The 113,961-nt window shown below is 39.3% G+C and overlaps 2 protein-coding genes across 2 annotated transcripts; one reads left to right on the top strand and one right to left on the bottom strand.

Annotated features, from left to right (window-relative positions):
• The first annotated feature begins 3,167 nt into the window (after positions 1-3,167).
• LOC106082068 (uncharacterized) lies at positions 3,168-3,845 on the top strand. Its single transcript, XM_013244386.2, has 2 exons — positions 3,168-3,385; positions 3,443-3,845. Exons 1-2 carry the CDS (start codon positions 3,308-3,310, stop codon positions 3,713-3,715), a joined length of 351 nt encoding a protein of 116 aa, XP_013099840.1. The 5' UTR covers positions 3,168-3,307; the 3' UTR covers positions 3,716-3,845.
• Positions 3,846-49,450: 45,605 nt separating this feature from the next.
• LOC106096041 (uncharacterized) lies at positions 49,451-110,382 on the bottom strand. Its single transcript, XM_059367325.1, has 5 exons — positions 110,176-110,382; positions 69,140-69,231; positions 62,551-62,676; positions 55,161-55,553; positions 49,451-51,354 (listed from the first exon to the last, which is right to left on the bottom strand). Exons 1-5 carry the CDS (start codon positions 110,380-110,382, stop codon positions 49,524-49,526), a joined length of 2,649 nt encoding a protein of 882 aa, XP_059223308.1. The 3' UTR covers positions 49,451-49,523.
• Between the last annotated feature and the right edge of the window lie 3,579 nt (positions 110,383-113,961).

Below are 113,961 nucleotides of genomic sequence, written 5' to 3'. Positions count from 1 at the left end.
TTTAAACCACATTTTGGCCGCAAAATTTTTACTCTTTGGGGGGTGTTATGGGAAAAGGGCGGTGCCCCAAATACATGATCCCAAATTTGGATATTAGATTCGTATTCTACTTCCAACTACCTTTATTTGTGTGGTGTTTTGGGAAAGAGGTAGACCCCCAGAAAATTGGTCCCGAAAGTGGGTATCATAAGTCGGTAAATATGCCCAATGTCGATAAATATGCCCGTTTTAGGGGTGTTTTGTGGAGTGGGTGTTCCCCCAAACTCTTAGCCCTGAAAATATATCAGCATCGTGCTCTACTCTCGAATATCATTTATTTGAACCCCATATTGCCATTGGCCTCAAAATTGGACATTAAACTCGTTTTCATTTTTCAAAAGACAGCAAATATATCCGGTTTGGGTTATGGGCCCTAAAAACTATAAATATCGAGATTCACCCTCTTGAGGCCACTCAGTGTTTTGGCCTTGAAAATATTTATATCAGATTCGTGTTCTACTCTAAAAAAACCTCTTATAGCCCTATATTGGAATGGTCAGCTTATACGTCCTATATTGGTGGTTTAATGGGTATGGGGTGGCCCCATGGACACTTTTTCCCGAATATTGATATCAAATTCGTTCTTTACTCCCAAAGACCTTTCATTTGAGCCCCATATTGCTATGGCCGTAAATTTGTCCTCTTTGGGGGGTGCCTTTGGGAGGGGCGGCCTCCCAAACAATTTGAATATCAGATTCGTATTCTGCACTCAAATACCTTTCATTTAAGCCTCATATTGTCATGATCAGTAAATAAGTCCTGTTTGGGGGGTGTTTTGGAGAAGGGGTGGACCGCCTAACACTTGGTCCGGCAATTGGATATCACATACGTTTTCTTATCCTAAATACCTTCCATTTGAGTCCCATATTGCTATGATTGGTCTAAATATATATTTGGAAGGTTTTGGGGGTGGGGGTACCCCCCTAGGTACCCCATCCAAAATTTGGATACAAACTTTTTATTTTTCAGTTATTATGAGAGAGCAGACAAAATTTCGCTTAAATTGCACCACCCACCACGTAGATCTGGCGTTTCTAAAAATTTGGGTAAGGGGGAGGGTCCGTCCCCCCTTCCGACATTAAAAAAATGTAGTGCCCTATTTTCAATACGAGATCATTATGCACCATCTGTGCAAATTTCAAGAAAATCGGTTCAGCCGTTTTTGAGTCTATAAGGAATGCACATACAAACATACAAATCGTTTATATACCCACCACCGAAGGATGGGGGTATATTCATTTTGTCATTCCGTTAGCAACACATCGAAATATCCATTTCCGACGCCATAAAGTATATATATTCTTGATCAGCGTAAATATCTAGGACGATCTAGACGTGTCCGTCCGTCTGTCTGTTGAAATCACGCTAAAGTCTTTAAAAATAGAGATATTGAGCTGAAACTTTACACAGATCCTTTTTTTTCCATAGGCAGGTTAAGTTCGAAGATGGGCTATATCGGACTATATCTTAAAATAGCCCCCCAATGGTCTATATGACACCGATTTAGGGTCTAAGGCCCATTAAAGCCACGTTTATTACTTCTGCAATATGACACAGATCGGTCCTGATCTGGTTATAGCTGCCATATAAACCGATCTCTCGATTTAAGATCTTGCGTCCATAAAAGGCTCATTTATTATCCGATTTTGCCAAAATTTGGGAGAGTGAGTTGGGTAAGGCCCCTCGACATCCTTCAGCAATTTCGCTTGGATCGGTCCAGATTGGGATATAGCTGCCATATAGACCGATTTCTCGATTTTAGGTTTTGGGCCCATAAAAGGCGCATTTGTTGTGCGATGTCGACGAAATTTGGGAAACTCAGTTAAGTTAAACCCCTCGACATACTTCTGCAATATGACACAGATCGGTCGTGATCTGGGTATAGCTGCCATATAGACCAATCTCTCGATTTAAGGTTTTGGGCCCATAAAACACTCGTTTATTCTGCAATGTCGCCGAAATTTGGGACAGTGAGTTGCGTTAGGCTCTTCAACTTGCTTTTTCAATTTGGCCAAGATCGGTCCAGATTTGAATATGGCTGCCATATAGACCGATCTCTCGATATGAATTTTTGGGCCCATAAAAGGCGCATTTATTGTCCGATGTCGCCGAAATTTGGGAAACTGAGTAAGGTAAAGCCCCTCGACATCCTTCTTCAATTTGACTCAGATCGGCCCTGATTTGGATATAACTGCCATATAGACCGATATCTCGATTTAAGGTTATCGGCCCATAAAAGGCGCATTTATTGTCCGATGGCGCCGAAATTTTGTACAGTGAGTTGTGTTGGGCCCTTCGACATAATTTTTTAATTTGGTCAAGATAGGTCCAGATTTGAATATAGCTGCCATATAGACCGACTTCTCGATTTAAGGTTTTGGGACCGCAGAAAGCGCGAAGTCTCACACAGTGAGTTTTGTTAGGCTGTTCGACGTTTTTCTGCAACTTGGCCCAAATCGGTCCAGATTTCGATATAGCTGCCATATAGTCTGATATCTCGATTTTAAGTCTTGGCCCCATAAAAGGTGCATTTATAATCCGATTTCACTGTAATTTGACACAGTGACTTATGTTAGGCTTTTCGACATCAGTGTCGTATATGGTTCAGATCGGTTTATTTTTGGATATAGCTACAAAAAAGACCTATAGTTTGTTATACACAATTGAACAATGACTTGAATTTATTGGTATTTGGTCCAAATCGGAACTTATTTCGATATAGCTGCTATGGGGCATAAGGTATGCATTTTTCACCGGATTTTGACGAAAGGTGATTTACATATGTACCCGAGTTGGTGGGTATCCCAAATTCGGTCCGGCTGAACTTAACGCCAACTAATCGTGGGATAATATAGAGTTTGTTTATAGACCAGCGATGATGCTGTCAAGTAATCGAGAGTACTAATTCACTAATTAACAATATGTATTACAATGCAAAAAAATACAAAAAGTTGCTCTAAATACCATAGCATGCACCAGCACCATTAGCTTAAAAGGGAAATGAGATAGACAATCTTAGTATTTCTCTGCAAAACATGCCATTAAAAAAACGTAAATAAATAACAAATTAAAATAAATCAAACAATAATAAAATGAATATATTCGCCATCCATAGTTAACTCCGTTTAAACATGCATGGAGAAATGTTAATGAAATTTTATATAAATTCAGAATAATAAAAAAAAACCATATAAGCCAAAGGACAACAAGTGAAAAGCGATCAAAATACATCCAATAATAAAATAAAAAAAATCTCTAAAAAACCAAAATGCTTAAACCCTTTATAACCTATTCCTTGTTATGCGGAATTTTGGTTCTACTTCCCTTTGCTCTAGGCAAGCCACAGGTAATTCTCTTCTAAGAGCTTACAAGATTTTCTTTTTTAAATTCTCAACTTTTTTAGGATTTCCAAACTGCTGTCCTTATGGCTGCCGGCCAAGTTAAGGAAGCCATCGATAATGGAGCTGCCACCCGTTTCGATAAAAGTGTGGAAGTGTTGGGGGCCAAATTTAAAAATAATGTGGCGGCTGGTTTTGGTGATGCCATGAAACAAAAACGTGAAATTGCATCTGGATCAGCCACTGGAGAATCTTTGGACGATTCTTATAGTGAGTCATCGTATGAGGACTATTCTGAATATTATGTTGATGATGATGTGGAAGGGGAAAAAGCATAGGGACATTAAAGGACTACTATCCACCTTAAGGTGTTAGTATATGCATGCATTAGATTAGTATTATTGGGAAAATTATTTTAAGCAATTCATGCTTTGCAAACTAACATGCAGAATAGTAATAAAGAATTAAAAAAAAACAACTAAAAGGGCATTAAGTTCGGCCGGGCCGAACTTTGGATACCCACCAGCTCGGGTATATATGTAAACAACCTTTCAACAAAATTCTGTAAAAACTTCATACCTTATGTCCCATAGCAGTTATATCCAAATATGTTCCGATTTGGACCAAATATTAATAAGTACAGTAGCTATATTTAAAAATAAATCGATCTGAACCATATACGACACGGATGTCGAAAAGCCTAACATTATACACTGTGTCAAATTTCACTGAAATTGGACAATAAATGCGCCTTTTATGGGGCCAAGACTTTAAATCGAGATAACGGTCTATATGGAAGTTATATCCAAATGTAGACCGATTTGGGCCATATTGCAGAAAAATGTGGCAGAGCCTAACACAAAAGCACTGTCCCAAATCTCAACGAAATCGGACAATAAATGCGCCTTTTATGAGCCCAAAACCTTAAATCGAGAGATCGGTCTATATGGCAGCTATATTCAAATCTGAACCGATCTGGGCCAAATTAAAGAAGGATATCGAAGAGCCTAACTAAACTCACTGTCTCAAATTTCAGCGATATCGGACAATAAATTCGACTTTTATGACCACAAAACCTAATACCGAGATATCGGTCTATATGGCAGCTATATCCAAATCTGAACCGATCAGTGCCATATTGCAGAAATTTATCGAGGGGCTTAACTTACCTCACTGTCCCAAATTTCGGCGACATCGGACAATAAATGCGCATTTTATGGGCCCAAAACCTTAAATCGAGAAATCGGTCTATATGGCAGCTATATCCAAATTTGGACCGATCTGAGCCAAATTGACGAAAGATGTTGACTGGCCTAACATAATTCACTGTCCCAAATTTCAGCAAAATCGGATAATAAATGTGGCTTTTATGGTACTAAGACCCTAAATCGGACGATCGGTCTATATGACAGCTATATCGAAATCTGGACCGATCTGGGCCAAATTGTCGAAGGATGTTGACTGGCCTAACATAATTCACTGTCCCAAATTTCAGCAAAATCGGATAATAAAAGTGGCTTTCGTGGGCCTAAGACCCTAAATCGGCCGATCGGTCAATATGGGAGCTATATTAAAATCTGCACCGATCTGAGCCATATTAATGAAGGATATCGAGGGGCCTACCACAAATCACTGTCCCAAATTTCAGCAAAATCGGAAAATAAATGAAGCTTTTATGGGCCTAAGACCCTAAATCGGCTGATCGATCTATATGGCCGCTATAACCAAATCTGAACCGCTCTGAGCCAAATTGAAGAAGGATGTCGAAGAGCTCAACACAACTCACTGTCCTAAATTTCAGCAAAATCGGATAATAAATGTGGCTTTTGTGGGCCTATAACCCTAAATCGGCCGATCGGTCTATATGGGAGCTATATCAAGATATAGTCTGATATAGTCCATCTTCGAACATAACCAGCTTATGGACAAGGGAAGAATCTGTGCAAAGTTTCAGCTCAATATCTCTATTTTTGAAGACTGTAGCGTGATTTCAACAGACAGACGGACGTACATGTCTAGATCGTCTTAGATTTTTACGCTGATCAAGATTGATATGCTGATCATTGCCATGTTGTTATACCCTCCATCATAGGATGGGGGTATACTTATTTCGTCATTCTGTTTGTAACACCTCGAAATATGCGTCTGAGATCCCATAAAGTATAAATATTCTTGATCGTCGTGACATATTAAGTCGAACTAGCCATGCCCGTCCGTCTGTCGGTCCGTCCATCCGTCTGTCTGTCGAAAGCACGCTAACTTTTAAAGGAGAAAAGCTAGCCGTTTGAAATTTTGCACAAATACTTTTTTTTAGTATAGGTCGGTTGGTATTGCAACTGGGCCAAATCGGTCCATGTTTTGATACAGCTGCCATATAAACCGATCTTGGGTCTTGACTTCTTGAGCCACTAGAGGGCGTATTTCTCATCCGATTTGAATGAAATTTTGCACGACGTGTTTTGTTATGATATCTAACAACCTTGTCGAGTATGGTTTAAATCGGTCCTTAACCTGATATAGCTGCCATATAAACCGATATGGGGTCTTGACTTCTTGAGCCACTAGAGGGCGCAATTCTCGTCCGATTTGACTGAAATTTTGCACATTGTATTTTGGTATCACTTCCAACAATTGTGTGAAGTATGGTTCAAAACGTTCCGTAACCTGGTATAGCTGTCATATAAACCGATCTTGGGTCTTGACTTCTTGAGGCTCTAGAGGGCGCAATTCTCGTCCGATTTGAATGAAATTTTGCACAAGGTGTTTTGGTATCACTTCCAACAACTGAGCTAAGTATGGTTTAAATCGGTTTATGTTTTGATAAAGTTGCCATATAAACCGGTCTTGGGTATTGACATCTTGAGCCTCTAGGGGGCGCAATTCGTATCTTATTGGAATGAAATTTTGCACGACGTGTTTTGTTATGATATCCAACAACCTTGTCGAGTATGGTTTAAATCGGTCCATAACCTGATATAGCTGCCATATAAACCGATATGGGGTCATGACTTCTTGAGCTTGTAGAGAGCGCAATTCTCGTCCGATTTGACTGAAATTTTGCACATAGTGTTTTGATATCACTTCCAACAACCATGTGAAGTATGGTCCTATTCGGTTCATAATCTGATATAGCTGCCATATAAACCGATCTGGGGTCTTGACTTCTTTAGCCTCTAGAGGGCGCAATTCTCGTCCGATTTGACTACGTTTTGATAAAGCTATCATATAAACTGTTCTTGGTCTTGATTTATTGAGCCTCTAGAGGGCGCAATTCTCATTCGATTTGAATGAAATTTTGCACGACGTGTTTTGTTATGATATCCAACAACTTTGCCGAGTATGGTTTAAATCGGTCCATAACCTGATTTAGCTTCCATATAAACCGATGATGGATCTTGACTTCTTAAGCCTCTAGAGGGCGCAATTCTCGTTCAATTTGACTGAAATTTTGCTCGTGGTGTTTTGGTATCACTTCCAATAACTGCGCTAAGTGTGGTTCAAATTGGTCTATGTTTTGATAAAGCTGCCATATAAACCGATCTTGAATATTGACTTCTTGAACCACTAGAGGGCGCAATTCCAATCCGACATATGGTTTAATTGTGGTCCAAACCGGACCCTATCTTGATATCGCTCTAATAGCAGAGCAAATCTTTTCTTATATCCTTTTTTTTGCCTAAGAAGAGTTGCGGGGAAAAGAACTCGACAAATGCTATTCATGGTGGAGGCGAGTCGGCCCGGCCGAATTTCAAATTTTGAAAAAATATTTAGATTTTGAATTAAAATAATTTTTTTATGACAAAAAATGGATATAATGAGACAATCCTAGAAAAATATTTTAATCCATACTCCTCGATGTCATGTTATAAATTTTTCTCTTTTTGTTATTGATGGCAAAAGTCACCTATTTCACATTCAGTTTTAATTTCCAGTTTTCTGCCTTTCAAGTTTCTCCACACATCTTATCATCTAACACTTGTCCATATTCCACGAGACACCTTCTCATGCAAGACTCTCCTTAATGTCGCTTAGAGCCGTTGATAACACCGACACAACACCTACCTGCATTTGGGGCTGTTGAAGTTGTTGATACTGTTGAGCCTGTTGAGGCTGTTGCAGGTTACCACCCTGTCCACCGTAATAACGTGTGAAACTCTGCTGCAAGCTGGGCGTTCTCAGGGAGAACGAATTCGAATTGGCATCTGTGTGAAAGGACAATTGGCCATTAGCCATTGGAGCATTAAGGCACAGTAAGGCAATGGCACTCAAGGTCACAACAACGGAAGATGTACGACGCGCAAACATCTTGGAGAATCGAACTAAACCGTGGGGAAAAACAAAAATTCAAAATATCCTTTGCTAGAGGTTACTCTTAAAAAGTCGCGCACTGCGTTCGAATGGTTTTTGGCAACTGTTTACATTCCGTCATCGGTATATAGATTTTATATGAAGAAAACAAAGCATTTCGATTAAAATTTTATAGTGTTGAGACACCGAAGACATGACAATTTGGAGGTGGCTTAAATGATAGCCCATGAGACAAAGAGAGCCACACTTGAATATTTTAGACCATAAATTAATAAACTGGTGTAGTTGTGGTAATCGGTGGTCGCCAGTGGTCTTAGTTGGCTGCTAACACGTAATACTTAATGACACACAAACACATTTTTTGTTTTTGAAAATTTTGGTCTTTTTGGCCACCATTTACATGCTTTTGCCATTTGAGGAGCGCAACCATAAGGGCTAGAGCTGCAACCCAAACCGCAGTAACGGTGGCACTTTTTGGCCTAATTTATTATTCACCTCATAATTTTGGCAGAAAAAAAGACGGCGTTAAATCGCAACAGATAGACAGACAAACTTTAAGGAAATTTTGTGCGTAATCACATTTCTAATATTCATTGCATTCCATTACCGCAAACAAAGTTGTTTAGGAAGTATTTTTGGTGTTTTTGGTATTTCGGTATGAAGTTCTTCAATTGAATTATCGAATGGCACCGGAATCCGCTAATGCAGTGTGTGAATTATTCATTATTTGATGTTTGGCCACAAATGTTGAATATAAACTTCCATGGGGAAATGAGAGGAATATAAAATCTATGTTAAGGGGGAGCCAAAACATGGACTAACAACTCGGATATAAGATTAGTATTGGAGATCATTGTGGCACAGCATTCCCACTATTACTTATGACGTCGAAAGGCTGAGTTTAAATTTTGATGAGAAGAATGTTAAATTTTTTCAGTGATGGATATGCCCTCATTTTCCCATCTAAAGCATCTCTACAAAGCAATGTCGCAAACTGACACGATGCAGTGTGTAATGAGTCCGAATATAGGTAGTAACAAGTAAGAGTGTGCTAAGTTCGGCCAAGCCGAATCTTATATACCCTTCACCATGGATCGCTGTTGATAAGATCTTAGAGCGGAATCTCTTTTTATGCATAAAAAAGGATAATGGATGCTATTGGAGATATATCAAGTTTTAGTCCGATTCGGACCATACGGAATATTGAAGACCATAGTAGAAGTCATTGGGTAATATTTCAGTTCATTCGGATAAGAATTGCGCCTTGTAGGGGCTCAAGAAGCATATTCGGAAGATCGGTTTATATGGGAGCTGTATCAGACTCTAGACCGATGAAGACCATATTCGACACGGATGTTGAAGGTCATGGGAGAAGCCGTTGTACAAAATTTCAGCCCAAGCGGATAATATTTGCGCCCTCTAGAGGCTCAAGAAGTCAAGATCCCAGATCGGTTTATATGGCAGCTACATCAGGTTATGTACCGATTTGATCCATATTTATCTCAGTTGTTGAAAGTCATAACAAAATACTTCGTGCTAAATTTCAGCCAAATCGGATGAGAATTGCGTCCTCTAGTGGCTCAAGAAGTCAAGATCCTAGATCAATTTATATGGCAGGTATATCAGGTTATGGATTGATTTATACCATACTTGGCACAGTTGTTGAATGTCATACCAAAACGATATGTGCAAAATTTCAGCCAAATGGGATATGAATTGCGCCATCTAGTGGCTAAAGAAGTCAAGACCTCAGATCGGTTTATGTGGCAGCTATATCAGGTTACGAACCGATTTAAACCAAACTTAACACAGTTGTTGTATGTAATACTAGACTACCACGTGCAAAATTTCAGCCAAATGGGATATTAATTGCGCCCTCTAGTGGCTCAAGAAGTCAAGACCCAAGATCAATTTATATGGCAGCTAGAAATCAAAACTTAAGATCGGTTTTTATGGCAGCTATATCAAGTTATGAACTGATTTATACCATACTTGGCACAATTGCTGAATGTCATACCAAAATTATATGTGCAAAATTTCAGCAAAATCGGATAAGAATTGCGCCCTCTAGTGGCTCAAAAAGTCAAGACCCAAGATCGGTTTATATGGCAGCTATATCAGCATATGGAATGATTTATACCATACTTGGCACAGTTGTCGAATGTCATATCAAAACGATAGGTGCAAAATTTCAGCCAAATCGGATAAGAATTGCGCCCTCTAGTGGCTGAAGAATTCAAGACCCATGATCGGCTTATATGGCAGCTATATCAGGTTATGGACTGATTTATACCATACTTGCCACAGTTGTTAAATGTCGTACCAAAACGATATGTGCAAAATTTCAGCCAAATCAAATAAAAATTGCGCCCTCTAGTGGCTCAAGAAGTCAAGACCCAAGATCAATTTATATGGCAGCTATATCAGGTTATGGACTGATTTGAACCCTACTTAACACAGTTATTGTATGTAGTACCAGAACACCACGTGCAAAGTTTCATCCAAATCGAATATGAATTGCGGCTTAAGAATTCAAGACCCAAGATCGGTTTATATGGCAACTATATCAGCTTATGAACCGATTTAGACCAAAATTGGCTCAATTGTTTTAAGTCATACCAAAACACAACGTGCACAATCTCAGCCAAATGGAATATGAATTACGCCATCTAGTGGCTAAAGAAGTCAAGACCCAAGATCGGTTCTTATTAGCGAAGGTCAGTTGGGATTGTAAATGGGCCAAATCGGACCATGTTTTGATATAAATGCAATGTATGCAGCTATATCAAACCAACGACCGATTTGACTCATTTACAATCCCAACCGACCTACTCTAATAAAAAGTATTTGTGCAAAATTTCAAGCATCTAGCTTAACTCCTTCAAAAGTTAGCATGCTTTCGACAGACGGACGGACATGGCTAGATCGACCTAAAATGTCATGACGATCAAGAATATACATACTTTATGGCATCTCAGATCAGTATATCGAGGTGTTATAGACGGAATGGCGAAATGAGTATACCCCCCATCCTATGGTGGAGGGTATAAAAAAGTTCCAGACTCTTAGCACCAGAATTGGGTACCAAATCCGTGTTCTCATTCCATATATTGCCCAAAAAGTAATTGCGGATTTTTCATATAGTCGGCGTTGACAAATTTTTTCACAGCTTGTGACTCTGTAATTGCATTCTTTCTTCTGTCAGTTATCAGCTGTTACTTTTAGCTTGCTTTAGAAAAAAACGTGTAAAAAAAGTATATTTGATTAAAGTTCACTCTAAGTTTTATTAAAAATGCATTTACTTTCTTTTAAAAAATCCGCAATTACTTTTTGGGCAACCCAATACTTTTCTTTTGAGCCCCATATTGCCAAGATCGATAAATATGTCGGGCTTATGAAGTGTTTTGGGGATGCGGCAGCCTCCAGACTATTGATCTGAAAATAGATTTCAGTTTCGTGCGCTTCTTTCAAATACCCGTTCATTTGAGTCCCATTTTGTATGCCCGGTCTGTATGCCTGTTTTTAAGGGGTTTGATTTTAATACCATATTCGTATATTCTTCAAAGGACATTTTGCTAAAACTTTTATCAACCATGCTTGGCAAAATAAAAATCGATCCATAACCTGAAGTTGCTCCTTTATAAATCATCAGCCAATTTGACTTCTTTAGCCTCTAGAGGGCGCAACTCTAAACCAATTTGGCTGAAATTTATCATGAAGTGTTTCTTCAGCCTCTAGGGAGCGCAACTTCTTTAGAGGGCGCAACTCTTAACAGATTTGGCTGAAATTTAGCATGAAGTGTTTCGGTTTGACCAATCAACAGCTGTGCAAAGTATGGCTCAAATCGGTTCATAACCCGATATAGCTCCTATATAAACAGATTTCTGATCTTGATCTCTAGAGCCGATAGAGGGCGCAATTATTATCCGATTTGGTTGAAATCTTTCAGGAAGTGTTTCGGTTTGACCAATCAACAACTGAGCCAATTATGGTTCAAATCGCTTCATAACCTGTTATAGCTTCCACATAATCCGATCCGGGATCTTGACTTCGTGAGCCTATAGAGGGCGCAATTATTATCCGATTTGGCTGAAATTTCGCATGAAGTGATATATCATAGCAATTCCTTACCATAATCCTTTGTTTGTCTATAAAGGGATATCGGCCAAACAACTTGACTTGACATGTGATCCATTGTAGAGGGTATGTGAGATTCGCCCCGGCCGAACTTAGCACGCTTTTACTTGTTTAACAGTTATTTATTTGATTCTCCTGTGCAACTCTTCACTTCCCTGAATCCTTTTAGCTGCATACAATTTCATTTAATTAAAAACAATAAATAATTACGACAATAAATGCTATGATACCCACTAGAAACAACTCAATTCCCAAACACCAATTTGTTTTGCGCTTAACGCAAATAATTTTTGCATGGAATGGTAGAACATCCATAAGCGTGGTGGACGCAACAATGCAAGCTTCGGCTATCCAATAATAAAAATTAATTGAATAACATTTCACACAAAACCAAATATTATTGAATGTATTAAATAATAGCATAGCAATTCGGAATCGGCAAACAGCAATTTGTTGCAACAGACATGGAGGCAATCGTTTACTGATCCAATCATCCATCAATTCATGCACGTAAACAAATCGTGCTTCGATAATACAACCCATAGTACCAGTAATGAGGACCAGCCTCAGGCTCAGACTCTGCCTCTGTCTGTGTTGCTTTAATTTGCAATCAAAGCTTTCGGCCTGGTAGCCACCCACCTACCCATCTGCAAATGATCCATGGGAAATATGGCTAATTTATTGAATGCCATGAAGAGGAAGCTACAGTGGGGGGCAAAATTTCAATGACATTTTCATTAATAAAAATAAAATAAAACAAGTAAGAGCGTGCTAAGTTCGGCCGGGCCAAATCTTGGGAATCCACCACCATGGATCGCATTTATCGTGTTCTTTGCGCAGTAACTATTTTAAGGCAAACAAAGTATAATGCATAAGGACGGAGGAGCAGCTAGAGGCTCAAGAAGTCAAGACCCAAGATCGGTTTACATGGCAGCTATATCAGGATATGAACCGATTTGGACCATACTTCGCATAGTTGTTGAAAGTGATATAAAAACACCTTGTGCTAAATTTCAGCCAAATCGGAAGAGGATTGCGCCCTCTAGAGGCTCAAGAAGTCAAGACCCAAGATCGGTTTATATGACAGCTATGTCAGGTCAGAGACCAATTTGAACCATACTTTGCACAATTGTTGGAAGTGATATCAGAACACTATGTGGAAAATTTCAGCCAAATCGGACGAGAATTGCGCCCTCTAGAGGCTCAACAAGTCAAGACCCTAGATCGGTTTGTATGTCAGCTGTATCAGGTTCTAGACCTATATGAATTATACTTGGCACAATTGTTGGAAGTGATATCAAAACACTATGTGCAAATTTTCAGTCAAACCGGACGAGAATTGCGCCCTCTAGAGGCTCAAGAAGCCAAGATTCAGATCGGTTTGTATGGCAGCTACATCAGGTTATGGACCGATTTAAACCATACTCCGCATAGTTGTTGGAAGTGATATCAAATCATTATGAGCGAAATTTCAGCTAAATCGGACGAGGATTGCGCCCTCTAGAGGCTCAAGAAATCAAGACCCAAGATCGATTTGTATGGCAGTTATATCAGGTTATGGACCGATTAGGACCATACTTCGCATAGCATTTGAAAGTGATATCAAAACACTATGTGCAAAATTTCAAAAGTGATATCAGAACACTATATGCGAAATTTCAGTCAAATCGAACGAGAATTGCGCCCTCTAGAGGCTCAATAAATCAAGACCCAAGATCGGTTTACATGGCAGCTATATCAGGTTATGAACCGATTTGAACCATACTTAGCACAGTTGTTGTAAGTGATATCAGAACACTTTGTGCTAAACTTCAGCCAAATCGGACGAGAATTGCGCCCTCTAGAGGCTCAAGAAGTCAAGATTCAGATCGGTTTGTATGCCAGCTATATCAGGATTTGAACCGTACTTGGTCCAGTTATCAGAAGTCATGACAAAACACCGCATTCAAAATTTCAGCCAAATCGGACAAATATTGCGGCTTCCAGGGGCTCAAAAAGACAAATCGGGAGATCGGTTTATATGGGAGCTATATCAGGCTATAGACCGATTTGGACCGTACTTAACCCAGTTATCGGAAGTCATAACAAAACACTATCTGCAAAATTTCAGCCAAATTGGAGAAAAATTGAGGCTTGTAGGGACTCAAGAAATCAAATCGAGAGATCGGTTTATATGGCAACTAAGTCCAAATCTGTACCGATATGGCCCAATTGCAATCCCGAAATACCTACATCAATACTCAGTATCTCGGCTAGCTTGACACGTTCGACCGCAATCATGATTTCGACAGGCGACCTGCGGACATGGCTAGATCGACTCAGAATGTCGAGACGTTCCAGAATATTTATACTTTATGGGGTCTTAGATGAATATTTCGAGGTATTACAAATTGAAGGACTAGATTAGTATACTCCCACCCTATGGTGGTAGGTATAAAATTCAATTTGTGTTTGTTTGTTCCGTAAAGACTAAAAAGCGGCTGAACTGATTACCTTGAAAGTTTCACAGATTGTGACGGTTTTCTGTAAGAAAACATAGGCTTTGTAATTTTTTGATATCGGAAGGGGAGCTTGCCCTCCCCTTACCCCAAATGGACTACCCAAAAATAAAAGTGTGCCGATCAGGGCAATATGGCACTCAAATGAAAGGTATTCAGGAGCAGAAAACGAATTTCATATTAAAAATTGGGTGCAAGTAATTTGGGGGGCCTCCATAACCCCAAAACCCTTTAAAAAAAATGTTTCTTGAACAAGCATGATAATATGGTACTCAAATGAAAGGTATTCGGGTGTAAATTACGAATATGGTCAGGAGAGAAGAAATATGCTTTATATTTTGTTGATATCAGTAGGGGGGGATCCTCCCCCGTTACCCCAAAAATTTCACCCAAAATCACAAGTGTACCGATAAGGACAATATAGACATCAAATAAAAGGTATTGAAGAGTAGAATACGAATATGATATTAAAATTTGGATCCATGTAACCAAGGCGCCCCGCTAGCCGAGTTGGTAGCGTGCTTGAATTACCATTGCAGGGGTGGTGGTTTCGATTTTCGCCAGAAGCCTTGGTCTGTCGCTACTGTGGTATCACAATGAACTTAAAATTGTTTAAGTGAGTCTGTAAAGGACTGCCACTCTTACCTAACCTAACCAGGATGTCGCCCTAACCCCTAAACTTCTGAAAGCAGACAAATTGAACGCCCATATCAATATGGGGCTCAAATGAAAGGTATTCCGGAAAACATTACGAATCTGGCGAATGTAAAGTCAGATTTAAGTAAACCCTCTTTACTTCCATCCCCCCCAAAACCTCCCAAATGAGCATATTAGCCAATCACGACTATATGGAAATCGGTTTGTTTGGTTGTTCCTTATTGACTCAAAAACGGCTGAACCGATTTTCTCGAAATTTTCACAGATTGTCCAAGTTGGTCTGTAAGGAAACATAGGCTATATCATTTGTCTCTATCGGAAGGGGGCGAACCCTTCCCCTTACCCCTCCAAATTCAAAAGTGGACCGATGGGAACAATATGGGTATCAAATTAAAGGTATTGAAGAGTAGGATATGATTAAGGTTTTAAAATTTGAGTCTATGTACCCAGCGGGCCGCCCCAACCCCAAAACTCCTCAAAAAAGACATATTGGACGTTCATGTCAATATGGAACTCCAATGAAAGGCATTCGGGAGTAGATTACGACTATGGCAAAAAAATTAAGTTTATGTAATGGGTGCTTTCCCCACCCCCCAAATGGGCATATTGGCCGACAATGGCTATATGGGACTCAAATGAAAGCAATTTGGGAGTGCAAATTGCAAATTTTGCCCATGAACATTCCACTAAGGAACGGGGTCTAAGAAATTTGGAAGCAGTTAAGGAAAATTACATTAAAATTTGTGGTAATGTATCAATGTGGCGCTCAACCTCCTGAAATCGGGTCAAATAGGTTATTTGACCCCTCATAACAAATGGGGCTCAAATCAAAGGCATTTGAGAGTAGAAAAGGAATGCAGTTTTGAGGCCAAGTATATGTGGGTAAACCCTAAAGCAACCCCCTCAAATGAACATATTTCCCGAATATATCTATATGGGGCTCAAATGAAAGGGTTTTGGGAGTAAAGAACGAATAAGATACCCATTTGTAGGGCAAAGTTGCGGAGTGCCAGCCCGAGTACCAAAACGCCCTACATATGGGTTGCCCAAAAAGTAATTGCGGATTTTTCATATAGTCGGCGTTGACAAATTTTTTCACAGCTTGTGTTACTTTTACTTTTAGCTTGCTTTAGAAAAAAAGTGTAAAAAAGTATATTTGATTAAAGTTCATTCTAAGTTCTATTAAAAATGTATTTACTTTCTTTTAAAAAATCCGCAATTACTTTTTGGGCAACCCAATATATATGGACTTTGGCAATTTTTAGGCTGAAATGAAAATTATTTGGAATAAGAGCACGAATTTGACAAATGCGAAATGTCTGAGGTGGCATCCCTAACCCAAAATGAACCCCCCAGATGGAAATATAGAACAATCACGACAATATAGGGCTCAAATGAAATCGGACTTATTTCCCGACTATGGTAATATGGGGCTCATATAAAAAGTATTTGAGAGTATAGCACGAAGTTGATTTTTGCAGATATACAGATATTAATCCGCCTCATGCCACTATGGCCATACACCTAAGCCAGGCTTGTTGTGCGCTCTAAATATTACCTAAAAGGGCTAAGTGTCTGGGTGGACACCTCACTCCCAAAATACACCGCAAACCGGACATATTTACCCCCAACAATATAGGAAGTCAAAGAAAAGTATAAAGGAGAAGAACATGCCTCTTCGCTTGAATGACATGAATTCGATTCCACATTCGGGCCGAAATGTCCCCATCTTAAAACTCTACCAAAACGCGACTTTTATATCGACCATTGCAATATAGAGCTCAAATAAAAGGTATAACAGAGTTAAAGACGGCGCTGCCGAGTGGGCCTGGTTCGTTTTCTATAAAAAAATGAAGAATTTTGGAAACATTTATAAACAACAGGAACTGGGGAAATAACATATGGTCGTTCCATAAAAAGATGACAGCCAAATCGGATAGGAATTGCGCCCTCTAGAGGCCAGGAAGTCTGGACCCCACCTCAGTTTATAACAGCTATATAAGGTTATGAACCGATTTCATCTATACTTACCACAATTGTTGGAAATCATAACAAAACACCTCGTGCAAAATTTCAGCCAAATCGGATAAGAATTGCGCCCTCTAGTGGCTGAAGAAGTCAATATCCAAGACCGGATTATATGACAGCTATACAAGATTTTTAACCGATTTGAAACATATTTAACACTGTTATTTAAAGTGATACCAAAACACTACGTGCAAAATTTCATTCCAATCGGATAAGAATTGCGCCCTCCAGAGGCTCAAGAAGTCAAGATCCAAGATCGGTTTATATGGCAGCTATATCAGGTTATAGACCGATTTAAACCATACTTGGCACAGTTGTTGGAGATCATAGCGAAACACGTCGTGCAAAATTTCATTCCAATCGGATAAGAATTGCGCCCTCTAGTGACTCAAGAAGTCAAGACCCAATATCGGTTTATATGACAGCTATATCAGGATATGAACCGATTTCATCAATACTTACCACAGTAGTTGGAAATTGTAACAAAAAATTCAGTCAAATCGGATAAGAATCAAAAGCCACTAGAGGGCGCTAGTGGCTCAAGATCGAAGATCGGTTTATATGGCAGCTATCAAAACATCGACCAAGCTGGCCTATTTACAATCCAATTTCAAGGGGCTAGCTTTACTCCTTCAAAGGAGTAATGGGTGCACGGAAGAACAGACAGATGCACGGACGGACGGACAGACGGACGTACATGGCTAGATCGACTTAAAATGTCATGAAGCTCAAGATTATACAACTTTATGGAGTCTTGGACGAATATTTCGAGGAGTTACAAACAGAATGAAGAAATTAGTATACCCCTCATCCTATGGTGAATGAAAAATACATTTTTTTCATTGAAATCCGCTCCATGGTGCCCCTTATTACTTTTCCCCACCACTGTTGCTAATGAATACGCCGCACATTCATGTTGATGGCGTAAAAGCGAATATTAAATATTTACGACTTTCATTACATTTCACTTTTATGCTGCCATTTCAATTCGGCTTTTGCTTTAAGAAGCACGTGTATCGCATAACCTGCAACAAACAGACAAAAGTGCCGCATTGGCCAAACATTGGTAACAACATACCTATGTGCAGTTGTCATGTCTGTAGCCAAACTTGAAGTGCATAATAAAATGTGATGTGGATATTGACGACAAAATGTCGAAAATGAATCAAAAAAAAAGTTGATGTGATAACACTTTATGTACCACACCAATGGTAACAACCACAAATCTTGCAAACACGTACCAGCTAATGTTAATGATAAGTAGCAGGTATTTATTTAAATGGATGAATAAATTGGGTAGAGGAGCGAATGATGGGATAAGGTAAGTGAGGGTGCTGACTAGAGCTGGCAAAATAATGGATGGCAATATCGATATTTTATTTTTGGTCTGAATATCAATTGATATTTTCCTATCGATACTATCGGAAAACTCTTGGGATCTCATCACCTATTGCGATTCGTTTGCTTCCTAACGCGACCCGTTCATTTCTCAACGCGACTCGTTCGCTTCATTACGCGACTCGTTCGCTTCCTTACGCGACTCGTTCGCGTCCTAACGCGACTCGTTCGCGTCCCAACGCGACTCGTTCGATTCCTTACGCGACTGGTTCGCTTCCTATCGCGATCCGTTCGTTTCCCAAAGCTATTCGTTCGCTTCATAACGCAACTCGGATCCTAGAGTGAACCGTGACTCTTGTGACTCTGTAATTGCATTCTTTCTTCTGTCAGTTATCAGCTGTTACTTTTAGCTTGCTTTAGAAAAAAGTGTAAAAAAAGTATATTTGATTAAAGTTCATTCTAAGTTTTATTAAAAATGCATTTACTTTCTTTTAAAAAATCCGCAATTACTTTTTGGGCAACCCAATAGCTCACAAATATATATATCGCCCGATTTTCACTCCTAGAGTCGCTTGCAGTGATTGACCAATCTCCCCAAAATTTTGTACAACGCTTTCCTTGATGTTTTTTACAATATCTATAAAGTTTTCTCGAAATCGGTTTAGATTTAGATATAGCTCCCATATATATATTCGTCCGATTTGCAGTAATAATGCAATAAAATGGTCATTTGTTAACCAATTCTCTCGAAATTTGGTAGAAGAGATTTTCTTATGATTTACGACACTAGTGGTGATATTCATAGAAATCGGATTAGATTTAGATATAGCTCTCAAATATATATATCGCCCGATTTTCACTCCTAGTGTCACTGCAAGCGCATTTATTGACCAATCTTCCTAAAATTTTCTACAACGCTTTCTTCTACGACTTCCACAATATCTATAAAGTTTTCTGGAAATCAGTTCAGATTTTGATATAGCTCTCATATATATGTTCGTCCGATTTGCAGTAATAATGCAATAAAATGGTCATTTGTTAACCGATTATCTCGAAATTTTTTCAGGAAGGATTATCGCTTGACTTTCGATGTTCCTGGTGATATTCATAGAAAGCGGTTCAGATTTTAATATAGCTGCCATATATGTATATCGCCCGATTTTCGTCAAAATTTTGAACAACGCTTTCCTCGACGGGTACCTCAATATCGGAGTTTGCTCTAAATCATTTTAGATTTTGCTATAGCTTCCATACATATGTCATTTGTCAACTATTTATTACATATTGAACATATTTGCTCCAAATTCGATAAGGATTGTTCAATAACCCATCTGAAAACCTCCGCCGAGGTCCATCAAAATTGTTTCAGAATAGGATATAGCTCGCACATTGTACTTGTAGGGTAGGTGTAGGGTATTACACAGTCGGCACCGCCCGACTTTTGCCCTTCCTTCCTATTTCGTAATATGTGCCTATTCCGAGATACGAATATTTTTCATTGAGGAGCGAAATGAAAACACGTTTGCTCCAATCAACGGTTACTTTATTAAACACCTTTCACTAGAGTTCCATATTGTCCCAGTTGTACTTCAAGTTCCTTTTGGGAGGATTTCAGGGTAGGAGCAGCCAAAATGTTTATATCAGTTTCGGACTTTACCTATCATTTGACACCCATTTTGTCTTAAGCGGTCTGCATGTCCGTTTTGTGGTCTTTTGGTGGTGGGCGGACTCCCTACCACACACTTTGCCGCACATATTTGTACAATATTGTCCATATTGGTCTACATGTCCATTTTTGCGTTTTTTTTTTTTTTGGAGTTGAGTGGCCACCACGCACTTGGCTGTAGATATGAATATCAAATTCATACTCTGCTCTTAATAATTCCATACCTGATCTGATCGTGTCAGATGATGGCTTGGAGTTTAGTTTTGTTTCTTGAAAATTTCATCAAAATCAGTTCAGTCGTTTTTGTGCCTATAGGAAACAAATACAATATACGCAACACCTTACCTTTTATTGTGGTTCCCCCCTAATATACATTTGTATATGTTAATGTAATACAAGTGAGTGTGTTTGAATGTGCTATTGTTAGCAAGACAATCATTGCCAACGTAATCTTCATCAATAGCTCCAACAAGTGTAACACATGAGTACGAATGTGTGTATCTTCTGCTTAAATGGTGGTGTTGGTGTTGTAATGTCTATTTGTATGTCTATCTGTCGCTCTGTCTGTTGCCGGTATTGTTGCATTTTTATTTGAATTCAGAACACGTAACGTGCTTTAAGCCAATAAACTCAACATTTAACTGCTATACTCACACGGTGGCAGCAGCAGCAACAATAACAACAGCGTACACGCAACACATATTCCTTTTCATCCAAAAACACACTGTTGCTAGGCTGATGTTGTTGCTGTTGTTGTTGTTGTCTTTCATAGTTTTACTGTGGCACTGTGTTATTGTCACAGTAGTAACTGCTGTTAGCCCTTATCATCATCATCGTCGTCCCCATCAGTGTATCCAACAACAGTAATGGGGTGGTTGTTGGGTATTATGCCATACACACCCACCATGAATGGCATTGTAATCGTGCCATACGAATACGAAGATATTCCCTCTCTACCTCCAAGTAATTCCCCCAACAATGAAACGATTGTCTTCTAGCTCAACTAATCGTACGCACATGAGTATTGGTGGTGAGCATTGGGGAGAGGAGAAGCTCTGTACGCATTTTAAATAAAAAGACAACAAAGGCAATGAGTGAAAAGGAGGGTGAGAGTTGCAATTGCTCATACACATGTTCACTGGGGATTTGCACATATGTACATATGTATGTATGTCGTTTGGGATATTTGGTAGGACCACCCCCACCCCCCCCCCCCCCAATATAGTGTGTTGTGCATATGGATGTTTGTTGTTGTTTCAATGTATATTTTATTTGTGGGCAACAATTGCAAACTCAGTGATTATGGTCAGTTATAAAATACACACAGATTAAATTGCATTGTTTGCTCTCTCTTTCTCCCACTCTCTTTGTGTTTACACAAGCACTACGTACGCAGAGTATTGACCGACCTTACCATACAAAATTTAAATCAAGATTGTGGAAACAATCATGATGAGTGACCTAACTTTAGCACATAGGAATTGTACATATAAGGCTTTTGACAATTCAGTTTGTAGAGAAAACGTAGAAATAGTTTTAGAATCTGAAACTAAAAGAGTGGTAGGTGCGGCCGGGACAACCCTTGCTTCTCCAGCTGCAAACATTTTAAACAAATATCTCTGTTGACAGATGGATAAAAACTGATGAGCGTATGGTAGCTTCAAACAGAGGTTCGGCTTTAATGGCATCCAAAATAATTTATGGTCCTTATTTGGTGTAAGTGCTGAAGCTCTTCGTTTGTCACATTTCAGCCCACTTGGATTTGAAACATTTTCATGTCAATTCGGGGGTTCGAACAATAATTGGTGTGAATATTGCGAGACATAAGCGTATGGGTGGATCTAATTCGACGAAGAGGCCCTCGCTTTGCTTTTGGTAGGTGCAGTTGCCGACGGCAGGCGATTTATAGTTGATCGGAAACCTTTGGTGGACAGTGAGGCGGGCTCAGTTGGTTGGTAATCTCGATGGTAGGGCTTTCGCCAGTTCAACGCCCCCTTGCTGATGCTTGTAGTCGGTGAGATCACTGACGCCAGTCGATTTATAGTTGATAGGGAACTTTCGGTTGGCTTGGTGAAAGGCGTCGGTTGTCAGTGCGGGCTTCGGAAGGTATTTGTGATAGGTAGCGGGCGCCTAGTAGCAGGAGCGAGCGCCTAGTTGCAGGATTTTTGTATATGCTTATGAAGTACTTGTTTTAAAATCATGAATTCGTAGTCTAAAAACACATGATGTATAATGGTTAAAAAGGCACTGAAATTAACGTAACGAAATGGGCGGGCTTAAATAGCTAAACTCAGCCACTTCGTCAGCAGCAGCATTCGAGTCAGCAATAAATTGGTAAAATCAGCCTAACTCCTTGTTTTATTGGGTTTCCCAAAAAGTAATTGCGGATTTTTTAAAAGAAAGTAAATGCATTTTTAATAAAACTTAGAATGAACTTTAATCAAATATCCTTTTTTGCACTTTTTTTCTAAAGCAAGCTAAAAGTAACAGCTGATAACTGACAGAAGAAAGAATGCAATTACAGAGTCACAAGCTGTGAAAAAATTTGTCAACGCCGACTATATGAAAAATCCGCAATTACTTTTTGGGTAACCCAATACTTTCCCCCCTTTTTTATTCCGCTCTACGGGTAACTTTTTTCACTTTGGTGTATTGGTGAGAACTGTGAGTCTGTGATCCACCAATATAGTCTACAACCAGTTGATGGAATAGCTTGGATAACATCCAAACCATCCACATACTCTTATCTCATTGGAGTGGACCCCTTACGTGCTGGAGGTTTCCCTCATTTTATTCATCTGTTGTGAGCAAATTGAGAGCTAGTCTGGCTGCCCTCGTGAATGACGTATACGACTGGAGGGCTGGAGTCGGAGTATTGGTCGGCGGACAAAAATTAGACGATGGTTCGGTGGTAGGGAAACGGAGCTGCGCTCTATACCTATAACGATATAATTCACATCTGGAATTTCATGTATAGCTACTGCAAAGACTACGGGATAAAACGATCTTTAGTTAGGCAGCATTCGTTACAACAACTATCTACGACCGGCAATTCTATATAGAGATTAGCTGAATCCAGCCCGCTCAGTTGCGCTTTCATTAACACCACGCGAAATACATATTAATACCATATGGAACTGCCAGAATAATTTGTTATATACTTCCAAACACTATACCCTTCATGCCATGATTGGCAAAAATTCCCATATGGGTAGGGGTTTTGGAGTCTCATATTGTCATGACTTCTACTTACGATATCAAATAAGTCAAAAGGCATTAAGTTCGGCCAGGCTGAACTTTGGATACCCACCACCACATCGGGTATATATGTAAACCACCTTTTGTCATCATTCGGTGACAAATGCATAATTTATGCCCCCATAGCAGCTTTACCGAAATATGGTATGATTTGGACCAAATTCGACGCGGATATTGAGAGGTCTAATAAGTACAAGTCATTGTTCAATTTTGTAGAACAAAATATTGGCATTTTTTGTAGTCATATCCAAATATAGACCAATCATAACCATAAACGACACGGATGTCGAAAGCTTAACATAAGTCACTGTATCAAAATTCAGCGAAATTGAATTATAAATGTGCCTTATATGGGGCCAAGACTATAAATCGAGAGATCAGTCTTTATGGCAGCTATATCCAAATCTAATCCGATTTCGGCCAAACTGAAGAGGGACGTCGAAGAGCCTAACACAACGAACTGTCCCAAATCTCGCCAAAATCGGACAATAAATGCGCCTTTTATGGGCCCAAACCATAAAACCGAGAGATCAGTGTATATGGCAGCTACATCCAAATCTATACCGATCAGAGCCAAATTGCAGAAAGTTCTCGAAGAGCCTAACACAACTTACTGTCCCAAACTTCGCCGAAATTGGAAAATAAATGCGCTTTTTATGGACCCAAGACCTTAAGTTGAGAGAACGGTCTATATGACAGCTATATCCAAATCTGACCCGATCTCGGCCAAACTAAAGAAGAATGTCAAAGGGCCTAGCACAACTCACTGTCCCAAATTTCGGTGAAATCTAACCACAAATGCGTTTTTATGGACCCAAAACTTTAAATAGAGAGAACAGTCTATATAGAAGCTATATCCAAATCTGAACCGATCTGAGCCCAATTGAAGAATGTGGTCAACTGACTTAGAACAACTCGCTGTCCTAAATTTTGGCAAAATCGGGCAATAAATGCACCTTTTATGGGACCAAAGCCTTGAATCGAGAGATAGGTCTATATGACAGCTATATTCAGATCTAGACCGATCTGGGCCAAATTGCAGAAGGATGTTGAAAGGCTTAACACAACTCACTGTCCCAAATTTTGGCAAAATCGGACAATAAATGCGCCTTTTATTTGCAAAATACCTCAAATCGAGAGATCGGTCTACATGGCAGCTATATCCAAATCTGAACCGATCTGGGCCAAATTGAAGAAGGATATCGAAGTGCTTAACACAACGCACTGTTCCAAATTTCAGCAAAAACGGATATGAAATGTGGCTTTTATGGGACCAAGACTTTAAATCGAAAGATCGATATACATATGGCAGCCATATCCAAATCTGATCCTATCTCGGCCAAACTGAAAAGGGACGTCGAAGGCCCCAACGCAACTCACTGTCCCAAATTTCGGCGACATCGGCCAATAAATTCACCTTTTATAGGCCCAAGACCTTAAATCGAGATATCGGTTTATATGGGAGCTATATCCAAATCTGGACCGATCAGAGCCAAATTGCAAAAAGTTGTCGAAGAGCCTAACGTAACTCACTGTCCCAAATTTCGGCAAAATTGGACAATAAATGTGCTTTTTATGGGCCCTTAAATCGAGAGAACGGTCTATATGACAGCTATATCTAAGTCTTTACCGATCTGTGCCATATTCATGAAAGATTTCGAGGGGCATAACTTAACTCACTGTCCCAAATTTTGGCGAAAAGGGGCAAAAATGTGCCTTTTATGGGCCCAAAACTTTAAATAGTGAGATCGGTCTATATAGAAGCTATATCCAAATCGGAATCGATCTTGGCCAAATTGCAGAATGTGGTCAACTGACATAGAACAACTCGCTGTCCTAAATTTGGCAAAATCGGACATTAATGCGCCTTTTATGGGTCCAAGACGTTATATCGAGAGATCGGTCTCCATGGAAGCTATATCCAAATCTGGACTGTTTGGAGAAGCATGTCGAAGGGCCTAACACAACTCACGGTCTCAATTTTCGGCGAGATCGGATAATAAATGCTCCTCTTATGGGCCCAAAGCCTTAATTCGAGAGATCGGTGTATATGACAGCTATATCCAAATCTGAACCGATCTGGGCCAAATTGCAGAGAGATGTCGAAAGGCTTAGCACAACTCACTGTCCCAAATTTTAGCAAAATCGGACAATAAATGCACCTTTTATGGGCCCAAAGCCTTGAATCGAGAGATCGGTCTATATGGCAGCTATATTCCGATCTAGACCGATCTGGGCCAAGTTGCAGAAGGATGTTGAAAGGCCTAACACAACTCACTGTCCCAAATTTTGGCAAAATCGGACAATAAATGCGCCTTTTATGGGCCCAAGACCTCAAACCGAGAGATCGGTATACATGGCAGCTATATCCAAATCTGAACCGATCTGGGCCAAATTGAAGAAGGATATCGAAGGGCTTAACACAACGCACTGTACCAAATTTCAGCAAAATCGGATATTAAATGTGGCTTTTATGGGCCTAAAACCCTAAATCGGCGGATCGGTCTATATGGGGGCTATATCAAGATATAGTGCGATATAGCCCATCTTCGATCTTAACCCGCTTATGGATAAAAGCAGAATATGTGCAAGGTTTCAGCTCAATATCTCTATTTTTAAAGACTGTAGCGTGATTTCAACAGGCAGACGGACGGACATGGCTAGATCGTCTAAGATTTTTACGCTGATCGAGATTATATATACTTTATAGGGTCGGATATGAATATTTCGTCGCATTGCAAACGAAATGACAAAATGAATATACCCCCATCCTTAGATGGAGGGTATAAGAAAAGCCTATTGCTCCTTCCAGACCATATTCGCAATCTACTCCCCAGTACCTTTCATTTGAGTCCTATATTGTCATTATCGTCCAATGTGCCCATTAAAGGGGGCTTTGGTTCGGGGCGGCGCTTAGGTACCTGCGATTTTCGATGATTAATATTTGTTTTTGTTCTCTAACAACCTATAGTCATAATCCGGTGAAAAGTCCATCATTGATGAAACTGTAGCATATGGTCCCATTTGGATCAAACTCGTCACGGATGTCGAGGGGTCTCACACAATTCACTGTCCCAAGAATGGAACCTATATCTAAATAAAGTCTGTCACCCTATTCAGGAAGGATATGCCAGGGTCGAGTACAACTCATTGTATCAATTTAAACGAAATCGGTAAAAAATGCGTATTTGTCTCAAGAACTTAAATCGGTATATACCGCAAATATAGCCCGATCTGAACCGCATATGCTACTCATATCGAAAAGCCTTACATAGCTCGCTGTGCCAAATTTCAGCGAAATTGGATAAAAAATGCAAAAACTAAAACTGGGAGACCGATATATATGACAGCTGTATATAAATATAGCCCGATCTTGATCATACTTAAAGCGAATGTCAAAGGGTCCAACACAACTAACTATTTTATTTTTCAATGAAATCGGTTAATAAATTCACCTTTTAAGGCGTTATCGGTATATATTGGGTTGCCCAAAAAGTAATTGCGGATTTTTCATATAGTCGGCGTTGACAAACTTGTTCACAGCTTGTGACTCTGTAATTCTTTCTTCTGTCAGTTATCAGCTGTGACTTTTAGCTTGCTTTAGAAAAAGAGTGTAAGAAATGTATATTTGATTAAAGTTCATTCTAAGTTTTATTAAAAATTCGTTTACTTTCTTTTAAAAAATCCGCAATTACTTTTTGGGCAACCCAATTGTATATTCAGAGTGGAGGTAACATTGACATCACCAGAAAGGCCTTTATCATACTTTTTTCCATTGAAATCTCTTTTAATTAGGCTATCCAATTTCGTTTTAATAAAACTGCACTTGCACTTGTACTATAACTCATTTGCTCTTTGGCCCAAACAAAATTTGTGGTGTTTTCAATTTTGTGATACCCACTCTAAAGCCTTTCAATTTGAACATTTTGTTTGGTTTTTGGGATTTCCAATAATGTGCTGCACATCATGTATGGGTCAGAAGTAGTGGCACAATTTATGACAACACGTGTCACATGCTGTACCACTACATCATTAGCTCTCATATGTGTCTGAGCATGTATGTCAATGGATACAAAGAAAACAAAAAAAAAAGGATTCAATAGTGTCCTTGTTTATGCCAACCATTGGGGGAGTATTTGAAATTCGCCTAAATGACATATATTGCTAGCATGCAATTAAATTTTTGAACTCAAGCCTAAAAGCTAAATGAGCAAATATGACACCCAGTGCTTGGATAACATATTGGCAATTGAGTCGTATATTAAATTGGTGGATGGACAAGTGCAACATTGTTGCCATATCTAAGTTGCAAATTTGCCCATTTGCCGATACAAGTTAAGGCTCAATGATAGGGGGTCTCCTTTTTGTAGCCGAGTCCGAACGGCGTGCCGCAGAGCGACACCTGTTTGGGGAGAAGTTTTTACATGGCATAGTACCTCATAAATGTCGCGAGCATTAGGAGGAGATAACCAAGATAGCAAATTTTGCCCATGAACATTCTACTAAGGAACAGGGGCAAACTTCTCACATATCAATGAGAGCAGTCCGATTCAAGTTTAAGCTCAATGATAAAAGGCCTCCTTTTTATAGCCGAGTCCGTACGGCGTGCCGCAGTGCGACACCTCTTTGGAGAGAAGTTTTACATGGCATAGTACCTCACAAAAGTTGCCAGCATTAGGAGGGGAAAACCAAAGCTGAAAAATGTTTGTGATGGATTCGAACCCAGGCGTTCAGCATCATAGGCGGACATGCCAACATCTGCGCTACGGTGGAGTAGGAAATAACCACCGCTTAAAATTATTTTCTGATGTTTTGCCAGTATTTGAACCCAGGCTTCCGGCTTCATAGCCGGACATGCCAATCTCTGCTCTAGGGTGTCCTCCTAGGTTAAGGCATACAAATTTAAGTTGACAACTTTCTTGGCAATGGTTTCGCGATTTACTTCTTAGAAGCTTCATTACAAATTTCCCATTAACATTCCATTGAGGAACAGGAGCAAACTTCTCACATATCAATGAGTTCTTTCCGATTCAAGTTCAAGCTCAATGTTAAAGAGCTTCCATTTTATAGCTTAGTAATAACGGAGTGACGCAGTGCAACACCTCTTTTGGGGAGAAGCTTTTAGTAACGACCATATCATGTTTATACCCTACACCATAGGATGGGGGTATACTAATTTCATCATTCCGTTTGTAACACCTCGAAATATGCGTCTAAGTCCCCGTAAAGTATATGAATTCTTGATCGTCATGAGATTTTAAGTCGATTTAGTCCGTCTGTCCCTTCGTCTGTCTCTCTGTCTTTCGAAAGCACTCTAACTTTCAAAGGAGTTAAGCAAGACACTTGACATTTTACACAAATACTTCCTACTTGTGTAGGTCGGTTGAGATTGTAAATGGGCCATATCGGTTCATGTTTTGATGTAGCTGCCATATAAACCGATCTTAGATCTGGACTTCTTGAGGCACTTGACTTCTTATCCGATTTGCCTAATATTTAGCATGAGATGTTTTGTTATGAGATGTTTTGTTATGACTTCCAACTACTAAATCAAGTCATAACTTGATAAAGCTTCCATATAAAGTGAGCTCGGATGTTGAAATCTTGAGCCACTAGAGGGCTCTATTATTAACCGAGTTAGCTGACATTTTGCGTAAAGTGTTTGGTATCGACTCCCAACAACTGTGCTATATATGCTTCAAATTGGTTCATTACCCGATATAGCTCCCATATAAACCGATTTGGGATCTTAGTTTCTTGAGCCGCTAGAGGGCGCAATTTTAACCCAATTTGGCTTAAATTTAGCATGAAGCGTTTTGTTTTGCCTGCAATAACTGTGCTTAGCATAGTCTAAATCCTTTTATTTTCTGATATAGCTCCCATATAAACCGATTTCAGATATTGATTTATTGAGCCGCTAGAGGGCGCAATTTTTACCCGATTTGGCTAAAATTTTGCATGAAGCGTTTTGTTAAGACTTCCATCAACTTTGTAAAGTGTGATCCAAATCGGTTCATAACTTGATATAGCTCCCATACAAACAAATCTGGGGTTTTGACTTCTTGAACCGCTAGAGGGCGCAATTCTTATCCGATGTGGTCGAGATTTCGCATGGGATGTTTTGTTATGACTTCCATTAGATGTGCCAAGTATGAGCCGCTAGAGGGCGCAATTACTACTCGATTTGGCAGACATTTTGCATGAAGTGTTTTGTTAAGACTTCCAACAACTGTGCCAAGAAGGGTCTAAATCGGTTCATAATCCAATATAGCTCCCATATAAACCGATCTCGGTGTTTGACTTTTTGAGCCGCTATAGGGCGTAACTATTATCCGATTTGGCTGAAATTTTTCAATTCTTATCCGATTTTGCCGAGATTTCGCATGAGATGTTTTTTTATGACTTCCAATAGCTGTGCCAAGTATGGTTTAAATCGGATTATAACTTGATATAGCTTCTACATAAACTGATCTCGGATGTTGATATTTTGAGCCGCTAGAGGGCGCAATTACTACTCGATTTGGCTGACATTTTGCATGAAGTGTTTTATTAAGACGTCCAACAACTGTGCCTAGAAGGGTCTAAATCGGTTCATAATCCAATATAGCTCCCATATAAACCGATCTCGGGGTTTGACTTCTTGAGCCGCTAGAGGGCGCAATTATCATCTGACTGGGCTAAAATTTTGGACGAAGTGTTTTGTTTTGACTTTCAAAAACTGTGCTTGCATGGTATAAATCGCTCCATTACCTGATACAGCTCCCATATAAACCGGTCCCGGGTCTTGACTTCTTGAACCGCTAGAGGGCGTAATTCTTATCCGATTTGGCTGAAATTTTGCATGAAGTGTTTTGTTTTGCCTTCCAATAACTGTGCTTAGTATAGTCTAAATCGTTTCATTATCTGATATAGCTCCCATATAAACCGATCTCGGGTCTTGACTTCTTGAGCCGCCAGAGGGCGCAATTATTATCCGATTTGGCTGAAATTTAGCATGAAGTGTTTTTTTGCTTTCCAATAACTCCTTGATATGGTCTTAATCACCTCATTACCTGAATTAGCTCCCATATAAACCGATCTCCCGATTATACTTCTTTAGCATCTAGTAGGCGCATGTATGGTCCAACACGGTTCATAACCTAATATATGTAGCTCTTATAAAAACCGAATTCAAATATTGACTTCTTGAGCCGCTAAAGGGCGCAATTATTATTCGACATCTTGTTATGACTTCCAACAAGTTTACAAAGTGTGGTCCAAATCGGTTCATAACCTGATAAAGTTCCTATATAAACCGGTCTCGGGTCTTGAATTCTTGAGCCGATAGAGGGCGCAACTACTACTCGATTTGGCTGAAATTTTGCATGAGGTGTTTTGTTATGACTTCCAATAACTTTGCAAGGTGTGGTCCAAATCGGTTCATTGCTTGATATATCCCCCATATGAACCGATCTCGGGTCTTGACTTTTTGAGCCGCTAGAGGGCGCTATTATTACTAGATTTAGCTGACATTTTGCGTGAAGTTATTTGTTTTGACTTTCAAAAACTGTGCTAAATTTGGTTCAAATCGGTTCATAACCTGATAAAGGTCCCATATTAACCGGTCTCGGGTCTTGAATTCTTGAGCCGCTAGAGAGCGCACCTACTACTCTATTTGGCTGAAATTTTGCACGAGTTGTTTTGTTATGAATTCCAACAACTTTGCAAGGTGTGGTCCAAATCGGTTCATAGCTTGATATAGCCTCCGTATAAACCGATCTCGGGTCTTGACTTTTTGAGCCGCTAGAGGGCGCTATTATTAGTAGATTTAGCTGACATTTTGCGTGAAGTTATTTGTTTGACTTTCAAAAACTTTGCTGAATTTGGTTCAATCAGTTCATAACCTGATAAAGGTCCCATATAAACCGATCTCGGGTCTTGACTTCTTGAGCCGCTAGAGGGCGCAATTATTATTCGATATAGCTGAAAATTTGTGAGGTTTCTTGTTATGACTTCCAACAAGTTTGCAAGGTGTGGTCCAAATCGGTTCATAGCTTGATATAGCCTCCGTATAAACCGATCTCGGGTCTTGACTTTTTGAGCCGCTAGAGGGCGCTATTATTACTAGATTTACCTGACATTTTGCGTTAAGTGATTTGTTTTGAATTTCATAAACTGAGCTAAATTTGGTTCAAATCTGTTCAAAACCTGCCAAAGGTCCCATATTAACCGGTCTCCGGTCTTGAATTCTTGAGCCGCTAGAGAGCGCACCTACTACTCGATTTGGCTGAAATTTTGCACGAGTTGCTTTGCTATGACTTCCAACAACTTTGCAAGGTGTGGTCCAAATCGGTTCATAACTTGATATAGCCCCCATATAAACCGATCTCGGGTCTTGACATTTTGAGCCGCTAGAGGGCGCTATTATTACTAGATATAACTGACATTTTGCGTTAAGTGATTTGTTTTGACTTTCAAAAACTGTGCTAAATTTGGTTCAAATCGCTTCATAACCTGCCAAAGGTCCCATATAAACCGTTCTCGTGTCTTGAATTCTTGATTCTTATCCGATTGACTGAAAATTTGCGTGAAATTTTTTGTTTTGACTTTCAACAACTGTGCCAAGTACGGTCTAAATCGGTTCATAGCCTGATATACCCCCCCATATAAACCATTCTCCCAAATATATTGGGTTGCCCAAAAAGTAATTGCGGATTTTTTAAAAGAAAGTAAATGCATTTTCAATAAAACTTAGAATGAACTTTAATCAAATATACTTTTTTTACACTTTTTTTCTAAAGCAAGCTAAAAGTAACAGCTGATAAATGACAGAAGAAAGAATGCAATTACAGAGTCACAAGCTGTGAAAAAATTTGTCAACGCCGACTATATGAAAAATCCGCAATTACTTTTTGGGCAACCCAATACTTTTACATCCTCTAGAGGGCGCAATTCTGGTCCGATTTTGCTGAAGTTTAGCATGAAGTATCTTGTTTTGACATTCAACTAAGTGTAGTCCAAATCCGTTCATTAACTGATATAGCTGCCATATAAACTAATCTCGGATCTTATCTTTTGTCTCCAAAAGCGAAGCCAAATATGGCCTCAATCACTTTTTAACTAGGTATAGCTCCAATAGGTTAGAAGTTCCTATCATTATCCTTTGTTTGCCTATAAAGAGATATCGCGCAAGGAATATGTCAATTGCGATCCATTTTGGAGGGAAGTCAAAGATTCAACCCAGACGAACTTAGCACGCTGTTACTTGTTTCAAATGGCCTCATAAATGTCGCCGGCATTAGGAGGAGATATCCTCCGCTGAACATTCTTTCTAATGTACTCGCCAAGATCCATGTCCAAGCGTTCAGCATCATAAACCCCGTTTATACTGCCCTATAAATACGCATTTAAGGCACTCGTCGTCGTGAGTTTATAAAGAGAAAACAGATGATGGAGCCATTAATTCCGGATTTAAAGAGCGGTGCAAACGGGGTTATAGGCGGACATGCTAACCTCTGCGCTACGATGGTCTTCTTGGTACATTATTAGTCGATTTTGCTGAAATTTTTAATGGTGTGTTTCTTGTGGCCTCCCGATATCTGACTCAAATATAGTTCAGATCGGTCTTTATTCATATATAACTGCCATATAGACCAATCTGCCGATTGAGGGTCTTAAGGCCATAAAAGCTGTATAACCGATTTCACTGGAATTTGACACAATGCCTTGTATTAAGCCCCCTGTCATCCGACCAGTAAATGGTGCAGATAAGTATTTATTTAGATATAGCTGCCATATAGACCGATCTTTCAATTTAGGGTCTTATTCTCATAAAAAGCTCGATTTCCCTGAAACTGTGACTTGTATAAGAGTTCTCGGGACCTAAATGTAATACGATCAACACCAGCCACCACTTAAATATTACTGTGTAGTGGAATGAATATGGTAGTGGAATTGATATAAAAGAGGACAGTTAGGTTATTCATGGTGGTGGGTGTCCAAAGTTTGGCACGGCTGAATTTTTCACTCTTACTTGTTTTAAACTTACTATTTTTCAAGTTGCATAGAAGATAGCACATCCCTGAAAATGTGCTCAGTATTTTGCGGAATAGATAAATGGTTTGCTTACATTTTTCAAAATTTGCATTTAAAGTATCGTACGGAATTTAATTCGCCCAAGTGTATGCTTCTAATTTTAAAAAGGACCACATGTAGCATAGCATAAGGAGAACTGTAGAACTGCATAACATAAGGAGAACAAATTCAAATACAGGATATATTAAAAAGTAAAACCAAAAAAAAAAAAAACAAAAAACATGTAAAAAGGCATTAAGTTTGGCCGGGCCGAACTTTGGATACTCACCACCTCGGGTATATATGAAATTCCCCTTTCGTCACAATCCGGTGAAAATTGGATAACTTATGCACCCAAATTCGGCATGAACATTGAGTGATCTAATAAATATAAGCCACTGTTGAATTTTGTATTTGAAATTTCAACAAAATAGGGTAATAAATAAAGCTTTTACGAGCTTCAGACCCTTAACCGGTATATCGGTCTATATGACAGCTATATTTAAATACACTTCGATCTTTACCGTATTTGGGCCAGATGGCGGGTGGCCTAAAACTACCCACTGTTTCAAATTTCAGCGAAGTCGGTTAAAAAATAATGATTTTATGGGCCTCAGACCATTTATTTGGAGATCGGTCTGTATGACAGCTATATCTCAATATAGTCCGACTTAATCTATATTTAGGTCAGATGTCGGTATGCTCAAAACAACTCACTGTTCCAAATTTCAGCGAAATTGGTTAAAAAATAATGCTTTTATGGGCTTCAGACTCTTTATCGGGAGATCGGTCTATATGGCAGCTATATATAAATATAGTCCGATCCGTACCATATTTGGGTCCTATGTTGGGAGGCGTAAAACAACTCACTGTTTCAAATTTCAACTAAATCGGGTAATAAATAAAGCTTTTATGGGTTTCAGACCCTTTATCGACAAATCGGTCTATATGGCAGCTATATCTTAATATAGTCCGATCTGAACCATATTTGGGTCCTATGTTGGGAGGCATAAAACTACTCACTGTTTCAAATTTCTAGGATGGTCTAGGACCCCATTCAGTATAAATATTCTTGAAATTTGGCACAGATACTTAATATTGAAGTAGGTCCTTGGGGATTGCAAATGGACCATATCAGTTCAGATTTCGATATAGCTCCCATATAAACCGATCTTCCGATTTGATTTCTCGAGACCCTGGAAACCGCAATTTGTTTGTCCGATTTGGCGGAAATTGGCATGTAGTATTCTGTTATGACTTCTAACAACTGTGCAAAGTGCGGTCCAAAACGTTCAAGAACCTGATATAGCTTCTATATAAACCGATCTCCCGATTTGACTTCTTGAGCCCCTGGAAACCGCAATTTTTGTCCGATTTAGCTGAAAGTGAGCATGTAGTGCTTCATTATGACTTTCAAGAACTGTGCCAAGTATGATGCAAATCGGTCTATAACCTGATATAGCCACTATATTAACCGATCTCCAGATTTTACTTCTTGGGCCCCAAGAAGCTGCAATATTGGTCCGCTTTGGCTGAAATTTTGCATGTAGTGTTGTATTATGACTTCCAACAACTGTGTCTAGTACGGTCCAAATCGGTCTATAACCTGATGTAGCTCCCATATAAACCGATGTCCCAATTTGATTTCTTGGGCCCTTGTAAGCCTCAATTTTTATCCGATTTGACTGAAATTTTGCATGTGGTGTTCCGTTATGACTTGCAACAGCTGTGCCAAATACGGTCGATATCGAACAATAACCATATATAGCTCCCATATAAGCCGGTCTTTCGATCATCCTTGTTCGATTCCTGGAAGCTTTAATTTTTGCTGGTTTGACCGAAGTTTGGTATGCAGTATAAAATTAAGCCCTTTATCTTTCTTCTTCTTTTTCTATATATAAAAATTAATTTGTATTTGTTTGTAGGTTTGTTTGTTTGAGTGTTCCTTATAGACTCAGAAACGACTGAATCGATTTCTTGAAATTTTCACAGATTTAATGATCCCGTTGTTTATCTAAAGGGGGGGCGGACCTTCCCCCTTACCTTAATTTTCAGAAACACCAGATCTTGCAGATGGGTGCTGCGATTTAAACAAAATTTTGTGTGCTCTCTTATAGTAACCTACAAACAAAAATTTGGTATCCAAATTTCTGATGAGGTATCTAGGAGGGGCGTCCCATCCCAAAACCTACCAAATATGTATACACACCAACCACGACAATATGGGGCTTAAATAAAAGGCATTTGCGAGTACAATACGAATGTGTTATCCAAATGTGGGCCCAAGTTTCTGGGGGTCCACCCCTTCCCCAAAACTGCCCCCAAACAGGACTTATTTACTGACCATTGCAATATGGGGCTTAAATAAAAGGTATTTGAGTGTAGAATACGAATGTGTTATCCAAATGTGGGCCCAAGTTTCTGGGGGTCCACCCCTTCCCCAAAACTGCCCCCAAACAGGACTTATTTACTGACCATTGCAATATGGGGCTTAAATAAAAGGTATTTGAGTGTAGAATACGAATGTGTTATCCAAATGTGGGCCCAAGTTTCTGGGGGTCCACCCCTTCCCCAAAACAGCCCCCAAACAGGACTAATTTACTGACTATGTCAATATGGGGCTTAAATAAAATGTATTTGAGTGTAGAATACGAATCTGATATCCAAGTTTTTGGGGGGCCGCCCATCCCCGAGAACATCCCCCAAAGACGAAAAATTTACGACCATATCAATATGGGGGTCAAATGAAAGGTCTTTGAATGTAAAGCACGAATCTGATATCAATATTCGGGAAAAGTATCTATGGGGCCACCCCACCCCCATAACACCACCCAAATAGGAAGTATTTGGTGACCATTGCAATATGAGGCTCAGATGCAAGGTATTGGGTTGCCCAAAAAGTAATTGCGGATTTTTCATATAGTCGGCGTTGAAAAATTTTTTCACAGCTTGTGACTTTGTAATTGCATTCTTTCTTCTGTCAGTTATCAGCTGTTACATTTAGCTTGCTTTAGAAAAAAAGTGTAAAAAAAGTATATTTGATTAAAGTTCATTCTAAGTTTTATTAAAAATGCATTTACTTTCTTTTAAAAAATCCGCAATTACTTTTTGGGCAACCTAATATTTTAGAGTAGAACGCGAATCTGATATATATTTTCAAAGCCAAGTCAACAAAACACCCCCAAAAGGGTCATGTTTGCCGACTGTGGAAATATGGGTCTCAAATGAATTTGGGTCTTCAAGACAGTGGAGCTCGATATTCATAGTATTTAGGGCCCATACCCCTACTGTGCTTTTTCAATGAGGGGTTTAAGTGAATGGTATTTGAGATTAGAAAACGAATTTGATATCCAATTTTGGGGCCAATGGGGCTCAAATATATGTGAATAAGCACGTTTTAAGGGCTTAGTGATTGGGGGACCACCTCACTCCCCAAAACGACCCTAAATCGGGTATATTTACCGACCATGTCAATGTGGGGTTTAAATGAAAGGTATTGGGGGGCAAAGCAAGAATTGATATCCACTTTCGGGACCAATTTTTGAAGGTCTACCCCTTTCCCAAAATATTGGGTTGCCCAAAAAGTAATTGTGGATTTTTTAAAAGAAAGTAAATGCATTTTTAATAAAACTTAGAATGAACTTTAATCAAATATACTTTTTTTACACTTTTTTTCTAAAACAAGCTAAAAGTAACAACTGATAACTGACAGAAGAAAGAATGCAATTACAGAGTCACAAGCTGTGAAAAAATTTGTCAACGCCGACTATTTGAAAAATCCGCAATTACTTTTTGGGCAACCCAATACCTCACAAACATCTATTTTTATCTGACCATCGCAATATGGGGCTCAAATAAAGGTATTTGGGAGTAGAATACGAATTTGATATCCAAATGTAGGACCATGTATTTAGGGCATCGTACCTTTCCCTAAACACCCCCCAAAGGGAAAAAATTTTTCGACCATGCCAATATGTGGCTTAAATGAAAGGTATTTGAGATTAAAAAAAGGAATTTGATAACCTATTTTGGGGCCATGTGTGTGGGGGACGCCTCATCCTGTAATCTCCCCTTAAACCAATGGAAATATGGATTAAAAAAATGGTATTTGAGAGAGAGCACCATACTGATATTTTTTCAGTGTCCAAGCCAAGTGTCTTGGGGACCACCTCAACCCCTAAATCAGACATCATGATAATATCGGGTAGAAAGTCTTTTAAGAATGGAGCACCCCTTACCTTCAAACTTAAATTCGTAGACCAATAAAGATCGCACGGCATTCAGATAAAGGCACTTATATTGTTAAACTGCTATTCAAGCGATATAGGAATTTGGTAGCATGGTATTTCACTAAAAATTCCTTAATTGTCGAAAATAAATATTCAAAAGAAAATTTTGTTCCGAATAAAGTAAAAGAAGGTGCAGCGGATCGGGCCCGGGTCAGCTGGTATTTGTATAAATTTGGTAGGTTCCCAATGGCGGTGGGTTCCCAAGGGCGGTGGGTTCCCAAGATTCTGCCCGGCCAAACTAAGCACGCTTTTACTTGTTTTTTTATTTATTTATTCGACAAAAAAAAAAATTAAATTTGATTATTGTAATGGAGAATATCCATTACAAAATCATTGCTTTGAGCATTGGAGTTTTGTTAAATTGACCATCTCATTTTCCAGAGAATATCAAACTTACCACTGTTACTTCACTTTCTCAAATAAACTTTGCATTGATCCCCTTATCACACCCCCCGTGAATTTATGAGCAACGCTTGTAATGGTTTGTTGAGTGCAATGAAACGTAACAACAAACATCGATAAAGCAACAGAACTCAACCATAATAGCACCAACATCAAAACATTATCTTCCCTTTTAGTCTCTCTCTCTCTCTCTCTATCTCTCTCCCACTCACTTGCTCTATAGCCAACAGATGCTAACAGTGCTCTTCATTTTGCGTCATATGCATTCTATTGCACCTCGTTTTATGTGGCGTTGAAAACAACACCTGTGAGGATTAAGACAGGTCACTTCTATATGAACATTTCAATGTTTGCTTATCTCCGTGCTATCGGCCACCTAAGGGGCCAATGAAACAACAACTAACAACTACTGAGAGGGATGAGAGTGAGAGTGAGAGATGGAGAGCATATGCTTTATACCCCTTTTATTGATTTTGCAATTAGTCATCCACACACACACACACTCCAACAAACATACTCCGAGTAAGCTGGTACACCAACATTCATCTAAAAACCCACTTGACATGACTAAAAATTGCATGCACTTTGCTAGAGACGAGTAGTGGGTAATGGGGGGGAGGGGGGCACCCACTTGGAATTTCTACATGTTGTTATATCGAGGCGAACGTATGTAACAATTCAATTATTCATTTACTCACACCTGGAGCGTAAATAAACAACAACAACAACAACATTTTTGCTCACGCGTTAAAGTGGCTAACTATTATTGGCATACAGTTGGGTATTGCAGGTTCGTGCATGCATTTAATATGGGTGACTTAACACACGTAATGAAAGACCTCTTTAAGAGGTCTCAGTGAAGTTTAATGCTGGAAATGATAATGTAAAGGCTGAAGATTTAATAAACTTTAAGTGTTTTATATACTCTCCATGGATTTAGGGATTCGTTAAGTTCTACTATTTCAATTTCCAAAGCTTAATTGGTCAAACATTTTAAGTTAACATTTTTCCTTTCGCTGTTTTTTTATATGCAATCACCATAATGTTATTATGTTTCTCTTTATTTGTTTGGTATAATTTAAAATCGTTTTTTTGGTTTGTCACACACATGGCATATGCCAAGTGCTGTCTACAGAGTATCGATATCCAATTTAATGGAATTACTCAACAATTGTCATGGAACGTGAGCAGCATGGCAAAGTCAAAGTTTGCGTGGTCTGAATGAGTTTGGTATTGTTTTAGTGTTTATTTTTTTCTTTTGTGTTCACCATCACTCAATAAATTGGTGGTGATATAATTAAATTGTCTTCATTTAAGGTGAGTGAATGTGTTGTGAGAGCACCAAGGTGAAATGCCAAACGGAACAAATGATGAGAGTTACGATTTGGAAGGTGTATAGGGGAATATAAGCATTATTAAATTATTGGAAAGATTAGGTTGGCTTATGACGGCATAACAGAGAGGTCAGAAAAGTTTAGTGTTATGATGATAGAGGGATAAAGATTGTTCATAATTTCCTTAACATCTAATTCTTACTTACTTTTTTTTTATAAACTCCCCAAGAAAACCAAATGCAATTAATAATTCATTCACATGGTTTATTTCATAGATTTTTGTTTGTTTGTGATAATAAAAGCAACTTTTATTCTGTTTTTAATATAGGGATAGCTTATATTTTTGTTTTAATTTTTTTTTCTTTATGAAGTATAACAACAAATTTTCAGTTTTTTTGTTTTTTTGCTATTTTTCTTTGTCAAATATTTTTTTGGGATTTGAATAGGTTTGTGGTTACCATTAAGAAAAAATCATGTACTGTCTTGAAAGCTGTTTGTATAGAGATTAGTAGTCATTAAGTAAGAAATTCTGTTATGCTATTTTAGTAATCTTAGAGATTTCAAATTGTGTATGTTAATCTTTTTGTTATGCTTAAATGTGGTTTTAGTTTAAGGTTCTTCTTCATTGCCTTGTTAAACAACTTTAAAATATCTCAATTCGACAATTGATTTGCCATTGGGGCTCAAGTAGCTAATCGCACTGCCAAATTAAGATAAAGAAAAGCATATTTCGGGGATTTTTTTATTATAACTGTGAGGAGTTTGTTAGAAAGTTAATATATTTTGTGTTTATTGGTGTTCGTGAATGCCTTTTTATATTCTGTATCATTATATTTTATTTTTTTAAGTTTAAATGACTTAGATTTTAAAAACATTTATTACCAAAAATTTTTTTGTATATTTTTGAATTTTGGTTTTCTTACTCTTTCGTTTTGTCTTTTTTGCAAAGAGTTTGATGTTGGCACATTTTTTTGTTTTGTCATTTATCTTTTTTTTATTTCTTCTTTTTACAACTATTTTTTTTATAGAAAATCATATCTAAAAATCAACATTTACCACCTGAAAAACATACTCACATTAATAGATTTTTTGTTTTAAAAAACAGCTTAAAATTATTTTCTCTTAATTTTCTTAGTGTATGGGTGTGTGTGTTGGTGAGGTTCTTAATACCCACTTACAAAACTTTTAAAAATCATTTACTTAGCTTAAGTTGTTGTAGCATTGTTAGGCATACAAAATATTTACTTAAATATTCATTAATTTTAAGTTTAATGGTAATTTAGTTTAGTTAATAACTTAATTAACAAAGTTAGAAACAGATATCTGGCATCCTATATGGAAAAGTGGAATTTTAATATCAAAACCCCATGTGTAATGGCAACGTGATTTGAACCCATTACCTTGTGCGATTTTAATGAAATTTCATGTTGCAGGGCGATTTTTTAAGCCATTAACGCTTGACCCTCGATTACCTTGTCCGATTTTTATGAAATTTCATGTTTTTATACCCTTCACCATAGTATGGGGGTATATTCATTTTGTCATTCAGTTTGCAACACAACGAAATATTCATTTCCATCCCTATAAGGCGTATATATTCTTGATCGTCGTAAAAATCTAAGACGATCTAGCCTTGTCCGTCCGTCTGTCCATCTGTCTGTTGAAATCACGCTGCAATCTTTAACAAGTAAAAAGGCATTAAGTTCGGCAGGGAGAGAGATCGGACCAAAATTGTGGCTTCTACAGCCTTAAAAGGCCATATCGGATGAAAAATATGTATGGGAGCTATATCTAAATTTGAACCGATTTAGATGAAATTTTGCACACATATGAGGACGTCACAAAAAGCACTTTGTGCCAAATTTTGTAAAGATCGGACATTAATTGTGGCTTCTACAGGCTTGATAGGTCAAATCGGACGAAATTTATATATGTGAGGTATATCTAAATCTGAACCGATTTCGATAAAACTTTGCACAGATATGAGGACGTTGAATAAGACGTTCCATGCCAAATTTTGTAAGGGTGGGACCAAAATTGTGGCTACTACAGCTTTAAATGAGCATATCGGATGAAAGATATATATGAGAGCTACATCTAAATCTGGACCGATTTCCATAAAATTTTACAAGCATTTTGGATCGTTTAAAAAAAACACTTCGTGCAAAATTTTGTAAAGATCGGACCAAAATTGTGGCTTCTACTGCTTTAAAAGTTCATATCGGATGAAAAATATATATGGGAGCTATATCTAAATCTGAACCGATTTAGATGAAATTTTGTACACATATGAGGACGTTGAAGAAAACGCTCCATGCCAAATTTTGTAAGAATGGGACCAAAATTGTGGCTACTACAGCTTTAAATGAGCATATCGGATGAAAGATATATATGGGAGCTATATCTAAACCTGGACCGATTTTTATGAAACTTTGCACACATATGAGGACGTTGAATAAAACGCTCCATGCCAAATTTTGTAAAGATCGGACCAATATTGTGGCTACTACAGCTTTAATAGGTCATATCGGTTGAAAGATATTCATGGGAGCTGTATCTAAATCTGATTCGATTATGATGCAATTTTACACACACATTGGGACGTCACAAAAAATACTCCGTGCCAAATTTTGTAAAGATCGGACCAAAATTGTGCCTTCTACAGCCTTGATAGGTCAAATCGGACGAAATTTATATATGGGAGCTATATCTAAATCTGAACCGATTTCGATGAAATTTTGCACATAAATTTGGACATCACACGAACATCTCATGCCAAATTTAGTAGAGATCGGACCAAAATTGCGTCTCCTACAGCTTTAAAAGGGCATATCGGATGAAAGATATATATAGGAGCTATATCTAAATCTGGACCGATTTTTTTCAAAATTTTCCTTGGACCAAAAATGACACTTGTGCAAAATTTTGTAAAAATCGGACAACAAATGCGACCTGTACCTTGATTACAAGAATGCGTGGACAGACAGACAGACAGACGGACGGACAGACAAACAGACAGACGGACAGACGAACATAGCTAAATCGAATCAGGAAGTGATTCTAAGCCGACCCGTATACTTATCGATGGGTCTAGCTCTTCTCCTTCTTAGCGTTGCACACAAATGCACAAATCTATAATACCCTGTACCACAGTGGTGGTGCAGGGTATAATAAAGCTTTTATGGGCTTTATACTCATTATCAGGAGATCGGTCTGTATGGCAGCCATATCTAAATATAGTCCGATCTGAACCATACATAGGTCAGATGTCGGGAGGTTTAAAATAACCCACTGTTTCAAATTTCAGCGAAATCGGGAAATAAATAAAGATTTTATGGCTTCAGACCCTTTATCGGGAAATCGGTCTATATGGTAGCTATATCTTAATGTGGACCGATCTGAACCATATTTAAGTCAGATGTCGGGAAGCCTTAAACTGCTCACTGTTTCAAATTTCAGCAAAATCGGATGAAAAATAAAGCTTTAATGGGCATTAGACCATCTATCGGAAAATCGGTCTATATAGCAGCTATTTCGAAATATGGTCCGACATAGCCCCTTCAAGAACTTAACCAGAGTGTAACCCACAAAAACGTATCTGTGCCAAATTTCAGCTCAATATCGCAATTTTTGAAGCCTGTAGAGTGATAACAACAGACAGAGGGACAGAAGCAGTAGAGCTAGCCGCCTGAAATTTTGCACAAATACTTTTTATTAGTGTAGGTCGGTTGGTATTGTGAATGAGCCAAATCGGTCCATGTTTTGATATAGCTGCCATATAAATCGATCTTGGGTCTTGACTTCTTGGGCCTCTAGAGGGCGCAATTCTCGTCAGATTTTATTGAAATTTTGCACGTAGGGTTTTGGTAGCACTTCAAACAACTACGCTAAGTATGGTTTAAATCAGTCACTGTTTTGACATAGCTGCCATATAAACCGATCTAGGGTCTTGACTTCTTCAGCCTCTAGAGGGCGCAATTCTCGGCCGATTTAACTGAAATTTTGCATGAGGTGTTTTGTTATGACTTCCAACAACTGTGTCAATTATGATTTAAATCGGTTCATAATCTGGTATAGCTGTCATATAAAACCATCTTGAATATTGTCTTCTTGAGCCTCTAGAGGGCGCAATTCTCGGCCGATTTAACTGAAACGTAATCTGGGATGTTGACTTCTCGAGCCTCTAGAGGGCGCAATTCTCTTCCGATTTGGCTGAAATTTTGCATGAGGTGTTTTGTTGTGAATTCCAATAACTGTGCTAAGTATGGCGTAAATCGGTACATAATCTGATATAGCTGTCATATAAATCGATCTTGGGTCTTGACTTCTTGAGCCTCTAGAGGATGCAATTCTCATCCGATTTGAAATTTTGTACAACGTCTTGTCTCATGACGTTCAACTTATGTGTCCAATATGGTCGGAATCGATCAATAGCTTGATACAGCTCCCCTATAAACCTATATCCCGATGTTGCTTCTTGAGCCCCTATAAGGCGCAATTCTTATTCGAATGAACTGAAATATTACACAATGACTTCTACAATGTTCAGCATTCATTTATGGTTCGAATCGGACTATAACTTGATATATCGCCAATAACATAACATTTCTTATCCATTATTCTTTGTTTGCCTTAAAAGAGTCACCGCGCATAGAACTCGACAAATGCGATAAATGGTGGTGGGTATATAAGATTCGGCCCGGCCGAACTTAGCACGCTCTTACTTGTTTTTTACTAGCTGTTTTTTTTAGTTTCTCCCAATGTAGGACGATGCCACACAGAGAAAGAAATTGTCAAATGCTTATTGGAAAAACCGGAACTACTTATCAGCGTTGCCATGCATTGTCAATTGTTATTCAAATTCAACTTTTCCCATCTTTCGCCATTTCTGCAATGTTTTTTAATCTAAATTTTAATATTTAATAATACGTACATATATTTGGTTTAAGTAAACTTTGTTTTGTTTTGTTTTTTTCTTAATTTTTGTCTTCTTATTATTTAAAGTTTTATAACAATCTATAGTTTATTTGACTTATTTCATATATAAGTTTGTATGTTTTTTTTTTTTTTTTTGATTATTTAAAAGTACAAAAATATATGTATATAAATATTTATCCTCTCATAGATTCTTTAGCTATTTACTTAGGTTTATGAATAAAAAAAAAAAACACTATATTTGTATCAAATCGTTTGTAAGCCTGCCAACTGCATGCCAATTGTGGCTTTCTTAAAACCATTTGCATTTGCAATCACATCCAAAGCCCATTCACGTCCAAAATGCAGAATCTCTTTAACCAATCCCTTACCATTCTCTACCATTTCTCTATCATTCCTCTACCATTATAGGACTGCTTTCGAAATTTCACTTTTCCTTCATTTCCGCTTCCCATCACTTTGTTACCCATCTTTCATTGAATAATGATTATATATGTATGTGTGTGTGTATGTATGTGTGTAAGTTTATTAAAGCTTTTTCCTTTGATTCCATAAAATGTTATATTTCGAAGCTTTTCGTTGCCTTAAATTGAACTTTTTTTGTCATTGGTTGCTTTGTTTGTTTTGAGAACAGAAGCATTTCGGTAATTTCTGTTTTTTTCTTTTCCTTCCAAAGCCACCATGTAAGTCCACCTTAGTGTTAGTTGTGTTTAAATTCTGTTTCTAACCCGTTTATATAAGTTTTGCCTTTGACATTTGCTATATCTTATGTTAGTGAAAAAATTCTTCATATGTTTATGGTTTTGTTTAAGAAATTTTGTATGCGGTTAATTTATTGCTAGAACTATTTAGATTATGGTATAAAATCTGTACATTGGGATTCATCTTAATATCGATCCGATAATTCTTCTTCTTATGTTTTCATATTTCTCAGCAGACAAATGAATTATGAATACCAATTCTTGGACTTTTGTGACGTACTTACCTTAAATTGGCGATTGAACTCGCTAAAAGGTGTCTAAAATATATTAAGTCAATGAACAGACAATGTAAACGAAATCTCAAAAAAATCCTGCGGTTTTATCGGAAACGCTTCAAAAATCCATAAAAACGTTTTCCCTGATGGTCTATGCCAAAAGGACAGTAGGGACTATAAAGACTGAATTCAAATTGCTAAAAATTGTCAGCTGTTGTATGACGGTCACAACTTGCAAGCACCTAACTATTGTAGAAGGTGAACTTTTATCCACCATACGATGAGGGTATCCTCGCCATCGTCATTCCGTTAATAACTCATCGAAATAATGATCTGAGACCAAAAACAAGTAAAACCATGCTAAGTTCGGCCGGGCCGAATCTTATATACCCTTCACCATGGATCGCGTTTGTCGACTTCTTTTCCCAGCATCTCTTCTTAGGCAAAAAAAGGATAAAAGAAAAGATTTGCTCTGCTATAAGAGCGATATCAAGATATGGTCCAGTTCGGACAACAAATAAATTAAATGTTGGAGACCTGCCAATTCGATAAAGAATTGCCCCCTTTGAAAGCTCAAGAAGTAAAATAGAGAGATCGATTTATATGGGAGCTGTATCAGGCTATATACCAATTCAGACCATAACAAACACGTATGTTGATGGGCATGAGGAGATCCGTGGTACAAAATTTCAGGCAAATCGGATAATAATTGCGACCCTTAGAGGCTCAAGAAGTCAAAATCCCAGATCGGTTTATATGGCAGCTATATCAGGTTATGGACCAATTTAAACCTCATTTGGCACAGTTGTTGAATGTCATAACAAAACACCTCATGCAAAATTTCATTCAAATCGGTTAGGGACTGCGCCCTCTAGAAGCTCAAGAAGTCAAGACCCCCGATAGGTTTATATGACAGCTATATCAGGTTATGAACCGATTTGAAATTTTCTTAGCACAGTTGTTGGAAGTTATAACAAAACACCTCATGCAAAATTTCAACTAAATCGGATAATAATTGCGCCCTCTAGTGGCTCAAGAAGTCAAGACCCCCGATAGGTTTATATGACAGCTATATCAGGTTATAAACCGATTTCTACTATTCTTAGCATAGTTGTATGAAGTTATTACATAACACCTCATTCAAAATTTCAGCCAAATCGGATAAGAATTGCGCCCTCTAGTGGCTCAAGAAGTCAAGACCCTAGATCTGTTTATATGGCAGCAATATCAAAACATAGACCGATATGGCTCATTTACAATCCCAACCGACCTACACTAATAGGAAGTATTTGTGCAAAATATCAAGCGGCTAGCTTTACTCCTTCGAAAGTTAGCGTGTTTTAGACAGACAGACGGACGGACATGGCTAGATCGACATAAAATGTCTAGCTGACACGGGCCCGCTCCGCTGCGCCTTCATTTACTTTATATGGAACAAAACTTTCCTTGGAATATTTATTTTCGACAATTCAAGATCTTTTAGTGATATACCACGTTAACATGACTATCAGTTTAACAATATAAGTGCCATTATCTGAATTCCACATGATCTTTATTGGTCTACGAATTTAAGTTTGGATGTAAGGTGTACTCCATTCTTAAAATGCTTCATTTCAGCCCGATATTCTCATGATGTCTGATTTAGTGGTGTTTTCGGGGAGAGGTGGTCCCCCAGATACTTGGCCCTGAAAAAATATCACCATCGTGCTCTTCTCTCAAATAGCATTTATTTAAACCCCAAAAAAATTGCTGTTTGTGGGGTATTTTGGGAAAGGAGTAGACCCCCAGAAAATTGGTCCCGAAAATGGGTATCAATTCTTGCTCTATCCCCCAATACCTTTCATTTAAGCTCCACATTGACTTGGTCGATAAATATGACCGATTTAGGAGTGATTTTTTTCCCCCAAACACTAAGCCCGGAAAATATATCAGCAACGTGCTATCCGCTAGACAGTTGGCCCCTAATGTTGATATCAGATACGTGGACTACTTCTACATACCTTTAATTTGAGCCCCATATTTCCATAGAAGGCAAACTTGACCGGTTCGGGGGGTGTTTTGGGGGATGGGCGGCCACTCAGTGATTTGGCCTTGATAATATATATCGAATTCGTGTTCCACTCTAAAAACCCTCTTATTTGAGCCTCATATTGCAATTGCCATAGACACTTTTCCCGAATATTAATATCAGTTTCGTGCTTTACCCCCAAAGACCTTTCATTTGAGCCCCATATTGCTATGGACGTAAATTTGTCCCCTTTGGGGGATGGTTTTGGTGAGAGGCGGCCTCCCAAACACTTGGTCCCATATTTGGATATCAGATTCGAATTTTACACCCAAATACCTTTTATTTAAGACCTATATTCCCATGGTCAGTAAATAAGTCCAGTTTGGGGGGGTGTTTTGGGGAAGGGGTGGACTCCCAGAAACGTGGTCCCACATTTGGATATCAGATTCGTATTCTACTCGCAAATAGCTTTCATTTAAGTCCATATTGCCATGGTCGGTAAATATGTCCGATTTAGGGGTGTTTTGGGGCTTGGGGTGGTCCCCGTAGCACTTGGTCCGACAATTGGATATCAGATACATTTTCTTATCCTAAATAGCTTTCATTTGAGTCCCATATTGTCGTGATTGGTCTAAATATATGTTTGGTAGGTTCTAGGGTGAGGCGGTCCCCCTAGGTACCCCATCCGAAATTTGGATACTAAATTTTTATTTTTAGGGTACTATATGAGAGCACACAGCATTTCGCTTAAATCGCAACACCCATCTCCGAGATCTGGCGTTTCTGAAAATTATAGTAAGGGGAAGGGTCCGCCCCACCTTCAGATATCAAAAAATGTAGTACCCTATTTTTGCCACGGGGTCATTATGCACCATCTGTGAAAATTTCAAGAAACCCGGTTCAGCCGTTTCTGAGTCTATAAGGAACACACAAACAAACAAACTTACAAACAAACACAAATTGATTTTTATATATAAGATGGGGTCTCAGACGAATATTTCGAGTAGTTACAAACAGAATTACGAAATTAGTATACCCCCTTCCTATGGTGGAGGGTATAAAATTCCATACAAAAAGCATAAAATCCATGTGGGCCTTGTACTTAAGCAACTGCAAAGGATAACTCAACCGTCGGAGGGTTAACACACTTTTACTTATTAGGGATCATAGTTTTCATTTTCTTAATAAGTAAAATTTTTCAAAATTACCAAACATTGCAAAGTTTTTCTTAAAATAAAATAAGTTTTTTATTTAAAATATTTTTTTTTTCAAAAAATAGTTTTTGCCAGCACGGTTGTAGCAGTTTCAGGTAGAATATTTACAAATCACTTCAACAATTGTTTAGTGGTAGTATCTGTGAGGCTTTGCCTTTACATTTTAACATCTAGGGAGAGCTTTAGGGAAAAAATGGCCGTAGGGGGTACTCAAAAGACTAAAAACAAATCTATGTTGGGGTAGGAACTAACATTTTTGCTAAAACGAAAGGGTAGGTGGTGGTATCCAACTAAGGGTACCCTTGTAGTTGGGGTGTAAAATAAATGATAAAATAAAAATATTCTAAAAAATCTAATTTCTCAAGGATTTTAATGGAAAAAATAATACTGAGGTATATGAGCTAATTTAAAAATCAAATCTATTGGGTTGCCCAAAAAGTAATTGCGGATTGCGGAATATAACCAATAGATTTTATATCGTCTAGAAATAGTCGTCTTTGGACATTCTGAAAAAGATTTTGTGTCTCTCATATCTGTAACACTCTTCTTTAATACCTTACCCAGTAAAAGTCTCAGAAATTATCGGATCATAAGATTTTTGGAAAAATTCAAGTAGACAAAGTGGTTTTTTGTTTCCCTGCTTACTATACTATTTTCACTAATCCTATTACAAAACTTCATACATACTCGAAGACTTCTTTTTATATGGAGGGAAGGGTGGAGCAAGTAACAAGTTGAGGGACCTTAAAAAATGTTTTCAAGCTAAAGCACCATTTCATTCTACTCTCATAACGAAATCTACACACAATCTATGACAATCTCACTCTAACCTCTGGCAATCTCACTCTATACTCGGGGGCATAGAATTTTGCAAGCCCAAGCTAAAAACAGGGAGACATGGATATCTCCTAACAGCCGCTGCTAACTCACTCTGTCTCTCTCTCTCTCTCTCTCTCTTACGCCCTAGGCTAGACTAGCATCTAATGTTCCCCTGTTGGTTGTCTCTTACTGCATCCTCTCTTTCTCTCTCTCTCTCTCACTCTCTTTACAAATCGGCCAAGAAATTTTCCCTAAAATCCAACTCTGGATGTGTGGAATGTGTTGAGCCGTGACTGTAGTCACGTGATTTCATGGAACTTCTCGCCGATGAGGAGAACGACGAAGTTCGCCCACTGCCACTCCTGCGCACCATACGATTTTCAATCACAGACATTTTGGTCAACGGTTGTGTGGGATCCAGCTCCCCAAAGGCGCCGGCAATTAGGTCATTGCTGTGCAAGGAATTGAAGCTATCACGTTTGGACATGCGATGAGAACTTGCCGCTCCCGGATTGTGATGTGAGGAGGATTTGCGGCTTAAACGACGCGAATACTGATATTGTACCGCTCCGCTGACAGCGGGCGCTGAGGAGGGCAAAATAGCGGTGGTATCGCCCGGAGTGTAGCTATCGAAAAAGTCCGAGGGCACCTCCTCGTCCATGCTGCATCTTTGGGAGGATTTGGTGGAGCGTATGTTCTCCTCATCATAGGGTAGTATGTGGGCCGAGGCCTCCTCGTCCTCCTCGTTGAGGCCCGAGGACATGCTGTAGCCCTCGCTGGACCTTAGGGGGTCCGTGGCGGTGGGCACCTTGGCCGACAGTGAGGTGATGGAAGTGTTGTTGGATTTCTCATAGGAATACGAATCACGTTTCCCCTTGGGCGATCTCAGGCATATCTTATCGATGTCCGGCAGGCGTCGCCTCTCCCCCACAACACCGTCACGACGTTTATGTGCCTCATTGTTGCTCTCCCTCTGCAACAATTCCTGCATATCAATGTTGGAACGTTCGCGCTCCAGTATGTCAATGATTTCCATTTCACGTGCCAAAGTACTGGAGGAGTCCATGCGTGAGAAGGTTGAGCTGCAATCGTCAAAGGACATGTCCCGTGTGCGCGTTGTGGACGAGTAGAGGCTCATGCCGCTGGGTTTCTTCTCATAGTAGGGTGGCAGGCCATTGCTGCTGCCATTCGAACAGCCTTGAACAATCATGCCACTGACAATGGAGGAGTCCTCGCCATCGCCGAAATTACTGACATCGCCATCATCGCCCAGACTGCTGTTGCCATTGCAATATGTCGAAGCGGTAAGGTTTGAGCACGAACGATTGTCCAAGGATTCCAGAGTTAATTTGCGTTGACCCACTAAGCCAGGCGGAGGAGCATTAGTGGCAGCACCAGCCACTCCACGCCTACTAGCCGTAGAAGAAGCCAGGGAGGAGGATTTTGTTTTGCCATCCGATATGATATTTATGCGCACATCTGTATTACCCACCGCGGCGGCAGCGGCAGCATCCTTTGAGCGTTTGTACTTCTTGCCCTCGTGAAGCGAAGTGCCATTAGCTAATGTGCCCTCGTTACGCTTGGCCAGGGATTTTCCCTCTTTGCCATATTGGCGTGGTGGGGCCGTGCGCATATTCGGCTCTTTGCCCAGCGTTGGTTGTTGATATTTGGCTGAGGCCGCACTCTTAGTGCTGTCATGCTTTTCCATGGCCGTCATTCCTTCCCTGCCATCACCAACTCCACCAGGGCCAATGATGGCCCCAGCTGGACTTGCTGTACCACACAAACCACTCATATAACCATCACCATTCAGTATGATGGATGTGGTTGCCTGGGTGGTGTTGGTATTCTCATCCTTTTCAATGGAATTCTCTCGCGAGCTGGGTGTATTGCCATCGCTACAACGGCCTCCAGTTGCACCGCTGCCACGGCCGCGTCCTCCATTGCCACCCGAGCAGCCATGCTCCAGACAACCATTTGATCTTTTTATATTGGACTTGTTGGGCAAGCGTTTCGATGATAGACGGAAGTAGCCACGTAAACGTTCTTGTTCATCCCTGAGATGGCGGCAGATTTTGTCATGGGCGGGTGCAGCAGTTAACCAAGGCAATTGTGAAGTGAAGGCAGCAACATCATCCACATCATCATCATCATTGTTGTCGCAGTAGCAGCATAAAAACATGAAAAGAAACCAAAGAAAAATTGTATTTGAGTAAGAGTCAAGTTAAAAGCCATGTTATGCTTGAATGTGAACTAAATAAATTATGAGTGCTGTGAATATTATGTTAGGGAATAAATCAAAAATTCCTGGTGTCCTTTCCATTTCCTCCTACCCTGCTTTTATTACTGTTTTAAGACATTTAACCATAGGGGGATATTAAGGTTATGGCATGATCGTCATTCTGTTTGTATTGAACCTTAAAAGTTTTTACATTATTCCTATCAGCTTTAAATTTTGCCCAAATAGTCTTTCATAGGTATCTACCTATGCCAACCGTAGCGCAGAGTTTAGCATGTCCGCCAAAAAGGAAAATCAGAAAAAAGAATTTTCAGCGGTGGTTTTTCCCTCCTTAGGTTTAGGCTTAGGTTCAGGTTAAGGTTAAGGTTAAGGTTAAGGTTAAGGTTAAGGTTAAGGTTAAGGTTAAGGTTAAGGTTAAGGTTAAGGTTAAGGTTAAGGTTAAGGTTAAGGTTAAGGTTAAGGTTAAGGTTAAGGTTAAGGTTAAGGTTAAGGTTAAGGTTAAGGTTAAGGTTAAGGTTAAGGTTAAGGTTAAGGTTAAGGTTAAGGTTAAGGTTAAGGTTAAGGTTAAGGTTAAGGTTAAGGTTAAGGTTAAGGTTAAGGTTAAGGTTAAGGTTAAGGTTAAGGTTAAGGTTAAGGTTAAGGTTAAGGTTAAGGTTAAGGTTAAGGTTAAGGTTAATGTTAAGGTTAAGGTTAAGGTTAAGGTTAAGGTTAAGGTTAAGGTTAAGGTTAAGGTTAAGGTTAAGGTTAAGGTTAAGGTTAAGGTTAAGGTTAAGGTTAAGGTTAAGGTTAAGGTTAAGGTTAAGGTTAAGGTTAAGGTTAAGGTTAAGGTTAAGGTTAAGGTTAAGGTTAAGGTTAAGGTTAAGGTTAAGGTTGAGGTTAAGGTTAAGGTTAAGGTTAAGGTTAAGGTTGAGGTTAAGGTTAAGGTTGAGGTTGAGGTTGAGGTTGAGGTTGAGGTTTAGGTTTAGGTTTAGGTTTAGGTTTAGGTTTAGGGTTAGGTTTAGGTTTAAGTTTAGGTGTAGGTATCGGTTTAGGTTCAGATTAGGTTTAAGTTAGGTTAGGTTAGGTTAGATTTAAGTTTGGGTTATACTGGGGGTATACTAATTTCGTTATTCTGTTTGTAACACCTCGAAATATGCGTCTGAGACCCCATAAAGTATACATATTCTTGATCGGACATGGCTAGATATCGAAAGCAAGCTAACTTTCGAAGGAGTAAAGTCAGCCGCATGAAATTTTGCGCGAATACTTTTTATTAGTGTAGGTCGGTTGGGATTGTAAATGGACCAAATCGGTCTATGTTGTGATATAGCAGCCATATAAACCGATCTTGGGTCTAGACTTCTTGAGCCTCTAGAGCGCGCAATTCTCTTCCGATTTGATAGAGATTTTGCCCGTGGTGTTTTGGTATCACTTCCAACAACTGCGCTAAGTATGGTTCAAATCGGTCTATGTTTTGATATAGCTGCCATTTAAACCGATCTTGAGTCTTGACTTCTTGAGGCTCTAGAGGACGCAATTCTTATCTCATAAAAGCTTTGCTTAGTATGGCTTAAATCGGTCCATAACCTGATATATTGTAGCTGCCATATAAACCGATCTTGGGTTTTGACTTCTGGAGGGCGACCTTCACTTAAAAGAAGTTTTTACGCAAAATCCACTAAGAATGGCAAGACGATCAAAAAAATATATATCATATTGGGTCTCGGATCAATATTTCGATGTGCTACAAAGGGATTGACGAAATAAGTGGAGGGTATAAAAGGGTTGTCAGATTCTGCTGAGGCTTTAATCGTTAATAAGCGCAGATCATGTTGCGGAATCAGTGAACCCTCCTCCATCCGTTCTACATGGTAAGGTGCCGTTTCCAACGATGTCCATTCGAATGAGATGTGGGCTGGTGCGTTGGGTTGCAGGTTGGCGAAGACCCTGCGGCCAATATATTTTGCGAAACAGCAACAATCATTTATCCCAGAGTTGAGAAAAGTTGATTCGGACCTCTGTTGGGATTACCTGATAGGTCATTGCAATGCCAGGTCCTGCACGCTCTGGACGCAGGGTGAGGAAATTTCGATATATGTATCACAGCCCCAAGGAAGACGCAGGCTAATGGATGAGCACCTCTTTTCCAGCTCCTGGGCTCACTACACGAACTAATTCCTCAACAAATCTGTTGAGACCTTAAATGGTCAACTGGACCATGCTCTTAATGGTGAGACTTTCTATCCGCTTCGACTGGTTCCCCCTACCTCTATAAACCCAATGCCGAAGGACGGGGGTATATTGATTTGGCTTTTCACAGGCAGATTTCGGTCAAATTTACCACAGAGAATTTTGTAATGCCTCTTAACATCGCTGCTGAGTTTGGTTTACATTGGACCATATGTGGATATGCCTGCTACATATGATCTGACTGCATATAGATCGCTCTCCCGATGTATGGTCTTTGGTAGGGCTGCGTGGTCGAGTTTTTGAGGTCGGAGTTGAAAACGTAGTCGGACTATTGAGCCGGAGTTGGAGTTTGGTTCGGAGTTAAGCACGTTAGCCCCGAATCAGAACCGGTCTCCGACTCCGGCTTAGACTCCGACCCGGGGTTGGAGTCGAGGTCAGTCGAGGTCTCGACTCCCCAGCCCTGGTCTTTGGTCACATTTATTTCCTGATTTCGCTTAAATTTACCACAGAGAGATTTGTTATACCTCTCGATTTGTTTTACCCTTTCAAGTCGCTTCACATTGGACCATATTTTGACAGAGCCCTCACACAAACCCATCTGCCGATTTAAGGTTCTGGCCCCATGAAGCGCACATTTATTAATTGATTTTGCGGAAATTTAGCGCATAGCGATTTTTTAAGACTTTTGAAGGTTTAGTCCAGATCGGGATATACTTGGATATAGCAGCCATTAAGACCGATCTACCGATTTAAGGCCTTGGTTCCACGGATATTTATTGAATGATTTGGCATAGTCAGTGGTGTTAAGACCCTCCCTCTCCATCCTCGCCGAGTATGGTTCGGATCATTGACCCATTCAAGGGCGTGCTTTCGACAGCGGGCAGAGCTAGGTCGACTTTAAATGTTAGGACGATTAAGGAGATGCATACTTTATAAAATCCTTGACTAATATTTGGGGGTATTGGAAATGGCATGACGAAGCTGCCTCCCCCCTCCTATGATTTTTTGATGAGAAATCACTTTCTAGCTTAAATCACTCTGCAAGTAAATAAAATTCTGTTTCTTATCTTCATTCAAAAGTTTTTGTACTCAAAGCCATCATTAATTACTGGCATTAATTAATAGAAGAAAAAAAAGACCTGTTGAGAGCCTGCTGCCATTAACAGCACTTTTCGCAAATCAATGCTACAAACAAAGTATGGAAGAACTTCACTACAAAGTTTATGCAAATAATGAACTTTATTATTTATTGAAAACTTTTCTCCCCCGCCCCCTGCAACATGACAGTGCGAGTAGATACTACTTTGCTGTTGTTAATATTTAATCTGGGCCTCGGACAAAGCCAACAAGGTCCATGACAAGTCAACAAGAATAGCAAATAATTATGGCCCTTCATTTGTAGCTGCAGTGGAATACTTCATTGTTTCTCTCTGTCTCATTGTCTGGCCAACTCACCTGGGCAATATCTGGGTGGCATAGATGCAGGGAAAGATGACCGTAGGCAGGAAGGCAATCCACACAAACATCAGGTAGGTAAAGTCAAAGTGTTTTTGATTTTCGTATGTCTCCTCCATGGAGAGGCGGGCAAAACGCAAAATCATCAATGGACACAGACACACCACCTGAGTGGCGGCCATGCTACCGAAATTCCGCTGATTACGTTTTTCTCGATTGACATCCCACTCGGCACTGTAGAGGTCATAGGAACGAGTGGCGGTGCCGGTGGAATAGGGACCGGTAAAGACAGTGCTGTGATGGCTGTTGCCATTCAAACCATTTGCCCCACCACCTATGGTGGCAGTTGTTGCTCCGCTATAGGAACGTTCCACCGAGGAGGCCGAGGAATTGCTGCAAAAGAGATGATGTAAGAGGAAGAATATTAGTTTCATTATGTGATGAATTAACAAATTTTTTATGTTGCAAAATGGTGTACAGTGGTGTGGAGAGAAAAACTCAATGTGATTCAAAGATAAAATGGTCCCTAAAAAAAAATTCCATCAAGTTTTGTTTAAGGGCAAAATTTTTAATAAAATTTTCTCAAACGACTAAAATGTGCATTCAATTTTCTCTTGGGGAAAAATCTCTATAAAAATTTTGCTAAAGACAAAATGCTCATTAGATGTTCTCTTACACAATATTTTCATGAAATTTTCTTTTAAATACAACAAGTAAGAGTGTGCTAAGTTCGGCCGGGCCGAATCTTATATAGCCTCCACCATAGATCGCATTTGTCAGGTTCTTTGCGGGGTATCTCTTTTAAGGCAAACAAAGATTGATGGATAAGAATTGTTATGGCATTGGATTTATATCATGTTATAGTCCGATTCGGACCATATCTGAATTGAATGTTGAAGACCATAGTATAAGGCATTGGCTAATATTTCCGACCATTTGGATAAGAATTGCGCCTTGTAGGGGCCCAAGAAGCATATTCGAGAGATCGGTTTATATGGGAGCTGTATCTGGCTATAAATCGATAAAGACCATATGTGACACGTACGTTGAAGGTCATGGGAGAAGACGTTGTACAAAATGTCAGCCAACTTGGATATTAACTGCGCCCTCTAGAGGCTGAAGAAATCAAGATCCCAGATCCCCAGCTGTATCAGGTTATGTACCGATTTGCGCCATTCTAAGCAGAGTTGTTGGAACAAAACACCTCATGCAAAATTTCAGCCAAATCGGATGAAAATTGCGCGCTCTACTGGCTCAAAAAGTCAAGATCCAAGATCGGTTTATGTGGCAGCTATATCAGGTTATAAACAAATTTTAACCATACTTAACACAGTTGTTGGAAGTGATACCAAAACTTCACGTGCAAAATCTCAGGAAAATCGGATAAGAATTGTGCCCTCTAGATGCTCAAGAAGTCAGACCCGTGATCGGATTACATGGCAACTATATCAGGTTACGAACCGATTTGAACCATACTTAGAACAGTTGTTGGTGATACCAAAATACTGCCATGTCCGTCCCTCTGTCTGTCCGTCTGCCCGTCTGTCCATCTGTCCGTCTGTCTGTTTGTCTGTCCGTCCGTACGTTCGTCTGTCTGTCCGTCCGTCTGTCCATCCGTCCGTCTGTTCATCTGTCCGTCCGTCCGTTCGGCTGTCCGTCCGTCTGTCCGTCCGTCCGTCCGTCTGTCCGTCCGTCTGTCCGTCCGTTTGTCCGTCCGTCTGTCCGTCCGTCCGTCTGTCCGTCCGTCAGTCCGTCCGTCTGTCCGTCCATATGTCCGTTCGTCTGTCCGTCCGTCTGTCCGTCAGTCTGTCCGTCCGTCCGTCCGTCTGTCCGTCCATATGTCCGTTCGTCTGTCCGTCCGTCTGTCCGTCAGTCTGTCCATCCGACATCCATCTCGACATCCTTCTTCAATTTGACTCAGATCGGCCCTGATTTGGATATAACTGCCATATAGACCGATATCTCGATTTAAGGTTATCGGCCCATAAAAGGCGCATTTATTGTCCGATGGCGCCGAAATTTTGTACAGTGAGTTGTGTTGGGCCCTTCGACATAATTTTTTAATTTGGTCAAGATAGGTCCAGATTTGAATATAGCTGCCATATAGACCGACTTCTCGATTTAAGGTTTTGGGACCGCAGAAAGCGCGAAGTCTCACACAGTGAGTTTTGTTAGGCTGTTCGACGTTTTTCTGCAACTTGGCCCAAATCGGTCCAGATTTAGATATAGCTGCCATATAGACCGATATCTCAATTTAAAGTCTTGGCCCCATAAAAGGCTCATTTCTAATCCGATTTTACTGAAATTTGACACAGTGACTTATGTTAGGCATTTCGACATCCGTGTCGTATATGGTTCAGATCGGTTTATTTTTAGATATAGCTTTAATAGCTAGACCAATATTTTGTTATACACAATTGAACAATGGCTTGTGCTTATTAGTATTTGGTCCGAATTGGAACATATTTCGCTATAGCTGCTATGGTGCATAAAATATGAATTTTTCACCAGATTTTTACGAAAGGTGGTTCACATATATATTCGAGGTGGTGGGTATCCAAAGTTCGGACCCGCCGAACTTGACGCCTTTTTACAATTTTACATTTACATTTAAGCATGATGTGGTGGAAATTTTGTATGTAGAAATTTGTAGCACAATCCATGAAGGTAGATTCCCAAATAACGGCCCGAACATGGCACATTTTTTCTTCTTTAGTGTAAAAATTTACATTTGAAAAGCACTGTGCCTCTGGGCTTCATAAAAGAAATGTCAAACCTGCAACTAATCCAAATCTTCTGTTTGCCTTTCCTTATAATGAACACCAATTGCCATGTCATTATCATCCTTTAAATGTTCTTTCTTTGGCTTAAGGATCCAAAGTAAGATTTTTCTTTACAACGACTTGCTCATCTACAATACCTGTCTGGTGGCCATCTCATTATGGTCTCCTGTAGCTTTTGGCCATAACTGGTAAGCCATAACTACCTACAAAATAGTGATGTTAAAGCGGTTTAAATCCGAAATGCCAAGTCATTATAGAATAATTAAATAAAAGAGAGTATAATTAAATCTCCTGTTATAGGTGTTGATATTGGTGTGTGTGTGTGTTGCCAACATCCTTTTGGCTATGTGTGTGTGTGTGTGTGTGTGTGTCTTCTCTAGTCAATGGCCATCCTTTAGCAATTGAATTAAATTGTCAATAACTGTTGAAACCACATAGACGACAGTCAGCAAACAATGCCGCAATAATGCTGACGCAGTCGAAGGTCATTAAGGCTCCACTTTACACGAACCAAAAGCCGCATTACCAAGAACCTTCTCCACCAAAGTTCCTCACAGTCACTTCAGAAACAGATGTTGCTATTGTTGGCCGTAGAGACGAGCAGAGAAGAGGCATTTTATTTGGGAACAAAAAGATGCCTAGAAATGCTTGACTTGCTGCTCAAAGTTTTAAATTCGTTGGAAAAACGACTTGATGCTGAAAAGCAGATCTCCTCTAAAATGTTGGTTTATTTGTTACCAAGTCATATTTCAATGAACCTGAAAATTGAGTCCTTGTTCACCTCCGGCTCTAATGGCCCTGTTCAACTTTTGAGAGTGTTAACAGGTGTTCTGTTCACCATTAGTTAATGTATTTTGCATAAATTTTGAAGAATTTCTAATGCAAATGGCAAAAGTGCTAAAAGTGCTTATCAGGCAACTGGGCGAGCAACAAACATTTTTGAGTTATTGTGGGTTTGGGTGTATGCATGGGTGTATACGGTTTTAGGGAGGCGGCTCAGGGTTAAGTTTATAGATGGGATGTAGCTCTGATATAGATCGATAACCCAATAGGACATATATAGAAGGGAAAAAATGTTAAGTTCGGTCGTGCCGAACTTTGATTACCCACCACCAATCATAATAATCATCCTATTTTATTATAATTCCACTACTATATCCACAGTTATATCTAAATAGAAGCAGATCTCGACCATATTTTGTTCAGGTCCCGGCAACTCATATACAGGTAAAAGTTTTAGCGAAATCTGGCAAGAAATCCGATTTTGACAAAATTTTGCAGATATGTTAAAATCAGTAAGAAAACAATCCGTGCCAAATTTTGTGCAGAGCGGTTGAAAATTGTAGCTACTGCGGCCATATAAGTGCAAATCGGGCGATATATATATAGGGAAGCTATATCTAAATCTGAACCGATTTTGATAAAGTTTTGCAGATATGCTAAAACCAGCAACAAGACAATCCGTGTCAAATTTTGTGCAGATCGGTTGAAAATTGTTGCTACTACGGCCATTTAAGTGAAATCAGGCGATACATATATATGGGAGCTATATCTAAATCTGAACCGATTTCTATAAAATTTTGCAGATATGTTAAAATTAGTAAGAAAACAATCCGTGCCAAATTTTGTGCAGAGCGGTTGAAAATTGTAGCTATTGCGGTCATTAAAGTGCAAATCGGGCGATACATATATATGGGAGCTATATCTAAATCTAAACCGATTTCGATAAAATTTTGCAGATATGTTAAAATTAGTAAGAAAACAATCCGTGCCAAATTTTGTGCAGCTCAGGTGAAAATTTTAGCTACTGCGGTCATTTAAGTGCATATCGGGCGATACATATATATGGGAGCTATATCTAAATCTGAACCGATATTAATGAATTTTTGGAGATATGCTAAAACCAGCAATAAGACAATCCATGCCAAATTTTGCTCAGATCGGTTGAAAATTGTAGCCACTGCGGTCATATAAGTGCAAATCGGGCGATACATATATATGGGAGCTATATCTAAATCTAATGCCCATAAATGCCATATTTTTTATCCGATCCATAAATGCCATATTTTTTATCCGATCGGTGAAATTTGAAACAGTGAGTAGTTTTAGGCCTCCCGACATCTGACCCAAATATGGTTCAGATTGGACTTTATTAAGATATAGCTGCCATATAGACCGATCTCCCGATAAAGGGTCTGAAGGCCATAAAAACTTTATTTTTCATTCGATTGTGCTGAAATTTAAAACAGAGGGTTATTTTATGCCTCCCGACGTCTGACATAAATATGAATTAGATCGGTCCATATTTAGATATAGCTTTTATATAGACCGATCTCCCGATAAATGGTCTGAAGGCCAAAAAAAACTTTATTTATCATCCGATTGTGCTGAAATTTGAAACAGTGAGTTGCTTAAAGCTTCCCATCAACTGCCTTAAATATGGTTTGGATCGGACTTTATTTAGATATAGCTGCCATATAGACCGATCTCCCGATAAAGGGTCTGAAGGCCATAAAAGCTTTATATATTAGCCGATTTCGCTGAAATTTGAATGGATGAGTTATTTTAAGCCTCTCGACATCTGACTTAAATGTGGATTAGATCGGTCCATATTTAGATATAGCTGCCATATAGACCGATCTCCCGATAAGGGGTCTGAAGGCCATAACAGCTTAATTTATTACCCGATTTCGCTGGAATTTTAAACTGAGGGTTATTTTTTGCCTCCCGACATCCGACATAAATATGGATTAGATCGGACTATATTTAAATATAGCTGCTATATAGACCGATTTTTCGATAAAGGGTCTAATGCTCATAAATGCTTATTTTTTATCCGATTTCCCTAAAATTTGCAATAGAGAGTTATTTTGAGCCTCTTGACATGTGACCAACATATCGTTCAGATTGGACTTTATTAAGATATAGCTGCCATATAGACCGATCTCCCGATAAGGGGTCTGAAGGCCATAAAAACTTTATTTTTCATCCGATTTTGATGAAATTTAAAACAATGAGTAGTTTAAAGCTTTCCGACATCTGATCTGAATATAGTTTTGATCAGACTATATTTAGATATAGCTGCCATATAGACCGATCTCCCGATAAAGGGTCTTAAGCCCATAAAAGCTTAACTTATTAACCGATTTCGCTGAAATTTGAAACAGAGGGTTTTTTTATGCCTCCTGGCATCCGACATAAATATGGATTAGATCGGACTATATTTAGATATAGCTGCCATATAGGCCGATCTCCCGATAAAGGGTCTGAAGCCCATAAAAGCTTTATTTATTAGCCGATTTCGCTGAAATTTGAAACTGTGGGTTATTTTACGCCTCCCGACATCTGACTCAAATATGGTTTAGATTGGAATATATTTAGATATAGCTGCCATATAGACCGATCTGCCGATAAGGGGTCTGAAGCCAATAAAAGCTTTATTTATTACCCGATTTCGCTGAAATTTGCAACAGTGAGTATGTTAATGCCTCCAAGACCACTCACTGTCCGTGCCGAATTTGGGTGCTTAAGTTACCCAAGTTTCACCAGCTTGTAGCGTAAGGGGGTTTACTTATACACCCGATGTGGTGGGTATCCAAAGTTCGGCCCGGCCGAACTTAATGCCTTTTTACTTGTTTTTTAATGTTCTTTCATTTCAAAAATTTAACGTTTCATGTTCCTTCATATTTTATCGGCCTTATAGTCATTTAAATGACATCTTATCATATCGAATCCCAGTCATTAATTTTAAACTTTTCCCAAGACCCTAATTGAGGGCCTTCAATTAGCGTCTATCTTAAGTCATGCCACATTTTAATGTAAATGTGCCCACTGGCAGTGTTATCTCCATCAAAAAAAAAAAAGCCGAAACAAAGCAATGAAGTACCTTCCCAAGAAGTTTTGCCAGCACGTGTCAATAACGACCTGAAGACAACTCAACTAGGAAAGACGCTCTTGTGAGGAGTAGTTGTGGCTAGCTGCGAGATGTTACATCAATCAAAGTGATAAATTTAAAATTCTGTCTATCTTAGTGTCAGTCTGCCACAATGAAGAAGAGACAAAAGAAGAAGAAGAAGAGGAAAAAAACAAGACTTTTCCATTTGATAACCAGAAAAGAATAGAGTCTGCCAGCACTTAATTTCAGTGTTAGATTTTCCCATGCGTCTTCGAAAGATTAGTTGACGCTTTTTTAAAATTTGTTATTTTTTTATTATTTTTTTGTGTTTCTCCTTCATTGTTCGTAGCTGTTACCATGACACTTGAGTTATCTCCGTTTTGACTTTGGCTTGTTTTCCAGTCATGCCATGCCATCATACAAAAGTTCCTTTGTATTGCAGGTAGCCTAAGTGGATGGAGGCACAACCGCTGATCTATGGTACGGCGAGGACATTTTTGTTCTGCTATTTTTAAGCTATGGTCATATTGTCTGCATGTTTTTTCCCATTTTTTTCTTTGTTGTTTTTTTTTTTTTTTTGCTATTTATGTTGGCTTTATTAATGTGTGGCCATTGTTTTGGTAGGGCTTTCAATGTTTTGTTTGCTTCGCCGCTACTTGGATTTTCCGTTTGGTCTTTTGTTCGTGTTAAATTTCGTGCGGGGAAAACTTACCGTTGTCGCATTCTTATGTCCGCCCTATGCTCATACAACATCACAGCCAATGGTTCCTCTGGTGGCCTCAGTTCCTGCGAAGTTCTGATGTAGAGGTATGACAACAAGACCGTGGGTGCACAATACCTGAGGAGAAAAGGTAGAAGAGACAAACTTAGGTAAGAAGGTTGGGAAAAACGATACAAAATACAATTTGTAATGAGATAAAAAATAGTTTTATTAATGGGAAAAAAACACCCCCAGACAAAATGGATGCGAATTGTGGGGGCGAATAATATGAGACTAAGAAGCTTAAATAAGCAAGACCATTAGGCTTATTAAAAATAATCATTCAAGCCAACAACTTCCATGAACAAACAACAAAATACAAATCTATAGTTAACCATAAACAAGTAAGGTAAGGCAAACAGGTAACAACGTGCTAAGTCCGGGCGGGCCGAATCTTATATACCCTACACCAAGTCAAGTTCTTTGCCCACTATCTCTTAAAATTGCAAATTTTGCCCATGAACATTCCACTGAGGAACAGCAGCAAACTTTGATGTGATCTTGGACTGGAAACTAAATTGAAAGTGTCAGATTCAGGAAAGTACTGAGAAGGCTCACATATGTTGGGTACGGTCCTATGTAGATGGGCCGTAGGCTTGAAATGGGGCCTGAATTCGAGAATAGTCCACTGGCTCTACAGGAGCGTGAGTAGACCAATACTTACCTACGCCTCTGTAGTTTGGTGAACTGATATGGAGAAAAAGTAGTTCAGAGAACATAAAGTCTTGGCGTAGACGGAGCGATGAGGTCCACGCCCACTAGGGCACTGAAGACTATTCTAGATATCCGACCCATTGATATACAGATTAACTGTGAGGCAGCCACTGCGGCTATGAGACTTAAGGCGATGGGAGAATGGATTGAGGAAGGGAGCAGCTCATACCAGGCGACGATGGGAAACCTGGAAGCAAGGGAAAAGATTTCCGATCGGATACCTAAGATATACTTTGAGGTCGAGTGTGAGGCACTGCTGCCATTGGCACAGTCTTGGATTGACGCAACCCTAATATTGCTATCTGATACTTAAGGCGATAGGAGAATGGATTGAGGATGGGGACAGCTCATATCAGGTGACGATAGGAAACCTGGAAGGAAGGGAAGAGGTATCCGATCAGATACCTCAGATGAACTTTGAGGTCGAGTGTGAGGCACTGCTGCCATTGGCACAGTCTTGGATTGACGGAATCCTAATATTGCCATCTGGAAGATCATGTTCCACGGAAGGTTCAAAAGTAGAGGACAAAATGGGCCAGGGGGTCTACATTGAGAACCCAGGGACTGACTGAGATCTGTGTTAGACTGCCTGACCAAAATACCCCTCCTGCAGGCGAAGATCCGGGCGATCACGGAATGCGTAAAGTGGTGTGGTGCTAACGCGAGGACGTCGAGTGTGAACTTCTTTGCCGACAGTAAAATTGCCATTAGGGCAATAACAACCAGGACGGTAAGGTCACGAACAGTCTTGCAGTGTAAGAAGGAGATTAACGCCTTCTCTAAGGATGGCAAAATCCTCATTGTTTGATTGCCGGCCCATAACGGAGGGAGAGGGAATGAGAGGACAGACGATTTGACGGTGAAGGCCAGAGGACTGCCGTCAATAAACTTGGTTAATCCAAAGACATTCGGGTTGACGCAGTCCGTGTTAAGGGCGTGGACGACGAATACTTATGGAACCCTGTGGAATGGCTAACAGCGGTCGGTACGACGGTGAAAATCCTATGGGAGGAGCTATTACTGAAAGGAAGTAAGAAGAAGGTCAGTAAAGCTATTGGCATCGTGACATGGCAAAATGGACTACGAGCTCGAGCTCACGTAAAATCGGTGCGGCAAGTGATAGCATGTGTAGGGCATGCGAGGAAGCATTTTCTTTGTCATTGCCCGCCTTTCGCGTCTAACAAATACCGCCACATGGCCGATTTAGCCATGTCCTTCTGTAAGTCCGTCCGTCCGTCTGTCTGTCTGCCTGTCGTCAGCATGCTTACTTTCGAAGGAGTTAAGCTATGGGCTTGAAATTTTGCGTAAATACTTTTTATTAGTGCAGTTCGGTTGTAAATAGGCCATATCGGTCCATGTTTCGGTATAGCTGGCATATAAACCGATTAGGGATATTGAAGTCTTGAGCCTCTAGAGGGCACAATTCTTTCCCGATTTGGCTGAAATTTTTGTTTTACTTGCTTTTCAGCAACTGTGCCTAGTATGGTCCGGTTCATAACCTGATATAGCTCCCATATAAACCGGATCTCGACTTCTTGAGAAGCTAGAGGGGGCAATTATTATCGGATTATGTAGCATGAATTGTTTGTTTTTGACCATCAACAACTGCGTCAGGTATGATCCCAATTGGTTCATAACCTGAATTAGCTTCCATATAAACCGATTTTGGATTTTGATTTCTTGAGTCGCTAGAGGGCGCCACTATTATTCGATTTAGCTGGCATTTTGCATAAAGTGTTTTGGTTTGACTATCAACAATTGCGTCCAGTTTGATCCAAATCGGTTCATTACCTGATATAGCTCCCATATAAACCGATTTCGGACTTCGGATATCTTGAACCGCTAGAGGGTCTAATTTTTATTCGATTTGGCTGAAATATTGCATGAAGTGTCTAACTTTTAACAACTGCGCCGAGTATGCTTCAAATCGGTTCCTAACCAGATATATCTCCCATATTATCCGATCGTGGATCTTGACATCGTGAGCCTAGGGGACTCAATAATTATCCGATTTGGCTGAAATTTGGCGTGAAATGTTTTAGTTTGACCTTTAAAAACTGTGCCGAGTATGGTTTAAATTGGTTCATAACCTGATATAGCTCCCATATAATCCCATATCAGATTATAACTTCTTGATCCGCTAGAGGTCGCAAATTGCACCAAGTGTTTTGTTTTGAATTTCAATAACCGTGCCAAATATGGTCCAATTCGGTTCATAACCTGATATAGCTCCCTTATAAACCAATCTCAGATATTGATTTTTTAACCACTAGAGGGCGCTACAATTATTTAGCTCAAATTTTGCAGGTAGGTTTTTCGTTTTGACTTCTAACAGCTGTGTCTAGTATGATCCAAATACGTTCATTACCTGATGTAGCTGACATATAAACCGATCTGGGATCTTGATTTGTGGAGCCGCTAGAGGGCGCAATTATTATCTAATTTGGCATAAGTTGTGCTGTTTTCTTCACTTTAAATAACTGTGCAAAGTATAGTCCAAATCGGGTCATTACCAGATATGGCCCTATATTAACCGATCTCGGATCTTGACATCTTGAACCTGTAGAGGGCGCAATTATTTTCGCATTTGGCTGAAATTTCGCCTGAAATTTTTTTGTTTTGACTTTAAGCAACTGTGCCTAGTGTGGTCGAAATTGGTTCATTTCATGATATAGCTCCCTTATTAACCGATCTCAGATCTTGATTCTTGAGCCGCTAGAGGGCGCAATTATTATCTAATTTGGCATAAGTAGTGCTGTTTTCACTTTAAACAACTGTGCAAAGTATGGTCAAAATCGGGTCATTACCTGATATGGCCCTATCAAAACCGATCTCGGATCTTGACATCTTAAGAGGGCGCAATTCTTATCCGATTTTATTGAAATTTTGCACGTAGTGTTTTGGTAGAATTTTCAAGAACTGTGTTAATTATGATTCAAATTGGTTCATAATCTGGTATAGCTGTCATATAAACCGATCATGGATCTTGACTTCTTGAGCCGCTAGAGGGCGCAATGTTTATCCGATTTGTCTGAAATTTAGCATGAGGTGTTTTGTTATGACCTTAGCACCTTTGTCAAATTGCCTCAGCACCTTTGACAAATTGCCTCAGCACCTTTGTCAAATTGCGCCGCTAGAGGGCGCAATGTTTATCCGATTTGGCTGAAAATTTGCATGAGGCACTTTGTTTTGATTTCTAACAAATCTCAATTAGGTCTCCCAGGGCTTAATTAGTCCTCCCCTTTTTCAGCACACATGCGTGCTCTACACCCTCCTTAATAGTCTTTGGGTTTTGTAGGCCACCTTAAGCAATTTGACAAAGGTGCTGAGGTCATAACAGGACACCACATGCCACATTTCAACCAAATCGAACAAAAATTGCGGCTTGTAAGGGCTCAAGAAATCAATTGGGGAGATCAGGTTATTAACCGATTTTGAGCGTACGTGGCACAGTTGTTGGAAGGACAAAAAATGATAGTTTCCGGGGACTCAATAAGTCAAATCCTGATATCGGTTTATGTGGTAGCTATATATTGGGTTGCCCAAAAAGTATTTGCGGATTTTTTAGAAGAAAGTAAATGCATTTTTAATAAAACTTAGAATGAACTTTAATCAAATATACTTTTTTTACACTTTTTTTCTAAAGCAAGCTAAAAGTCACAGCTGATAACTGACAGAAGAAAGAATGCAATTACAGAGTCACAAGCTGTGAAAAAATTTGTCAACGCCGACTATATGAAAAATCCGCAATTACTTTTTGGGCAACCCAATAGAAATCTGAACCGTTATAGTCCATTTACAATCCCCAACGATCTACAGCAATAGTAAGTATCTGTGCAAATTTTCTAGCGGCTAGCTTTACGCATTCGACCGCTATCGTGATTTCAACAGACCGACGGACGGACGGACATGGCTAGATCGACTTCAAACTTCAAGACGATGAAAAATATATCTACTTTATGGGGTCTTAGACGAATGTTGCGAGGTGTTACATACGGAATGACTAGATTAGTATATCCCCAGCCTATAATAATGGGTATAAAAATCGGGTAATATATTTATAAGGGATCTATGGGTTGCCCAAAAAGTAATTGCGGATTTTTTAAAGGAAAGTAAATGCATTTTTAATAAAACTTAGAATGAACTTTAATCAAATATACTTTTTTATACCCACCACCGAAGGATGGAGATATATTCATTTTGTCATTCCGTTTGCAACACATCGAAATATCCATTTCCAACCCTATAAAGTATATATATTCTTGATCAGCGTAAAAATCTAAGACGATCTAGCCATGTCCGTCCGTCTGTCTGTTGAAATCACGCTACAGTCTTTAAAAATAGAGATATTGAGCTGAAATTTTGCACAGATTCTTTTTTTGTCCATAAGCAGGTTAAGTTCGAAGATGAGCTATATCGGACTATATCTTGATATAGCCCCCATATAGACCGATCCGCCGATTTAGGGTCTTAGGCCCATAAAAGCCACATTTATTATCCGATTTTGTTGAAATTTGGGACAGTGAGTTGTGTTAAGCCATTTGACATCCTTTGTCAATTTGGCTCAGATCGGTCCAGATTTGGATATAGCTGCCATATAGACCGATCCTCCGATTTAGGGTCTAAGGCCCATAAAAGCCACATTTATTATCCGATTTCGATGAAATTTCGGACAGTGAGTTGCCTTAGGCCCTTTGACATGTTTCGTCAATTTGGTTCAGATCGGTTGAGATTTGGATATAGCTGCCATATAGACCGATTTCTTGATTTATGGTTTTGGGCCCATAAAATGCTCATTTATTGCCCCATGTCCCCGAAATTTGGAACAGTGAGTTAAGTTAAGCCCCTTGACATACTTCTGCAATATCGCACAGATCGGTCCAGATTTGGATATAGCTGCCATATAGACCGATATCTAGGTTTTAGGTTTTGGGGCCATAAAAGACGCATTTATTGTCCGATGTCGCTGAAATTTGAGACAGTGAGTTTGGTTAGGCTCTTCGACGTCCTTCTTCAATTTTGCCCAGATCGGTCCAGATTTGAATATAGCTGCCATATAGACCGATCTCTGGATTTAAGGTTTAGGGCCCGTAAAAGAGGCATTTATTGTCCGATTTCGCCGAAATTTGGGACAGTGCTTAGTGTTAGGCTCTTCGACATGTTTATGAAACAAAATCAGGCAAACATATGTTTAAGAGCTAAATCCTAATCTGAACCAAATTTATTCCAGCTTTAACAAGCTTTGTCTCTATACCAAAAACCATAGGCATACTATGCCAAAAAGACGATAGGACGAAAATTGTTTACTATACTTTAAACAAATTAACATAGACAGGTTGACAGACAGACAGACATAGATAAATTGTATCCGAACGCAATCCTAATTCGATTCGTGTACTTATCAATGGGTCAATCTCTTACTTCTCGGCGTTACAAACAAATGCACCAAGTTTTTGTACCTTGTACCACAGCAGCGGCATAGGATATACATTTTATGTGGGTACCATAAATAAACTAACATATTGACTAGCTGCGAAATCCACATAACAAATGATTGCCTTGCAATACACCTACTTCCCTATTGACCAAGGGAGCGTATAATGAATGAATGCCATAATGCCAACAGCACTCATACGCCCACCTGTACGCTAGTAAACAGTGCACCCCATTATTAATTTGGTAATTGTTATTTCCCTTATGATTAATGATTATAGAGTTATGCTGATGATGATTTCCCAAAAATAATAACAACAGAAAATCAATTCCAGTTGTTTGTTACCTGTTAACGAATTATTAATAACATCCAATTGTCTATGTCAATACTCACATCATAAAAAACAATCCACGAACATATTCGTGCATGTCATCCATTAAATTAACCACACACAAACCGATGCCATGGAGGCGGGGTACAAATTCCTGAAATATAATTAAAGATATTTTGTTAATAGAAATTGTGAAAACTGATTTGTTTTTCAACAAATCAGAAAATTTCATAAAGCCTTAAATGGGTTCAGTTGAAAGTTCTATCTTTTAAAAAATCCGCACTTACTTTTTGGGCAACCCAATATAAAGGAAAAATTTTTTTCAAATCAACACTAAGCTATGCGAATAAGGCCGATAGACTACCATTAATGTAAGAACTTTTTTTGAACTGTCCATCTATCCTCCCGAAAGCAGGATATCTTGCAAACGAATAAAACATGTAAAAATTGGTCTGTGACTTTTTTACAGCTCTCATAGAAGCAGGCTTCTAGAAAAACAAGTTATAGTACGATTCGGGGCTCAAGAAGCAAAATCGGGAGATCAGTTTATATGGGAGCTGTATCAAGCTATAGATAGATTCTGACCATATTGCACATGTATGTTGATGGCCATGGGAGGAGGCGTTGTACAAAATTTGTGCCAAATCGGACGAGAATTGCGCTCTCTAGAGGCTCAAGAAGTCAAGACCCAAGATCGGTTTATATGGCAGCTATATCAAAACATGGACCGATTTGGACCATATTTCGCACAATTGTTGGAAGTGATATTAAAACACTATGTGCAAAATTTCAGTCACATCGGATGAGAATTGCGCTCTCTAGAGGCTCAAGAAGTCAAGACCCAAGATCGGTTTATATGGCAGCTATATCAGGTTATGAACCGATTTGGACCATACCTGGCACAGATGTTGGAAGTGATATCAAAACACTATGTGCAAAATTTCAGTCAAATCGGATAAGAATTCCGTCTTCTAAAAGCTCAAGAAGTCAAGACCCACGATCGGTTTATATGACAGCTATATCAGGTTATGAACCGATTTTAACCATACTTTGCACAGTTGTTGAAAGTGATATCAGAACACTATGTGCAAAATTTCAGTCAAATTGGACGAGAATTGCGCCCTCTAGAGGCTCAAGAAGTCAAAACCCAAGATCTGTTTATATGGCAGTTTTATGAGGTTATGAAGCGATTCAGACCACATTTGGCACATTTGTTGAAAGTTACGCCGAGTAACGGAAGTTGGAAGTTACGTTTGTTTGTTTGTATGTCTGTTTGTTCTGTATAGACTCAAAAACGGCTGAATCGATTACCTTGATAATTGCACAGATTGTGTAGGCTGGTCTGCAAGGAAACATAGGCTATATAATTTTTTGATGTCGTAAGGGGAGAGGACCCTCCCCCTTACCCCAAAAGTAATACCCAAAAATAAAAGTGGACCGATGGGGACAATATACGATTCAAATGAAAGGTATTCAAGAGTAGAGTACGAATTTCATAATTAAAGATGGGTTCAAGTACCCGGGGACCGCCCCAGACCCAAAACCCCTTAAAATAGGTTTATTTAACAATCATGACAATATGGGACTCACATGAAAGGTATTCGGGTGTAGATTACGAATGAGGTCTGGAAGTAGGAAAAGGCTTTATAATTTATTGATATCGGAAGGGGGCGGACCCTCCGCCTTATGCCAAAAACACCACCTAAAATCCATAGTGGACCGATAAGGACAATATGGATATAAAATGAAAAGTATGCGGGAGTAGATAACGAATCTGGCATACAAATTCATGTCGAAGTATAGGGGTCACCCCACCCACCTCAAAAACGACCAAATTGGGAACATTAGCCAATCACAGATATATGGGACTTGGTTTATTTGTTCCGTATGGACTGAAAGAAGGGTGAAGGACCCTCCCACTCATGCCAAAAACACATCCCAAAATCAAAAGTGGACCGATCGGAATATAGGTATCAAATGAAAGGTATTGAAAAGAAGAATACGAATATGGTATTAGAATTTTAGTCTAAGTACCCATCGAGCCACCGTAGCGCAGAGGTTAGCATGTCCGCCTATGACGCCAAAAGCCTGGGTTCGAATCCTGGCTATCAGAAAAAAATCTTCAGCGGTGGTTTTCCCTTCCTAATGCTGGCAACATTTGTGAGGTACTATGCCATGTAAAACTTCTCTCCTAAGAGGTGTCGCACTGCGGCATGCCGTTCGGACTCGGCTATAAAAAGGAGGCCCCATATCATTGAGCTTAAACTTGAATCGGACTACACTCATTGATAGGTGAGAAGTTTGCCCCTGTTCCTTTGTGGAATGTTCATGGGCAAAATTTGTTTGTATTTGTACCCATCGGGCAGCCCCCACCCCAAAACTCCCTCAAACAGACATATTGGGCGTTCATTTCAATATTGGTCTCAAATGAAAGGCATTCGGGAGTAGATTTCGAATCTGGCAAACAAAATCGAATCGAAGTATTGGGGAAGGAAACATTGGCTATATAATTTTTAGATATCGGGTGGAGCCGGACCCTCCCCTTAAGGGAGGGTATGTAAGATTCGATCCGGTTGTTTAAATCTAGTATTTTAAAGATAAAGTTTTGTGTATTTCATTGCATATGTCATATGTCACACATGTATGCAACATATTTTTCTGATTTTTTAAAAAAACTAAACCCCATGTCACTGTAAGTCTAGGCGAGTTGTAATCAACTATTTTCCCACAGTATTTGTATGAATTGACAACTTTTACAAAGTTTTATTGTACAAGCAAATAGCCTTAATTTTCCAGAATTGGGCAGTAGTTAGCTTTCTCAGGAAATTTAATTTGCTTCTAGTCGTTTTTTTAAATCGCATTTTATCAGAACTGCCTTCTTTGTACATGAAATGGCTATGGACGGCGGGTAATTGGTTTCTATGATACTGACATTTATTGATTTTTACTTTCTGTTTTTTTTTTCGTTGTTCACAATTGTGATTGATCCTTGTGAACTCAATTACAATGGGCTAAATTGGGTTCTAAGAAATATTTTAAAGCATTTTACTCTAAGCATTGTGTTCTACAATACAAAGAAATACTAAGTAGATCAAAGGCATTGGTTGTATTTTTTTAAGGCTTGTATAGGGTTTTCCAACAAGAGGTGCTGTTCTGAATCAACCGGAATGGTGCTGTAAGGTTGGTTGTGGTGGTTGATGTTTTTTTTTCAATAACGGCATACCTTCGATTTAATTATGTAGTAAACATCCAATCATTTATTTCCAAAAAATGGTATTTTTTATTGAAAACCAAATTACATCTCTTATTGGAAAACCCTTACAACTATGCAAAGTAAATTCCAGGTATAATATATTTCTAAGACATCTACCAAATGGATTGTGATAACAGATAATACAAAATAAGCTTGGAGTAAAAGCAGAAAAAACAAGTAAAAAGGCGTTAAGTTCGGCCGGGCCGAACTTTGGATACCCACCACCTCGAGATTATGTGTAAACCACCTTTTATCATAATCCGGTGAAAAATTCATTATTTATAACCCCATAGCAGCTATATCGAAATATGCTCCGATTTCGGATCGGACATTGAGTGGTCTCATAAGCACAAGTCATTGTTCATTTTGTAGAACAAAATATTGATTTTTTTGGTAACTCTACCCAAATATGGACCGATCTGAACCATGTACGATATGGATGTCACTGTGTCAAATTTCAGCGAAATCGGATTATAAATGCGGCTTTTATGGGAGCAAGACTTTAAATCGAGAGATCGGTATATATGGCAGCTATATTCAAATCTGAACCGATCTAGGCCAAAGTGAAGAAGAATGTCGAAGGCACTAACACAACTCACTGTCTTAAATTTCGACGACATTGGACAATAAATGCGCCTTTTATGGGCCCAAAACCTAAAATCGAGAGATCGGTCTATATGACAGCTATATCCAAATCTGGACCGATCTGGACCAAATTGAAGAGAGATGTCGAAGGGCCTAACGCAACTCACTTTCTCAAATTTCGGCGACATTGGACAATAAATACGATTTTTATGGGCCTAAACCCCTAAATCGATAGATCCGTCTATATGGCAGCTATATCCAAATCTGGACCGATCTGAGCCAAATTAAAGATAAATATTGAAGGGCCTAACACAACTCACTGTCCCAAATTTCGGCGACATAGATAATAAATGCGTCTTTTATGGGCCCAAAACCTTAAATCGTGGGACCGGTGTACATGGCAGCTATATCCAAATCTGATCCGATCAGAGCCAAATTGAAGAACGATGACGAAGGTGCTAACAGAACTCACTGTCCCAAATTTCAGCATAATCGGATAATAAATGTGGCTTTTATGGGCCTGAGACTCTAAATTGGAGGATCGGTATATATGGCAGCTATATCCAAAACTAAACCGATCGGGGACAAATTGAAGAAGAATGTCGACTGGCCTTACACAACTCACTGTCCCAAATTTCGACGACATTGGACAATAAATGCACCATTTATGGGCCCAAAAACTAAAATCGAGAGATCGGTATATATGGCAGCTATATCCATAACTGAACCGATCGGGGATAAATTGAAGAATAATGTCGACTGGCCTTACACAACTCACTGTCCCAAATTTAGACGACATTGGACAATAAATGCGCCTTTCAATGGGCCCAAAATCTAAAATCGAGAGATCGGTCTATATGACAGCTATATCCAAATCTGGACCGATCTGGGCTAAACTGGAAACTAATATCGAAGGACCTAACACAACTCACTGTCCCAAATTTTTGCAAAATCGAACAATAAATGCGCATTTTATGGACACAGGACCTGAAATCGAGGGATCGGTCTATATGGCAGCTATATCCAAATCTGGGCCGATCTGGGCCGAATTGAAGAGGGATATCGAGGGACCTATCACAACCCACTGTCCCAAATTTCGACGAAATTGAACAACAAATGCGCCTTTTATGGGCCCAAAACCTAAAATCGAGAGATCGGTCTATATGGCAGTTATATTCAAATCTGGACCGATCTGGGCCAAATTAAAGAGGGATGTCGAGGGGCCTATCACAACCCACTGTCCCAAATTTCGGCGAAATTGGACAATAAATGCGCCTTTTATGTGCACAAGACCAGAAATAGAGAGATCGGTCTATATAGCAGCTATATCCAAATCTGGACCGATCTGGGCTAAACTGGAAACTAATGTCGAAGGACCTAACACAACTCACTGTCCCAAATTTCAGCAAAATCGGATAATAAATGTGGCTTTTATGGGCCTGAGACGCTAAATCGGAGGATCGGTCTATATGGCAGCTATATCCAAAACTGAATCGATCTGGGCCAAATTAAAGAGAGATATGGAAGGGCCCTATACAACTCACTGTCCCAAATTTCGGCGAAACCGGATAATAAATGCGCCTTTTATAGGCCCAAGACCTTAAATCGAGGGATCGGTCCATATGGCAGCATATATCCAAATCTGGACCGATCTGAGCCAAATTGCAGAAAAATGTTGAGGAGCCTAACTCACTGTCCAAAATTTCTGCAATATCGGACTTTAAATGCGTCTTTTATGGGCCTAAAACATTAAATCAAAAGATCGGTCTATATGGCTATATCAAAATCTGGACCGATCTGGGTCAAATTGAAGAAAAATTTCGATGGGTGTAACAGAATTCAATGCCCCAAATTTTGGCAAAATCGCACAGTAAATGCGGGGTTTATGGTATCAAGTCCTTAAATCGAGAGATCGGTCTATATGGCAGCTATATTCAAATCTGGACCGTTCTGGGCCAAATTTCAGATATGTGTCGAGGGGTCTAACATAACTCACTGTCCCAAATATTGGCAAAATCGGACAATAAATGCGTCTAAATGGCAGCTATATCCAAATTTGGACCGATCGGGGCGGAATTTCAGAAATGTGTCGAGGGGCCTTACACAATTCGCTGTCTCAAATTTTTGGCAAAATCGGACAGTAAATGCGGAGTTTATGGTATCAAGTCCTTAAATCGAGAAATTGGTCTATATGGAAGATATATTCAAATCTGGACCGATCTGGGCCAAATTTCAGAAATGTGTCGATGGGCCTAACACAACTCACTGTCCCAAATTTCAGCAAAATCGGACTTTAAATCTGGCTTTTATGGGCCTAAGACCCTACATCGATGTCTTGCAAACGGTATGACAAAATTAATATACCCCCATCCTTCGTTGGTGGGTATAAAAATGAATAAAGATTTGGTAGCATGAACAATTTTGAACAATTGACCGCTATTATCTCACCGATAAGACAATCTTCCTATACCGAGAGTACTTTACCAGGTCTCTACTTAAGACTCATTCCAGAAGCCACGCTCGGAACCCCTACACTTGACCGGATCTGTATAGCTGGTGTACTTAGCCTGGTATCCGCACGTGCCTTGTTTTTCCCTGAGGATCGCCAGAACACCCTAACAAAAGTACTTAGCTAGGTCTCCACGTGACCTGCCGCCTTTTGGACTTTCAGGTCAGAAGCCGGATAACCAAACGTGCCTAACCAACTGAGCATCGTAAGATCTACAGCCGGAGTACTTAGCCAAACCTTCTAAGCGCCTAAAACCTTATGACACCCCGATCCACCATCGGTGTACTTACTCTGGTCTTCCCAGTGAGCGCGGCTTCGCGTTTATCATCAATCCCTCTATCAATTTGAGTTTTTATGAATAAACCGATAAACATCGATACCATTCATACCGCGTTTCTCTTGCAATGCCTCTGAAATTATAAATTTCTGTGACTGACCCTTTCCCCGCCAGCCATACCCCAGCTAAAGAAGAAAACTCTTCGTTACCCTACATATTATCGCACAGTAGACGCTTAGAATGATTTTAATGCAGTGGCAGGCAAATACACACACACACACACAGTTGCTCATATGGGTGTACATGCACAGGAACATAAGCCGATGGGCTTGGAAATATTGCACACACTGGCACATGTGAACAACACTGTTTTAATGTCATGGGGGCCTTTTTACTATAAAATGGAAATGCCTTATCTTTAAACTGAAATTCAAATTGGGCAGCCATCATTGATGTGCATGAAGTCTTCCTTCTGTTCCATAGAGGACTAGCCGTGGCCAATTTACTTGTTGTTCGTTTTCTTCCATGACTAACAGTCATTGTCTGCGGTAATTTCTATACCAAATCAAGATGCCATGTGACCTTGGATATTCTCAAAAACCGCATACAAGGCTTAATGCAATGCTACCAACAAGCGCAACAAATCACACTACAACTTACTGATAGTCATATAACTTTTCTGGAAAATTCCATTTCTACAATCGATTAAAGTTTAAAATTTTGTTTTCCAAGAACTCAAAGACATTATCTTCGGTGTGAGTGCACAGTTTTCCCCCTTGTAAGCAAATGGAAAACAAAATGGAAAATCACATTGAAAAAGGGGTATTACAACTTCCTTTGAGTATTTATTAAAGTACATCATGTAATATAGAATTTTGTGTTTATTAGGGTAGAGCAAGAAGCACCTGCAGCAAAGATGTAAACTTGATCGGATTACAAAGGCTTAACCTATCCTAGGGTAGGGTAAGAGAAAAAAAAACAGAATTTTGGCATATCTTACACAACCTGCTCTCAGTTGCAATATGATGAAATTTTTTTGACTCGTTGTTGGGACACCCTAATATCTTGCATAACCATAAACACTATTTGCATGTCTGTGCTTTTTTCGTTTCCTTCTCCCCAGAACTCATTTAAACAAAGTATTGTCTTACAATTACCACACACTTCGAGGGAAAACATTTGCATTGGATTATTTTTCCATGGAAATTTGTAAAGAGGGGTTTTCTATTGCACATACAAAATAATTCATTCAGAAGAGAAAAAACTTTTGCACAATTTAAGCAATGTTAAATAAGAATACATCACAGATATACTGAAATGCAAAGTTGTTGAGGAACTTTTTTTTATTGTTATTTAACAAATATTAAACTGCAACATTTGTTAGCATTTGTTGCAACAAACGATGTGGATGTTATTTGTACATAAAAAATTTAAAGAATAGCAAGGTGTACAGGGAATGGAAGAGACAAAACCTGGAGAAGAAGGCTTGAAAAGCATGTTATTATACCCTACACCACTACTGTGGAATAGGGTATCATAACTAATTGAATTAGTTTGTAATACGCAAAAGGAAGAAAAAAAATTCGGCGAAATCGAACAATAAATGCGCCTTTTATGGGTCCAAAACCTTAAATCGAGAGATCGGTCTATATGGCAGCTATATCCAAATCTGGACCGATCTGAGCCAAATTGAAGAAGAATGTCTAAGGGCCTAACACATTTCATTGTCCCAAATTTCGGAGACATCGTACAATAAATACGCCTTTTATGGGTTCAAAACCTCAAATCGAGAGAACGGTCTATATGGCATCTATATCCAAATCAGGACCGATCTGTTCCAAATTGAAGAAGGTTGTCGAAGGTCCTAACATAACATATTGTCCCAAATTTTGGAGACATCGGACAATAAAAGCGCCCTTTATGGGCCCAAAACCTTATATCGAGAGATCGGTCTATATGGCAGCTTTATCAAAATCTGGACCGATCTGGGCCAAATTGCAGAAAGTTTTCGAAGAGCCTTACGCAACTGAATTTTTCAAATTTCGGCGAATTCTGACAATAAATGTGCCTTTTATGGGCCCAAAAACTTATATCGAAAGATTGGTCTATATGACAGCTATATTAAAATCTGGACCGATCTGGGCCAATCTGAAGAGTGATGTCGAAGAGACTAACACAACTCACTATCCCAAATTTCGGCGAAATCGGACAATCAATAAGCCTTTTATGGGTCCAAAACTATAAATCGTGAGATCGGTCTATATGGCAGCTATATCCAAATCTGGACCGATCTGAGCCAAATTGAAGAAGAATGTCGAAGGGCTTAACACAACTCACTGTCCCAAATTTTGTCGAAAACGAACTTTAAATAGGCCTTTTATGGTCCTAAGACCCTAAATCGGTGGATCGGTCTATATGGCAGCCATATCCGAATCTTAACCGATCTGAGCCAAATTAGAGAAAAATGTTGAAGGGCCTAACGCAACTCACTGTCTCAAATTTCAGCAAAATCGGACAATAAATGTGTCTTTTATGGGCCCAAGACCTTATATCGAGAGATCGGTCTATATGGCAGCTATATCCAAATCTGAACCGATCTGGAGTGTGATGTCGAAGAGCCTTACACAACTCTACATCCGGAGTTTCGATGAAATCGGAAAATAAATGCGCTTTTTATGGGACCAAAACCTCAAATCGAGAGATCGGTCTATATGGCAGCTATATCCAAATGTGGACCGATCTGGGCCAAATTCCAGAAGGATGTCGAGTGGCCTTACGCAACTCACTGTCCCAAATTTTAACAAAATCGGATAATAAATGTGGCTTTTATGAGTCTAAGACCCTAAATCGGATGATCGGTCCATATGGCAGCTATATCCATATGGCAGCTATATCCAAAGCCTGTATCGGCTAAATTGCAGAAGAATGTCGAATGGTCTAACTCAACTCACTGTCCCAAATTTCAGCAAAATCGGATAATAAATGTGGCATTTATGGGCCTAAGACCCTAAATCAGCGGATCGGTCTATATGGGGGCTATATCCAAATCTGAACCGATCTAGGCCAAATTGAAGAAGGATGTCGAAAGGCCTTACACAACTCACTGTCCCAAATTTCAGCAAAATCGGAATATAAATATTTCTTTATGAGGCTAAGACCCTAAATCGGTGGATGGTCTATATCAAGATATAGTCCGATATGGTCCATCTTCGAACTTAACCTGCTTATGGACAAAAAAGTATCTGTGCAAAGTTTCAGCTCAATATCTCCATTTTAAAAACTGTAGCGTGATTTCAACAGACAGACGGACGGACTGGCTAGATCGTCTTAGATTTTTACGCTGATCAAGATTATAAATACTTTATGGGGTCAGAAATGGATATTTCGTTGGATATACCCCCATCCTTCGGTGGTGGGTATAAAAATAAATTTTGAGTTCAACGGTTTTCCACCACAATAGCAGCTGTTGATGCTTTCAAAAGCCAAGATTAGATATGCTTCGGCATAGTTGGAGTTCATTGACTTTTCTTCTTTTACAAGTTTTTTTTTTTACTTATAAAAAGCCCATTAAAGAAAAAATTTGTGCCCTGCGTAGCTTGGTCAAAATACAATATGACATTTAATTTTTTTAAAGACTTATCCATAAAATACATGGCCTTAATAGCTTTAAGCTCTCCAAATAAATTGGGCAGCATAAGAAATGTTTCATTTTGCTTCCGCTGTTTTAAACGTGGCGAAAGAACAACAAGAAGTACGAATATTGGTGGAAATTTTCCACAAAGCCCCTAGACACAGAGCCATGGATTAATGCCCAAAGCCAACTTGTGTGCCTTCATATTTAATGTGACACAAACAGCAACATCCAAAAATTGCCACACAAGCGGAAGAAACTTCTCTCTGCAGCCATAAAACTTTGAAAAACAGCCAAATTAACATAAGAATCCAATGAAAGCAATGAAAATAAGCCAGAGGAGCAATGCTTGGAAAAAGGGTTTCGCTTACTTTGGTTTATGTCCATCGAGAATATAATTTAGGCCAGGCCAGATGGTCCCCCTCCAATCGTGCAAAAGATGCGATTACCCTCGAAGGCCATGATAGACAAACAAAATCAAGCAAACAAAGTATTAAAATTGAAAATGGCTCAATTACAATTTAAATATTTCCCCTCTAAGTTTGTTTGTTTGTTCTCCCGAGAAAGGGGAAATGAGAAAACATTACAAACAAGTCTAAGCAAGTAAAAGTGTGCAATGTTCGGTCAGACCGAATTTTATATACCCTCCATCATGGATAGCATTCTTCTCTATAGGTAAACAAGGCATAATTGGAGCTATATTTGGTTAAGATACATCAGATTCGGGCCATACTAGGTTTGGATAATGGAACCCAGTAGAGGTCATTTCAGCCAAATCCTATGAGAATTGCGACCTATAGGAGATCAAGGACTTAAATCGAGAGATCGTTTTATATGGGAGCTATATCAGGTTATGAACAGATTAAAACCATACTTAACATACTTGTTGGAAGGCACAACTAACCACTTCCTGTAAAGTTTCAGCCACATCGGATAATATTGGGTTGCCCAAAAAGTAATTGCGGATTTTTCATATAGTCGGCGTTGACAAATTTTTTCACAGCTTGTCACTCTGTAATTGCATTCTTTCTTCTGTCAGTTATCAGCTGTTACTTTTAGCTTTACTTTTAGCTTTAGAAAAAAAGTGTAAAAAAAGTATATTTGACTAAAGTTCATTCTAAGTTTTATTAAAAATGCATTTACTTTCTTTTAAAAAATCCGCAATTACTTTTTGGGCAACCCAATAATTGCGCCCTCTAGATGCTCAAGATGTATAATCGGGAGATCGTTTTATATGGCAGCTATATCAGGTTAAAAACCAAATTTTGACCACACTAAGCACAGTTGACCACACTAAGCATCAGATAAGAATTGCGCCATCTAGAGGCCTTTATGGCGGCTATATGAAAACATGGAAACATTTATAATCCCTACTGATATACACTAATAAGAATTACTTGCGTAAAATTTCAAGCTAGCTAGCCAAGCTTAATTCCTCGAAGCTAGCCAAGTTTTATTCCTCGAAGCTAGCCAAGTTTTATTCCTCGAAGCTAGCCAAGCTGTATTCCTCGAAGGTTACAGTGCTTTTAACAGACAGATAGACGGAAGGGCATGGATAAATCAACTTATCATGTATACTCAGATCAATATTTCGTTGTGTTACAAATGGAATGACGAATTAAGTATACCCCCCTCCTATGATGGAGGGTATCGAAACGAATCTTCCATTTGGGTTATAATTTCTATCGATGAAAACCAACCCTTAGGAGAGATTCTAACGTAGGACATTGGACTTGTAATAAAATAATTTAAAGATTCCCTTATATATATGGCAATATAACAAAATTTCTGTGTAATGTTTCCTACAATCTAAACTTCGATGTGAATAACATTATCCAGGCGGTAGATAACATTATCAGGATGTGGATAACATTATCCAGGTTGTGTAAAATATTATACAGGTTGTGTATAACATAACACACGCTATGGATAATATTAACCACGGTGTGGATAACTTTAAACACTTTGTGGATAACGTTAAACTCCATATGGATAACATTATAAACGATGTGGATAACATAATACACGTTGTGGATAACATAATACACGTTGTGGATAACAAAATCTGCGTTTTGGATAACATTAACCACGGTGTGGATAATATTATACACGTTGTGGATAACGTTATACACCATATGGATAACATTATAAACGATGTGGATAACATTATCCACGTGTGGATAACACAATACACTTTGTGTATAACATAATCTACGTTTTGGATAACACAATTTACGCCATCAGCATTATCCACATCGTGGATAATATTATCCACAACGTAGATAAAATCACCACAACGTAGATAAAATTATATAAAATGTCGATAACATTACCCACAACTTGGATAACATTATAAAAAAAGTGGATAACAATAGCCAAAAAGTGAAAAACATAATCCACAACTTAAATAACATTATCCACAACGTGGGAACATTTATCTACAATATGGATAACATTATACACAACGTGGATAACATTATCCACAACGTGAATAACTTATCCATAATGTAGATAAGATTATCCACAAAGTAGTTAACCTTATCCACAAGGTGGACAACGTTAACCCTTATATGGATAACACTATCCACAACGTGGATAACACTATCCACAACGTGGATAACATAATCAACAACGTAGATAACTTTATTCACAACGTGGATAACACTATCCACATCGAGGATAACATTATCCAAAACGTCGATAAAATTTTCGACAACGTCGATAACATTATCCGCAACTTGAATAACATTATCCAAAACTTGGATAATACTACCCTCAACGTCGATAACATTATCCACAACGTGAATAACATTATCCACAAGGTAGATAAGATTATCCACAAAGTGGATAACATTATCCACAACGTGAATAACATTATTCACAACGTGGATAACATTATCCACTGCGAGGATAACGTTATCCACAACGTTGATAACATTTTCGACAACATAGATAACATTATCCTCAACTTGGATAACATAATCCATTACATGGATAAAATTTACCTCAATGTGGATATCATTATGCATAAAATGGATAACACTATCAACAAAGTAAATAACATTATCCAATGCATGGATAACATTATTCACAACGTGGATAACATCATCCACAACGTGGATAACATAATCCATTACATGGATAACATTATCCACAACGTGGATAACATTATCCACAACGTGGATAACATTATCCACAACGTGGATAACATTATCCACAACGTGGATAACATAATCTACTACATGCATAACATTATCCACAATGTGGATAACACAATCCATTACATGAATAAAATTAACCTTAACGTGGATAACATTATCCACAAAGGGGATTACACTATCCACAAAGTGGATTACACTATCCACAACGTGGATACCATAATCCGCAAGATAAGATTATCCACATAGTAGATAACACCAGAGGCCAGCGTAGCGCAAAGCGCATGCCGTTCGGCCTCGGACTATAAAAAGGATAACATTATCCACAATGTGTATAACAGTATCCACAACGAAGATAACATTATCCACAAGAGGATTACATTATCCACTACGAGGATAACATTATCCACAACGTTGATAACATTTTCGACAACATAGATAACATTATCCGCAACTTGGATAACATTATCCGCAACGAGGATAACATTATCCACAACGTGGATAACATTATCCACAACTTGTATAACATCATCCGCAACTTGGATACACGTCGTAGAAAACATTATACACGTTATCAACGGTGTGGATGACATTATCAACGGTGTGGGTAACATTTAGGTTATAGATCACATTATTCTCTTTGTGAATCAAATTATCCACATTATGGATCACAGTTTCTAAACTATAAATGACTTTATTCAAGCTATCGTTGTGGATTGCAATATCCATGTTGTGGATATCATTATAAACGTTGCTGTCAACATTACCCACGTTGTGGATAACATGAGCCACGAGTATGGTATTTAAATTTGAGTCTAAGTACCCATCCTGCCGCGCCAAACCCCACAACTCCCCCAAACAGACATATGGGACGTTCATTTCAATATGCGGCTCAAATGAAAGGTATTCGGGAGTAGATTTCGAATCTGGCATACAAAATCAGATCGACGTATAAACGTTTTAAATGGGCATATGACCCACCGTGACTAAATGGGACTCGGTTTTTTTGTTTGTTCCGTAGAATCAATAACGGCTGAACAGATTTTCTTCAAATTTTCACAGATTGTGTAAGTTTGTCTGGAAGGAAACATGGGCTATTTAATTTTTAGATATCGGTTGGAGGCGGACCCTCCCCCTTACCCCTAAAACGCCACCCATATCCGAAAGTGGTCCGATCGGCGCAGTAAGGGTATCAAATGAAAGGTATTGGAAACTAGAAATCGAATATGGTATTAAAATTTGGGTCCAAGTACCCAGCGGTGCCCCCCCAACCCCAAAACTACTCTAAACAGATATAATCGAAGTTCATGTCAACATTGGCCTCAAATGAAAAGTATTCGACAGTAGATTACAAATATTACATAAAAAATTAGGTCCAATAAATGGGAGGTCGCCCCATCCCCAAGTATCCCCAAATGGTCATATTAAGCGACCATGTCTATATGGGACTCAAAGGTTGTTTGACCCATTACTACATTATGGGACTCAAATGAATAAAACGAATTTGATATCCAATTTTGGGGCCATGTGTTTAGGGGTACGCCCTAAAGCGCGCCCTAAACTGAACTTCATTTCCGTTGGGAAGAAAGAACGAATTTGATATCTTATTTCAGTGCAAAGTGCCGGTGGCCCCCCTAATCCCAAAATACCCTCCAAACGGTTCATTTTTACCGGCCATGCCAATATGGGTCTCAAATTAAAGGGATTTGGAAGTGCAGCACGAATTTGATATCCATTTTTGAGTCGTAATGTCTAAGCTGCCATGCCTCCCCTAATGAGAACATTACCCTAGGGAAGGACATTACCACCAGAAACCGAGAAGGGAAACATTCTCACACATCAATGAGTGCTTTCCGATTCAAGTTTAAACTCAATGATTAGGGACCTTTTTTATAGCCGAGTCCGAACGGCGTCCCGCAGTGGGACACCTCTTTGGGGAAATTTTTTTTAATGACCATGCATGGCATTGTACCTCGCAACAAGACAACAACATTAAGAGGGGATAAACACTTTTTTGTACGATGTTCTCGCAGGGTTTGAACGCGTTCAGCATCAAGGGCTACAATGGCACTAATTCGATATCCGCATTCAGGGCGAAGTGTCTCCACTCTAATAAGAATGAGAAAGTTAAAGAAGGCGCAGAGGAGCGGGCCCGGTTCGGCTAGTATTCTATAAACTTGGCCTTGAAGATGTATGACAATTTATATTGGTTAAACATTGCGATTCTTCCTACAAGTCCTAAGAAGCCTTTTAATTGAATTTAAATGGCTATTGGGGCATTTAAACATCTACGTCTTAATTAACACAAGAAATGTGTAGGCATATATGTGGGCTTTGTGCGTTCTATCAAATTACGTATCATCACAAAATACGTGCTGGCCTTGGCCAAGAACTCACAGTGCTAAGAATTCATTCTTGTATTTATCTCCCATCTTGGGTGCTCTCTAGCATTCATTGCCAATGTCGTTATTGGCATTTTTCGGTAATTATTCTGTTTTCCAATCCAATGAATGTGTCACTTCAGTGATACGCCATGGAAAACATCGCCAGCCATAGACTGTTTAAACGACAACAAGTTTATTAAGATGCGAGTATCTTATGTGTGAAACAGCAGCAACAACAACAAAAAAAGCGAATAACCCAAAAACACGTTTGTTCAAGAAATGCCTCGGAGACAAAGATCCCTTCTCCAAAATCTCTGGTAAATATTTGTCATCTTCTACAGGATGGAGCTACCCATCCATTCGAACTCCTTGGGCTCTTGAATAAATAAAATGATAACACAAACAAGCAATAAGAATGTCAGGATTATGGCTACGCTTGGCTAATACTAAGAAGTCACCCCTACCGGCGCCCTCACCAAACTATTGGGTTGCCCAAAAAGTAATTGCGGATTTTTCATATAGTCGGCGTTGACCAATTTTTTTACAGCTTGTGACTCTGTAATTGCATTCTTTCTTCTGTCAGTTATCAGCTGTTACTTTTAGCTTGCTTTAGCAAAAAAGTGTAAAAAAATATATTTGATTAAAGTTCATTCTAAGTTTTATTAAAAAAGCATTTACTTTCTTTTAAAAAATCCGCAATTACTTTTTGGGCAACCCAATACATAAGGGTTAAGAGTAGGAGTGTTTGGGAGATTTGCTTTGAAATCCAGGTCACAGAAGGGGTTGGTGTTTTACATGAGATCTCTGTCATATGTCATGTAGGTATCGATTATTAACAACTGACATGACTTTGTCACCAAATTATTCCAAGCAACAAAATCGACAGTGTATAATATTTACCGCCGCCACACTTACTTACCATCACCACCACCACCACCATCACCATTCAGCTCCCTCTACACTACCTTACGATTCACAGGAAATACCAGCAACAGTTGTTTTACGATTTTATGGTAATTTTCTCGAGCCATCTCCGAGGAAAGCAAGCAGCGAAGCAGCCAACTTTCTTTCCTTTTACCATAAAAATGCCAATAAATATGTTAATGATTTGCCCGGGATGATATATGAGGAGAGGGGCTTTAGCTGTTGCTTCAAATCGAACATTGTCTTGGGGTTTTGGGGGAAAATTCTTATACACATACACGTGTGAGTAACGGTTGAGGGAAAGACTTAAAAAAATTATGCCTTCTGGTGCTTATTTGCCCCTCATTTGTTTATGGCGCCCCAAATTTTTTTTTCCAATTTATATATCCATTTACGAGATGCTTTAGGTAACACTGTTTTAAGGTTCTCCCTTCTTAAATGAGAATCTTTTGTAAAGAGAAAGTTTTTATTATAAGGACTTTAAGAAAAAGCCACTGATTTTAAAAACGGATATACTTTTTGATTGAAATGAAATAGATTTCAATTTGGAGGGTAAACGAGTATCATCACTAGTTGACACTCAACTCATTTGAGTGTTTACTCAATTCACTCATTTGAGTGTGTACTCAATTCACTCATTTGAGTGTGTACGCAATTCACCCATTTGTGTGTGTACTCAATGCACTTATTTGAGTGTGTACTCAATGCACTCATTTGAGTGTGTACGCAATTCACTCATTTGGGTGTGTACTCAATGCACTCATTTGAGTGTGTACTCAATTCACTCATTTGAGTGTGTACACAATTCGCTCATTTGGATGTGTACTCAATTCACTCATTTGAGTGTGTACTCAATTCACTCATTTGATTATGTACTCAACTCACTCATTTAGGTGTGTACTCAATGCACTCATTTGAGTGTGTACTCAATGCAATCATTTGAGTGTGTACGGGTGGCGTGACCCCCTATGGAGGCCACCGTAGCGCAGAGGGTAGCATCTTCACCTATGACGCTGAACGCCTAGGTTCGAATCCTGGCGGGACCATCAGAAAAACTTTTCAGCGGTGGCTTTCCCCGCCTAATGCTGGCAACATTTGTGAGGTAATACGCCATGTTAAACGTCTCTCCAAAGGGGAGTCGCACTGCTACACGCCGTACGGACTCGGCTATAAAAAAGAGGCCCCATATCATTCAGCTTAAACTTGAATCGGACTGCACTCATTGATAGGTGAGAAGTTTGCCCCCGTTCCTTAGTGGAATGTTCATGGGCAAAATTTGCTAATTTTTGCGTGACCCCCTATACTTCGATCAGATTTTGTGTGATAGATTCGAAATCTACACCCGAATACCTTTCATTTGAGCCCCATATTGAAGTGAACGTCCAATATGTCTGTTTATGAAAGTTTTTGGGGTTGGAGCGGTCCGATGGGTACTTAGATTCAAATTTTAATACCATATTCATATTCTACTCACCAATACCTTTCATTTGATACCTATATTGTCCCAATCGGTCCACTTTTGATTTTGGGTGGTGTTTTTGGTATAAACAGGAGGGTCCGTCCCCCTTCCGATCCCGACAAATTATTTAGCCTGTGTTTCCTTCCAGACCAAACTACACAATATGCGAAAGTTTAAAAAAATTTCTGCCGTTTTTCAGCCTATACGGAACAAACAAACCGAGTCCACTATATTCGTGATTTGCCAATGTGCCCATTTTGGGCGTTTTTGTGGGGGCGGCCTGACACTTTATACTTGGACTTGAATTTGCATGCCAGATTCGTTATCTACTCCCGCATACTTTTCATTTGATACCCATATTGCCCTTATCGGTCCACTTTTGATTTTGGGTGGTGTTTTTGGTATAAGGGGGAGGGTCCGTCCCCCTTTCGATACCGACAAATTATTTAGCCTATGTTTCCTTCCAGACCAACCTACACAATATGTGAAAATTACGAGAAAATCGGTTCTGACGTTTTTCAGTCTATAGGGAACAAACAAACCGAGACCCATATATCCGTGATTGGCTTATGTGCCCATTTTGGGCATTTTTGTGGGGGTGGGCTGACTCTTTATACTTCGACATGTATTTGTATGCCAGATTCGTTATCTACTCCCGCACACTTTTCATTTGATACCCATATTGCCCTTATCGGTCCACTTTTGATTTTGGGTGGTGTTTTTGGTATAAGGGGGAGGGTCCGTTCCTCCTACGATACCGAAAAATTATATAGCCTATGTTTCCTTCCAGACCAATCTACACAATTTGTGAAAATTTCGAGAAAATCGGTTCTGCCGTTTTTCAGTCTGTAGGGAACAAACAAACCGAGTCCCATATATTCGTGATTGGCTCATGTGCCCATTTTTGGTGTTTTTGTGGGGGTGGGCTGACTCTTTATACTTCGACTTGAATTTGCATGCCAGATTCGTTATCTACTCCCGCATACTTTTCATTTGATACCCATATTGCCCTTGTCGGTCCACTTTTGATTTTGGGTGGTGTTTTTAGGGGGGAGGGTCCGTCCCCCTTCCAATACCGAAAAATTATATAGCCTATGCTTCTTTCCAGACCAATCTATACAATATACGAAAATTTAAAAAAAAAAGGTTCTGCCGTTTTTCAGTCATAGGGAACAAACAAACCGAGTGCCATATATCCGTGATTGGCTTATGTGCCCGTTTTTGTGGGTGAGGGCTGATCCTTTATACTTCGACATGAATTTATATGCCAGAATCTACTCCCGCATACTTTTTATTTGATACTCGTATTGTCATTTTTTTGGTTGGTGTTTTTGGGGTAACGTTGGAGGGTCCGCCCCCTTCCGTTATCAGTAAATTATAAAGCCTATTCCTACTTACTGACCATATTCGTAATCTACTCCCGAATACCTTTCGTTTGAGTTCCGTATTATCATGATCATCAATTAAACCCATTTTGAGGAGTTTTGGGGCTGGGGCTGCCCCCCAGGTACTTGGACCCAACTTTTTTTTATGAAATTCGCACTCTACTCTTGAATACCTTTCATTTGAATCCCGAATTGTTCTGATCGGTCCATTTTTATTTTTGGGTAGTACTTATGGTGTAAGGAGAGGGTCCACCCCAGACAGAGAGACAGACGGATTCAAATCAGAAACTTTGGTCAAACCAGCCAAAAACTAAAGCTTCTAGGAACCGAGAATAGATAATGGAGGGACCTATTTACAAGGGTGCTATATCAGGTTATGAACTGATTTGGACCTCATTTGGACTTCATTTGGACCTCATTTGGACCGTATTTCAGAAAAATCGGAAAAAATTGAGGCTTGTATGGACTCCAGAAGTCAAATCGGGAGATCGGTTTATATGAGAGCTATATCAGATTATAAAGAAAGGATAATGGAGGGACCTATTTACAAAGATGCTATATAAGGTTATAAACTGATTTGGACCCCATTTGGACCTAATTTGGACCGTATTTCAGAAAAATCGGAAAATTTAGGCTTGAATGGACTCAAGAAGTCAAATCGGCAGATCGGTTTATATGAGAGCTATATCAGGTTATAAAGAAAGGATAATGGAGGGACCTATTTACAAGGATGCTATAAAAGGTTATAAACTGATTTGGACCGCATTTGGACCCCATTTGGACCTATTTCAGAAAAATCGGAAAAAATTGAGGCTTGTATGGACTCCAGAAGTCAAATTGGTAGATCGGTTTATATGAAAGCTATATCAGGTTATAGACCAATTCGGACCGTACTTGGCATTGTTGTTGAAAGTCATAACGGAACACCACATGCCAAATTTCAGCCAAATCGGTCAAAAATTGCGGAAAAAATTCAAATTGGGAGATCGGTTAAAATGGGAGCTACATCTGGTTATGGATCGATTTGAACCGTACCTGGCACAGTTGTTGAAAGTCATAACGGACCATCACATGCCAAATCGGGCAAAAATTGCGGCGTGTAAGGACTCAAGAAGCCAAATCAGGAGATCGGTTTATATGGGAGCTATATAAGGAGAGTACTGAACACAGTTATTGAAAGTCATAACGGAACACCACATGCATAATCGGTCAAAATTTGCGGCAGCTAGGGGCTCAATGCTATTCATGCATATGGTAGTGGTATTTTAATAAAATAGTACGATGGGTATATCCATGATTTGCTAAACTCAAATAGTGATTTTATGACCCAGCATATTCTGATTAAAACGAAAGCCTTTCTGCCGAACCGAATTTTCCCCATTGGTTGAAACTTTTTTGTGACACATAGTTCTCAAGCTAATGGAGTACAAAAAATGCCAATAATTCCCGCTAAGAATGAAACTTCATGGGAATTCTCAAAAGGAAAAAGATGAATATTTAAAGTCACTCAAGAGCAAACCAAGACAGCTCAGGGTATCCTTTTAAGCTCTCAAAGCTCCCCATGTCATTTTACATACACCAGAAAGGGCAAATAAAAACATTAAAACTCTACCAAACACAAAATGAAATTGAAAAATATGTCCATGGGTGTTGTTGCAAACTTCATAACAAGTGGGGGCTATGTCTGTAGCAGATAAAAGCAGTCAACCTTAAAAGGGTTGAACTTCGTTCAATGTTTCTTTTCGCCATCATTGCCTGTTTGCTTTGCCTTTCAAGAGTTTCTTAATGTAGATTTTATTAGGATTTATTTTTCAAAGAGAATGTTATTTTGCCATAAGGAGAAAGGAGCAAAAAAAAAGAAAGGAAATAAATTAGTATTGACAGATTGTGCTCCACCAAGGAAATCATGTTTGTCAGCCTTTATACATTGGCCGCATAGCATTCGTTGGAAAAGTAAGCCGTAAAAGGGTCCTTAGTGTACTTGTGGGCTTGTCTTGTTTCCCCCTTTCTTTTTTTGTTTATTTCCCCATTCTATTTTGACAAATTCCTATTGACACCTTTCAACGAGCGCAAATACGGCACGTATTGTTTCTCAAAAAGTCCCCCATGGGCCAGGCGTATCACGGCCTGTGTTTTGTATTTTCACAAGGCAACAGTTTACACTCTCCATGGCCATATGGCCTTGTGCCAAAGCGATCGGCAAGATAACGCGAGTTTCTTTATTGACATTAGGGGCTTAGTCGTAGGACATGTTGTAGTCTCACAAATAGGCTGCTTTTCTTTGTAAACGTGTTCCATAAATAGCCATATTTAGACGTCCATACACATGCGAGAATCATAAACTGCAGTTGAGAGGTTAATAAAAGTTCAAGTCATGACATTGCTCACCTTGGAATATAAAATTTTCAAATTTTAATTATTTTGGTATAAGATGGAACATTTTATTTTAAATTTCATAAAAGATAGCATTTTTTTAATACCCACCAACAAAGGATGGGGGATGGGCGATCTAGCCATGTCCGTCCGTCTGTCCGCCTGTCTGTTGAAATCACGCTACAGCCTTTAAAAATAGAGATATTGAGCTGAAACTTTGCACAGATTCTTTTTTTGTCCATAGGCAGGTTTGGTTCAGGTATGGTTTATATAGGACTATATCTTCATATAGCCCCCATATAGACCGATTTGCCGATTTAGGGTCTAAGGCCCATAAAAGACACATTTACTATCTGATTTTGCTGAAAATTTGGGACAGGGAGTTGTGTTAGGCCCTTCGACATCCCTCTTCAATTTGGCCCAAATCGGTCCAGATTTGGATATAGCTGCCATATAGAGGGATCCGCCGATTTAGGGTTTTAGGCCCATAAAAGCCACATTTATTATCCGATTTTGCTAAAATTTGGGACAGTGAGTTAAATTAAGCCCTTTGACACACTTCCGCAATAAGGCCCGGATCGGTTCAGATTTGGGTATAGCTGACATATAAGCCAATCCGCCGATCCGAGTCTTAGGCCCATAAAAGCCAAATTTTTTATCCGATTTTGCTGAAATTTGGGACAGTGAGTTGTATTAGCCCCTTCGATATTCCTCTTTCATTTGGTCAAAATCGGTTCAGATTTGGATATAGCCCCATATAGACCGATCCGCCAATTTAGGGTCTTAGGCCCATAAAAGACACATTTATTATCCGATTTTGCTGAAGTTTGGGACAGAGAGTTATGTTAAGCCCTTCGACATCCCTCTTCAATTTGTCCCAGATCGGTCCAGATTTGGGTATAGCTGACATATAGATCCATCGGCCGATTTAGGGTCTTAGGGCCATAAAGGCCACATTTTTTATCCGATTTTGCTGAAATTTGGGACAGTGAATAAAGTTAAGCCGCTCGACATACTTCTGCAATATGGCCCAGATCGGTCCAGATTTGGGTATAGCTGCCATATAGACCGATTCGCCCATTTAGGGTCTTAGGCCCATAAAGCCACATTTATTATCCCATTTTGCTGAAATTTGGGACAGTGAGTTGTGTTAGCCCCTTCGACATCCTTCTTCAATTTGGCCCAGATCGGTTAAGATTTGGATATAGCTGCCATATAGACCGATCCCTCGTATTAAAGTCTTGGCCCTATAAAAATTTTATTTATAATACGACAAGGGAAGGTCGGTGGAGACTGCCCTGCACGAGGTTGTGCATAAAATAGAAGAATCCTTCGATGCCAAAACGTTCACACTGGCGGTATGCAATGACATCGTGGGGGCTTTTAACAATGTGCGGAGCGAAACACTGATTCAATCCTTAGACCAGTACCGGGTGGACCCGTTCCTTGGAGACTGGATAAACCATATGTTAAGGAACAGGTGGATAAGTTGTGTGTCTCATGGCATAAATATAAGGGAGAAAGTGGCACAGGACACGCCACAGAGGGGCATTTTATCGCCACTCCTATGGGTGACCACCATAAATGACCTATTACGGATGCTGACTGGGGAGGGTTTGAACCCATCTGCTACGCAGACGATGTTATAATACTTCTAAGGGATGAGGATACGAACGAGCTATGCAGAAGGACCTAAAGAGTCTTGCATATGGCATATGACTGGGCTAGACCCAGAGGTCTAAATATTAGGCCAGAGAAGACTGATATATGCCTGTTTACGAGGAAGACGAAGTTGGGCCAATTTTACACACCACGTTTCCTCAATAAGACGATTTCGATATCTGACAAGGTCAAACACTTAGGTGTGATCTTGGACAGGAAACTGAATTGAAAGTGTCACATTCAGGAGCGTACACAGAAGGCTCACAGATATTGGGCACTATATATAGACGGGCCGTTGGCTCGAAATGGGGCCTGAATCCGAGGATAGTGCACTGGCTCTACAGGAGCGTGATTAGACCAATGCATATTTCCGCCTCAATAGTTTGATGGACTGCTGTGGAGAAAAAGTTCAATATAAGGACCATACAACAGGTTCAGAGAACATGTGGTCTTGGCATAGGCGGACCGATGAGGACCATGCCCACTAGGCCACTGAAGACTATTCTAGATATCTGACCCATTGACATACAGATTAAGTGTGAGGCAGCCACTGCGGCTATGAGATGGGAAAGGCCACTGCGGCTTAAGGCGATGGGAGCAGCTCATACCATCGCGTTATAAACGAGGCGACGAAAGGAGACCTGGAAGGATTGAAAGAGGTTTCCGATCGGGTATTTGAGATAAACCTAGAAGTCGAGTGCAAGGCACTGCTGGCATCGGCACAGTCATAGATTGATCGTGTATTGCCATTTAGAAGATCATGTCTCTCATGTCCTCAACTTCCCTTTTTATACCCACCACCATAGGATAGGGGATATATTCATTTAGTCATTCCGAACATCGAAATATCAATTTCCGATCCTACAAAGTATATATATTTCGGATCGTCGTAAAATTCTAAGACGATTTAACGATGTCCGTGTGTCTGTCCGTCTAGCCGTCTGTTCGTCCGTCTGTTGCAATCACTCTACAGCCTTCAAAAATTGAGATATTGAGCTGAAATTTGCCACAGATGCCATATAAACCGATCTTGAGCCTCTAGAGGGCGCAACTCTTATCCGATTTGACTGAAATTTTTCACATAGTGTTTTGTTGTAACTTCCAATAACTGTGCTAGGTATGGCGCAAATCGGTTCATAACCTGATATAGCTGCCATATTAATCGATCTGGGATCTTGACTTCTTGAGCCTCTAGAGGGCGCAGTTCTCATACGATTTGACTGAAATTTTGCATGATGTGTTTTGGTATGACTTCCAATAACTGTTCTAGGTATGGCGCAAATCGGTTCATAACCTGATAAAGCTGTCATATCATCCGATCTTGGGTCTTGACTTCTTGAGGCGCTAGAGGGCGCAATTCTTATCCGATTTGACTGAAAATTTTCACATCACTATGTGATGTGATTTCCAATAACTGCGTTAAGTATGGCTCAAATCGGTCCATGTTTTGATATAGCTGCCATATAAACCGATCTGGGATCTTGACTTCTTGGGCCTCTAGAGGGCGCAGTTTCATCTGATTTGGAAGAAATTTTGTCCAAAGGCTTCTCTCGTGACTTTCAACATAATTGTCTAATATGGTCTGAATTGATCAATACCTAGATACAGCTCCCATATAAACCGATCTTCCGAATTGGCTTCTTGAGCCCCTACAAGGCGCAATTCTTATCCGAAAGATCTGAAATATTACACGATGACTTCTACAATGTTCAGCATTTATTTATGGCCCGAATCGGACTATAACTTTATATAAAGAGATACCGCGCCTGGAACTCCACACATGCGATCCATGGTGGAGGGTATATAAGATTCGGCTCGGCAGAACTTTGCACCCTCTTACTTGTTTTTCGTTTTCCATACCTTTATCCTTTACACTTACATTTTTCAGCATCGAATATCGATTTACATTTATGTACCTATGTTAAGATATTCTCTTATTGATATGCATTGCACATGTGTCTTTTTTTTATAGCCTATGTAAATATGTTAATTTTTCGTTCAGTATGTGCCAGTAATGGTATGGTACCATTGTTGAAAAGCCAATAATATTTTGGTAATAAAGCTGATTGGTTATGAATAAATTTAGCATACAAATATGATTCACATGAAAGCAATGGTCAAAATTTGTCACATAAATGCTGTAATAAAGTGACTATTAAAAGAATTCTAAGTAAATTTGTTTGGCTAAACCACATTTTTAGAATGTTCGGCTTTTTGAATAATTACAACTACTGTTAAATAAATTGTTGTCTTATAAATTATCATTCTATAATTAATTTAATTTACTACAAAAATATGTTCGTTCTAGCTGGTAAACAATGTTTTCCTCTGGAATTTAATTTTTTTTTTCAAAAATTTTGTTTTTTTGATATTAAATATTAATATATGCATACACATGTTCTTGGTATATGGAAAAAGCAGGCAGCACGAAAAAAACAACAAATTTCCTTGGTTACCTATCCACGTGCGTAAAAGATTCATACTTCACTGCATGCTCTTGCTTACATGCACACGTGCTCAAGACACTTGTCTGTAGGGACTCAACTCTGTTGTCTACCAAAGTTGTCATCAAAGTAAATTAAGAAGCAACACTCCAACTTAATGTGATTATTTTCCTTAATATTTGTTATTGCTTTCATATGTTATTTTCATGCATGTTTTTGTTTTTGTTTTGGTTTTTCTACCCCATTCAATCCCTTGACAACAAATCCAAAAGTAACAAAATCAAAGCTTTTCCACACTTGGCAACAATAGCTGCTTATATTGCCTGGCCATATGTCTGAGTCTGAATTCTGGGGTTTTTTCCCCCTCAAGGGGAATTCAACGAAAAAGAATTGAGGAAATTATAATTCTATAGATTGTTTTTTTTTTTGTTGGCCTACATAAATTGGCAAATAATGGAAAACAAAATAATAATCCCCCCATAAGGCACTCAAATATGAACACAAGGCCACACACACACACACACACACACACAAATGGAAATCTCTTTTGTTTGGGAAAATTTTCATTAATTTTCCTTTATTTTCAATATTTTTTCTTCGCTTTTTGCTAACTCAATGTGTTTTGTGTTGTGCGAATTATCCATAAAAATGGAGACGCCTTTATTGTCATAGATTAATTAAACAGTGATAATGGCCTTGTTAATTTTATTATCTGCTCAAAGACACATGGTGGCTTATGAATGATGATAATGACGATTTGCCATTCATAACAACCATACGCCACCATGTATGCGAACAAACTAGAGGAACATAATTGAAATGTGATGTGATAGGCATTGCCATCACAATGTTGGGGAGAGGGGGGGAGATAGAAAATAAATAAAATGAGCCTATTTCAGGCACGAGTTGCAATTGTAAATTGCAAATAGTAGAGTAAGTGAATATGATTTATGATTTTAACAAAAAACTAATAAGGAATGGCATATAATGGAGAGAGCAGAGAGAGCACCAAGCGGTGGTGTAGGATATTATTTGGTCAACTTATTTTTTTATTACTCAACTTATTAATTTTAAGCAAATTCGAGATCATATCATCAATAATTGGATTTGCAATAGCAATTAAGTTATCAGATCTAAATTAAGGTTACTGCAGTCATAAAATATCAGTTTGGGGTATTTATGGGTGCTGGTCATAAATTGAACCAATTTTGATGAAATTTTTGTATTTGCATTGAGAGGTCAAATAAAACACCTCATTCAAATTTTGTAAAGATTGGCGCAGAACTGGGGTTACTACAGTCATAAAAGGGAATATGTGAAGAAATATCCATAAATATAACAAGTAAGAGCGTGCAAAGTTCGGCCGGGCTGAATCTTATATGCCCTCCACCATGGATCGCATTTGTCGAGTTCTATGCGCGGTATCTCTTTTTAGGCAAACAAAAAATATAGAATGAGAACTGTTATGCTATAGGAGCTATATCATAGCATAACATATATAGTTATGCTATGATATAGCATAACTATATATACGAGCCATAAATGAATGCTGAAGGTTGTAGAAGTCATTGTGTAATATTTCAGTTCATTCGGATAAGAATTGCGCCTTGTAGGGGCTCAAGAAGCAAAATCGGGAGATCCGTTTATATGGGAGCTGTATCAAGCTATTGATCGATTCAGACCATATTGGACACGTATGTTGAAGGTCATGAGAGAAGCCGTTGTACAAAATTTCTGCCAAATCGGATAACAATTGCGCCCTCTAGAGGCTCAAGAAGTCAAGATCCCAGATCGGTTTATATGGCAGCTACATCAGGTTCTATACCGATTTACGCCATACTTGGCACAGTTATTGGAAGTCATAACAAAACACCTCATGCAAAATTTCACCAAAATGGAATGAGAATTGCGCCCTCTAGAGGCTCAAGAAGTCAAGACCCAAGATCGGTTTAAATGGCAGCTACATCAGGTTCTATACCGATTTAAATCATACTTAGCTCAGTTGTTTTAAGTGATACCGAAACACTTTGTGCAAAATTTCAGTCAAATCGGATGAGAATTGCGACCTTTAGAGTTTCAAGAAGTCAGGACCCAAGATCGGTTCATATGACAGCTATACCAGATTATAAAGAGTGATTTGTTAAGAGCTTGATAACTTTTTTAAAAAAAAAAACGCATAAAATTTGCAAAATCTCATCGGTTCTTTATTTGAAACGTTAGATTGGTCCATGACATTTACTTTTTGAAGATAATTTCATTTAAATGTTGACCGCGGCTGCGTCTTAGGTGGTCCATTCGGAAAGTCCAATTTTGGGCAACTTTTTCGAGCATTTCGGCCGGAATAGCCCGAATTTCTTCGGAAATGTTGTCTTCCAAAGCTGGAATAGTTGCTGGCTTATTACTGTAGACTTTAGACTTGACGTAGCCCCACAAAAAATAGTCTAAAGGCGTCAAATCGCATGATCTTGGTGGCCAACTTACCGGTCCATTTCTTGAGATGAATTGTTCTCCGAAGTTTTCCCTCAAAATCGCCATAGAATCGCGAGCTGTGTGGCATGTAGCGCCATCTTGTTGAAACCACATGTCAACCAAGTTCAGTTCTTCCATTTTTGGCAACAAAAAGTTTGTTAGCATCGAACGATAGCGATCGCCATTCACCGTAACGTTGCGTCCAACAGCATCTTTGAAAAAATACGGTCCAATGATTCCACCAGCGTACAAACCACACCAAACAGTGCATTTTTCGGGATGCATGGGCAGTTCTTGAACGGCTTCTGGTTGCTCTTCACTCCAAATGCGGCAATTTTGCTTATTTACGTAGCCATTCAACCAGAAATGAGCCTCATCGCTGAACAAAATTTGTCGATAAAAAAGCGGATTTTCTGCCAACTTTTCTAGGGCCCATTCACTGAAAATTCGACGTTGTGGCAGATCGTTCGGCTTCAGTTCTTGCACGAGCTGTATTTTATACGGTTTTACACCAAGATCTTTGCGTAAAATCTTCCATGTGGTCGAATAGCACAAACCCAATTGCTGCGAACGGCGACGAATCGACATTTCACGGTCTTCAGCAACACTCTCAGAAACAGACGCAATATTCTCTTCTGTACGCACTGTACGCATTCGTGTGGTTGGTTAATGTCCAATAAAGTAAACTGAGTGCGAAACTTGGTCACAATCGCATTAATTGTTTGCTCACTTGGTCGATTATGTAGACCATAAATCGGACGTAAAGCGCGAAACACATTTCGAACCGAACACTGATTTTGGTAATAAAATTCAATGATTTGCAAGCGTTGCTCGTTAGTAAGTCTATTCATGATGAAATGTCAAAGCATACTGAGCATCTTTCTCTTTGACACCATGTCTGAAATCCCACGTGATCTGTCAAATACTAATGCATGAAAATCCTAACCTCAAAAAAATCACCCTTTACTACGATTTAAATCATACTTAGCGCAGTTTTTGTAAGTGACACCAAAACACTTCGTGCGAAATTTCAGTCAAATCGGATGAGAATTGCGCCCTCTAGAGGCTCAAGAAATCAAGACCCAAGATCGGTTCATATGGCAGCTATATCAAAACATGAACCGATTTGAACCATACTTAACACAGTTGTTGTAAGTGATATCGAAACACTTCGTGCGAAATTTCAGTCAAATCAGCCAAGAATTGCGCCCGCTAAAGGCTCAAGAAGTCAAGAGCCAAGATCGGTTCATATGGCAGCTATATCAAAACATGGACTGATTTGACCCGTTTACAATACTAACCAACCTACAAAAAGTATTTGTGCAAAATTTCAAGCGGCTAGCTTTACTCATTCGAATGTTAGCGTGCTTTCGACAGACGGACGGACGGACGGACGGACAGACGGACGGACATGGCTAGATCGACTTAAAATGATATGACATATGGGGCCTTAGACGCATATTTCGAGATGTTACAAACAGCATGACAAAATGAATATACCCCCATCCTTCGGTGGTGGGTATAAAAATTGATTGACTGACAGATCATCAAATTTTGGACGAATCTTGTTCTTGGGTCATAGGCATGGGATAATCCTGGATTCGGTGATATTCGTATGTTTTGGTTCTAAAAGCAGCACTGAATTTTGGAAACTTAGGTACACTTGGCAACTATTATTGGGTGACTATAACATTTTTTGAAAACTTGTACATTTAGGTACTAAAAAAAGAACCAAAAAGGCACGAAATTTTGCATGATTGTAGGTCTTGGGTTATAAGCACGGGCTAAGACAGGATTTTGTGATATTCGTACGTTTAGGTATCAAAAAGTACCAAAATGTACGAAATGGTACATATTTGCCCAGCGCGAACGGAAAGGGCTAGAATTGCCATCTTGAGCTCAAATTAAAGAGTGTCCCGAAAAAATAAGGCGTGGTAAAAAAAATTAAAAATCGTACTGAAAGTAGGAGAAATAGTATGTTCATTACCGCATTTGGTACTATTTGGTACTTTTTTTGTAAATTGAATTACAGCATTGAATTTTGGAAACTTAGGTACACTAGGCAACTATTATTGGGTGACTATAAGACTCTTTAGAAATTTGTACATGTAGGTACTAAAAAAAGTACCAAAATGGCACGATATTTCGCATGATTGTAGGTCTTGGGTTATAGGCACGGACTAAGTCAGGATTTTGTGATACTCGTACGTTTAGGTACCCAAAAGTACCAATATGTGCGAAATGGTACATGTTTGCCCAGTTCGAACGGAAAAGACTAGGATTATGTTCTTGGGCTCAAATTTAAGAGCGTCTCGAAAAAATAAGTTATGGTGAAAAATTTTTTTGGAAAATCATACCGGAAGTGGGAGAAATAGTATGTTTAGTACCGCATTTGATACTATTTGGTACTCTCTTTGTAAATTGAAATACAGGTCTGAATTTTGGAACTTAGGTACACCTATGGCAAACATAATTGGGTGAATATAAAAATATTTTGGAAACTTCTACATTTAGATACTAAAAAAAAGTAACAAAAAGGTACGAAATTGGCGAACTATGTACAGGTCGGATGGATAGAGGTAGAATTTTGAAATTCGACTTAAAAGACATCTGGTGCAAAAAGATGACGATAAAAAGAAAGAATGGAAAAATAGTACTGGTAACGGGAGAAAACGTACGTTTGGTACCACAATTGGTACGTTTTGGTACTTTCTTTACAGATGGATCTAGAGATATGATGAAGCTAGATATATGAAATTTGCATGACGGTAAAACTAGGAAACATATGATAGGCGACAAAATGATCTATTCAAAATTTGTACATTTTGTTACTAAAATTGGTACCATTTGGTACTTTCTTTATAAATGGAGCTAGAGGTTTGAGATTTGGAATGCAGGTACAACTAGGAAAAATATGATCGGTGACTATGATCTTTCTACAATTTGTACATTTTGGTACCAATATTGGTTCTATTTGGTACTTTCTGTGCAGATGGAGCTAGAGGCCTGAAATTAAGCATGTAGGGAAAATTTAGAAATATATGATGGTCGACTAAATAGTTTTTTTTTTCACAACTCGAAAATGTTGGTACGAAATGGGTACAATTCGGTACTTTCTTTATAGATGGTGCTAGAGATCTGATTTTGGCATATAGGTAAAACTAGGAAATAGATGATGGGTGACAAAATGATCTATTCAAAATTCGTACATTTTGGTACTAAAATTAGTACCATATGGTACTTTTTTACAGAGGGAGCTAGAATTTTGAAATTTGGAATGCAGGTGACTAGGCATTTTAGTATCAACATTGGTTCTATTTAGTACTTTCAGTGCAGATAGAACTTGAGTTCTGAAATTTGGCATGTAGGTACAACTAAGAAATATATGATGGGTGACTTAATGATCTATTCAAAATTCATACATTTCGGTACCAAAATTGGTGCCATTTTGTACTTTCTGTTCAGATGGAGATTGAGGTCTGAAATTCGGCATTTAGGTACAACTTAGGTATATATGATGGGTGGTTAAATGTTAAAAAAATTCGTAAATTTTTGGTACCATTTGGTGCTTTCTGTTCAGATGAAGCTGAAATTCGGCATGTAGATGCAACTAGGAAATATATGATGGGTGGCTAAATGATCTATTCACCATTCAAACATTTTGGTACTATATTTGGTGAAATTTGGTACTTTCTTCAAAGATGGTTCAGAAATTTGGCATGTTATAACAACTAAGAAATATACGATTGGAGACTAAATGATCCGATCGGGAGATCGGATCATACTTGGCACAGCTGTTGGAAGCCTAAACGGACATTAATTGCGGCTTATAATTACTCGAGAAATCAAATCGGCAGATCGGCTTAGACAGGAGCTATAACAGGTTAAGGACCGAATTGCACCGTACTTAGCACGATTGTTGCAAGGCATAATGGAACAGTATGTGCAAAATTTAAGCCAAATCGGACAAACATTGTGGCTTCCAGGGGCTCAAGAAGTCAAATCGGGAGAACGGTTTATAAGGGACCTACATCCAAATCTGGACCGAAATGGTCCATTTGCAATTCTCAACGACCTACATCGATATTGAGAATCTATGCGAAATTTAAAGCGGCTATCTTTATGCGTTCGACAGCTATCGTGATTTCGACAGATGGACGGACGGTCGGACGGACCTGGCTATATCGGCTCAGAATGTCGAGACGATCCAGAATATAGCTATTTATGGGATCGCCTGGGTACTGCCTGACCATAATACGGTCCTGCAGTCAGAACTCCAAACGATCACGGAATACGTGAGTTGGTATGGTAACTTTTATTACCAAGGATTTCGTAGTTTCAATCGGTTCTGTCAGTAATAGTGGCATAGTAATTTTTTATCAAAAAGCGGCTCTGGTAGAGTGTAATCCACAATACCTGGAACATAGGACAATGTATCAAGGATAACACAGTGTCCGTTGCCGCCACATGGTCAAAGAGAAAGCTCCCCTAACCTCAAGGCAGTGGTCGCTGCAATTTGTCTAGCCACAATGTCCAGAGGCATTAGATGTAGCATGAAATTTATTGCTTCAGATGGTGTCGTCCTCAGTGCGGCTGTGATGCACAAACAAGCCAGTCTCTAGAACCGGTCGAGTATTGAAAAGTAGGAGGACTTTTGCAGCGCTGTCCACCAGACCACAACACCATATAGTAATATAGGTCCGACAACTGTAGAATATACCCAATACATTACAAGAGGTCTAAACCTCCAACTTTTGCCAACTTCCCTGGCAAGTATAAAGGGCAAGAGTTGCTTTTTTTGCCCTTTCCAAATTTTGGATTTGAAGTTATATTTCCTGTCCAGCAAAACACACAGGTATTTTGCCTTTTCTGTATATGGAACATTGTCTCCTACCAAGGAGACTGGTACCACTGTAGGCATGTTGTATCTCCTGCTGAATAGAACTGCTTCCGTCTTGCTCGGATTTATACCTAGACCACTTTCGGTAGTCCACTTTGCTGTGGCATGTAGAGCTTCCAGAAGTATATCTATCTGTTGTCTATGTGCTGGGAAACTTTCCCCTAACCGCAATTGTCACGTCATCAGCATACGCGACCACTTTTAAGCCTTTTTCTTCCAAAGACAATAATTAAGGGTTTATTCCAAATTAGAGAAGCCAGTTAACCTCCTTTACGTGTTCCTCTGCTGACCCATTTTTGTAGATCCTAGATCCCAAACTTGACGAAAAGCACGTAAGGAAGTTATTAATAAACTTTCTTACGGCAGAGTTGATGCCTAGGAACTACAACATCTTCATGTTTGACGCCTGTTTTACATTGCTGAAAGCATCTTCAATGCCAAGGAATGCTACCACTGTATATTCTTAGCAGCGAGAGAACCCTCTATATACCCGACTAGATCGTGAAGGGCTATTTCAGTGGATTTGCTTTTACCTAATGCATGCCGCTGCCTTAACACGCGATCTTCAGGGATCTTTGTCCTTATGTATGTTTTTATCAACCTCTCAAGAGTCTTCTTCATAAAGGATGACAGAAAAATAGGATGAAAATCCTTCGCCTTAGTGTGGCAAGGTTTTCCTGCTTTCGGAATGAAAATGACCTGATCACATGCTGCTACAATCAGAGTATATCTCCCTAAGCCAAGGAACTAGTCTATCACACACATCTTGTAATCCAACTGGTGATACATCATCAGGACCTGGCGATTTAAAAGTGTCAAAACTTCTTATGGCCCAAAAGGTTTTCGGCTCAGACACAATTTCCATAATAATGGTGACTACCTCTTCTGGCGCCACGTAGTCCTTGGGAGAATTTCTTGGGAAATGTGCATCAACGAGTAGTTCTAGTGTTACCGCACTAGACATTGTCCATGCATTTTTTGACTTCTGGATATAACCCAACTTAATGGGTCTCGAGGACAGAATCTTCCGTAGCCTAGAGGCCTCAGATGTATCCTCCACGAAGCTGCAGAATTCTACCCAGGATTTGTTCTGACCCTTTCTCAGGTTCGGTCTTATATTTTCTTAGGTAAGCCTTATGGATATCCCAATAGTGTGGTTCTATTGTGGCTTTCGCTCTGTTGAAGATTTTCTGCAGAATGTTAAGAAGCCCTACATGAACTCAGAATGCAAATTTTTCAAAATTTTGCCCATGAGCATTCCACTAAAGAACATGGACAAACTTCTCACATATCAATGAGTACGGTCCTATTCAGGTTTAAGCTCAATGATAAGGGGCCTTTTTTATAGCCGTGTCCGAACGGCGTGACGCAGAGCGACACCTCTTTGGAGAGAAGTTTTACATGGCATAGTACCTCAAAAATGTTGCCAGCATTAGGAGGGAAAACCACCGCTGAAATTTTTTTCTGATAGTCTCGCCAGAATTCGTACCCAGGCGTTCAGCGTCATTGACGGACATGGTAACCTCTGCGCTACGGTGGCCTCACAAAATGAACTTCAGGCTCATGGAACTCCGAAAAATAAGCGATTGGACTAATATGCCAAAAAGCCTTGGTCTTCTATGGTCTTGAACATTTAAAAATTTGCCCTTGAACATTCCAGGCCAGGATCTAAATATGCCAAAATATTATCGTTTAGAAAACACCTTCAGACTCATATCGAAATTTCAATACCATTTCAGTTTTACTCAAGGAACAACTTCTCCATGGCCACCTTATCTGAACTTGTTGCAAATATAAAATTTGTTTCACATTTTCCCTACTCTCCAAAAACAAAGTTGTCACATAAAAAAAATATTCTTTTTGAAAGCCATCCACACCTGTTCATCTTGTTCTAAGTAACTTTAGGCAATTTACGCCCCTTATAATGATGTTAGCCTTGGTGAAGTTTTTCCAAGAAATTATCCTTGAAAAAAATTCATAACTCAAGGGTAGCATTTGTGGGGGTTCATCTCACCGCAACATAAAACAAAGTTATTTGAAGGGATACTCCTTTGAGAAGGAGGATGTGTGGCTCAATGACAAAGTTTTTAACTCGATACACTTAAATGAGGTGGGAAAAGGGGGGGGTTTAAAGGGTTATAGAGAAAAGAGAGTAACAAAAAATATGTTTCCCTATTTAAACTGAGTAGCATATGGTTTAAATTCAGTATAAATATCACCCTCGCCTCGCCCTCACCATAAGAATATTTCCACCATATTACCTTTTATACCCTACACCATAGGATAGGGGTATACTAATTTCGTCATTCTGTTTGCAACACCTGGAAATATGCGTCTGAGATCCTATAGAGTATATATATTATTGATCGTCATGTCATTTTAAGACGATCTAGCCATGTCCGTCCGTCTGTCCGCCCGTCTGTCCGTCGGTCCGTCCGTCTGTCTGTCGAAAGCACGCTAACTTTCGAAGGAATTTAGCTAGCCGCTTGAAATTTTGCACAAATACTTCTTGTTAGTGTTGGTCGGTTGGGATTGTAAATGGGCCAAATCGGTCCATTTTTTGATATAGCTGCCATATAAACCGATCTTGGGTCTTGACTTCTTGAGCCTCTAGGGGGCGCAATTCTCGTCCGATTTGATTGAAATTTTGCAAGTGGTGTTTTGGTATCACTTCCAACAACTGCGCTAAGTATCGTTCAAATAGGTTCATAATCTGGAATAGCTGTCATATAAACCGATCTTGGGTCTTGACTTCTTGAGCCTCTAGAGGGCGCATTTCTCACCCGATTTAACTATAATTTTTCGCGTAGTGTTTTGGTGTCACTTCCAACAACTGTGTTGAGTATGATTCAAATTGGTTCATGATCTGGTATAGCTGTCATATTGGGTTGCCCAAAAAGTAATTGCGGATTTTTAAAAAGAAAGTAAATGCATTTTTAATAAAACTTAGAATGAACTTTAATCAAATATATTTTTTTACTCTTTTTTTCTAAAGCAAGCTAAAAGTAACAGCTGATAACTGACAGAAGAAAGAATGTAATTACAGAGTCACAAGCTGTGAAAAAATTTGTCAACGCCGACTATATGAAAAATCCGCAATTACTTGCTGGGCAACCCAATATAAACCGATCTGGGATCTTGACTTCTTGAGCCACTAGAGGGCGCTTTACTCACCCGATTTGGCTGAAATTTTGCATGAGGTGTTTTCTTATGACTTCCAATAACTGTGCTATGTATGGCGCAAATCGGTAAATAATCTGATATAGCTGCCATATTAACCTACCTAGGAACTTGACTTCTTGAGCCTCTAGAGGGCGCAATTCTCGTCAGATTTGATTGAAATTTTGCACGTAGTGTTTTGGTATCACTTCCAACAACTGCGCTACGTTTTGTTCAAATAGGTCCATGTTTTGATATAGCTGCCATATCAACCGATCTTGGGTCTTTGACTTCTTGAGCCTCTAGAGGGCGCAATTCTCATCCGATTTGGCTGATATTTTGCATGTGGTGTTTTATTAAAACTTCCAATAATTGTGCTAAGTATGGCGCAAATCGGCACATAACATGATATAGCTGCCATATAAACCGATCTGGGATCTTGATTTCTTTAGCCTCTAGAGGGCGCATTTCTAATCCGATTTGGCTGAAATTTTCTACAACGGCTTCTCTCATGGCCTTCAACATACGTGTCTAATATGGCCTCAATCGATCAATATCCCATATAAACCTATCTCCCGATTTTGCTTCTTGAGCCCCTACAAGGAGCAATTCTTATCCGAATGAACTGAAATATTACACAATGACTTCTACAATGTTCAGCATTCATTCATGTTCCGACTCGGACTATAACTTGATATAGCTTCAATAGCATAACAGTTCTTATTCAATATTCCTTTTTTGCCCCAAAAGAGATGCCGCGCACAGAACTCGACAAATGCCATCCATGGTGGAGGGTATATAAGATTGGGCCCGGCTGAACTTAGCACGCTTTTACTTGTTTGGGGTTAGTTTTTTCTCTCAATAAAATTCATTGGGTTACCTTTTCCTTGATGGCACCATATTTTTTTTTTAACGCTACTATTTAAGACGCAGTAAAATGTATACCCATACACACATTTCCCAGCCAGAAATCATATTTGTTTTGTGGTTAACACAGGTATTGAAAATTGTTGTCCATTTGAATGTTTTCGTTCAAGAAACCCTACAAACTGTGGTTTCAAGTAATTGCATGCAAATATGTATGGGTATTGCTATTGAAATTCGTAATGAATTATTCACAATACCAATGGGGAATGGCAAAAGACGGGCGATGCCGACTTTATTATACGCTACAACTATCCTATAAATACAAAGTGGGAGCTATATCTATCTCTTAAACAATTTTGATGGACCTCGGCGTATGTTCTCAGATGGGTTGTTAGACAATCAGTATCAAATTTCGAGCAAATATGTTCAAACTCTAAAAACTACGGTTGACAAATGGTAACATTATTGCAAATTATCCAAAATCTGACGAACATATATATGGGAGCTATTTCGAAATCTAATCCGATTTCTACCAAACATCTTTGGTATTGTGGATAGTAGTCGGGGAAACCGTTGAACCAAATTTTCGGAAGGATTGGTCAATAAATGCGCTTGCAGTGGCTCTAGGAGTGAAAATATGGCAGTATATATATAAGAGCTGTATTTTAATCTGAACCGATTTCTATGAAATTCACCAATACTGTCGAGAGTTAAGAGAAAATCCTTGCTGTCAAATTTCGAAGAAACAAATGAGCACTTTAAAGCAATATTTCTCGAAATCGGTTGTTGTTGTAGCAGTAAGTTGTGTTCTATCTTTCGTCTGCTAGATTCTGTTGAGTGTCCTGATCCTGGTACTCTGGGACTAAGGTGGAGTGCGTCCAGAGGGTTCTGAGTCTGAGTCGAATGAGTCTGGCTGAGCAGTTAAACGGGTGACGTGTGTCCTGCACGTCGGCATCAGTCCTTGTCCTGTAGGTGTTGAAGCGGCTACATCTGCCGGAACGTAATTGAACCAGAACTACTCTTGCTTGCCGGGGGAGGTCAATTTCTTCAGGTGAAACCGGAGGTGGTCGTTCTCCATCTGCTACCGTGTCTGCATGAATGTTGTCTAGACCCGTTTGATGTAGAGGTTCTCTCTTGTAGCGCTGAATCTCACGCTCTCTAGATTCGTGTTCTACTCTAAAAAACCTCTTATTTGAGCCTCATATTGCAATGGTTAGCAAATACTTCCTATTTGGGTGGTGTTATGGGGGTGGGGTGGCCCCATAGACGCTATTCGCGAATATTGATATCAGATTTGTGCTTTACTTCTAAAGGCCCTTCATTTGAGCCCCATATTGCTATGGTCGTAAATTTTTCCTCTTTGGGGGACAGGCGGCCCCCCAAACACTTGGTCCCACATCTGAATATCAAATTCGTATTCTACACTCAAATACCTTTAAAATAAGCCCCATATTGTCATGGTCAGTAAATAAGTGCTGTTTGGGGGATGTTTTGGGGAAGGGGTGGACCACCGGAAACTTTGTCCCAAATTTGGATATGAGATTCGTATTTTACTCGCAAATACCTTTCATTTGAGTCCATGGTCGGTAAATATTTCAGATTTAGGGGTGTTTTGGGAGTTGGGGTGGTCCCCCAAACACTTGGTCGGACAACTGGATATCAGATACGTTTTCTAATTTTAAATACCTTTCATTTGAGTCCCATATTGTCGTGATTGGTGTATATACAATAGATCTACCTTAAGGCTTCTGCGGTAGATATCTATCCTCAAGATGATGATTAGCATAGTCTCTGCGATAACAGCCTAAAAGGTATTGCTTGGACAGTATGAAGTTTTGTCTTCGCACTGGTAGGATCTTTCCGATGGAGGTTTCTCCTGATGGAGGTGTCTCTTGATGGAGTTGGTCTACATGAGAACTGAGAAGACAGCCCGTCGCAGTTCGGAGGGCGGCATACTGACAGATCTGAATATTATTCCAGGAGCTGTATCAAGCTATAGACCGATTCAGACCCTATTGGACACGCATGCTGAAGGTCATGGGAGAAGCGGTTGTACAAAACTTCTGCCAAATCGGATGAGAATTGCGCCCTCTAGAGACTCAAAAATCAAGATCCCAGATCGGTTAATAAGGTTATGCACCGATTTGCGCTATACTTAACGTAGTTGTTGGAACTCATAACAAAACATCTCATGCAATATTTCAACCAAATCGGATGAGAATTGCGCCCTCCAAGTTCGATTTTTATGCCAGCTGTACCAGGTTATGAACTGTTTTGAACCATACTTAGCACAGTTGCTGAAGGTATCAGCAAAACACCACGTGTTCTGCCAAGCCTAATTGGATAAGAATTGCGCCCTCTAGCGTCTCAAAAAGTCAAGATCCAAGATCGGTTTATATGGCAGCTGTACCAGGCTACGAACTGATTTGAACCAGACCTAGTTGGAGGCGATACCAAAACACCACGTGCAAAACTTTAGTCGAATCGGACGAGAATTGCGCCCTCTAGTGGCTCAAGATGTCAAGACCCAAGATCGGTTTATATGGCGGCTACATCAGATTATAAATCGATTTGAACCATATTTAGCACAGTTGTTGGAAGTACCAAATACCAAAACACCACGTGCAAAATATCAGTCAAATCGGATGAGAATTGCGCCCTCTAGAGGCTCTAGAAGTCAAGACCCAAGATCGGTTTATATGACAGCTATATCAAAACATGGAGCGATTTGGCCCATATATAATCCCAACTGAGCTACACTAATAAAAAGTATTCGTGCAAAATTTCAAGCGCCTAGCTTAAATCCTTCGAAAGAAAGCGTGCTTTCGACAGACGGGTGGGTGGACGGGTGGACAGACGGACAAACGGACGGACGGACAGACGGACAGATGAACGGACGGCCAGACGGACGGACTGACAGACGGACGGATAAACGGACGGACAGGCAGACGGACGGACGGACAGACGAACGGACGGACAGACGGACAGATGGACGGACAGACGGACGGACAGATGGACGGACAGACGGACGGACAGACGGACGGACAGATGGACAGACTGACAGACGGACGGACAGACAGATGGACGAACAGATGAACGGACAGACGAACGGACGAACAGACGGACGGACGGATAGACGGACGGACAGACGGACGGACAGACGGTCGGACGGACATGGCTAGATCGACTTCAAATGTCATGGCGATCAAGAATTTATATACTTTATGGGGTCTTAGACGCATATTTCCAGGTGTTACAAACAGAATGACAAAATTAGTATACCCCCACGCTGTGGTGTAGGTTTTAAAAATAATAAATCATTCTGGCCAAGGTCAAAATACAATGGAAATATTTAAAATCAAAAGAAATTTTCTATACACTGCACCATTGGATGTGGTATACATATCTCCTCAAGGCATTTGCAATGACTTGCTTGAGAACTTTATAGCGTGAGACAGTCTAGTGTTTATAGATCAATTTCCGGGTACACTTACTTTGGTTGACAAAAGACGATTATTTAGCTGATTCCAATGATATAGCTATAAGATATTTATCTAGAACTTTTTTCCAAAGAACTTTATTTTTTTCTTTCAATTTGTTGAAATTGCTATTCAGTGAAATCTATTAAGGAAAAGTTTTTTTTTTTTCTTTGTACTTACTCCAATTTCCACATAAATGGTATAGATGGGATATGGCAGGGCAATCACCATGCCCGTCAGCCAGGTGGCACAGCAACAGACAAATGCTGGAAAACGTCCCTTCAAAGGATTGCCAAGCCAACGCATACGGTCCCAGGCTATTAGAATGTGCGTTATCATGGCAACGTGCAATGGTATATCCTGTTGTTGTTGACATCCATGTGTCATGGCGCCGACACATCAACACATTCGCATTAGACCACAATGAGACATGTAATGAAATGTTAACAAGTGCAAAGAATAAGAAAAACAAAATGAAATTGAATGGTTCAAATACAAGAGCAATGAAATTACTTTAATAAACGCCCCAAACGTAAGTATATATGTGGCCTGCGGCATACGGCATGTTGCATTTAATTTATAAATAAGACAAAGAGCCAGAGATAAGCCGATACTCTGTTCACATTTAGCGAGAAATGTAATTTGAGGCAGAAAATAACATTTCTGCCAAAAATCTAATTAATTAACAATTTTCATCATATTTCGAAGAGATGTGTAGGCGGATTTCGGTAACAATGGCAATGCGAAATGTTAAACATAAAACTGAATAGGGCTATTTACAGAGTTGTTGACATTTTTGAATAGCAGGTTGAAAGCAAAAAAAAATTTAGGTGTAGCTATCCCAGGAAGCTATCCCAGAACTATAAGAAAGCCAGTGATAATCCTGCAACTTTGAAAACTAGGCAACATTTGGTTTTGTGGCGTAGGGGATGAAAAACACCTGGTAACGGTCTCCACTAGCGTATGCATTAGGGCTACCATCAGATGTCAGCGTATTTAACCCATAATCGATCCTAGAAGCGAAAATCAGTATGGATCATTACCTAGTGAGAAATTTAAGATCTAATGCTGCAGGAAAGGTGGATGCCGGAGAGTTGATGACGAAACGGATGGTAAAAGGATACTGCTTTCTAATTGTGTCAATTGCTTGCAGAAAAAACTCCTTGTCTCAATGTAATAAAGCCGCGCAATGGCAAGCCTTTGACAGCAAGTAGCAAATTGTCCTTATTTCTCACATATTAACAAGCTCAATGACAAGAGATCTCCTTTTTATAATCAAGTCCGAACGGTGTGCCGCAGGTCCACGTCCTAATTTCATCGGCATTAGGTCCACCGATGAAAAATTTTCTGATATTTTTGCCAAGATTCGAACCCAGGCGTTCAGCGTCATAGAGGTCGGGCGGAACTTTGGATACCCAGAACCTCGGATATATATGAAAACCTCTTTCGTCAGAATCCGGTGAAAATTGGATAACTTAAGCACCCAAATTCGACACGGACATAGAGTGGTCTAATGTATATGACACTATTCAATATTGTAGAACAAAATATTGGTCTCTTTGGCAGATATATGGAATTATAAACCGATCTGAGCCATATTTAGGTCGGATATCGGGAGGCTACAAAAAACTCACTGTTTCAAATTTCAGCGAAATCTGGTAATAAATAGGGCTTTTATGGGTTTCAGACCCTTTATCGGGAGAACGGTCTATATAGCAGCTATATCTAAATATAATCCGATCTGAACCATATTTGGGTCAGATGTTGGGAGGCTTAAAATAATCCACTATTTTAAATTTCAGCGAAATCGGGTAATAAATAAAGCTTTAATGGACTTCGGACCCTTTATCGGGAGATCGGTCTATATGGTAGCTATATCTAAATATAGTCCGATCTGAACCATATTTAGGTCAGATGTCGGGAGGCTTAAAATAACTCACTATTTTAAATTTCAGCGAAATCGGGTAATAAATAAAGCTTATATGGGCTTCAGACCCTTTATCGGGAGATCGGTCTATGTGGCAGCTATATCTAAATATGGACCGATCTAATCCATATTTAGGTAGGATGTTGGGAGACTTAAAATAACCCACTGTTGCAAATTTCAGCGAAATCGGGTAATAAGTAAAGCTTTTATAAGCTTCAGACCCTTTATCGGAGATCGGTCTATATGGCAGCTATATCTTAAAATGGACCGATCTAATCCATATTTAGGTCAGATGTTGGGAGGCTTAAAATAATCCACTATTTTAAATTTCAGCGAAATCGGGTAATAAATAAAGCTTATATGGGCTTCAGAACCTTTATCGGCAGATCGGTCTATATGGCAGCTATATCTAAATATAATCGGATCTGAACCATATTTGGGTCAGATCGCGGAAGGCTTAAAATAACCCACTTTTTTAAATTTCAGCGAAATCGGATAAAAAACAAAGATTTTTTGGGTTTTGAGACCCGTTATCGAGAGATCGGTCTACATGGCAGCTATATCTAAATATAGTCCAATCTGAACCATATTTAAGTGAGATGTCGGGAGGCTTAAAATAACTCACTGCTTTAAATTTCAGCGAAATCAGGTAATAGGTAAAGCTTTTATGGGTTTCAGACCCTTTATCGGGAGATCGGTTTATATGGCAGCTTTATCTAAATATAGTCCGATCTGATCCATATTTATACAGAATATTGGGAGTCTTGAAATAAGCCACTGTTGCAAATTTTAGCGAAATCGGGTAGTAAATAAAGCTTTTATGGGCTTCAGACCCTATATCGGGAGATATGACAGCTATATCTAAATATGGTCCGATCAGAACCACATTTGGGTCAGATGTCGGGAAGCCTTCAACTACTCACTATTTCAAATTTCAGCGAAATCGGATAAAAAATAAAGCATAAATGCAGGCATTAGACCCTTTATCGAAAAATCGGTCTATATAGCAGCTATATCCAAATATGGTCCGATTTGGTCCGCTCCAAAATTTAACTAGCGTGCATCAAAAATACGTATCTGTGCCAATATCTCTCTTTTAAAGGCTGTAGAGTGATTACAACAGACGGACGGATAGACGAACAGACACATGGACATCGTCCAATCGTCTTAGAATTTTACGACGATCAAAAATATATGTACTTAGTGGGGTCGGAAATTGATATTTCGATGTGTTGCAACCGGAATGACTAAATGAATATACCCCCTATCCTAAGGTGGTGGGTATAAAAAAGCTAAAATCGGGCGTAGTCGCCTTTATAATACCCTACACCTACCCTACTGCATAAAATCCTATACCTGAAAATGCTAATTCGCCCACGAACATTCCATTTAGGAATAAGGGCAAACTTCACATATATCAATTAGTGCTGCCCGAACATTCCATTAAGGAATAGGGACAACCATCCCACATATTAATGAGTGGTGACCGATTCAACTTTAAGATCAATGATAAGGGCCCTTCTTATTGAAGCCAAGTTCGAACGTCGTGCCGCAGTGCAACATCGCTCCCTAGCATTCGATTCAAGGCGTTCAGCGTCATAGGCGGACTTCTCTAATCTCTGCGCCACTTACCTTACAGCTACTCTAATAGGGACAGGCTATGTTGCATCATAAATTGATTTTCAGTCGATCGGTATACTTATCCATGAGCCTTTCTCCTTTCCTTCTGGATGTTAAAAAAAAATGCACTAAATTATAAAGGGTGATTTTTAGCTATTATCTTTTTGGCAACACTGGTTTAAACAGCTCACTCAGGTTTCGTGTTTGGTTTCGCTGTCAAACATATTCAGTTTGAATCGTCTTACAAACGAACAACGCTTGCAAATAATAGAATTTTATTATCATAATGCGTGGGCTGTTAAAAAGTTCATCGCTCGCTTCTTCTATTCAGTGACGAAGCTCATTTTTGGCTTATTGGGTACGTATATAACCAGCATTGTTGATTTTGGAGTGAAGATCAGCCTTGCATGCATGAGCTA

The sequence above is a fragment of the Stomoxys calcitrans genome, chromosome 4 (genome assembly GCF_963082655.1).
Source record: "Stomoxys calcitrans chromosome 4, idStoCalc2.1, whole genome shotgun sequence".
Taxonomy (NCBI): Eukaryota; Metazoa; Arthropoda; class Insecta; order Diptera; family Muscidae; genus Stomoxys; species Stomoxys calcitrans.
The sequence above is the reverse complement of the archived record's forward strand: the minus strand, read 5'-3'. Positions and strand labels throughout refer to the sequence as shown.

What these genes read in the sequence shown, in the direction of transcription:
- LOC106082068 (XM_013244386.2), top strand. Translation starts at nt 3,308, where the DNA reads ATGCTTAAACCCTTTATAACCTATTCCTTGTTATGCGGAATTTTGGTT. An exon ending in TTGCTCTAGGCAAGCCACAG is followed by an intron (nt 3,386 to 3,442) that starts GTAATTCTCTTC and finishes CAACTTTTTTAG; the next exon opens with GATTTCCAAACTGCTGTCCT.
- LOC106096041 (XM_059367325.1), bottom strand. Translation starts at nt 110,382, where the DNA reads ATGACACATGGATGTCAACAACAACAGGATATACCATTGCACGTTGCC. An exon ending in CGTGGATTGTTTTTTATGAT is followed by an intron (nt 62,677 to 69,139) that starts GTGAGTATTGAC and finishes TTTTCTCCTCAG; the next exon opens with GTATTGTGCACCCACGGTCT. An exon ending in GCCACCCAGATATTGCCCAG is followed by an intron (nt 51,355 to 55,160) that starts GTGAGTTGGCCA and finishes CCGCCATCTCAG; the next exon opens with GGATGAACAAGAACGTTTAC.